The sequence below is a fragment of the Lates calcarifer genome, linkage group LG20 (genome assembly GCF_001640805.2).
Source record: "Lates calcarifer isolate ASB-BC8 linkage group LG20, TLL_Latcal_v3, whole genome shotgun sequence".
Taxonomy (NCBI): Eukaryota; Metazoa; Chordata; class Actinopteri; family Centropomidae; genus Lates; species Lates calcarifer.
In genome coordinates this window covers 784,414-928,592 of record NC_066852.1, presented here as the reverse complement: position 1 = coordinate 928,592, position 144,179 = coordinate 784,414, and the positions used below count along the sequence as shown (strand labels likewise).

General features: G+C 43.1%; 1 protein-coding gene across 1 annotated transcript; it reads left to right on the top strand.

Moving 5' to 3' along the window:
- The first annotated feature begins 47,860 nt into the window (after positions 1–47,860).
- sgcd (sarcoglycan, delta (dystrophin-associated glycoprotein)) lies at positions 47,861–140,591 on the top strand. The gene is made up of 8 exons (XM_018700559.2): positions 47,861–48,297; positions 67,895–68,080; positions 96,414–96,515; positions 101,211–101,298; positions 102,873–102,992; positions 128,795–128,867; positions 136,418–136,541; positions 139,081–140,591. Exons 1-8 carry the CDS (start codon positions 48,295–48,297, stop codon positions 139,264–139,266), a joined length of 882 nt encoding a protein of 293 aa, XP_018556075.1. The 5' UTR covers positions 47,861–48,294; the 3' UTR covers positions 139,267–140,591.
- Positions 140,592–144,179: the final 3,588 nt, after the last annotated feature.

Here is a 144,179-nt window from a genome sequence, read left to right as displayed (position 1 = left end):
AATCTTTTCCGCAAGAAAGAATTGAATTATTGTTGGTTTTATTTGTCACACTGCTAGAAAACAAGGGAAGACAACAGGGAGAAGTGAAAGAAGAGGAAAAGTAGAGGAAGCGATGAGGGAGGAGAGCAAGACAAGAAAAGAGAACAGGTGTTTGATTTCTGATCTGCAATGTTCAGGGCAGAGAGGAGAATTCAGACGGTTTCTCAGTTTCCTTCTCAGGATAGGAAGACGAGGAGAAGAGGTGAGAAGAGGAGGAGACTAGGAGGCCAAATGCTGCTGTTGTCAGTTTTTCTTAGGATGTGGAGAGCAGGGCAGAGGAGAGGAGGTGAGGTGTGTAAACAGAAGAATGAGGATTAAAAAGAGATGAGGGAGGAAAATGTCTTTTTAAGGATAAACTGGAACCCAGGGTGAAGAGAAAAGTGAGGGAGAGCAGAAAGGCAGTGTGCATGGGATGATGAGGAGTTGCTGGTGGTGGAGGGAGGAATTCCCAGACCACTGCCATGGCCTTCTGTCCCACAATCCATCATGGCGTCTGATGCTGCATGGCCACACACCACGATGACAGACCTGCCTGTCAGCTGAACACAGTCCAGCACGACAACTTTTAACCGCTCAGATTAGCTTTCAGACACGTAGAAGAATTCATGACATTTACTGCTGCATACACGTCCTCACAGTCAGGAACTAATATTTCAGACTGAGGTGAAGGTGTAGGTGTGGAAAGGCTGGCTCTGATTACAAGCAAAACACAATAAACCAAAAACATGCAAATGAATTATCTTGAAAAAATGAGGTCATGTACATTTTGTGACATGTTGGGCTGATCAGAGAGAACACAGTGAGTTTGACATCTTAATGGTATCAGCCTGAGACGTTTTTCTAGGAGAGGTCCTGCAGATTGGCAGTCTGAACAGATGCATACACTCTTGTTGCATTGTTAACATGAGGCTTGTCATAATCCATTGCTGAAAGGAGTATTTGCAAGATTCATTCATTCATTTAATCTTTACATTCATCTGGAGAGACATGTTTATTGTAGAAATAGATGGAAACTTTTGTGAATATGAGATATGATGATAGTGGTCACATCTGTCCCCCTGTCACTCTCTGTACTTCACAGTGCAATAAATGAGTCATGCTGCTTGGTGACAAGTTGCTGTAAAGGAACAGTGCTTTCAATGCAGCTTGAATAATTAGTGGGAATCTGATGTAAAAATAGAGGGCAAAACCCAGCTGAAATGTTTTGACATCTGCATCTCAGTGTGAAAGATAAAATGCAGGCTCAGTTGACAGGATGAAAGAAAAATTGTGATTTACAGAGTGAAACACCAGTGTTACTGTGCCATTGTTGTCTTTTCAACGTAATGTATTTCTGCTCATGTGATTCTTATCACAGTGTAATGATGTTGTGTAAAAGAGAACAAAGCCTCTGCCTCTTTTCTTGTCTCACTGTTTTTGTGTTTTTATTCTCCATCTTTCTTTGTCCATTGTTCTGCCTCCTCTCCACATCCCCCCTTTTTTCTCCTCTGTCACTTCTCTTTCCCACCTCTCCATTGTCTCTCCCCCACCACCGTCTCCCACTCCTCCACCTCTTTCTGCTTCTTTGTGTCACCTACTTTCACATTACATTCGCTGACAGCTTCAAAAAATGCAGACTTTTAACAAAACACATTCATTCAAATAGAATATTTCATTATAATCAGTGATTATTGGACATTTCCTCTGTCTCAGCCTTTTCAGATCCCATCTACATTTCCAGCTCCACTGTGCACGACAATAACAAAAAAGCACAAAAGTCTTTAGCTTGCGTTTTAGTCGCAGTTATATTGTTTGCACTTCAAACTGTTTGTTTCAGTTGAAAGGCTCATAAGTGCTGAAATGTTTTGTTTTAAATTTTGTGATTGAACATTAGGTTAATACAGATCAAGCTCTGTTACCAAACTATGTACTGCTCATCAGGACAGACACACAATACCTGTGTGAATAACACTGATAATTGGGCTAATTAACATCTTCATCTCTGCAGATTCATCAGTGGGTCCATCATTATAAATGTGTGCTGAGAACTGTCTAAACTCACAGAATTTTATTTCAAATTCTAGTGAGTTTCCCAAAAACATGTCGTATATTGTGCTAAATTGACGGTAATTACATGTGATGCACAAATTCACATTTAAATTCTTTAGTATTTCAGATGAAAACTGCCGAGCAAAACAGAAAAGTCATTATCTAACCTGGAGATAAAGCATGCATCTCTACTATCTTAATTTGGATTTTCTCTTTCTGTGGGCCATGTAACGATTGAATTCATTAGTGAAAATGAAGGATATGTTATTTTCATTTTGTTTGTGCTTGATCATTTTTCACATAACAGAGCAGAGGTCGTTCTTTTATGTGATATCACTCTTTCATTTCATTTCAAATAGAATATCCTGTTGGATCCCAGCTGCATTTCACAAAAGGCTTTGCTCACTCTTTAACCTTGATTTACTCTGATCCTGCTTCTTTTCATTTCATCAGGAATCTTATTCAAAGAAACTATAAACAGCATTATTACCAAGAAACATGATGAAAAATCTCGTTCACATCATCATTCGCATTCAGTCCATGTATACTGTCAATAGGGAGAAAAACAAAGCATTCACAATAATTTCCTGGTGATTACATGGAAGGACGCCAGACAAGGTTGTGCAATCTTCTAAATACTCTTTTTTAATAATAGAAAATGTCAAGTAGTAGTTCTTAATCTTCATCTGGAGCCAAGGCTACACTGATTCACCCTCAAATTAGCTTTTTTCATTCTGTTTATTGGAAATCTGACACATCTTGAAAAGAAAAAGGACAGAATGGAATGTCAAAAATGCTTTGGGTTGTTTAGGGCTATTAAATAAAATATGTAAAAATAATTAGTAAAGGTGAGGGTGATGAGGAGCTCGGACGTTTGGAGGGAGCCGTTGCTCCTTTGTGTTGAGGTGTTTTAGTCATCTGGTAAGGATGCTTCCTGGGCGCTTTCCTTTGGAGGTTTTTTCGGGCTCATCCAATTGGGAGCAGGCCTTGGGTTAGACCCAGAACTTGATGGATGGATGGATGGAGTATTTGTAAAAGGCAGTGACTGTATGGATGATGCATCTCCTCTTCCTCCTACTGTACAACAATAAAGCCAAAATCCCCTGGATGTGAACTGTGGAATCACATCCTCCTTCATATACCTTCATAAACTGGGGCTGAGCAGCGCATATTTCAGCTTCAGTCAACAAACCTTTGGAAGTCCTTTGTTGTGTGGAGCCAGATGTCTTTGAAACAATCAGATGTATGGATTTCAGATGAGACACAACAGGATTTTATATTGATTAAAGTACCCGCCCTACTTTGGTTTCTGTGCATTTCACTGTAGTGCATCCATCACCTTGCATAGATTTGAAACCAACTTTAGGTTGGCACTGTGAATAATCACGTCATCAGCATGTGGTAATACAGCTGAGTTCAGGGACTCAAAAAAAAAAAAAAAACATGATGATGGTGCATTTAGGTGCCTGTAGGGAAGAATTCATTTATCTAAAAAACTACAGGTGCAAACAGCCGTCTGTCAGCCTCCACAAACCTGCAATACTAAAAGTGCAGAGTCAGTTCGGAAAGTTCGGAGTCAGGGATATGACCAGTCAACACATGACAGTGGATCAATCAGAGTCAGCTTTCCAAAGGGAGAGGTGTCAATCCAAAAAGCTATTTCTGACGTGAACCGAGCTAATACTCCTGAGTTCATAGAATCTAAAATGATGAGCTAATTTAAAATGCAGACACATATTGTTTCTCTGTGACACTATGTGCCATGAGTGCCACGTTGTGCTAGTTACCCTTTTACACTGCTAACAGTCTCACAGCAGATGCCTGCTGGGGGCTCAGCAGCCTGGCTTGTTATTCTTGTTTTTCATTAGTCATGCAGGTTGTGGTGTGATGCAGGGTGGTTTAGGTCATGTTGCTCCCAGGAGAGTCCCTTTCTGCTCCTATGACCTCGCACACCATATCAGCATCATGATGACGACTGTGAACAACCGTCTGCATCTGTTGCAGCCTGTTTAACTTTCTGCTCAGGCATCACGCTGCCATCCTTCATGTATCCAGGAAAATTGTGCATGTTTATGCTTGGAACTGAGGGGGAAAGAAAGCAAATGTGGTTTTAAATTGGGTTTCATTTACATGTTTGCAGATTCCTTCATGGGTGTTTGGAAGAGAGGCAGATGATTTCGATGAGCTTGACCATTTTTCACGCTGTGTTTAGCTCCAGGCGTCTTGCAGTCATGTGTCCAATGTGCCCTGAGTAATTTAGAAAATTCCAGAAACAAACACACACCCACACATCCAAAAGAACAACTCATTATCACTGTATTTTCCTTGGTCTCTAAGCAACCACAACAAAAAACACGATAAAATATTAATTCACATTAAATATAAAACAGCATTTGCTTTGTGTTACTTACATAGCTGCGCTCTTCTTTGGGATAATCAATATTAACTGGTGTCTCAATGTAAATATCAGTCCTCTGAATTCTGTATTTCTAGAGTGACCAACAGGATCCGTCCCACTTGAATAAATCCTGCAAAGAAACACAGCCCTCTTTCAGCAGGCATAGCTGCATAGTAAAAAATGTAAATGCACCTGAATGCAGCACCAGTTTAGGGGTGAGGTGCAGGGTCAGTGGAGCCTTCAGGTCATCTGAAGAACTCTTTTTCATGGGCTGTATCCTTTGATAGATCCAACTGAGACACAGCCAGAGAGAAACCTACCAAATATACATGGTTTACTCCAGTTTTTTCCTTTTATCACATCATTCAAGACAAAAATGCTACTATCTCAAAAACCTCTTTGACCCCCACTGCCTCTGTCTTGTTTGTCGTCTTTGTTTCATTCTACTAATTCATCTGATCACCCAGATGCTAACGGGTGATTTGTCCCTTACTTTTCCTCTGAACACGCTTCCTGCATTCTGTCTCCTTCCTCTGGATCATCCTGAGCAGTAAGAGAGAAGTAAAGAGAGAATGAAATTGGCCCGCTTGAAGGTCAGATAGCACTGAGAGCTCACTAGCTCTGGGTAATAACAAGAGAAGAAGAAAACACAGCCTCAGTGGCTGCTGCTGATGCTACAGTGTGTGTGTGAGTGCATGTGAGAATGTGTGTGGATTATATATGAGTTTACAGAAGTGAGTGCACAGTTGGCCATGTTGTTTGCATTTGTACGTTTGAATCCATGTGTTTATGTGCAATCTGTGAAGACGTAGGGAGTGCTACTTTTCAGGAAGGATTCATTTAGTGATAGTGTGTTCTTGTAATATTTAATTTGTCATGTTTAGATGATGGTCTCACCATACATAATGAATTCAGTGCATTTTCCTTGCTCTCTTGGCAAATACTGAGCAGTAAGATGTTTCAATGAAAAGAAGGCAAAGCTCTAGATTTTCCAGTTGACCTATATGTTGATCAGCTTTGTGTAGTGACTGAAAAAGAAGTGCATAAGCAACCAAAATAAAGCCGCCGCCTTCTTTAGCCTTCTTTGCTGTGTGTCAGCTTCCAGCCTTAGGGACAGGGTGAATGTCTACTTCATCACACTGAAAGGAACCAACTGAGGAGGTTTGGGCGTCTTATCGGGATGCCCTCTGGATGCCTCCCTGTGGAGATATTCCTCCTACAAGGAGGAGACCAGAGGGCAAACCCAGAACATGCTGAAAGGATTATATATCCCATTAGGCCTGAGAACCCCCTGGGATCCTCCAGGAAGAGCCTGGAGAGGTAGGTGGGGAGAGGGATGTCTTACTGACTTTGTGGAGGAGAAGCTGGAGGTATTGAATGGATGGATTAATTGTTTTTTTTTCCCATTTGTTACACAACAGTTTCAGTTTTCTTGTTTTCAGTCGAGTGCTACGATGTAAATGCATCTCGTTGTCCTCTTTGTACCCCATCACATGTGGCCTAACAGTATGTCTGCACACCGTTAAGTGACCAATGATTATTTGATCATCTGTTCCAGAGAGTTACAAAAGTACTCGTATGCAGCCTCTTCGGTTCCACTATGACAAAGCTGGAGTTTTCTTCATTTGAAGTTTTGAAGCTTTGCGATGCTGTTGCCGTACAGCATGGATTCATTTAATGTCTGTCAGACATGTCTGTTGGTATTTTGGCTGGAACAGACTCTAGAGACGTTGTTCAAGGTCTCCTGAATTCTTACTGAGCTGCAGTTATGGTGTTCAGGGCAGAGGAGTTGGTGTCCACAGAATACCTTTGGAGAGGAATAGTACCAAACTGCTCATTGTGTGAATATGACAATGTTGAGTTTGGTTTATGTACAAGCTTGTGTGTGTGTGTGTTTGCACATAGATCGGTGTGTCCCTTGTCAGGAGGGGAGAGTGTTTAACAAATGACTGCCAGCTCGTGGACACAGGGGCCGGGGACCTCTGCTAGGGAGTCGGCCAACAATAAATCTCAAAAATCAATATGACAGGGCCCGGGGTAATCAGTATCAATGATTTTAAACTGGAATAAGTCCCTCAGGGAGAGGAATGATAAAATCCTCCAAGCTCGGAGTCTGAAAAACATCCCGAGGATGAAGGATGGAGAAGAGGAAGAAAAAGAGGTGGAGGGGGAAAAAAGAGAGAGAATATTGATGCTTCTTACCCAGAATGCCCTGCAGCAGGCTTAGGTTCTGTTGTGCTTTCTCTGTCTGTCATTTGTGCTCTTTCCTGCTTTCTTCCTCTTAGCTTCCATCGCTCATTCTTCTGCTGTCTCTTCTAGTCTTTCTCACTCTATCCAGTGTTTCCACTCTTTCTCTGGTTTCAACCTGCTGCTTTTCCTCTGTCTTTAGTGTATCTGTCTCTGTCATAACTGATGCCCCTGACTCCCACACTACTTTTATTCAGTTTTACATTTCCATAGTCCCTCAGGATTTCTTTTTGATACCAGCATCTCCTTCCTCTTCTCCCTTCTATTTTTGTTTTATCTATCTGCCAAGAAACTCTGAATCCACAGATCAAATTTCACTAAAGTGTCTCACTATCAGATTACAAACCTGCTGATCTATACTGAGAGCTGTTTATTTAATTCACCCACGTGTGGGACCCAAGGGGTTTCTGGAGGATAGGGGAGACAGGGACTTGACATACAGATATAAAAATGGCTGTGTGCCCTGTTCTGCAATGGAGAAAAGATTTCCAGTGTAATAAGTGATTTGTTTTAGATTTAAGGCTTTTAGATTTAAGGTGACACAGGTGAAGAGCAGACCAGAGGAAGAGTGAATACTGGACTTATATTCACCAGGTGGCCAGAAACAGGATGGGTGCCAAATGAAAGCATCCACTGCTGATTGGTTAGGGCAAAATAACCTCCCCTCCCAAACAGAAGATGGCTAAGGCCCAATCAGCGAATCCAACCAACATACGTTTTCCTTAACGTTGACCACTAAGATGACGGAGCGCGTGTTGGTTTGGCGTGCTCCTGACGACATGCGAGAACGTGAATGATGATTGGTCGCAGCAAGAATTTAGGACAGCATAATCTGGCATGGAGCCCATCACTGAAAACAAACATCATGTAGTAAGTACAAACACATGGTCCTTCATCTATATTACACTGTGACAACGTGGCCGGATCCTGTTGTTCTGTATATTCCAGTCTTCATATGAGACTCACTGTTGGCAGGAAGAGTTGGCTGATGGCTTCATGTGCACTAGCTGCAGGTCTCTGGACCAGTGGCCTGTGCCCTTTACTGAAGACAGTATTTAATCACCCCCCCCCCCGGCATTAGTCAGAAATCTGGTGAATGCTACCCTGTCGTGCTTGAAACATCTGGGGCCCTCTGTGGGTAAATGTCAACAAATAACATTTTGTCAGCATTTTAAACATTTATCTGCCCCGGAGTTTCTCTTTGCACGGTCTCCTCCTCCCCCTCCCGCTCAGATGCTGGGTTCCCCCCTGGATGTATTTTAAACCCAGATAACACTCTAATACCCTCACACTTGCTGCAGCCAGAGCTCCACAGGCGTTCATTTCAAATATTTTTGCCTCTTTTTTTCAGCAGATAAATGTTGGCATCTGAAATAAGTTGCATTCATAGGAATGCAAACCTCTGAGTGCAGAGCAGGCAGGCCTCATTTTGGCTTCAGTGATAGCAGAAGGCGAAGCTAGCTTGGCAAGCCTGGGAGCACCAGCTGCACAACATGTTTCACCATCACTGAATAGACTCAGTTGGTAGAACTGTGGGAATGCGCTGTATTGTTTTTTTTTTTTTCAATTTCAAGGCTTGAAAATGCTCTTTAGTCTTTTGTCCTTTCTTTGACACCGTTCTGTCTCGACCCAAGTTGATTTAATAGACGTAATCAATAGTAGAAATATAAGGGGCTTCTTTTTGGTTGAGGATTCAAATCCAGTTCATGACCTTTGCTGAATGTCAGCCTCTTTCCCTGACAGTGATTGCTCTTCTCGAACATTAAATCTGCAAACAACATTAAATATTTACTGAAAACTACACTGAATAATGACACACATAACTTAATGTGCCTTCATAGGCTGTAATCATCAGGACTGAATAGATACAGGCCCAGAGGTGGTTCTCTCAGTTTTTGGAGACCAGTTAACATACTCCTTTGCTGGGTCTTGGACTCTGTGGAGGCTGTGCATGTCTGAGATACCTGGTCAGTGAATTCCACAGGTGACCAGTGTCCTCTCCTCTTTCTGAGCGCAGCAGATTTATGTTGACAGGAGAGGTGTGCTTTTCAGCTTGTTATAAAGCAGTGGCCACTGGCAGCCAATAACAATTAGCAGCATTAACATATCAGTGGTTAATAACAGCAGTGGTAGTTGGCATTAGTGATACTGTTGGACGTGAAAATGTCACGCCAGACCAGATGAGAGTTGAACATCTTAAAGGTCACTGCAAGAGGAAGAGGGCTGTGTCAACCACCTACGCACTAAGTTTCCCACAATGCCGTGCAGGGATTGGGACAGGATTTTGACTGTTGAATGGAGAGGGAGCTGCAGTGTCTCTGTGTTAATCTCCTCAGCGGAAGAAATGGAGAAGCCTCTTCATTTCCTTTTTACTCTGCTCTCTCCACTCATGTCTCTTTCTTCACACAGCCTCTCTGCTCATCATTTCATTCTCCAGCCTCCTGCCATTATCTCTCCAGCCCTCTACTCATCATTCCGTCTTGTCCTCCGTCATATCTCAGTTTTTACATTCCTTCCCTTCTCTCGGCCAGTCTATCTCTGTCTGTCACTGTCTATTCAGAGCAGATTAGCAGCCATCAAACTGCCAGCGGACGCTGACTCATGAGTCTATGAGTCTGTGTTTGTGTCTGAGAAGCTTGAGGAGATTGAAGGTTAATCTTTTGTCAAATCTTAATGTTTAACCTTTGCTGTTAGCACACATGAGGGATTGTTTTTGCCCTTGTAGTCACTATTCTGCTGTTGGTAACACACAAACTCATCTGATATGTACTCACGTGTATACACACGATCAATACCGAAGCTGATCAGAGTTAAACTGACAGCAACAATAATCAATTACACACCTCTCTGCTAAATTTAACCTCCTCGACCTTAGCAGCCAAACAGCACACTGTAACACACTGTGTGTGTTTTCTGCCTCAACAGTACTCTTTTAAAGTTTCAACATGTCAGCTCTTGTTGATGAAGAATCTCACTAGAGACCATAAACTAGCATCAGAAGTCAAACAAGGCAACTCTACAGCGTGTCAATTAGTAGTCAGGGGGTGCCTCTCTGTTTCAGACTGACCTTTTGATTTGTGATGAAGTGTCCTTCTGCTGCACAGTGGGGGATTGTGAAGTTGGTTGGTGTGACGGTCCAACACTGGTTCAGAGGAATATATCTTGTCTGAGACTGCCTTGAAATTTGAAATTAGTATGAATGTGGGATTGTTGCACTTCCCTTCATCTGTGTTTTTTCGCTGTATCTCAGATCTTCTGACTTTAAAGATACAAGGATTCAGTAGCTGAGCACACGTGGATTCAGCACGTACACAAGAAATATTGAAATCTCTCAAATCGCCATGAAATTTGCTGAACACATTCACACCACCCAGAGGATGAACCTGCACTCCAGATGTTTTATATTTGCTGAGCATATTCATGTTTACATGAAGATAGACCCTTTGGATTTTATCGACCCTCTGACCTTTCCTCCGTCACAGTGGATGGGACAAATTTAGCATCTTTAGCCCAACTGTTGACATTTTAATGTGTCATTGATACGTTCCAGTGCTGTGTAATGAATGACTCAGAGCCTTAAGTTTTAGTGTTCTTAGTGTTGTGAAGCTTGGAGTCACAGGTCAGTGTAGACAGCAGGCAGATGGTTTTACTTCAAGCAAGAAATGGAACAGACTTGAGAACTTTTGCAGGGTGAATAAGTCAGATGGACTCTGGCTCCCCCTCCCATGCACAAACACGCAAACACACAAGCAACCGGACAAACACACAATAGGTAATACAGTGACATGTCCTCTTTTTTAAGAGGTATTTCTATTTCCAGGAAAAGGTCAAGGGAAAACTGAATTTATGGCTTTTCTCTCGTGAGTCCACTGCACCACATGCCCTCTGTCCATGCTACATGATATGATGTGTGTGTGTGTGTGTGTGAGGAATTAGAGATCAATGAGACAGAAAAAGAGCAGTAGAAGATGGAGAGATAGCTGAAATTGGTTTTATGTGAATCCTGTATTTCCGTAGTTGCTCTTCAGACATGCAGACGTGCAGAGAAACGCTCGCGAGCACACACTCTCTATAAGAACTCACGCACACACACACCGTGTGGTCATAAACCCAGTCAAGCCTCGCCTCTGCGGAGCTGTAGCGCAGCATTCAGCTTTGATACAGCTGGTAATAAGTCATCAGAGCTGTGAGAGCTGAAGGAGCCCAGAAGGTTTATTATCCCTGTCCTCACACAGAGGAGCCTCTCTGACGGCTCAGGATTTACAAGATCACACATGTACCGTATGTTCCTGTAGTGACTGTGCAGGGGACGTCATCAGGGTCCAGTTCTGTTCAGGACTTTTATGTCTCACTGGGGAGATTTGATTTGCGGACACATCATGTGGAAACACACAACACAGGGCACTCATTAAAAAAGACAATGAAGACTCAGACAATAGAATTCCTTAAGGTACCACTCAGCCAGCTGTTCAGAGGAAGTAAAATCAAACACCCCATGTGCAGATTAAACATTCAAACAGGTAAAAATGGGACAAATGTCAGCATCAACAGCAGAGGTGTAGCAGTAAATCCAATCTGAAAACTCTGCTCTTTGCTCTTAATTATCTGAGCACAGTGAGATGTGCAACAATGGGGTGACCATGAAAAAAGCAAAACCTGCGTCTACCAGGAACACCACATGTAAATGTGATCCAGACCAGGTCCAACCAGCTGCTGAAAAATACCTGCAGTTTGAATAAAACATTTCATTTCTGTGTTGAAAGGAATATTTAGCAGAATTTGTCTTGTCAAGGCTGATGTCTCTGAGGATTTATACATTCCACCTCCTCAGCTCTTATTTGCCACAACGCCTCGATTTAACAGGGTGATAACAGAGTCGCAGTAAAAGTTTTTAAACTGTCCCTCGCTGATCATTCTGTCGGCAAGGTTAAACTCTTCTCTTCGTTAAGACACTGTGTGAGCTCTGTTCCTACACGTAACAGAGAAATAAATTAAAACCAAAAGCCAAATTTAGGTGAAAGAATTATATAAAGGATGATAAAACTCTAAGATAATGAACATAATGCTGGCATATCTATCAGATATCCTACTCATTAACAGGCTGTAAGTGTGGGGGAGATGGCTGTTAATAACTCACCCACTCTTCCTACAGGCTCTGTGAACTAATTAGGAAATAGTGGTGAATGCCTGCTGGATGTGGAGGCATGAAACTGCATTCCTATTTTGGTGAGGACTCATGCTGAGTGAAGTGAAATGAGTGAAGACATTTTTGTAAATCTCAGGTTATTTCAGTATGTCCTTGCTTCATGGTCCAGGCACAGATGTGGCTTCAGGTTGAACAGGTGTGTGGACAATAGCCCAGCATCTGGAAATGTCCCAGTCAAGTGGTGGTTTGTCAGACGTACAGACCAGGTATACAGGAGCAACAGGCTGAGGTGAAAACCTTGAAGCATCTACAACATCTGTGTGAATTTGCAGCCATTGGTTCTGTTCTCAGTTTTCACTCTGTGGTGTCTGAATGGATACAGATCCTAGATCAGCTTTCATTCATCTCTATTAACTCGCTCAACTGCCATGTTTCAGCATAGTGGTCGGTCAGTCCAATACTATGACGACAGTGAAGTATGTCGATTCAATATGGATTTCCTAGAGGACGACTCTTAATGACTTTGGTGATTTAGTTCAGCTCAGAGTTTCTTTAGTAAACAACAAGATGTGTCTAAACTAAAATGAATGCCTGTGTTCATTTAAATCTCTGTCTACTTTGGCATGCATGCTAACACACCTCATTTATACCACTGACAGTTACTGTAGGTTGAAGCTACACTATGTAACTTTTTCTAATATTTTTATTTGAAATATGTCTCTGTGACCCACACTCATTGAATCTGTAAATATTAGAGACTATTACTGTATAGTGTATGGCAGAATCGTGAAACAATATAGTCAGATCAAGGTCCTCATAAGGACATATTGAACGCACAAGGATGTGTGTGTGTGTGTGTGTGTGTGTGTGTGAGTGAGTGTGCAGTTAGTGTCAGGTTCATTGCCAGAGGTTCGCCTCTCGACTAATTAAGCAGGTAGGCGGTGCAGACGGTGAAACTGCCAGCACAGGATGAGCTGATGGCCATTAACGCGACTTCTGCCTCCACTTTAATCTTTCTTAGCTGGAGACGGGATGGATAGAGAGAGAGAGAGAGAGAGAGGAGGAGAGGAGAGGGAGTCTGTGGAGCTGAAACAGAGAGGGAGCGATCGAGAGTGACCAAGAAATTGGGGGATGGGAGAGAAAGAGATAAAGGTTTAGATGGAGGGAACAGATGGAAAACTGTGGGATGGAGTAACGAGGATGGAAATCTTAGCAAAGTGCAGATGGGAGAGGACAGCAGCTCAAAACAGGGTGAAAGGAAATCAGGACAGACATGAAAACAAAGGAAGTGTCAGTGAAAATGGCATGGCTACTTATTTACACTTCTCAGTGAAGACAACCACAAACAATACGTCTTCATTTCCTTTCTAATCTTTCTCCTCTGCCCTCCTCCTTCTTTCTTTCTGTTCCTTTGATTTCCTCTACCGTTCTTCTCTTTCTCCTCCAGACAGACTTCATTCTTTTTACACTGACAGACATGTGGAGTATATCAAGTGTATAATGTACGCAGTACAAGTATTCATTAGTTTATGTATCCTTTATGCCTCTTACAGTAATTATTAAAGTCAGTCAAGGTTAAAATGAAGAACAGATAGAATCTCCTGGTGTCGAGTGTGAGGCTGTGAACCGTCCCACTCTGTCAGTCCCTGTCTCTGAGTTTCACTTCTTCTCTGCCAGAGAGAAAAGAAACTGCAAAGTGTAAATGTATTAAGAAAAGAAAAGCCAACCAGGCCTGTGCTCAGTGCCTTTCCCATCTCTGATATCAGGTGTCCTTTCATGTGTGTGCAGCAGACATGATCGCCTCCCCTCTCCTCCTGAAAAGCTCTGAGCATGTTGGTTCAGTGCAGCTTGATTGGTTTGCAGTAGCTCATTTCTCAGCCGGCCTCTCGCAGGATATTTGCAGTGTTCAGAGTTTCGGAGTCCTTTTGAGCCCTGTGCGCCGTCAGCCGCTGCAGGAAATTGAAGCCTTCATTTTCCCCAAAGAGTCTGTTTTTTTTTTGTTTTTTTGGTTAAACAGCCGTCTGTCAGTTTGAATCACATCCTCCCCTGCAGACGCAGAGTCTCCCACTGGAAACATTTTCTCTTTCAGCTCATTACTTTTGCAGGTTTGTTTCTGTTATGCAGTTGTTTGTCTTTCAGTTGAATCTGAGGATTTGTGGATGTTTGGGTTCCCTGACCCTTCTTTGACATCCAGCTCACAGCTAACATATTCTTACTTTGATCGTAGTACGAGGGCTAAAAGATCAGACAGTTAGTGATACACAGAACAGGTGCCATTTAACCTGCTTATTGTACCAGTACAATGAACCTGTGGATGCTAGAGGAGCGTGGGCATTTTTAAAGAAAAGGTACAGCCGGTGCTTGAGGTTTTAACGCAGCTCTCTCTCATCTGGTTGAATTTACTTTGCAGAAAGTTCTAGAAAAGCAGAACCACACTGCAAAAAATAGATACACAACTGGATGAAAAAGGTTTGGACAAGACTTACTGTCTGATCCAGTGAGCACAGGATAGTTCATCTGCAGGTGAAAGGAAAATAAAAGTCTGTTTAGCCTAGTTTAAGATGCAGGTTTCCTGGTGCTGGGTAAGAAGCGTAGCTTCCTCTGTGAGAACTGCTGCCTGCTGTTAAACCAAAACAGTGAGCTGAAAGATGATATATAGACACATCTCCACAGAGCTGAGAGCAACAGCAGAGTCAGACGATCATTCTCTGAGTTCATCGATACAAACAGCAGCTTACCACATTACAGTCATTTCATCCATTATTGATATGAGAAGTATTGATTAATGCAGTTTTAACTCGCTGACTGCTGGACAGTTACATCCTTCTCACCTTGTATCACAATGAGAATACACTCAGACACAGTCCAGTCCATGTGCTGAGATGTACGTACAGAACACACACATAACCTGATTAGTCAGTGGCTCAGCATAGCAGCTTTTGATAACCCTAGCAGACACTGAACATAGCCTGGGTGGAGGAACACATAATGAGACATCTAAAAAATCTGCTGATGCTTTTGGTTTCTGTTCTTCTGTATATTAACGTGCAGCCACATGATCATTAACAGCAACTCTGTTAAACGAGGATTCTGTTTGACAGATGTCTTTGTATATGTGCTGTCTCTGTGTTTGCCTGGGATGATAAGAAACTGACATCAATAAGTAAGCAAATAAATAAATTGTACAAATAAATTGTATTAGGATGCACCATGGGCAATTTTCTTCAGTTGTTTGCTATTAAAATTCTGTTTTGTGTTCACACATACAGGATGGATATCACAGGGCATTTTCAGGATATTAAATCATCTCAAGGCTGTGATAGTTCCCCTCTAAACTGATATACAGCCACTGGACTACTTGTAAAACCCTTCTCAAATAAACACATCCATTAGTAATTATTCTGAACGTCACTCGCTCATTCCTGCCTCTTTGCCTCTTCCTGCTGTAACTGCTTTATTTCATTTTCTTTGCATGAAGCGGTGAAAATGAAGTCGTGTTCAGGAGGCTACGGCCCCGCGGGCTGACAGCGGCCTATAAAATATGACACGTCAATGCCCGCCCTCACTGCAGCCGCTCAGCGCTGCATGATAATTTAAAGAGTGATAGCACAAAAACACGAGACAGCACTAACATGATAATAGCGACTCAGAGGGAGCAGCTGCCTCCGTGAAACTTGATTCGGACAGAGGATACAATTTTTAGTTTCAGCCCTCAGCAGATCAGCGCCACCCTTCATTAACCTGCCCTGACCTGCTCATTAATTCACATTCCTGCTGTAATTGGGCGGCGGTGTGTGTAATGGCTGCTGTATTCTTGTGCTCTCCACACAGAATAGAAAAGAAATAATTAACAAAAGTGACATCGGGAGTCAGTCTCTGTCAGCAGGATGGTCCTGAGCCACATGTGGAGAATGAATACTGTTTCTGAAAAGATAAAAATCCAATCACATCAAGGAAGTGGAGGTAAGCTCGCTCACCGCTTCACGAGTATGAAAGGCAAGGATCTCTCATAATGGCTGAAGTGGCTCCAGTAATTTTGCCTCCTATGACTGAAGTGCCAGGTCTTGTTATTGTTGCCGTGCCAGCAGCTTCTTTTGCTCTGATGACTGTGAGGAAGTTCCTGTTTAACTTCATCATTTTTACTACCTGCATCTGTTCCCTTCAAAGTGAAGAAACCTTTCTCCTCTGCTCTTCTTTTTCTCTTTGGGAGTGAGTGAACACAATGTAAGTTGTTTTCATCACTGAGTCACTCTGCAGTTGTTGTGTGCTTGAGTTACACAAAGGTTAAATGTATGTTTTGTTTTTAAATTGCTTCTCATTCTGAATGAATTAGCGTGGAGCTCCCACACAGAGGCTGTCTCTGTTTATTTTACATTGGCAGCATGTTCTGGTAGCCTTCAACAACTGTAAATTACAATTCCAAATATTCATCATCACTGTGGAAATGCTTGTTTTGTCAGTTTGCATTAAATATCTCAGAGCACATAATTGTTATGCTACAGCAGACTAATTGCTGTGATGAAGGATACCATGAATTTTTTGATGATGGGGCGTAATGTTACTCAAACTAAAAGTATTTTAGCACAGTGATTGTGAAAATGCTGGAGTGGAGGTTCTTGTTTTTCCTGTTGGGCTGATTCCCTTCAGTTTGATACAGGTCCCTGTAACTGACATTAAAGCCTTTATCGCTGTGTATTATAGCATCCAATCAGTTTCTCAGGAGCAGAGTTACACCGTGACCTCGCTCACTGATATTTAATGTAGACACATATGCAAATACACACACAGGCTGTTGCAAACATTCACCCCTTTTCACACTTGATAAGTCTTAGATTCAAAGTGCCGTTGAGTAAAAGCTGCTGATACATCCACATTTTTAAGCCTCCATATGTCGCGCGGCTCCACTCCGCTGAGCCGCTAATGCCTTAAACTGTACTTTTACTCCCCAACCTAAAGCAGAATCATTACGGTTCAGGCAAGGTGTGTCAATAACTCTGTGCACACTGACACTGGATGTGCTGATGGAAAATGTTGTGGCTCAGCTTCACTACATCGTCATGTCACTACAGAACCACAGTATACAGCTGCTGCTTATCCTCTTTTAAACTGCACTGCAACGTGTCTCCAGCCTGCTCTAAACTGCATTTATTAACAGCGTTAGACAAAAAGCCAAACCTGTTGACAGTCGGGGGAAAAAGTAGAAAACATCAATTTAAACTTGAAGACATGAAGATGAGGACAGTTAAGCTCCAATAAGCTCAGCTGATGACGTGGCTCTGTTTAGGTTCTAAATGGTTCAGATCAATCTGTGAATCTGCTTCACTGCGTCTTCTCTACCAGATTTGATTTTATTTTATTGATCCTCTTTTGGCACCTGTTGCACATTGATGAGGCCACTGTGCTTCATGTTCCTGCTCTCGCCTGGTCTTATCACAGACTGCTGTATGACAGCGGATCATTTTTGCATTGAACAGAAAAATCACTTGATGTAATTCAGTTTTTAATTTGGACTCTCAAAGAAGTCATGAAAATGTTGACATAAGCACTTGTGATGTATTAATGTGGTTCATTTATTGTCCAATGTCATAATAAACTGTCGACTCTGAACATTACTGCTGGAACTACTCTCAGTGTTAAAACATATTTCATTCCTTTAGTTGTGTACATTAAAGAATGCATCTTCAGCATTACGTTAGCTGCTCACATTATATGTTGTCACCAGCTTCTTGTCGTCATCTTTTCTATTAGAACCAATGAAACAACCAACAACGAGAAGCCAGGTAAAGTGTGTAATTAAACAGTGAGGGTACAGTGTTTATTAATGGCTTTTATTAAATAAAGCAGCATCAACACAACAGTGACGTCACCGCGGGTGATGAATTGGTATCTCACTTTTTTAATATTTAGTCGCTGGCTGCAACGTTGCCAAACGACAAAACCACATCGACGTAACATGAAAACACAACAGAAGTGCACACAGCACAACTTAGGCTGAAACGAGGGCTCAGAGAGCTGAAACCACCTCCAGAGCTCCGTGAAACTTCATTTGTGAAGGATTTTTTGAGGAATTCTGCTGATCCGGTCCCTGGGTTCTTCGCGGTCCTGCCTTTTCTCTCTGTAATGAAAGCGATGACTGTAGGAGATCTGTGCACTGATCCCACATCAGCACTCCCTAATTGGAGAAACTTGGGAAATAATAATGTAGGCCTGGGAGGAGATGATCAGCTTAGAGGCCGCCCATCCCTCACATGCTGACCGTATCTTTCTCCTTCCTCATCTCAGGTGATTAGAGAAATCCCCCCGGACCCTGTCAGAAACTCCGAATCAGCACACTGAGGTAAGTGTGTGTGTTTCACCCTGTAATATGCGCATGCATGAAGGTTGATGTGTGTGTTTGTTCCTGTAATGCAAGTCCACTAGAGTGTAAAGTACAGTGTGATACCACTTTGCTGGGGACTACTTTCAGCTGAGGATTGATACATATTTGGTGAATAATAAACTACAGTGTATGGCAATGAAGGAACCCAGTGTGACTTACTAATGTGTTTTTAATAGTTACTGAACAATAGAGCTCTGTGGCACAGAGGAATAAGATAAGTCAGGCTTTAGCTGCACAGACAACACTTAGCAGGATCAGTTCTGTGTTTATTTTGGGCGTTTCATGGGATTTGTTGACAATAAGGAAAATATCCCCAGCTTTAAGTTCTTCTCCAACACTTTCAGTCTGACAGAAAGTAAAGCACGGCAGGTTTATTTATGTAGCACCATACGTACACAAGGCAATTCAAAGTGCTTTATACAAGCATAGAAATACATTAGAAATAAGACATTAAGGAGGAATTGGAGACAAGACGATAAGAGGAAACAAATACATAGAAGGAGATTTAATTTGTATGTAACTTATTTGTAAGCTACAGCAAACAGTGACTTTGGTCCTGATTTAAATGAGCTGTCTATCAGACCTCAGGTATTCAGGAAGCTTGTTCCACAGGTGGGGAGCACAGAAACTAAAAGCTACCTCATCTGGCCTGGTTTTGATTTTGGGAACGCTGAAGACATTTTCATATTAGGTGTGACTGTTTCATACGATCGCTGCCGGTCAGCTTTCACATTAGTACTGTTCCGTGTTTAGGTACACCTGATGTGAACCATACCTGCATGCACATGAACCGTATTTGACACCACCTTTTCAAGTAGATGCAGTACGCAGTGTATTCAGATCCTGGATCCTGTAAATTCTTCAATACTCTGATTATATTATCAAAAAAAAAAAAAAACCAACCCATAGCTGGAGCGTCCCAACTGTAGCAGTTACATAGTGTTTAATAACTATACTGTATTTTTGAACCTTTTTCTTACATTTTCTTGCTTGAAGAAGTTTTACAGAAAAGTATCTAATAGATGTCTGGAGATTAATGAAGTGTTTCCTCTGAAACACAGTGAAATAGAAGTATTGTGTGACATAAAGTGTAGATGCACAAAGTACATCAGAATTATGCTAGAGTGCAGTACTTAAGTAAATGGGCTGGGCTGCTTTCTGTCACAGTGTTTTAACGAAGTGAAGCAGAGCAGAAAAGCACAGGTGCCTTCCCTGAGCTCAGGCCTCTGCAGCTTCTGCTCAGAGTGTGATTGGAGCCTCTTCCTGTTGGCTCTGTTTGAGTGGTGTGAATAAATACAAAGGCACGGAGCAGTCGGTTATACTCTGGCACATCCTGTCATGTTACCGGGGCGGTTAGACTGATTTCACAGGTGTTTCCTAAAGCAAGAAAACAGAAAATGGCTTTTTAAAAAATTGAATAGAAGTGCACAGAGAGGCTACGCCAGCAACAATAACAAACGCTGTCGTGTTACTTGACTTGTCGGCTTGTACATGTTTGGCTTGCTTTGCTGCCAGCAGACTGCAAAATAAAAAGAATGACTTTAACGGGAAAGAGAGGTTTAGTAGCAGGCGTGTCAGCTGCGCTGTGCATGAACGCAGCATCTGTAGCAGCATCTCAGCGTGTTCATTTGTCTGGTTGCTTATCGCCACTCCTGCTGTTAGAACTGAAAGAGAAGGAGGCTGGTTAGATTATTTTCAGTCTGAGGACAAAGACCAGGAGTCAGGTTTGGGTCAGCCGAGCCCCCAATCTGAGGATTAGTCCTCCACCCTGAGGAGAGCGAACGCAGAGAGCAGAGTCCTCCCTGTGTTCCAATATCACCCACAGACTAATAGAATAATAAGGACCAAGATGTCACTGCATCATTTCCAGTGTCGGATGGTAACTTGGCCACTAACAGTGAATGTGAAGCAGAGATTTCCTGCTTGAATGCCAAACAGCAGACTCATCTTTAGGATTCTCTTTATTTTATTTTGCTCTGTTTAAAGAGTATTCAACCAGCTTTCATGTTCCCACACATCCAGGAGCTGTTGTTTTTTTCTGTTATACTGATCACAGGCGGCACGGTGCTGCAGTGGTTAGCACTGTCGCCTCACAGCAAGAGGCTCTGGGTTTGAGCCCTGGTTCACCTGGTTCACCTTCCTCCCACAGTCACCATGAATCGAATATGAAAGATGTATTTTTTATGAGCCTGAGATTGTATTAACAGGTTTGTTGTGTTCATTTATGAAATTTAGGCACTGCTAGCATGAGCTGCTGTTTGAAGCGTTACATGGCGTGCTGGAGCAGTCAACAACAGTATGAAACTGCCTTAATTCATTCCTGCTCTCAGCGCTGTCAGAACGGCTCAGTGTGACTGGTCTGTTCCTTGAACGTCATGTTGAGGATGTTTTTCTCCAAAAAAGTAGAATCAGTTAAAATGTTTTCATGTAGAGTCAGACAAGGAAGCAACGCAAGGTTTTAAAACTGCAACAAGAACGTCTTAAAGAGGACATAGAGGTAACTGATGTTCTACACAGTGTCTGTAAGGTTTCCATCCTGGAAAAGAAAAGAATCATTCTGACAAGGTCATCCAAAGTAAAAATAAGTAAATAAATACTGTGCCTGCATTCACATGCAGAATTATTTGTGTTTAACTTCACATATTTGAGATGAGCAGCTAAAGACACAAAAATACACTCACACTTTGAATGTTTAGAGGGTTTTTTCTCCAAAACTTGGAACCATGATTCTCCCCAGGGATGTGAATATTGACAAGTCACTCCTACATTTAATATTCACCTTACATGTCTGTTTTTAGGTTCGTGTAAGAGTGTGCACATGCCCTGGAAGATCCATGTTTTTTCTTTTTTTTAGTTTTATTCTAGCAGGGAGTTGACTGAGGACTCTGTGTTTTCCAGCAAGAACCTGCTTCATATTTCATCAGTTTCCACACTTTTCTTAAAAACGTTCTGACAGTGAATATATATTTTTAACACTTTGGGATTAAGGGCTTTGCTCAGAGTCACCTCGAAATAATTTGTGCAGGGATGGAAAATATTACTCGTGTTAGCATGCTAATGATTCTGAAGACAGCGACTGTCAATAGTGATGGCAGAGAGGACTGGAGAAGGAGCAAATACACAAAATAAGAGGAGTGACATTTTAGCATAGGGTGTAAGAGATGTGGAGGGAAAAGAAACTGTTGTGAGGGGATCTGGCAAAAAGAAAAGAAAGGAAAAGAAGGCAGACCTTTAAAGACGAACGCTGGCTGACAGATTGCGTGTCTGCCTGAGGTCACTGATTACCAGACGTTGCGTTAGGAAACACATTTTAGCGCAGATTGCACCACGGAACAGGAGCTGCCAAAAACCTTCTGCATGAGTTGCAGGTTGATGCATCAAACTGAGGATTTTTATCCCCTCGCTACCTGAAGTAAACAAGTTTTTGGGATGTTTTGTGACATTTCTGCAGCTTGGAAGCCCCTCAGAGACTCACGGTTCCCATCAGCGCATTTTTAACAGCTGAGATGAGGCCAAATTTATTGTCACATTTCAAAGAAGCTCTGCTTTTTCAAAATGTCAAACAACAAAAAATCACATGAAACCAACTTTGAACTCCTTTAATTAAATAACACAGGTAACAGACACAGGTAATGACAGAGTTCCTCAACTTTTATTTTGATCATTTATTATGTTTCCTTTTTTCTGGTCCACATTTGTTTTGTGTTAATGAACACGCAGGTTCAACTCTCCTGTAAGGCACAGAGCTGCAGACAGTACTGTGTTCAGCACTGACATGGAAAATAGGTGGAATTCTCCTTTAATAGAACAGCTTTCATTGTAAGTTTTGATTTATGTTTGTTTGTTAATAATATCTTGACAGAACATCTTGTATGTGACACACTGTGAATCACAGGATGCAGAGGTTGGACCTGATCCAAAACCTACCTGAAACAGATGTTCATAATATATTTTTAAAAACATAGGCCAAATCTGAAAGGCGCCCAAGGACGGACAGACCTGGTCTGAAAGAGACCTGGGGATAGACCTGATTTGAAATGTGGCTCATTCTGATTATAAGACCAGATAGAAAATGGCAAAGCAGGAGAAAGAGGAAGCTGGAGAGACAGAGTGTTGAAGTAAACAGAGTGTTGGAGGCATAAAGAACTTTCTTTCTGTTGGACAACTGTGGCATTTGGTTGTGTTTAGAAAAACAAGTCAGCAAAAGTTATAAGAAAGAGCTTCTAGCTGAAAGCTATCCCAGTTTAGCTTCATGAAACCCCCATTTTGTTTTTGATAGTATAATGTTCCAGAAAGATTGAGCAGTGATTTTACAGCATGACAGACTGTGGAGTAAGGGAGCAGCGAGAGATGAAAAGATGGGAGATAGAGGGGAGAGTCTGACAAGTGAAGAGATGCAGAAGAGTGAAGTGGGGAGATAAGTGAAGAAAGAGGCTGAGAGTGGGAGAGGGAGAGGATGGATGAATGGTGGCGGGGAGAAAAAAGAGATTAAAATGTGTAGAGGAGGAGAGGCAGAGGTGGGCAGGCAGAGGAGGATAAAGTGGAGAGGGGCATATGACGGCCTGGCAGCTCTCCAAAGGCTCCCGGCGGCGATCCAGCTGCTTCTGAAGGCCACTTCCAAAAAGCCTGTTAGCAGTGCCAACAATACAGGAAGGAAAGCAGAGAGGCCGAGAACGAGAGGGAGAACAGGAGAGAGTGAAAAATGGAGAAGAAGGAGAGAGTGAAAAATGAAATATGGCGAGAGGAGGAGAGAGAAAGAGATTCTCAGCCGGGACACGGGGGGATGCAGGGAAACGGTGTTTCTGAGAAAAAGGCAACAAAGCGGAACAAAAACAAAGACATGAGCTCTGAATCCACACTGCTGCCACTCCAGTCACAAACAAAACTAAATCATTTAAATGAAGAAACAAAAAGCTTTATTCTGGTGCTTCGGTTGGGAAATTAACTTGGAGGGAGCATTTGTGAGGAGCTCATGAAATTAAAAGTATCCCTGATACCTCTGATCAGAGGTGTGGTGGGCGGGGGAGGCGGGGGAGGCGGGGGAACGCCATTCCAGCATGATTATAATAAAGAAGTTCATATAAAACGTTTGCACACGATAATAAAACTGACAAACACTTACAGCTGTTTTAAAGTCCAGACTCTACAGAATTCAGAAAAGAGTGACCTGAACCTGAAGTTTGCTCGTTGAAAAGAAGAAGAAAATGATTTCCCGCAGGCTAAAAACGATCCGACTCTTATCTTCACCTGAATATGGCGAGTCATCTGGGCTGCTATTTTCACTTTACAGGATCGCAGCAGATTAAAATCAACTATTTTCCCCAGGTATTAATTATTCCTGTGGGACTTGAGGCGTGAGTTAGGAATGTTCCAGTCTGGCCTTATTTACTGATAAAGGTTTAAAAAGTGTTTGCTATAAACTTGATTCTAGCAGTTTTAAATCTTTCTATCTCCCAAAGCAGCAGAGACCAGCAGAGAGAGAAGAGCTGGAAAGGTTGATGGATTGATTTCAGTGGAGGTAACCTGCCAATGTAACTGTCTGTACTCCTTTATCATATCAAAATACAATAAATACTACACAGAAAACTGCATGTGTATGATACATGAGAGTGAATGTGGTGCGTTTAGGAGCACTGTGAACGAGCACCGCCTCTGTCTGCCTCCAGAACAGAAGCAGCATCAACAAATTATAATGATAATATTCTGAATATTAATAATCATACTGTGCTAACTCCAAACAGATATAAACTGTAGCTGCTGTGGCAGTTTAGTTGTATATATACATTTGTAGGAGGCAGAGGCTGTACATAAACCATCTACTGTATTTATATAAATAACTTATATCACTGGCCATACAGTATTTATGGCAGCAGTCCTTGCTCTACTGCCTGCCCTGCTGTAACCCTGTTTACAGTTTACAGAAGTGGTTTGATCTGTGGGGACATATATGATTTATTTTATTGATGATTTTCTCAAAAGACCCCCCCCACCATCAGTGTTGTAGTCTTCCACATCATGTCCAGAGTGGTTACACAGTTTGAGTCGTGTGTGGGAAAAGCAGGCTGAAAAACACAGACCATGAATAACATAGAATCTTGAACCAGATGATCAGAGGTGTTTCTCAGTTATCTACTTGTGCAGGTGATGCAGCTGGAAGCCAAACACTCGTTAATCCGCGCCGTTTCTCAAGGTGACATTTTGTTCGCCAGGCTTTTCAGAAACACGCTGTAGATGTAAAGGGAAAGGATACGATGGCTTCAGCATCATCTTAGACTGAAGATGCTTTTGAGAAAAGGATACTTGTCCTCCCACCTGCTCTGAACATTGTCCTCTCTGTATGTATCTGTATCTGTAAGGCACGCATGTTGTTAAAAATATCCAGCAAACCCTATCTGCTCATCTCAGGCTTGACTAAGGACCAACAAAGGAGTGAAAGAAAAGCCTGTTGGCATTTTAAAACGTTCCCTGTCACTTCCCACAGAATAATGGTTGCAGGAAATATCCTCCCATGAGGCCTTATGATAATAGGCCCATATGTGCCGGTCACGGTGATGGTAATTAATTGCTACACAAAACTTGTGCAGTCGCTCTGCGGAGTACAGTGACCTCCAGACATGAGTGCAATGACACAGCAGGATTTTTTTCAGAGCGGAGAGCACCGTCAGGGGACGACTGGAAGGGGAGGGGGGGCAGATTAGTTAGCAATCTGACCTTTCCCTTAAGGCAGCCAGCTCATCGCCTCGTTCCTTTTGTCACTAGATTAGAGAATTTAAATGCAGCAGGAGGTCAGCAAGGGATTTACTGCACAGCGCTGTCGACCAGACTCTGTGACCATCTCTGACGCTCCTCTGTGGTCATGCCGACTGTCTGAAATATGCAAAGGTCTGGCAGGAGAGGGAGGGGAGGGAGGAGAGGGGAGACTAGAGAGGAGACGGAGGAGATTAGAAGGGGAGGGTGGCAAAGGACAGAAAGAAACTAGGGGAGAGACAAAAAGGGAGGCGAGGAAAGATGGAGCCAAGCGAAGAGATGCCGAGGGAGGGGGTGAAGGGCAAAGAGGGAGAGCAAATCAGCGAGAGGAAGGGGGGATGATGGGAGGGTACAGGTGAAGGAAACAGGAGGGGAGGGAGGAGGAGACAGCACAGTGATGAGGGAGGGGATGAGGAGAGAGGAAGAGAGGGAGGGAGATGTGAAGTACAGAGAAGAGAGATCATCTGATGAAAACAGAGAGTGAAAGAGAAGAAAAAAGCGAGTATGAGGCAGAGCTTTGCAAGACGCATTCAGACCAACGGAAGGAAAGATGAGAAGAGGGAGAGTTTTGATGGTGACAAATGAAAGCGAGGGAGCACAGGATGAAGTGAAGCAAAAACGGGTGAAGAGAGCACAAATAGAAGCCGAGGGATGTTGTGAGTCGACAGAAAAGAAACTACTGAACCTGCTTCAAGCTTAAAAAGATAAATGAATATATAATTGATCACACTGCATGAAGGATTGTGGAGTCCTTTTATCTCCACAGTTCCAGTTTCAGGGCACTTGATAATCCTGAAGTATCATCAAGCAAGCCACTCAATAACCGAAAGCTGGACCAGCATCTGCATCATTACCTCTGCTCTCTTTGGGTGCCTTCACATCAAAACAGAAGTGGCAAGAGAGCTTTGACAATCACTGGTAACTGAGCCAGGATCCTTCCTTATTTCACCAGAAACAACAGTGAAATAGAATAAATCTGCAGAACAATAGGGACAAAAGTTTGGTACACTGTCAAGACCAACTAACCTCGACTGGAACGAGCTGTCCCACTAATTACTCCAGAATATATCTGTTATTGATACACCATGTAGAACTACAACATGTCACTTTCACACTCACATAACTTAAAGAAAACAAGCCCATTCCCCAAAATGCTGAACCACTGCTCTGACATTCAGCCGGACAGGTCCTCAGTGTGAGTTTGTGGATTTGACCTAAGTTGATCAACTCTCAGTGCTTCTCAAGACCTGACAGGAAAACTTAGATTTCTTACAATCTGAGTTTCCTTTAAGGATCAGCCACTGCTCTGTCAGTTGTACTTTAATAACCTTGTACTCACCAAAGTAATTGTTGAAATCTGGGAAACTGATGGCATCTCTAAAAATAGATCCAGTTGTATTACGTCCAAGATGTAATGGACATACCTCTGAGACCTGCTCGCTTGCTGAGTCATATCTCATTTTGTAGATGATTCTGTTGGAGCTGCTGCATTCTCCCCTTTGGAAAAGCTGAAGCAAAGAGCAGTGACAGCAGTGACAGCCCAGCAGGCTTGTGTGTTTATCCAATCAGGCTTAGGCAGTTTTTGTGTTGGAGTGTGACTTTTGGAAAACATACTTTGTCATTTCTCTGTACACTGTAAACTGACTACACTAAGAATGACATTGCTATATTGTTCATTTCCACGTCAGCCTCTAACTGCTCAACACCATCACATCACATGTGTAAATGTGTCTCCGTGTGATGTTATAAAACACCCAGGTGCTCAGTCAGGAGAGACAGGGCTATAGTGCTGCTGGGTGCCAAACCGTTGGCATAGCAACCCGATTGTCTTCGACCATGTCTTGATCCCTGGAGACAGAACAAAGAAAGTGGAGATCTCAGAGGACTGCGATGCAGAGTGAGTCAGGAGTTGCCCAAAAAAATCTGAATGAACCTGTTCCTGCTGGAGTGCTTTGACAAAAAATAAGAATCGCTTTTATATGGAGTATGGAGGGAGTGACTGGAAAGACTAGAGACTCTGTAGCTCTTAATTGTAGTCAGTTAAATGGGCATTTCACCGATTTCACACATGCAGATGAGTTTATTTGTCACAGGAAGAACAAAACAGGCCTATGAGCAGTTGTATAATGTCCTCTGCCTTATTCTGTGTTTGAAGGATGAATGAGCCCTTCAGTGTTAGAAGAGAATAGAACATCAAATTTATCTTAAAAAGAAAACCCAATCTGAAAGGCAGGCAGACTCAGCCTCGAAAATAACTTGACCCCATCCAGAATTTGGTCAACCTGAACACACCCAAATCGAAGAAAGGAACACCAGCACTGGCAGCAACATGATGATAAACCAATTAAACAGAACGCAGGGATGAAGAGAGGAGCGATCTCTGCACTTTACAGTCCACTCCTTTAGAGCCATACATTCAGCAGCACTTTGCCATCATATCACCATACATATCTTCATAATGATATTGGCATCAATATTAAAATGTACCTGCTGAGAGCAGAGGGAAACTGTTCAAGTGCTTCAATAAGTTCAATATAAAAGCAGCAGGCAGTATCACATAAAGTATATTACCTCTTAACCATGTAAAAGACAGCTCATTATTGAGTCTGCCACAGGAGTCTTAATTAACAGTTGCCAGGAGAGTCCAGTCCAGATCTTTCAGCTCCAGCTTTGAATAATGTTGCTTTGACTTTCATGAGGAAGCTGTACATGAATGTCTAGCACACAATGTATACAGATAAATACTGACTTTAAGCAGTGTTGATCAGTTTGCAGATTCATCCAAATGTTTTGGGTTTGAGCTCTGAAGTTTTGAAACTCGACATGTCGGCAGAGCGTTATCTCGGCAGGTTTTGTTTCATCTGTGGAAAACATGACAGATGCCACATGGCAGGCCACAGATTTCTGTTCTGAAAAAAAAACAAAAAAACTGTGGAGTGCAGCAGGAAGCAGTGCATCTGTGGAGCTGTTAAACAGTCATGCTGCTGCTGATGAGAGGAGGCCTCCTCAACACGTTCAGGCTCTATGAGAGGCCAAGGTACTGAATGAAAAGCTTTTTTCTTCATCTACATCGTGTCCCTCTTTGTGTTCAGTTATCAAGAAGAGCTGCTGCCGCTCCGCAGGCAATCCTCTGCTCTGAGCACTGTTAAGAACATGTTACTGGTTAATTAATTACCATTAATTATGAAGACTGCGAAGACAGACTACAGCAACAGCTCCAGCTACAGATTTGAAGAAAAATGACAGTACTGTGACTTTCTGCAGAGGCTGAGTAACAATAGCACAATACAGCGAGCAGTATATGTGTTGTTTTCCTGCATATGTCTACTGAGTGAATTGTTTAAACACCTTTTTATGTTTACAGAAGCACATTATGTTGGTCTCTGCTGCAGAGCGATCATTCTATTGTTTTCTTTTGTCTTGACTCCTTTATAATGATGCTGAAAGCGCGGCGTTTTTTTCTGTTCCTCATCCTGTTTCCTGCTCTCGTCTGTGCTGCGTGTACGTGAGCGTTTGTTTGCTGACATACAGTATAGGATTAGCAGTGCTGTCGGTGTTAGGGCTGGGATGTGCTGGGATTCACTCTGAGAGCGGAAGGTCAGAGTGGTTTTCATGTACAGGAAACAAATCCTATCAATGGCTTGACTGGAGCTGTGTTTATATTTTCAGAGGTTCCTGGCTGGATATCAGAGATGATTTTTAACTGATCTACAGTTCAGCTTTATAATTCCACACTCAGTTTTCAGTCTAAAGCACAGCTGCAGACGAGTTCAATGATTCCTGCAGTGAAGTATTTTACACACAGTGAGGGAATAAATGGCCTACATTTGACTTCCCACATCACTTCTGAAGTAGGACAACTCCAGGGTGGCATCTGGAGGAAAAGTAAATGTTTATAGTAACTTTTATTCGTGTATGAGACGGTGCAACATTAGATCAGAGAGTCAGCTACTGAAGAGATTCTGATTCTGAACAGCACATGGATGTATGGATGTACCACTCTGAGCACTATCATGAGTACTTTCTGGGGTTTGGCCCTGAAGTAGATGTGAATGTAAGGAGACTTTGAGCAGACATCTGTAAAGACCTGTGCAGCATTTTTAATGGAGTCAAAGAAAGGTCAGTGTGAAAAACTCAGGAACGAACGTCGTTGTTGGAGCGCCATTCCAAACAGCGAGCTGAATCTTCCTTGTTGTGAGAATGAGATTTTAATGCTTACGTCTGTTTTGAAGTAGTGTATCATAGCTCCAGAGGATGATGAGAGGTGGAGAGGTAGCAGCGCAACAGACTTAGTGAAAGAGGTTCAATCGATGTTGCTGCAGTCCCCATTGGTCACTGACAGAGGTCGACAAAGATTATGAATTATTCACATGTGCCTCTAAACTCTGCACAAAGAAACAAAACACTATTAAACTTAAATAATACACCCAGGTATGCATAATGTTTGGAATAAGAAAACACACACACAGATGCACAGAGCAGGTAAACAGAGAGATGTTCTGATTTCTTATGAAACATACTGGCTGAAGTGCAGATGGTAAAATTAATTAACCGCCTTTGGCAAGCTCTAGTGGCGCTTTATCTTTTCCTGTCTCACTCCTCTTTTACTTCATCCTCTCTCCTCCTCCTCACCTCATTCCTTCTCTGCATATACAGACAAACAATATGCAGAACATTTGGAGTCACCACAGCAGCCGGCTGTAGCTGATGTATTCATTCTAGGCCAGCTGCCTGTGCTGTAAACACCTTTACATTTTAAAGGACAATGCGTGTTTGAACCCAATTTCCACAAAATGTGCATGTTTACACCACTGCTGCTGCTTTGAAAAAGCCTTTTGTACTGATGAATGCATTTTCACAGCCTCCCATTCAAACTAGTTTTACTTCAGTGGAGTATGAAAATCATTCGCAGAGTTACAACTGGCTTCATGTGAGCAATCCATCATAGAGAACATTAGGACTGCTTTGTGTTTCGTCAGTGATAATACTTAAGTGTTGTCAACTCAAGTGACAGTGAGAAACTCTGACGCAAAAAGAAGCTTCAGCTGAATTTAAATGATCCGTTTTCCAAATTTAGAATCTTTGTTTATGGCTTGTTTGCCAGATTTGATTTTTGGTTGTGTGTCCTCATTAACCATGAAATTAATTGGCAACATATTTTAATCTGTGTTCACTTTCTTGTAATTGACATTTTTAAATTAACAATAAATCATCTTCATTGACCAACTGTAATGTAAATGTGTCAATCGTAGAGACCTTGTCACATGGTTTTGTTTTTACAGTTCAGTCTCAGCAGCCTCATCAACCTCACGTTCAGCTGCAGCAGGCAGCTTTTTTCAGCTGGGACAGAAACTGGTGAAAAACGATGGTAGATATTTCTCTCAGGGGTTGGTGGAGACTAAACCAGAGCTAGAAGGAAAGGGTTTGGGTGACTATTGGACTTACATTCATTACATGGGGGGTGACAGAGTTGCTCAACATAATGTGATCTTACTCTAAAATTAATGAATGCATCTCTATGTTGTGTTAGTGAGTTTATCTCATTAGGTTTTGTAAGAAACTCAGATCAGGCTGTGTGATGTTCATCCAAAAATATCTGGCCCACTGGTCAGTCTGTTCATTTCTTTTGAATAAAAGTCTTATCGTGTTTTGTCAACATATCTCTGTTAGAAACCACCAGTATGTTTGACTTTATAAATGGCCAAATATCCAGGAAAAAACATACAGTAATCAAGGGAATTTCCACCAGTAGTGGATTTAGTCCAGTGGCGAATCCTGATGTATTCATCCAATTGCCCAGCAGTATTACTCACACACACAGGATTTGTGTTCGCCGCTCTGTATTAACACCATCCTCCAGACTTGCCTTCGGCAGCAGCAGTCTGAGGGAAAAGAGAAGCAGCAGCTGAATTATTGAACAAATCAAGGTCCCAGGCTATGTGTTTATATGATATTGGTAATGAGGCCGCTGGAGATCGTGCCGTCACTCGCAGAGAGAAAAAAAGATCTTTATTAGCTCCACAGTGCTTGTATGTGTATGTGGGATGGATCTATGGTACGCTGACCCTGAGTACAGATGATGACTTTACTGACTGCATTACGGTCGACTTCCACTCTTCCCACAGGACCTTCAGTTTGATCACTACATCCATTGTCTGTAGTATCTGTGGATGCTCAAGCAGAGTGTGTGTGAAGGGTGTTTGTTCGTGTTCAGAGCCTCACACACTTGCATGAGGAGAATAAGCTGTGCGTTCATATTGGTTATTAAATGTTGCCTTGTTATTCTCTGTGTTAGACAAGTTGAACTGCACTAAGCACTGTGTAGCTTCTGATAGCTCAGCTGGCAAAACTCACTCAGGGCTAGAGTGACATGAGTGTTTTTGTGGCATCAGGTGGACCCTGTGTGCCATATACAGTACAAAAAAGACCGAGACCTCTGAGGAGATTAAATCCTGCAGCTGAAAGATTAAAAAAAAAAACAAGGACGTTCAGTACACTTTGACAATCTTTACATCTGACTGTGGATGCAGCCTTTCCTCCTGGTGCAACATCAATAATCGATCATCACCTCTCATTTTTACAGTGTGCTTTCCTTTTCTCTGTACAGTTCCATGTTAGACTTTCAGTACTATTTCATGTTTTAACTGTTATTTCATCAGGGAGTCTCACATGTTTTTTTCCAGCCAGATAAAACCAGTTTAAAACACAAAGATAGATGAGTGCTAACAATAGAAAATGGCTCTGTAAATATAATTACCGTAGGTTATCAGGTCCTTCAGTTCGAACAGTCATTACCTGTCATAACTGTCTCATGTTTCTGTCATCTACTCTCTATTAAAACACTTCCTCGTGCTGTTGCTCACAAACTTCCACAGCTGCAGAGTGACAGAGGGAAACGAGCCACAGCAAAGCTTTAAGTTTAAGTGAGTGCGAGAATGTTATAGACAAAATACATTATTATAGATCCATACACAGATTCCTCTCTCTACTGCCAAGTAGTTGAACGTGACAGGACTTCCTGCTGCACTCCTCTGTCCCACCTGGTCGTACATTAAAGTCATTTTTTTGCCAGGAGTTTCATCCCTGATCATTTTCTGCTGACGGGCAGTGGCTCACTTATCAGATCCCACCTCGCTCCAACCCCGGCCCTCGTCCTCCAGAGCTATGAATCTCTTATTTAAACTGTCGTTTAAATGTTAGATAACAGAGCCGCTGCCGTGGGTCTGCTGAATGAGAACTGCAGAGTGTAATCTCCGCTGAGTACTTAAAGAAAAGTTTGCACTAAACTGTAGCTGAGGAATTCTATCTCAGTGATGACGTGCCGGATTAGACTTAGTCGTGGCAGAGCAGAGAGGCTTGGTCTGGAGGTGGAGTTTTATACAATCATAAGGCCTGGAGAGAGCAGATACAAGGATGCTCAAACTGAAACCACTAAGTGCATGTTTATGAATTTTTAATCACTTTCAAACTCAGTTATTGTTTCAGAACAATGACTGTTTACCCTCAGAGATCACCTGAATCAAATTCTGGCAAAGCAATTTCTGATATATCACCAAAGTTCAGTTGCATCAAGATGTTAGAAAACATGGCTTGTTTAAATTTTATTTCGACTGCTTGTCGGCTAAAGTTTGCTGCTGAAGAGTGGTTGCTTCACACACATTTTTAGAACAGCTGGGGTAGAGACTGTACTGTGGAGGAGCAGTTGTCCACCCACTCCAACTTCATTAGTCTAGCAACTGCAGATCAGTTACTACCTTGCTGTATCTTAGCAAAAGTTGAGGTTAAATGGAACTGAGAAAACCAAACCAAAGTTTGTTTAAGAAGTTTGGTTTCCTTGGTTGGATCACAGCATCTTGATCTGACTCAACGTTCAACACGGAGTACCACAAGGCTCAATTTTGGGTCAGTTACCTTTTTCGTTGTCATATATACTACAGGTCAGCGTTTCAAGGCGTAGCCATATAGAGGAGAATGTCTGCTCACTGCTCTTTGCAGACAACACAGTTCTATGACCTGCTGCATGCACTGGCTTAGTTTGCAGTCTAGTGTGAACCAGTTGGGGTGAGAGTCAGTACCTTCAAGCTTAAGGCCATGGCCCTGCTCTGCTGTACAGTCGCTCCCTCTGGGTTGGGAGTGAGCTACTAACCCAAGCAAAGGAGGTCAGCTATCTTGGGGTCTTGTCCAATGGTACTGGTACTGTACTGTACTGAGGACGGAGCCGAGCCTTATGACTGATTTACCTTGACCCAACCTTACATTTGCATATTAGAAACATGTAAGCCAAACAGCATTGTGTCTGTGTCTGCCCCAAGTGTTTTAACTGAATAAAATAAAGGTACTCACATCAGTCCTGCACTACAGTCCTTGCTCTGACTTCCAGTTAGTCTTAGGATAGATTTTATGATCCCAGTCCTTGTCCATAAATCTTTTCGTGAACTTGTCCCTGACTCTCGTTGATGCACTGTCTAGATATATCACTGGTACGTTCCTCGGATCCAAGGATCTTTCTGCTTACTGTACCAAAAACTGAAAAGACCTTCCTCAGTTTTGTAACCAAATTCTATGACACTGTCCCTTTGGATTTAAGGACATTAGATGTTATAAACTATTTTGACTGCCTGCTAAAAACTTTTTAGCCTTGCTTCTTCCTGCAATTTATTGTCACAGCTCCACAGTCCTATATAATAGATAATTTGGACAGTTAAATCAGTTTATTACCTCTTTTCTTTTTTAATCTTATACAGCTATTTATGCTATTTCCTTTGAATTAAAGGTCATTTTTGTTTTTACCTGACTAATTACATTCATGATTATTTTTTTGTTTCCTCTGAAAAGTTTACTGTGTATTTTAGCAATTAACCTCTCCACTCTTCTTCATCACCTGAAAATGAATAGGTCATGCAGCTTCTCTGCTAATGAGAGGCTCTTCTGATGGGCAGCTGTACTGGTGGCGAGTGTAGTCTGGTTGTCATGGTGTTCATTTCTTAATTAGTACATATTCTTGATGAGCCTCCGTAACGGCTCCAGGAGGGGTTGCTAGGAGATTTGCGACACGACTCTAAAGCTTTTGCTAGGATGAAAGGAAGGCGTTACTACACCTCACAAACACAGCACACACACTAGAGAAGAAGAGTGATTCCAAACAAACACAATCATGTGGCCAAAAGCTCATGGATGTCCCTGTTCAGATACTGTTGTGTACATCAGAGCTCAGTTCCAGTGAAGAGAAATCTGTGCTTACAACTTTGAAAATAAGGTAAATGTGTATTCCCTGTTTTTCTGACATGAACATGATCTCTTTGACTGTTCTCTGAGGACGGTTTTTATTTACTTCTCTATGGAATTGGTATTTGGTGCAGTATCCACCTGATCTGGACTGAATATTCAGTTGAACATTTTGTTTACTGTGTTCTGCTCTACACGCCTTTATTCTGTCATACTTTGTTTGATAGTGTTTACTTTGTGCGTTGAGTGTGAAAGCACTGTATTCACACTCAGCACACAAACCCACAGACCTAGTCATTCTCTCTGTCTCCCTCTGTGTTAGATGCTCTCTGATACACACATCCAGCTCACTGCTCAGCTGGTTGACTGCCAGCGCTGACACGTTGCTCAGCCTGCATCTGCCAAACAGTGCGACGCATGGAAGTGTCACACATTCAGTAGCAACAATCCCAACAACACTGATCAAACAGCAGATATAAGGCTTACACACACACACACACACACACACGTAGCGCTTCGCTTATCAGCAGCCAGCAGCACAGGTCTGAGCTCTCTCTCCATGTTAAGTTCATTTCCATAGATGGCAAATTCAATGGCACTTCAGTTTACTCCAGTCCAAGTTAGTTTGATTCCATTTGACTCAGGTCACTAGCTCAGTGCAGTTTAATGTATTCAACACAATTCTCAGCTTATAAGAGATGAGTCGTGAAATGTAGGTGAGGGTGTGGCTCCTTTAAGTCACATCTGGACATAAAACTGGCATGAAAAGTATTTTAATGACACGTCTAAAAGAGGTCTGACATGAAAAGGCACCAATCCTTGAAATCATTTCTATATTTGCATATAAATGAATGTCCATTTTGTCACTTTATATAGGTAAAATATAAAAGTCATTCAGCCTAATAGCACTTAATAAAAGCTTAAAATTGTTTATGGGCATTTTACCTTTATTCAGTCACTGGTGGTGCTGCACAGGGACAGTCTTACTGTAACAGTATATAAAGCATGTTCTCTCTAAACTTGAAAAATTATTACTACATCCACTGTTGCCCCATCATCCAGCCCTCATTCATGTTCAATGCCAGCATTCAGTGCCAGTGGGGCATGATAATGTGAATCAATCAACGCTTTGGGGCAAAATAATATGAAAGATCCTCGGGCAGATTGAATCCCAGGACACAGGCATGAACCACAGCAACAGCTCACAGGTGTCTAAGTGATCTTATTATTCTGCTGATCAGAAACTGAACAGGATTTAGAAAGCTTTCAGAGGGCTTAAATGTAATCTTTTAATCTGTTTCTGGATCCAGATCTGCATCAAACTACAATGGTGCTAGTCATGAGATCTCTGCCAGATTTAAAAAAAAGTCTGACAAAATAGCAATAATGCTCTTTCTTCAAATGCTAAGAGTTTTTTTTCATGGATCCTCACCAAAAACTAGTCACTTGTCCCCTGGCTCCCGGCCCACAACTTCCTCCAAATGTAATTACTCTGTTAACAGGTTTTTGGAATATCCTGCTAACAAACAAACATCTAACCTCTCTGGCTGAGGTATTCAGCTCTTCTTTGTAGAGGTTTTAATAGTAGAAGGAAGAATTATTTCAAAGATTGCACCTTTAACCAGCAGCATGACTTGATGTTAGAAATCACAAGAGTCACGTTGAGCTGTTGCAGAACCTGAGGAGGAAAGAATATGGCTGAAATGTTCAGTCAGTTTGTTATCAGTAAAACTGACTGTATCATTACATGTCCAGTTCAAGTAGTAGTCAGAGGATGCTCTCATCTGTCGTGTGATTGTGGCCTGTGAGATGTGGTGTAGCTTTAAACTCTCAGTCTTTATGATCCCTATGGTCAGTGCATCAGAATCACTTTACTGGAAGGTGAGAAGTGAATGGCTCATGATTGTCTGGAGCTTCACCAGAAATAGATGAACTTCTTGCTCAGCTTTTTCTCTCTGCAGGAAATGGATGAGAAGCAACAGCTTCCTCTCTAAGCCATTCAATAAGCCGCTGTAGAACAAGGATTTCCATTTGCATTTGGAAGCAAAAAAGAGAAGATCCTGAGATTGTGGATTACTCCTCTGGCTTTACTTTTGAAGGAAAGAATTAAGAAGAGGAGTTTGAGGAGCTTTACAGGCCAAATGTAATTCTGTGTGTGTGTGTGTGTGTGTGTGTGTGTAAGCAACCTTGCAGGTATTGTGTGCCTCTGTCTATTTGTCCCACTCTTGTTTGTGCTAATATGCCTTGCAGGATGTGCATGTGAGTGTGAGTGTGTGTGTGTGTGTGTGCACAGGTGCTAACCATCCAGTTTTTCAGCTGAGTTTGGAAAGTGAAGACTGTGTAAATGAAATACAAAGTAACATCAGAAGCTTCCATTAGTTGAAATACATATTTACAGCAGTTTGTTGATTATATTTTCCAACAGAAGCTGTGAGCGAACTTCAAAAAGGTTTCGACAAAATGACTCAATTCAGATTCTTTTGTCCTTCATTCACCTCCGTTCTTCTCAATTGTTTGTCTTCATCTTTCTGTATAAACATTGTGTATGGAGGAATGTCAGCAGTGGAATTGTGTTTTGATTGTTGGAAATGGAAATTAGGTCGTCACAGTGCAGAGTTTAAAACGCACTGAATAAGTTGATATTCTGTCTCCACATTGGACACAACAATATCAACAAGTAATTTCCTGCAGAGCGGAGAAAAAAAACCTTCATTTGGCTGGTGTGTTGGTGCGTGCTAACTTTGTCATCTGAAGGGTTATGACTCATCTGTTGTCAATAACCAAGAAATGGATGAGAAACTGAAAAAAAAAATGTTGTATTTAATCGTTTAAGAACTTTTTCTTTTTTAGAAAATTGATCCCTGAGCATGTGAAATGCAGCTCATGTTGAAAATGTTGGTATTTCAGAGCTGTCCTGAAAACGAGAATTTAAATGACGTGCGCTGTATAGTGCAGAGGATATAAGTGGGTTAGTAAAAGCAGTGAAGGCCTCAGGTTAAAAAGATGAATAACTGAAGGAATAAAAGCTGTGCAGCTGTTTGCAGAGGTGTGCAGATTGTTGGGTGTGATAGTAAACCCCAGATTCATATTTTTGATTCATTAATGTGCTGAAGTTTCTGACCATGGATGACTGGATAACACTTTCTAATCTGAGCTCAGCTCTTTTTTCCCCCTAGATATCAAACAATGCATTTTAAAAAGTGACAGGATGTTGTTTGAGCTGGAGTCACACAACTTGAATTTTCACATCTGTGAAATGCATCATACTGCAGTGTGGCACTGTAACAGGAAGTACTGTGCACGCCATGAACACCACTCTTTATGTTCCATCGTGGACTTGTTGAGGGCACGATGTACTGGATAAATTTACACACTCAGAATTCAGACAGTAAAATAAAATGGTGGACAGTAAATGTAGTGCGCTATACAGTAAACAGGGAGTGATTTCAGACACAGCCAATAACTCAAGTCATCTATCTTTGTATGCTTTACAGTAAATGACAACACAAAGACTGTTACCAGACTAAAGACAGAATAAGTCTGGTTTATGTCCTAACAGCAGTTGGACAGACTACTGACGACAGCATTAGCATTAGCCTCCTGGGGGTGTGCACAGTTTAACAATGGTATTTATTACAGTGGACAGAGAGGTTCAGGTTTTAGACCCAATACAAAGATGTGATGCTGTCGTGTGCAGTATAGAGACTTTAATGTATAGAGTTTGTGCACCTAGCAGCTGAGGCTGCTCAACATTTACATCGTTCATTTCTCCTTAAAACTGTATGTTTGACGTTGACTTTGCAGGATTGATAAACAACTTCCTGGGCCTTTTAATGCTCATCATGTAAGTGTAACACCTCAGGTCCCAGCCCTTCGTGTTAAACACATCATATCAGTCCTCATGTCCCTCTGACCTTTTCTGTTACCTCCACCTGCACTGTGTGCTGTGGAAACGAATAAATGTAGCTGATAGAAATTAGAACAATAAATGTTCCATGTGCTGTTTAACAACCGTTTACTGTTGGCACTAGCCTGGCCCTGCATGCCTGTGTTGTGGAACAGTGTGTTTTGTAATAAGGAAAGGAGGTGGAAAATCTCGCTGAGGGCAAAATGCTCAGAAAGAGAATCTACACAGTCAAGGAAGCGAAGCAGACTTTTTAAATGTTCCTGTTTATATGTTCTTGTCATCGCAGCATCCACTGTCTAATTCAGTGTCTCCTCGCATTTGCTGCACAAAAACTGACACGTTACTTTTGCTTTTCTTCTACATCCTCTCGCGGCTTTCTGCTAATACATCCGATGAGCGTGTCCAGGTGAGATCAGTAGACTTTTTTGGTTGAGCCATGAATTGAAGTGGGTGGAACGTGGGTGGGTGGTGTAATTTCATGCTTTCTCTTCACTTTTCTCCCTCCATCCATGTCCTTTCAACCTTTTTTCATTACTTAGACAAACTGTGACAATTGTCAGTGTGACTTTTCTTCATGTGAAGGTTCTTTGGAGTCGTGGTTACATTGAAAGACAACTGTTGTTTGTTTAGTCTGACAGGAGCTTTTAGACTGAGAAGTTCCTCCATTCTCTGTGTAAGTGCTCTCATTCTTGGTTGCCCTTGATGGAACGTAATTGATATGCACTGTGCTGCAGTTCCATAAAAGCTTCCTCCCCTGCTTTTGCTCTTAATTTAAGTTTTGCTAACGGATTGTTACCTTCATTTTCCCACTCAAGGCAAAAAAGAAAGATATAACTTAATATGTTAAATTGTACTTATTTAGTGTTTGGTTGTTTAGTGTTTTAGTCCAGTGTTTGGAATTTTTCTTCTGTGTAAAGCATCTTTTGAGTATCTTTAAAAATGCTTTATAAATCAAATATTCTGTTATTATAACAATTATTATTGTTATTATTACTGTATATTTACAGTAAGCATGTGTATGCTCTAATTTTGCCTTATGTATGACATTTCCAAGAGTAGCCTCAGTCTCTGTACTTCAGTCCACTGATGTTAAACAGCGACGGCTCGAAGCTGCTGCAGTTTTCCTGTGATGCAACAATGATCATGTGAGAACTGAGAGGAAAATTACTGCAGGAAATGTGTGATAGTGAGGAGATTAAGCACTTCACCAGCTTGTCTTGCTGCAGGGCAAACTCAACATGTTTTACTGTACAAATAGAGCCAGTGCAGGAGTCCCACATTTTACTGCTTAATTACTTTGCCTTTAGGTTGTGGAGGTATGGCTCAGAAAAATATACATAAAGTAGATAGTTCCCTTTTTAAAGCTCAATTAATCTATATTTTATATTAACAATGGATCTTACTGTGTTAAACCCACAGAGAATTACCCCCAGCTGAGCCGGATCTGTTAGCTCACTGTTTTATGATTTGTATATTTCCTGCAAAATGTTGCAGCTGGTTTTGAAAAAAATAATCCTGTGGTGTGTAACCTGCCTGCACCATACAGCAGACAGTAAAGTGGTGACGACCTTGGTCTAAAAAGTGGAACATTTAGCAGCTAAATAAGCAGATATTTCTCTCTGGAGTTGGTGGAGAGTGAATAGTGGACACAGACTTTTTTCCACAATAGGAATGATAATGTGCCTGGCTAAGCATTCTTAATAAGGCAGTTACATGCCATTATACAACATTATAGAACATTTATAGAAGGAATTTCAGCACGATCACAACTGAGCACAGCTCTTTTACAAATCCTCCGTGTGTGAATCACAAGATAGAATTTCTTTGACTTGAAAGCACTGTCCAGCTCAACTGACAAATCCCCTCTGATGACCAAACAATGAGATGAGGGAATTAACAGCACTCGTGTAATGTCCCAGTCTGAGGGAGTGAGTGCTGTTTGGGCTCCCGTGGAAACCGTTTTATTGACTTCTTAAGGCCAGGTTGTCAGCTTGTTTCCTCAAGTGCCAAGCAGTGATGTTTCAAGCCAAGAATGCCATTTGCTTTTTTGGCTCACTCAATACAACATTTCAAACACAATATGATCAGAGATGTGAGGGTGAAACTGTGTGAATCTTCTGCTTAAGGTTTTTGTTGTGTAGCTGAATATTTCACCTTAAACCAGCAGTTGATGTCACTGTATTCTGTCTGTTTGGGAGACTTTTATTTCATAACCATTATCTCATCCTCCGTGCCTCTCTCAGCGGACCTAGAATGCAATCTGTCATCCAGCGGTGACAGTCACACCCCACAAAGACAGCCTCTTCGTTTCTGACTCAATGAACCCACGGGTGCGGTGCCAAACAACGCTAAACGCTGCACCATTTTTCATGCCTTTTCTCGTCCCATTCTCCTCCAGCGGAGTGTTAGCCCATCAGAGCAGGGCTGTCTCCCGCCTGCCAAAGCCATCATCTACATCACCGCACTCCAGCGGAAACACAATCACTGCTTTCTATGGAAAACCAAACGCCAGGGTATAATAGGAGCAATATGTTTCTCCTCTGTCTCTGTTCAAACAATGTGGGTGGAGTGGCCAAAGGAGCTCAGTGTGTGAGGGTAAGAAAGTTGGTGCCTGAGACAAAACAAGACAGACTGACGGTTAAAATGACATGGCTGAGAATTTAGCAGCTGCTTTAAAATGTCCTTCAGAATACAAAAATAGAGTGTAATCTTCAGGGGGATTCAAGTACTTACCTGAAAAGAAAAGTTTACGCAAGGTCACAGTGGAACTCCATAAAAAGCCAGTAAGTAGACCTTGAGTTAAAGCACCAATGGACTGACTTGTTTAGTAACTCGGGGGCGACAGCCAGTGTTAACAGTGTCAGTTCTTTATGCATCTGACAGACAAAGAGGAGTATAAACATTCATTTGGAGTCATGTCTGTGTTTGGTCTCCACCAACATCTGAGACTCTTTTTTACCAGCTGGTCACTAACTTTTAAACAATCAAATGAGACATGTTGATGAACTGAAAGGATGCTGTATGTGGAAGAAACCGAGTCAGGGTGGAAAATGCTTTTCTTTACCTTCACTGAAGTACGCCATGTGGACTAGTATGAAGTTGGTGTCTTGCTCAAGAGTTTTGAAATCCAAAACCATCCAATAACAAGTTTTATCACCTTTCTTTTCTTTCATACATTTCATACATTTCCTTTCAACACATGGAGGCTGTGCATTTACAGACTGTTGGTGGGAGTCACACCTCACATAACTCTGAAAGTTCTTGACTTTTTCTTGGGTGACATTCAGTGAACTTTATGATTCAGAGGCTGTAATTTTGTTGCACTTCATGGAGTCTTGGTAACCATAAGGACACCCTGTAAAGACCTGCTGTCTGTCATGCTGGCAAGTTCTGCTCACTAAGAGGAAAAAATGCCACCATTCTTGTTATCACGACTGTCACCTGTAGCTCATATCTTAATTATCTGGAGGCAAGTGCTGCACCGTACCTCGCACCCTCTCTCACATTTAATCAGCATCCTCTCCCAGATTCCTACCTCTTGGCCACACTGCCATCAAATTACCTCCTACCTCCTCTGTAGCTTCATCTGTGTTGAGCAAGAATAGTTCCTGTTACAAGCTAAGCAGATGGCTGGAGCCTGGCGGTGGCAGAGTGATCATTAACCTGCTGGGCTTGTCTCTATGTGCACCTTGTCTCTTTTAATTCAGATCTCCCCTCCTGACTCCCAAATGTCAAAACTTCCCCAGACTCTCAAACTTTGAGAGTCCAGGAGAGCTGAGAGCTGTCTTTACAGGTTGGTCAGTTCATGAGGCCTGTTTGTTCAAGTCCAGTAGAATATGTTTCATATGGACTGTACATTTTTGCCCTTTAGGTTGATTGTCATGGGGCTCAACTCTTTTGAACGCCTTGAAATCAAGCCTGAAGTCTGCCTGTCTCAAATAACAAGCCCTCAAGGGCAAATCCAGGCCAAGTCACAAGTCTTTACAAAACTTAAAGTCAAAATAAAAGACTTTCAGGGTTCTGAACGCCAGGTCCAATTGAAGTCTCAAGTCTACATATACTGGAATCTCAGCATGCACTGGACTTTGAGTGCTGCCAAATTGCAAGTGGCCTACACTCAATATTGTGCCTGAAGGCATCCTGTGTAGATGCAGACAGAGCTGCTGCTTTGATAATGTGCTGCTTTGGCTGTGCAGGCTGTGTAGACAGTGTGTATGGCCAGTAGTTAAGAGGATGAGGGCCACAGTGATCTGACCAAAAGGCCACATACAGATTGACCTTAGCACTGCATCAAAGCAGCCTTGGCCAATCATACAGCTAGGCGTAGTAGGAAATGAATGCCTTTGAAATACCTTCATTAGTGTGTGTCTGCTGTGTGTTGTCTGGTAAGCCTTCAAACTGGGGTCCTAATTCAAATTTCATCTGTTAACCCAGAGTAACACACCAAAGCAGAGCTGTTTGATACTCTGCAAGAGGGTTACTGTCCATATCAAAGTGCCCTCTGAGGCATTTCTAGCAAATGGAAGAAAAAAAAATTGAATATGCCAATACCAAAGACACATACATTTATTCCAGACGATGGAGGCATGAGGAAAGTTTTACAAACAGTCATGTGGATGGTTGCTTTCTTTATTACAAAGTTCAGAGATCTTGCCTTTGCAGCCTTTATTCTGCAGCATTAAAACGTCTCTAAGCTCATCGTCGCTTTGCAGCTAATGAGAATTTAATGGGAAACAGTCTCACGTTTGAGTTAAATGCACATTTGTTGCAGCTGAGTTTAGCCCTCACTCTGCCACACTTAACTGTATGTCTACAAATTCAACAACCACACATAAGAGAAGTCGTCATATATTTTAACGATGGAGGTGACTCCATTCCCGGCTTCAACCATTAAAGAACCTTGTTCACTTCTTGTCAGTCTGGTTTAGTGTGGGTACGGCTGTTCCCCGGGACGTTCATGGGATAAACCTCATTATTATGACATACTGAGTATTTCGGTCTAAATTGCACACCCAGCAGAAAGGCCATTGTTAATCATTAAAAATGCATGTGCAGTTTTACTGATGCTGATCCTGTTAAATGCACCACATGGGGTGGTTTGTTGCACAGAGCAGCGTTTTGCAAGAATGGATAAGAATGGTTTCTGTCGGGCTGTGATGCAGCAGAAATCCCCTCTAAGCCAAATAAATGACTGCAACTGTAACTTTTTCAGAAAGAAATCACAGTGTTGGAGAAAGCTGAGGGCGAATGACAGGGTAGGAATATGACTAGAATACACTACGTGCTTTACATCGGCTGGTGGTGACTGACAGTTTCATTGATTGTTAGTGATTTCAGATCGCTCTCAGTGATTTCAGGGAGTTCACTTCCTCTGATGGAAAAAGACATGCCTCTTGGCCAAAAGGAAGGCAACAAAGACGAGGAAACAGAGAAGAGAGCGCTCTGACATGAAACCTGAGAAGGGAAAAATCTTTGTATGCATTGTCAATAATATAGGAACATTCATAAATATTGGAATATAAAAGTTCTTACAGCGGGCCAGTACTCAGAAGACGTCTTCATGTGGCCTCTGTTTCCTGCAGGTGAGCTCAGACCACTTGTGACAGTTTGCCAATCAAGGCTCTTTTTACTTTCAAAATGACTAATTAACAGGAAATGAACTTGAGGCGCTGAGAAAAAAAATGAAATGGCTGAATTGACCTGCTCCTTCAAGCGCTGAAGTTATAGAGCTGAGTCAGCAGCACAGAAGAAGTTAGGAAATGACTGAAGTATTCAGTGACAGAAAAGGTAGAAAGTCTCCGTCAATATATTTACTCAGCATTTGTCCTAGTCAATAGAATTTGTCACCACTTACCAAAAAGTCTGAGAGTAAGTCAACTAATAGCCCACTTAAACTTGGTGTGAAAATGTGTTTCGAGTGATTGCATCACAGTCGGATAAAGCTTGACCACATGAAATCAGCGGTGTAAATGCACTGGAGACACACTGAGGAATGGACTGTGATCTGATCCAGAGGAGGTCAGGAACACACTGAGCACACTGAACTGAAAGTGTAAATGCAATTCTGTTGTAAATCCATGTACAACTACTGCATGGGCAGAAATACATAATCACACACTACTGTTCCAAAACAGCGAGTTAGCGGCTAGGCAGCTAGCAGACGTTAGCAGCACTGCTTCTGCTGCTTCGTTTAGCATTTCATAGATGTCCTATTAGCCACCTGTTGGTTATGAGTCTTAGCTAAGGGAAGTAATTAACATCACTTCCTGTTCTGTGCTGTGCTGAGCTCGGTGTATTGTGAAGCGTGAACAGGTCAGAGTGTGGATGCCAGATATAAACTCTGTACAGTCCTGAATTCATAAAAATGATCCTTTCCACGTGAGTGGACCGACTGAAATAGTTTTATGGTCATGAATGCAGTGTTTTATTACAGGTCTTGGATCCTCTTTTATTTATAAAAATAATGAGTTTAGAATGGTGAAATATATGGAGTGAAGAAAATGAGGTAATGATTTTCATCCCAAGTGGAAATATGGATTTACTTTTGAAATAAATCTGGGCTCATGCTCAAATAAGACTGAACAGTAAAACTAAAGACCCACAAGAGATATTTAGGATGTTTAGTCGATTTCCACATAACATTCACATCTGATTATCAATCACCTCAGCCTTTTTTTTCCCTAGTGCTCTGTGATCTGACAACATCTAATGTTTTTGATATTAAAATGAGGTGTCGAGGAGAAAACATGGACTCTGTACTGAATCTGCTCTCATTGTTTTACTGCAATAATAGCTGAACTGCTAAGACCTGGTTTAAAGCAGAGAGAAGAATCAGCCTCACAGCTGGAGGAGGAAAACAGAAAGCGTAAACAAGAGAGAGTGCAATTTGATTCTAGTTGGAGTTTGAAATAAATAGCCATATTTATTCATGATGACATCTGTGACACAATTCATATTCAACCAAGGCTGTCTGCATTTGGACCGGCTCTAAAACCCCGTCGCCGGGCCAGTCTGGGCCCGTAATTGGTTGTTTTCATAGGCAGAGTGAAGCAGGCTGGGAACGATCCAGACACACGGCTGAGAGGGGCAGGTTGGGGATTTTTCTGCTTTAGGTGTGATTCACACAAGAACACAATAAAAACAATAACATTCATTATGTATTACAATGGGAATGATGCACAGAGACATACCTGAGGGGCCACAGCAGCTGACAAACGTATGAATGATGGACAAACAAAACAGAGAGCGGCGTGTAACGTCCAGCATCCCCTCCCATTAGAGCACACACACAGTAACAAACGTCTCATCCTTAAACACAGACGTGGATTTACACACAGAAACAGACAGATTGGTTGATTTGTTATTCAGGCGTTTCTCACAGGCAGAAATAATCTAATTGGATGAATTAAACATGAAGAAGGCGGAGCCTAAGTGACAGCAGTACAGGCTAACCCACCAGGAGCACGTCTAAGATGTTTTCAACTTTTCTGACTCCGATCAAAAAAGCCTGAAACACTTTAACTCTGCACACATTTAACTGAGACGAGTCTTTTTTCTGCCTCCACACCAGCTCTGCTCAGCTGCTGTGTGCTCTGACTCCGTCTCTCCCTCCACTATCTCCTCCTCCTCCTCTTTTAAAGCCTTGTTTAAAAATCTGTCTGTGTATGAGATCTTCAGCCTCGCCTCCCCTGCGTATTTGCCTACGCTACATCTCCATTACGAGACGGAGCCTCGCTGTGTTCCTTCTCTCTTTACCACAAGCCTATTAGGGATTTCCCCTTTTATTTATTGATTAATATATCATCAAGTGGAGCTCCAGCCGGCAGCCCAGGGAACAACAGTGAGGTTCCCCTGGTGTCTGCAGACTTTGCCTGCCCACTTAAGATTCAGGACTTGCCTCGCCCGTTAAACAATGATTGCTATTATTCTTCTTTCTCGGCAGCGTTGCTGGAGAAAGAGTGGCCGCATTTTCATCGAGGCTTATGTGGGCGTGAAAGGGAAAAACAAAAACTCGGAATGAGAATTGTTGAAATTACCAGGCTTAAAAAATTTATTTTCCGGGGCGTGGACACATCCACAGCTTAACCTGTTTTATGGGCATATAAAAGGATTTTTAACCTCTTTCAATAATAAAAAAAACCCTTGCTTTTTCTTATCAAAGACATAGCACTGTGAAACTGCTGGATGTAACATCAAAGCATGAAGTATTCCCCTAACCTACAAAATCAGTCTCACCACAAACAAGCAGGCAGAGAGAATGGGATCAGTGTGGCTGTGAAGAGAGGGAGGAAGAGACGAGGCAAGAGGGGAGAGGAGAGAAAAGAAAGTGGAGCTTTGTATGAGAAGCTTTGTGAGGCTTTTTCCTCCCTCGCTGTCAGGCCACAGAACATTAAAGTGGAGGAGAAGAATTTGCATTCTCTAAATTGCTCCCTGTCTTTCTCTCTCTCTCTCTCCTGAGCTCACATGCACTCACACATGCTCGCTCTCCCACGCTTAAATAGTTCATCTGATGGACTATTTTTCCATCCAAGACATAAAAGACTTTATTTATCATTGTGGGCAAACAGTGAAATCATATTCAGTAACTTTCACAGACCAGCTATGATAGAAAACTGGATAAAAGATAAAGGAAGAAGATAAGTATGATGACATACTCTCCTTTATCTGTATAGAACAAATAAAGGCACTCGGATGAGGCAGGTAAACAGTGACAATACAAACTGTTCAGTATAAAAAAGGTATTACACAACAAATTAGATACAGTACAGAGAACTGTGAGCACAGAAGTAGCGTCCTGTAGCAGAACAAAAATCAGCGTGCAGCAGAAGGTTGAGTGTCGTTATTAATCTGTGTAAAACAGCTTCAACAAATCATCACCCAGGCAGAAGGTATTGCAGGACTGTTGTACTACAGTAGTTGTACCTAAGACACTGGTAACTAAACGTACTTGGAAAGATAAGGAAGAATACATTTCTCTACTTCCACTGGTACAGCTTTCACCCTTGTGGCCTAAAAGGCGCAGAATGTCTCAGAGTCAAAAACCCAAACCTCAAAAGCTCAATTCAGTGTTTAGAGATTATTTACCAAAGCAAGTCCAACGTCTCAGCACCACATTGAAATACTTGGTGTTTAATGGTCCATAGCTAGAACATCTGTAGCATTTGCACATCTCAGATGTGAGATACGGGTAAAAACAGTGAATTTGAGACTTAAAGATTGGACCTGATTTGAAGGAAAATGAGTAGTTAGAATGTAAAAGGCTTTTTACAGACTGCTCATGTGATTGAAAATGTTCAAATCCACCGGAAGGCGTGTTTCACTGAAGTCTGATTAGCTTAAACAACTCAACTCTAAGAGACAAAATGGAGAAAGTTGTTTGTCAGTGCCTTCTAAAACAACTCACATTAAAGTGTTTTCAGATCTGCCTCCTCCAGATGTACAGTATGTTGCACAGCTGTCCAGAGCATGTAGCACGGTTTTGTCTTTGGGACCGTCCTGTAAAGAAGCTGCAGCTGACACGTAACATCTCGACTCTGTGTGATATACTCTGCTACAGAAAATACACGCATTGGAAAAAAACATCCCAAAACTCCCACATGTGCTTGCTCATAAAACATAGGAGGGGCAGGGCTCGAACTGCTGGAAAAAGGAGGGGTCGTCATGACAACACAACACTCTTAGACAAGTCCCGCCTCCTTAAACTTCAAACCAGAACCCACATGTGTCTTTGGTTCTAAATCTGGCAGGAAGGCAGAGCTGCAGAGGGCTGGAGCAACAAGACTCTCCACAGCAGAGCAGCCGTCTTCAAAAAAAAAAAAGAGAAAGGAAGAAAAAAGGAAAGAGGGAGACAGCCGGGTCACAGGAGTCCACCAAGCGTCCAGGAGACAGCCAACAACTCAGGGACTCAGCCAAAAGAGGCGGGGAGCAGTTTGTTATTGGAAAAGCTGACAAGAGAGCAAGGCAGCAGGGAGGGGAGAGAGACAGAGAGGTGGCTGCCTGACTTTGAGTTGGTCAGTGAAGGCCTCATGCAGCTTCTTAGCAGCAACTCAATCCCATTTTTATCTGCCTGACACTCGTCGACTTTGTGCAAAGCTCACCGGAGCCCAGAGGGGAGAGAAAGAGGGGAAGTAAAGGGATAAGCAGGAAACAAGGAGGACAAGAGAGAGAGAAAAGCAAACATGGTAAGTTTGGTTTCACTGCCTTGTTTGGACTGCTCATTAACTGTGGTGTTGGTGTGGCTGTGGTGGGCGGGGAGGTGGGCTGAGCTTTGAGTGCTGCTACTTTATTCCTTCAAAAAGTGGACCAAATTAGAGCTGTGGTTCCTCCTTTTTAGTTTGCAGTTTGCTTGTTTCTTTTGGAAGGAATGTTTTATTTTTTTCCCCCACTTTGTGCTCGGCTGCTCGCAGAAGAAAAAAGAACATTATAACCACTTTACAAATACAGAGCCCCCGAGACTGGAGCAGTTAAATTAATTTATTTGTTGTGAACCGAGAAGTTGGGAAGAAATGAAGCTCGGGAACTTTCTTTTCTTTTTCTTTCAGAAATGAAATTGCAGGAAAAGTGATTTCTCTCTCTGTATATACACAGTGTTTGTGTATAGAGGGAGGAAGGAGGATGGGTGGGTGTGTGGGCTGACCGCCCCACTTCCCCATATCAGTCCCGGCAACACATTTGGTTTCAATTACTTTGTCCCTCTGGGAAACAAGCTGCTATAAATAAGTAACAAGAAGCTGAGTGTGGACAGACTGCAGCCTACTGCCGGGGTTCCACATGCCTCAACACTGACTGCCTCTGCTCTGGGTGGGAGGGATCAGTGGCTGGCTCAGTTGTGATGAAGCGGTGTGTGTGTGTGTGTGTGTGTGTGTGTTCAGCTTCAGTCTATGTGTAGCTCAGAGGGTTAAAGTCAATTCTTTTTTGGAATCTACTTGGACAAGTTCAAGTTAAGTCTCAGCTCTGTCAAACAAGTCTGGAGTGAAGTTGTGCGCTGTTCAGCTGTTGTTTGAAGGTTTTAGCACAAGACCAAACACATAGGTTCAAAACCTAATCTGGAATCTAAACGACAAACACCAGACTTCTCAAATGTCACAGGAATCATACAAGAACTCTGCTTCAGTAAAACCATCTAAGATTGGCAACAGGAGGTGACCAAAGTCCCAGACCTTACCTGACATTCAATGCACTTTCAATAGTCTGTGCTGCTCATACCTTTTGGTTGTTACCCAGAGATATTGAGGGTAGGCAGCCAGGCCTCAATCACAGTGAGTCTCCTTGAGGACGGAGGTTGTGCTTACAAACTCCCTCCGTCCCTGTCAGGGTCATTAGTATCTGCATGCCTTGGTTCATGTGTTTTAGACCACCCACCCTCTGTTCTAATAGCTTTAATGAACCTGATCTAGAGTTCAATTACTTCCTAGAATTGCACTGGAGAGACCTTGTTTATATCCAGACAGAAAGCCAATGAGTGGAGCCTTTTCCAGAAGACTCAAAATTGCTGCCTCAGGATTTGCAAAGGTCTCATTATCCCAATTTTTGGACAAGATTTTCTGCAGACCTTCGTGAGCGTGACGAGACAGAAGTCTGGCTACACTTGATTACACTTATTAAGATTCAGCAGATTTGCCCTTTTTGCCGAGGATGGTCACGAACATGAAATGTACAAATCTAAACTTATGGATGACTTAGTCATCAGGGATTGAACACCCTTCAGACTCCACACTGCTAAAACAAGCCTGTGCATCATTAACATGTAAATATATTACTCTGTATTAATTATCTCCATGCTTCTCTCTGAAAGCAGAGTTCACCCAAGGATCAGAAAAGCGTTGGTTTTGCTTCTTTAAGTAGAAACATAGACGGACAGGAAGAGACGAAGGGAATTAGCAGCTATGTCTTATACACAGCCGGCAGCCATTTTTAGCCTCTGCACTTGTTTATACATTGATTACATTTGTCTGAAGCAGCCTCTGCCACTGTCTGTTCCCTCCCACTGTGACTGACATGTAGCACAGCCCACCTGCTCCAGGACACACAGCAGCTGTCGCTCCACACAGTTATATTAGGAGCAGTGACAGAGCTCCAAATATGTGCCCGCCCTCCCAGACCCTGACCCCGACTCTCTGTCTCTTCATGTGCTTTAAAGTGTCTGCTCCCAGGTTTCTGTTACTTCTTACCAAACGCTGATGCACACAGTCAGTCAGCGTTAGACTCACAAATATAAAAACAGGCAACGATGTACAGGAGTGAGTGTGAAGCACTAAACATTCCTACTGAAGTGGTGAGTCACATATAATAGTGATACAGTTTCACTTTAATATAATAGTTTTGTTGAAGATGATTTTCACTTGGATTTCCTCGACTCTACTTTGTGTTAAGTCCTACCTAGCGTACGTTAGCATGCTGACATGCTAAACTAAGATGCTGACAGTCACATCAGCATGTTAACACTATCATTATGAGCATGTTAGTGATGTTAGCATCTAGCTTAATGGACTGCTTTGCCTAAATACAGCATCATAGAGCTGCTAGCATAGCTGTAAACTTGTAGTCTTATTAATATTAAAAACAGAGATGAATTATTGATTTTTATATTTAATAAAACCCAGCACAGGGAGTCTTAAGCTCATTATTAATTCTCTATTTAAAAATGCTTTGAAACTTTGTCAAGGTCCTTGTTTTTTCAAAAATATGCAGGTGGCAGCTGTGATGACTCCAACTATTGTTTTAACCTTCTTTTGCTGCTACTTCTCACGTAGGTGTTTAACATTGGTTCAGATCAGAAGCTTGTCTGTGGCTCGGTAACCCTCTTTGACCCACTGAGCCGCACTGGAGAACAGTTCTTTACAAGTGCAACAAAAGTCAACAGAGTCTCTCCAAACCACCACTGAGAGCTGTCTGCTATTTGCCTGGAGAGTCTGGAGGTTTTATCCTTTCCAACACATCTTTGCAGCAGGAGTTTGGCACATTAGAGCCACACTTCAAACGACGAGTCTCTTTCTCATCTGATCAGCATTTCATATCTATTCATAGCAGCTCTGCAATGAGGTTTTCACTGCTCTGCTGAACAGGAGGCAGACAGAGACCAGTTGGCTGTGATTACAGCATTCCTAAAGTTTTCTGCAAAATTCCTATCATAATAAAACTGTTTTTTTAACTTTATATGAAAGAAAACATCGTACTTTTGAGAGAGCAAGAGAGTGTGAGACTGTTACCAAGAGGGAAAGAGCTCAAACTCAAAAAGAGAAAAAGGAAGGGAGGGAGGCAGCACAGGAAAAGAAAACACCACCTGGTGAGTGAGCTGTAATTGATGGAGTAATGAATGGGTTGCATTTGTAGCATCCACAGTTAAACTAACCACAGCACCATCATATCAACATGTTGGGTAAGAGCAAAATCCTCTGAAGGAAACTTCAAAAACACACCAGCTGTGTTGTGTGGTGTGGATGCACACACTGCACAGGAATATAATTCAGTCGTTGGAACTGATGTGATAAAATGAGCAGAGATGGTTGTATGATGCTTGTGTTTGCTGCTTCTTACCTCTCACAGTCACAGACCACACAGCTGTAACCCGGCATTTACTGTCACCATCAGGCCACATCCAGACGTACTGACAGGAGCCTTTTCCAGGAAGTACACAGAGCCGGAACATTACAGGACAGTCACCTTAGAGCTCAGCGTTATCACTTTCTAATGAATATAGGTACGACGCAATTATTGTGTTGGACAAAACTGGTTCAGCAAAGTGTGCAGCTGCTGTTTACGGTCCAGTATTTGGTTTAGTTCAGGTAGAAACCCTCTGGATAAGAGCTTAGATTCTCAGTTGTTCCTCCAAAATCCTCCATGAATGGTCTCTACCATATGTATACATAAATATTAAATGTACATTACATCTTTTGCTGAGAATTTGTGCCCTCAAATGCATCAGGTGTTATTCTGCAGGCTGCTGATGCTAGCTAACAGTAATTACCAAGCACAGTACTTCTAACCACAGGCTCCAGACTCAGACTACTGCAGTCACAAAGTGTGGATCGAATTAGAGATCACATATTTTTACAAACATTAAGTTAAACCTTTCCCCAGAGTTATATACTTCTGAATACAGCCCAGCACTACTCGGAACAAGGACACTGTTCGTCTTCAAGAGAGCTTTTAAGCAATATGGCTGCCCACGCACAGCAGTAGATTTAAGAGTCGGCAGTGTGCCTTGTTGTCTGTGCTCATACTTCAGCACTTTGCAACTATAAAACAACCCAAAGTCTGGATAATTGTGAGGAATGACTCATCAGACCTTTTCACTTGCTGAGTGTTGCCCCAAAGACCAGCGGGCTGAAACTGTCTGGAAGTGTTGATTCAACTTTGTGGTATTTCTGTGGTGATTAGCAAAAAAAAGCAAGTATTCTTAAAAGGTGGTTTTAGCAAGTGATGGTGTTAGCACAGGGAGAGCCTGGCTCTGTCCAAAGGTAACAATGGGAGTTATGTACCAAGCTGTTTCTGGTTAGCTTTGTAGTCTTTGCGCTAAGCTAACCGGCTGCTCGTGGTAGCTTCTTATTTGTCCTGCAGACATGAGAGGAGCATTAACCCTTCAGCAAGACAGGCCTGAGATCCTTTAACTCTAACAAACATGTGTTTCCCACCTCATGAAATATTTGCAGAGCCTTTGTTTTGTGCTTTAAAACCTGAAACATCTGTGTGTTGTTCTTCTTCTCTCCTTCATCTTTTACTGGTGTAATGCTACGTTTTGTAGCACACTATCACCACAAACTGTTGCAGCTGACATTAACCCCATGCTTTTTCACTGCCACAGTTTGTCCTTCATGGTTGTACATCAGAGTTTTCCAGACTCTTTGTTTCTCCCAGTTAGAAAAGTTTGCAGTTTTCTGTTTGTTTTTTAAAACTCACACTCTTCATTTGAGGTGGCTGATTTAAATCAGACTCATAACGTCATTCAATGAAACAGCTGTGATCTTTTCAGGGGATTTATTTTACAGATGAAGTCTTCTTTCATGCAGTGTTTCTGTTATTTTCTCTCACAGACAGACGGATAGTAAAGCTGCTGCTGGTGGGTGGTGGTGGTGGGCTTGAGAGGACAAATGAGAGTGAGATGAGTTTGAGAAGAGAAGGTGAAAGAGGGAGAGAAGTGAAGCAGGAGAGGAGAGGGGGATTTGCTGAGTGAGTGATAATTTGAGGATTAGAGTTTGGAGCAGGAGTCGGGCACAGCCGAGCCAACCTCTTCCCACATCTGCCTGGCACTGTGCTGCAAAGTCATTTCCATGTGTGCGTCCATTTCGCTGCAGGGTAAATATGATCTAAACCCTCCAAAGCAGAGTGATCTGACAAAGAACAACAGGTACACAAATGCTCAAATTACATCGATGGAGACGTGTGTGTGTACTCGCTCAGTTTCCTCTGTGTGTGTGTGTGTTTTTATATTCACCGTTTAATGAGCTTCGTCTGTAAAACGGACTGGACACCTGGGGTTCTATCCATCACAGGCTCCTTAGTGTTTATTTTCTATTGATGTGTGATCCAGCCATCAGGCAGGTCAATTAAGAGGGAAAGTTTGTTTTTACTCTGATGGCCTGGTACAACCCGCTGTCATTTCACATCATTACAGTTTCCTCAGACCTCGGCCAAACTGAGTGACAACTGTAATTAGACTGCACTGCTCAATCAGAGCTCCTGCTTCAGAACGTACAGTATGCCTCCACGGTGATACAAAAAGAAACGAATCGCTTCAAGAAAGTTTGTTTGTTTGTTTCTCACTTCAGTTCAGGCTTTAACATTCAGATTTGAATGTGTCTCATGAGTCATGCTTTGAGTCATATTTTGAGAAATACCTTTTTTATTACCTTGCTGATTGTACTCCCTGAGTTTGGTGATTGCAGCCACGGATTTGAAACATTAAAATCATGTATTTAACAAAGCAAAATGCCCCTAAAATCTCTCCAAACGCTGCTCCATCAGTCTCTCCAGCACTCATACTTCAGGACTGTGGTGCGTTATAAATGTCTGCAATCAACTTGTCCTCTTGATTTTTTACTTTCCCAACAAAATTGTTGTTTGTGAGACAAATCATCCTGGCTGGAAAGATCTGTTTCATCGTGTGTGTGTGTGTGTGTGTGTGTGATGGAAATAAGTTTGTTCTGCTGGTTTCAGTCTGCTAATTGATGATCCTCACAACGAGAACATACAGTCAGGGTTCAGGTCCAAGTTTGTGCAGCTTGATTTATTAATCGGTGGGTTTTGTTCAGAATCCAACGATTGGGATTCAGTTTGTCTATATTTTATGTAGCAGAAAGTTTGGGAGTGAAATAGTAACAGCTTAAAATCCCTCCAGACTAAAGCAGGGTTCAGTTTAGCTGAAATGTTTTTTAGACATCAGGGTTATAAATATAACAAGTTATAACAAGTAGCCCATTTTTAACCTCTACATTTTTTCTCCTGCAAAATAACAGATGCATTTTTTACTGGGAGGTTCAAGAAGGCACTATTTAAATATCTGATAGGATGGATTCATGGTCCCCAGAGGATGAATCCCTCTGACTTTGGTGATCCCCTGACTTTACGTTTGGAGTCCTGAGTGAAATGTCTCAACAACAGTTGGATGGATTAAACTTTATACAGACACTCATCCTCCCCTCGAGAGAAACTGAAATCACTTTGATGATCCCTTTACTTTTTCTTTAGTGCCATCATCAACAACACAGATAAAAGCTGAAGACATTCCCTCATCCTCTGCTATATTCATGTAATGTTAGTGCTGATAAGTAAATGTTAGCCTGCTAATTCACTGAAATAAGATGTGTTAGCATTAGCTCAGCACCACCATGCGTTGGCCCCATAGACCTGAGAGTTTCACGGCTGATTCTCAGAATGCTTCTCCGTGTTGGAGGAGAAAAACCTTATTGGACTTTCAGGAACAATTACAGTTTATACACACCAGACTATTTATTGAGCGTTTTGTGCTCGTGGAACAAAGGTGTAACAAATAAAGATAACTACATCCTTGTTGTACATATTTAATCAGATAGCCCAAAACACATACAATCCAATGAAGATTTAGCTTCTCAGAGCTGCCGTTAAATGCATTCAGAGACACATTCGGGGAGATTTGAGGGAGAGTTTAATCTTTAAACACTTTAAAAGCAGCTCGAAGTGAAGATGCTCGTATTTCTGGGAGCCTCATTTTGTTGTTTGTTGGTGGACTAATGCGTGTCTTCAGATAATTGGGCTCCTGTCTTTAACATGACGTCACAGTGAGACACAAACTGAGGAAAGAAAACTTTCTCCATGATCTCAAAGTTGGCATCTGTTGTCTGGGGCGAACCATTAACTGCAGTTAAAGTAAACAGTGAGGGCTTTTAGACTTTAATTTGCTGTTTACATGACTTTGAGTCTGATTACAGTCGCAGATTGGCATGATGAGGGATCAGGCATTACCTTAATTGGCAAGGTGTTTGTCATGTTTTAGTACCAGTTAGGAGCAGACCAGCAGTGAGGTGCAGGGGGATAGTTTGTTCTTTCAGGCAGGTGATGTGACAAGAACAGGGGAGTGTGTCAGTGGTCCGGCAGTTAAAATCTCTGTGTATTTGTTCTGTCAGTGTTTATGAAGCCTCTGCTCCGTCAGCACATTTTAAACAGACAGTGAGGTTTTTTTCATTTCAGAGGAAACCTGATGTTGTTAAATGTTTTCTCGTTGTTGTAATAAAACACTGCAGACAGCTTTATGTCTCCTTAAATTAGATTGGAAGAATCGAAACGTGATATTTAAAGGACAGGACCAGTCATTTCTTACATTGTACCAATAATGTAAATATATTGAAAACCCATCCTTTTATTTTCATGGTAAGCTTCAAGGTTTGGCCTCCTTGTTTCTCCATGGAACACACAGATATCTCTTTCCCTCCTCTACCTCTATCTCTGTACCTCACTCTCTGTCGTTTTCGTTTTCTCTCTTGGTTTCTCCTCCCATGCTTCCCTGCTCTCTCCTCTCCCTTCCATTGCTTTTGTTGTTTTTTTTCCAGCATCCTGCAACTTTCCTATGAGGTATTTCAGCCTCTCTCTCTCTTTCTCTCTCTCAGTTTATCTCTCTGTCTCTTCCACTTTTGTCTCTCATTTCTCTGTTTCTTTCTCTGTCGTCCTCTTTTTTTCAGCTCCGTCGCGTCCCTGAGAGAGTACAGCATGACCGATTGGCACTTTCCATAAAAATTGTTGTTCTAAATAGTCCCAGACTCCCAAACAACACAGTGGCATGCATACAAATGAACGCTCAATGTGCATCAGAGAAGATGGACAGTTGCAGCTGAGCACCTATAACGACGCTGTGGATGAGCACAGCGTGCAGTAAATACCACAGATGTTTACCGGAAACCATCTTTGAAGTGCAGAGAAGTCAAAACCACCATCAGTCAGCTCATAACTTGACAGGGCGAGAAAATTAATGCAAAGAGGTTTAGTCCCAAATGAAATTACATGAAAAAATCCTGATACGCCACAAGAGAATTAGACATTATGGATGTTGAGCTATTTTGAGCTCCAAACAAACATGTAGTTACACAAGCTGCAACTCATCACCAGGCCGTCTGCAAACAAGATAATGTGAAAAATCAATGACCTTGCTCATATTTAATATGTTGATGACAGTGTCTGTTGGCACGCCTGTCTGATAGAGCATCCCTGTAGCAGGTTTGTAAAATATTAAGACATGGTTCGAGTCAGGGAAAGCTTGTGGTTCCGGGTTAAATGTAGCAGTGTTAAGGTTAGAGATCTTTATTGTCATGGTTAAAAGAAGCAGTCATTTCAGAATTTGACCGATTGGACCGAACATAAACATATGTAGCTGTGGTTGGAATTTAAAGATTATAATAACCGCGAAAAGGCTAAAACTGTATTCATCATCAACATAAAATGCCTTTGAAGAAGGCTGCTTCATATTAAACATCACAGAGACAAAGGGTTTGGACACAACAGGAAGTAGAGCAGGAAACACATTTCCGGTCTCCGAGGGTTGAGATCAGCTAAATCCTCTCCCTGCTCAACCTCTGTGGATTTTTTTCAAAGCACATTTCAACTCCAGAGCTTCAAAGTACGCAGACAAATCCTCACCCTTGCTTACCGGCGCTGTGTCAAAACCTTCGACCCGGTTTCATCTAGCAGTTAAAAATAAAGTGAAACTTCAGATGACAGTCACCCAGGGAGGTAAAATCTAACTCCAGTATCTCACCTTTATCTTAAGACATCTTAAGATCCTGAAGGACCCTGCTCAACCCTTTACTCCTTCTTTGATTCTCTGCCGAGTCATAAACTCAAACTGTGCACTTATTTTATGCTAGGAATATGATATTTACCTGGGTAGTTCATTTGCAAGTCTGAAGCTCGATTTTCACTCTCTCCTCCATTGTTATTCCTTTTATATTTCATACTTTAATTCATTTTTCTGCTCTCCTCTGCAAAGCATCTCATTTTCTATATTGCACACTGAATTCCTCCGTTTTGTTTCTGTGAAGCACTGCAGGGTCAGCGAGTTCTTTATTTGTGCCCACTTGTGCTAAAAACCAAAGGACTTGTGTCACTCTGAAGCACTTTGGATAAAAGTGCTCTTCAAAAACAGAGCACTCTTGAAAAATGAATGAAATGAGCTTTCATGCAGCGGTCAAGTTGATGTCGGTCGATACTTTGCAAGTTTCACCTCAGACTCTTTCGTCTATCTAAGCAAGTTTATTCATATAGTTATCATGGTGACTGACTGCAGGCAGGTGGAGGAGAAACTTGTACTTTCCCTCAGTGACGTACAAAGCTTCATGTCCAGTTTGTCCTGTGGGTTCTTTCTCAGGTCAGTTCTTCTGCATGGTGCGGTGCATGATGCTAATTCGCTTTTGTTTAGTGACACTCCAGTGGTGAACAGTTGTGAGTAGTGGATAAATTCAGACACAGTATTAAGGTATTTTCAGATAATGAGTGGTTACCAAGGGGAACAGGGGGCGGCTGCCACCGTCATGAACAGGCAGGGCTGTTTGCCGCCTCAGTTGATGATGGCTTAAATGTGTAAAGGCTTTACTGGTAACTGGCTTCCCTAAATTATAGGCCTGCTGCTGATACACTCCTATTGCTGCTGGTACGCCATAAAGGATATGGTTGTTAAAGTTGACTTGTTGTAAAGGAGGCTTTTATCTGTTGAATAAGTGCTTCTCAATGACGATTGCTAGAACTGGAAGAACAAAATGCACAAAAAGACTTTTTCATTTCTGTCAAAAGAAAAAAGAACTTGCAATAATGATAGAACAGACTAATTTGTAGAAATGTTCTTCACTGAGGGATTATGGATGTACAGTATCCTGGTTTAAAGCCAGAGAGATTGTTTTTGGTCAGTAGAGACCCCTGCTGAGCTCAAAAGAAATGTAGAAGCCCACAGCAAACACCACAGTCGTGCTTCCAAGGATCTGTTTCCAGAAAGCTGCCTTAGGCTGTGAGATTAATATTTATTTACTGTGGTTTTGGAAAGAGGAGTTGGTGTGCCATCTCGTTGAGCCAAAGAAAATCCTCAAGCTTCCCCTGAAAAATCCCCCACAGACTCGTCCAATAGGCGGAGAGATCCTGCTAATGGACGGGCAGCTAAGCCAGTGGGAGGTGTCTGATATTTCCTGGATCACCGTCAATCCCTGTGTAATACCAAGGAAACACAGAGAAACGACTGAAGCTGAGGCACTGAACCAGCCACTTCTTTTTCTTCTTTGTGCCAAAAGCACTTCTATCTAACAGCACAAAGAGCCTTCCCTCATCCTGCAGCTGCATCAGAATGCAGTTTGTTTAAAGACCGTACCAGAGCTTTTACATGTGTAAATCACACATAATCAATGTGAAGGATAAACACACTGCAGCACAGGCCTGAAAAACAATCAATATATTTACAGTGGAAAGTGTAAAAAAAGCCTCCCTCTAAAGGATGCTGCACCTCAAACAAAACAAAATTTCAAAATGAATTTGCTCTAAACTACCACTAAAAACTAGACAGTTGTTACACTCAATCACAGACATAAGGGAAATATTTAAAGCCTAAGTTAATGTGAGAATTATTATTAAACAGCTATTAAACTTCAAACAATAAAATGCTCATTGTTTGTTCTCAGATTCCTGTCTGTCCCAGATCGACCTCATAAATACCAGTAAAAGTATGTGAGCAAATGTTTCCTATGTATGAGCAGCTGTACCCGTCCTCTACCCTGCTGTTATAACAGGTGACCACTACAGTCAGTCTGCAGTTTGGTAGCAGGGCGGTTGGATCCGTTATAATGTCCACAGGCTGGAGAGTGAATGAAATGACTACAGATTGCAGCTTTCTGTTACTCAACAGCTTCTCATGGGGATGGATTCAAAGTGCAGCATTAGTTCAGCAGGCACGTCTTGGCCTTCATCTGTCCACTGTTTCTGTCTGACTCACTCTCCCCTGAGATCTGCTGGAGTAACTGCAACAAACTGCGTCACTTCACAATAAAAGAAAGATTTCTGACACCAGCTCACCGCTCTAATATGTCGCACCGCGTGCTGGTATTTAGACTTAAAAATAGCTTTCCAAACCTGACCACTCAAGTTTTCTGTTAAGAGCGGCGCTCGTGGATTTTTCTCTTACATTTCGATGCTGGCACATTAAAACTCTTGAGAGACTGATGCTCTCTATGAAGTGACATTTAGACGGACAGTGAAAGCACCACTGAAACCAGTCCTCATGTTATGTGAGACTACCAAATACATGCTTCTCTGAGCTTTGATGCCAAGACATCTCTGAATAAATCTGTATAATCTCTGCAGGTTTTTCTTTAATTGGACTCTTATTCTACTTTAAGTGCAGTCTCCTCGTTCTTCATTGTATGTAAGCACAAATAAGCTGTGAAAAGTTCTTACAGAAATGCTCTGCAAATAAAGTTACTGTTGTTATTATTCAGCACCATTACTTCCCCCGAGGCTGCTTCCACAGCCGAGCGTATGAGTGTTTATGGTTCATGACACAATTATGATTAAGATGTTAGCCTCTCACAGAGAGGGGGGAGAGGGGGTAGATAAAGAGAGAGGAAGGGGAGAGAGACAAATAAAATGGGAGTGGGAGAGAAGGAGGGAGAACGAGGGAGGGAGAGAGAGCAAGGGAAAGAGACAGGCAATTTAGCATCACTGTCTCTCTCCTGGGATAAAGGCGAGGCGCACAGCGCTGACCTGTCACTGTGCTGGGTCTGATCTAAGAGGACTCTCTACATCTCTCTCTCTCTCTCACCCAAACATTAGGTCTCTTTCTGTTTCTTCCTCCCTCCCACTTTCAGCTCTCCATCTCTTTCCTAGCTGTAGTGTTTCCATTAAATTAGCCTGCAGCAGTTTGAAGATATTCCACTTTTGTTTTTGGTCGGGGTAAATATGTCATGTGATAATGTGTCATTTTAGTGTAGGCACAGAAATGTCCTGTAACCAGGGACACAGGATTCTTACTATTCACCACTTTACAAACTCAACATATTACGTGTAGACGTAGGTGGTTCACTGGTCTGAACGGCCCAGGCTGATGGTGGTGGTGTGATGTTGTGGGGACTCTTTACACTGCAAAGAGGAAGTGTGTTCCTATCAGTACTGTCTGTGAACACTTCCTGTTTCTTCTTCGCCTCATTCTTCAACTCCCTGCCAACTACCTCCCCTACCCTCCCTCTGCATAAACTCTGTTCGTCTCCCCCGTCCCTGCCTGTCTGACTAAGCTCTGGAGGGTTTTGTGTTCTGCCTGGTTGAAGTCCAACGCATCTTAATCACCACAGGGTGCCGATCCAGACTCTAAGCTTGGCAGCGTCACTCCCACTTGTCTCACACTCAGCTGACACTTGTGTCTCTCCGGCTGAAAGTGATGTCTTCAGGTGTATTTTGCTCTGCTTTGCTGCGATGACGTCCTCCCTGCTTCTCTACGCTTTAAATCCCAGTCTCTGATTAAACCTTTTAGCAGATAATAAAGTCATGCTAACAGAGAGCCTGTTAGCTCTGGTGACATTAAAGATTAAGTTAATTATACTTGTGAAGTATCACCTCAGGGTTCTCAGGCTTAGCAGTAAAAAGGTAGATGTGTGGTGAGAGTCTTTTCTTTGTGGTGTGAATGAAACATGTCAGAGGACACTTTAGCTGACAATGATGTTACCACAGTTACGAGTGATTTATAATACTGAGTCTATGGAATTAAATTCATGGTATTCTCTGAAAGTGGCACATTTAGCAGGGTCACCACCCAAATCACACTAAAACAGTTTTCTTGTCTGTGATGGTTGTCTGGAAAGCTGACGTGTTTGTTGTTCTTCTAAACTGCCTTTTTTTGGAACAGAGTTTCATTAAATCTTTGATTATTTCACTGCTTCTACTTAATTATTGAATCAAGTGGAACAAAGGTAATTCAGACGAGTCAGAGACACATCGCTGTGTCTGCTTCACTTTCTGTCTGTATCAAGTGCAACAGTGTGAGACCTGAGTCCCACCTTGTTCTGCATTAGGAACCCTCAGTACAGTCAGACCAGGTCCAGATTAGACCTGAGGGTAATGAGAGCCAGTCTAAGGTGTGGACCTGAGCAGAGAGAGAACACGCTGGCAGCAGAATGATGCTCTTTCAATTAACGAGCAGCCGCGGTGGAAAAGAGCAGCAGCGTGTCGTCGTTCACTCACCTCTCATCTCCTCCACTGTGTCCAAACAACAAGCCTTCAGCTCGGATTTCATTTTGGAGAAAACGAGGATAAAGCAGAGTACAGCAGACGATTACGCTGTGGCCAAATACCTTGAACATAAAAACAGGCAAGTAAGAAATACCTACATCTTAGATCAGGAAGCAAGTGAATCACCCCCCACCTTTAATGCTCTTCCTTAATGGAAGAAACTGAGTGTGTTATAAAACTTGTATTAATTAGCAGATACAGTAAGAGATGTGGCTCGTCTCTCATCACTGTAAACCTGCAGTTCAGTCATATCTGCCTACAGACGCACACTAAAGCCACCAACACAACAGAAAGAAAAAACCTCTCTACATGTGTGTATACCAGATTAAAAGGAAAAGAAAGAGCCCAGAGTTACTCAGCTGTTTAAGTATTCATTATCCCCTCCAGTCAAGCTTAGCTCCAGGCCTGGCTTCACGTCTGCACAGCACAATGAACCAGTAACACTGATGGTTTTCTTATTCTTTTCTCTTTTTTGTTTTAATCACTGAGAGGCAGCTTTGTCAGATCCCGAGCAGGTCGGACCTCTCGTTAAACTGTTTACTGTTATTCTGTGACCTTTTCAGTATCTGTAAGTATTAACTGCACTTGTCTCATCTGTAATGGGCCAGTTAACAGCTGCAGCACGCAACAATGGGGCGCTGTGCTGAGAATGTGGCCTCAGTGTTAATGAGGAGCAACAAAGTGGGACAAAAGGCAGAGCTGCTGGTGCACTTCAGAATAAGGGTCAAAAGTGCGATACCAAGTGCGATAAATACACAAGCATTTATCTCAGTGACACTGGTGCAGGAACATTAAAGGACCAGTCTGATCCTATTTCCGTCTGAAAAAATATGTAGTTTGTCATTGCTGAATGTGAGTAAACAAATAAAAAAGGCTAAAGTGACTCTACTTCATGTCAGATCAAATAGGCCTCTCAGTTCTGATCGGCCTCAGCCTCCAAACCCCCAAACCTCTGAAATTCATGTTTTGTTTATTCGAGAGACCCACAGCACTGTTTTCAACATGAGAGATATTTGTACACTGTTAAAGAAAATAAGAACTTTAACATTAACTGAAACAGAGACAGCTGTTGATAATAACCGGAATGTAAGAGCCAAATTAAAAAGGTGAGACAAGCAACAAGACACAAGGTAGAATTCCTGCAGGCGACAGGTGTTTCCAGATGTGCTGTCCCAGGCCAAGCACAAAAAAATGGGTCATATGGGACATAAACCTGAAGATGTCCAGCAGCACCATCAGCTCAGAAGTGGCAGAAACCGATGAGAAACCAGCACACCCATCGACAGTGTCTAGAAGTTTTCTTTATGGAAGACTCGCTGCCAAAAATGCCATTCCTCAGACTTTGGACCAGAGCCAAGTGACTCACCTATACACGAAAACACAAGGACTAAGGTGCAGAAATATGGCAGTGCGTGCTCCAGACTGATGAGTCAAACTTTGAAGTATTTGGCTCCGACAGAAGGCAGTTTGTTCGCCGTAGGGCTGGAGAGTGCTACAAGGTTAACGGTCTGCAGGCAACAGTGAATGATGCTGAAGGTTCCTGGGAGGTTTGGGGTGGCATCTCTGCAGGTGGAGATGGGGGTTTGGTCAGAGTTAATGGTCTCTGTAGTGCTGTGAGAAGTACGGGCAGATCTTTATCCATCACGCAGTACCATCAGGGAGGTCCCAGATCCTTTCTGCAGCTTGACAGCAAACCCAAAGATACAGCCGTACAGTCATAAAGTACTGTCTTCAGTCATGTAACAGTATTATAGAAGCTCTGTAACGTAAATGTCCACACTTTCTATAATTCTTTTTGGAAACTGTTGTATAAATACAGATTATTGATTGGGTGTGGTGTAGTCGCAGCAGCAGCAGCAGCTGTAGCTTTAAACATCAGTTGAATATGTTTATAAATGTTAGCAAAGAAGTTTCGATGCATATTGTATTAGAAATGAGGTCTCTGCTCTATACATCCTGTGAACATGCTGATGTTTAGATAAACACCATGTGGCTGGTTCAGTGAAGAAGCAGGTTTCATCAGAGTTTCGTCAGATTTCTTCTGCTCTCTGCCTCCACAGGCCTGCACTGCATCACTGATACTGATGCTGCTGTTGTTGTTGAGGGCTATAAAGGGAAAAATAAAACTTGTGCTGAGCTTCTGCTGCCTCAACCATACGATTAAAAAAAAGAATAGCTCTAGGGGCTCTCCAGACGAAGGAACAGGACAGTTCACAGTAAGTGAGGAGTGGTGGGGAGCAGTTCAGGGCAGTAGCGACCTGATCAGTACATTAAAGAAAACCACATACAGAGCAGGAGAGAGGCATGCTCTAACTCTTAGCATGTAGCCTCTGTCTTTAGCTACTGCAGATTGTGTTCAGTCACCCTAAACCAGAAGTCAGTCAACTGTTGAGTAAATGTTTTCAGTCAGCCGATCATTTCTCTGCATGCCTGTTTACCCACACATTGCAACGGCCAATAAACGCCCTCTGGCTGTCGGCCATTTTGTGTATTCATACATTTGGAGGCGTACGACGCCCAGTAATGGCGTATCCATCGGGTCCTGGTACCGATCCACATGTTGTCTATAAAAGTCCTAATGGGGAGCTGCCTGGCTATTTGGCAGCAGGAATAACCAGTAACATTTTGTAAAACCTCATTTCTCTCTCTAATCAGAGACAGACTTTGTTTTTGGACCGCTGGGTTTTCTTCAGGCTCTCTGAATGAATAGTTGGCTGAACAAAAGGCACCATTGGACAGCAGCAGTGGAGGGAAAAAGACTCAAAGGCCAATGATTTGATTTGCCTCCAATTTGCCACTTATTTTCTTCCTCTCCTTCTCTTAAACTCTGCTTTCTTAACACACACACCTCCACTCTTATGAGAGTGGCCATTATTTAGCTTGTAACCAAGCACCATTTTCTTTTCTCAGTCAGCCTGTAGCCTAAGAGCGTATTGGAAAGCTATCAGTACTCTCTGTGCATGAACAGTGACTGTAGAAAGTACAGAGCAAAGAGGAGTTATATTTCATTACTGCAGTACATTTATTTGATTTGCGATACACTTTGTGAGGGGAGCAGATCCATAATGTAATACAGTATGTGTGTAAGAGCAAGAAACCAAATCAAGCAATGAGCACATTTATAAAACTTTGAAAACTATTATCAATTTGTTCTCGTGTTTGGATTTTTGATTAGAGTTTATCAGGGTAGATGCTTAGTCATACTGTTACAGACCTTAAAGGAAACATGCTTCCTCCAAGTTTAAAGAATGCTGCTAGAAAAGTTAAATATACATGAGAAATGTCCAAATATTTACCAACATGACAGAGGTTTTACAATGAATCACCTCTCTCGGTTTTTCTTTGCACGTTAGTAATTCATTCATTGTTTTTTTTTTTAACTGTCTCCAGTCTTAAGTGTTGTGTGACTTTTTCATTTTTCATGCCTCTATAAGCTTACCAAATGTTTCTGACGTGATCTGTTTCATTTTGAAGTTTTAGTCCCATATCAGCTTCAGGGTCAGTTATCTGAGCCTGTCACACCACACGAGAGAAAAGAAACAAGAAACAAATCTAGAGAGAGGAAATGGAAAAGCTGCCTGTCAGAGTATCTTGTGTGTGGTTTTTCATAATCAAGCTTCTTGGTGTAAACAAATGTCAGAGTAGCCCTGTCGGCTGAACTGGATCCTGTTCAAACTGGTGATTGGACAGGACAGTGGTTTGTTCCAGGGCGAGCACAGTGTGTCTGCCATGACTCACAGCCATATTTGGACGCTCTGTGCTGTGGCAGGTGCTCGCACAAGGAAACAGAAAAGAAAGTGTGATGCAGGATCAGGCACGTTATTAATCCCCTCTCACAGACCGCGGCTCTCCATGAGGATTTTGCCAAAGAGCTGATCAAACAGCCTGAGTTCATACAGCTGTTTGTCATTGTGTTTGTGTTTGAATAAGTCTGAACTAAACATTCAATTTGAGCTAGCTGGTACTGCTTTAAACTGTAACGTCAGTCCCAGATACTTCAGGGGGGGCTGATTGATTGTGAAATTATATATATATATATATATATATATATATATATATATATATATATATATGACATGTTCACTTGGATCCAGCTTTTGCAGTGAAATTGCATGTAAATGTTCATGGTTGCTGCATGTCTGTGGACTGTAGGAGGAAGAAATGCCACAAAAAATGAAAGCATATATAAACGCGTATATTAAAGCATATGGCTCAAACTTAACGCCAAGTCACTGTGATGTGGTTGGTTCAGTCTGAGACTTCATAATGCAGAGCATAATGAAAACTGTAGCCTCTAAAGGACGCTAATGAACCTGATGTTTTTTTGTTTTGTTGGGTTTGTTATGAACTTATCCAGGAAAAAGCACAGCCATGCTTGAGGCTGGTGAGAGCAGCTTTGTTTACTCTCCCAGCATTGATTTCCATCTTTTCTATCAGCCTAGACATCACACAGATACGCCTTTTCATCTCACAACACACACACATCACACAAAAATGAAAATCTGACCATACACAATGAGATTTCCCTGTTTTTGCTGACTGGGGCTTTGGAGTCTCCTCTGTAGCTTTCAGCACTTTCTCACCGGGGCCCTCTCTTACGCCATTTGTTTCAGTTAGAGGGTAATGTGTGTGGTTGTCAAAAGCGATTGGCTTTGGTGGTCTGAGGCGCGCACTCCAAAGCACAGAGGACAGTAAATAGTATTTTTCCACAGAGTTATTAGGCCATTATTATGGTGCATGAAGTGAACAATGCCTCCTCGTCTTCACAGGCAGACAATTAGAATCATCATTAATCGACGCTATCAGCACATCAATGGGGCAGAGGGGGTGTAATAGAGTAATAGACCACTTATGGGGCAATCAATCAATGCGATTGCTAACTAAACTGTCTTTCATTGTGCCAGAACGGAGTGGCTGGTCAGTGGTTCAGCAGACGGTATTGCAGAGTGGAGTATGTGTGAGGAATGTTTATGGCATGTTATTTGTACTAATGCTGAGATGAGATCTCTTACCTTATCATTACTTTCGAATCTCTGAGCGAGCGTGACCAGCTCCATCATGGAGGTCCACTGGGTGCAGTGTAACAGCCAGCTCACAAAGACAGAATAAACTGTTGCTACCTACAATTCACAGGCTCCAACCTGCAAGTCTCATGTCGTATCACCATGACATCTGTTGTTTGCTGACCAGAATCCATCCCACCAGCATCATATTCAGTCAACATAGAAGCTGCAGTGGTTGATTATTAATAGTTTTCAAATGATCTTGTCATGTCATTTGAACTATGTGTTTAATTAATAATCAATCAAACATTCTTTGATTGTTTTCTGTCTCTAACCTCCTGTTCATACATGCAGCTACAAAGAGATAAGAAGCTTTTTTAGGGGGGGAACATGCTATGCAAGGGCACAGAAGCATTAAAGGTACAAAGAGCCAAAGCTACGATAAGCAGGGAAAAAAGCTTTAGAGCATTTAAAACCTACTCGTCTAATTTGGATCAGCACTTTGAGTTTTTCAGCCCACAAACTCCTCTCACCGGCTTTGCTTCCAGCAACGAGGCAGCTGTTTTCAGCTAACAAGCTCTGATAAACCCACTGTGTGCTACCTGCCCAGCACCAAATGGCTGATGGACATAGTGGAACATCTAACAGCCTTAGAGCCAGGAGTTGGTGCTGACCAAATCAAAAGAGGAGTGAATATAAGGTCAACACAAACACAGTTCCTAATGACTGAGCATGTTGCTCCGTGTTTGCTGGATGTGTAAATTGGACATGTTTGCCTAGAACAACTTTAAAATGTTGTGTTTACAGCTTGTTCTGCTGCCAACAGGTGGCAAAAATCAATGCAAATAATGTAGCTTTAGCTTAATGCAAATGCCCTGTAGTGTTGTCTGTGATGGAACAACAGCCCACAGGGGAAAAAAAAGTGCAACAGTTCATGACTGCCCAGTCGTCCAGTACGAGCTGTACAAACTGATAAAGCTGTCTGTGCAAACCTGTCTGAAAGCTCGGTAAGTAAGATCCTCATTGGTTCTCTCTTCTCTCTGTCTCCCCTCAGATGACCCAAGAACAGTGCACTCATAGGAACAATGTCCAGAGTTCAGAGAAACCACAAGTGTACAAAGTGGGAATATACGGCTGGAGGAAACGCTGCCTTTACTTCTTCGTCCTGCTGCTGATGATTCTGATCCTGATCAACTTGGCGCTAACTATCTGGATCCTCAAGGTCATGAACTTCACCATAGTAAGTCACCTGCTTCTTTGATTTGCCATGGGATCTGAACACGTGTGTGTGTTTGTATGGATTAAGTGAAGTTGTAATTTTAAAGTAAAGTGATTTTGGTTCTATTTTTTACTAATGTAAACATTTTTATAAATAATTTCTCATTGTCTTTGCCTAAAAACCTTTTCAAATACTTTCCTGGGAGAGAAGCTGAGGGGTTAGTGCGACCAGCATCAGGTATAAAGAGACATGAACCCTTCTACAATGAATATTTGAAGTGCTCTACTCATAACTTCATGTTAAAAATGACCCTGAGTCCACAAAGTCACATCTCTATCTTTAATGCTTCAACCACCAGATCACATTTAAACCCCGTACTCAAAGTCATCTGGTCCACACTGATGTCATGTGTCAGGGCCGTCTGCTGCTGTTGGGATCTATGTGTGAAAGTCAGTTGTGGTTTTCTTAGTGGCTGTTTGTGGTCTTCATACATTGCATTTCCACATTGTTTGTGTTAGAGCTGCAGATTGGGTCCTGTGGTTGCTGTATGTTGACTGGAGATAGAGCATGATGAGAACTTTACTGCCTCTTGGATGTGTTTCCAGGGAAATACCATGTTGAAATTTTTAAGATCAATGAATTTCATGGTCTTTCAGCCAATATAACTATTTATTATTAAACTACAATCCCACTGTGTATATATGTTTCCAAGTGTGCAAACATGGGGAAATTATTTCCATGTCTTCATTACAACTTCTCCTCCTCCTCCTCCTCTGCTGCTGCTTGTCTCCATTTTGAAAGAAGAAGAAGAAACAAACACCTTTGTTCTCTCCATCGTCGTGCATTTAGTCCAAGTGAACTGAGGGATAAAACCTCGACTCTGAAACAGTCACCCTCCTCCTCTCCTCGGAGCCACGCCGTGATACCACATCACACCAAAACCAAACAGATGCTTGGAGCTGGGAAGCTCAGATACAAACCATTTTAACTGAGGATCACAGAATAGATTCACTCATGCATTTATTTCTATATTTAGTCTCTGTTTGTGATGCATGGCCATCACTACTGTACTGGGTTGTTCTTTACACCGAGCACATTCAGCACTGTCTTATTCATAGAGCCTTATAAACATAATCCACAGCCTCCAAAGTAAGAAACACAATAAACAACAGTAATTAATCAAAGGTAGGTTTATGATAGTCATATGTGTGAAATGCAAATTGCCATTAACAAAGTGAAACTGGTTAACATCTTAAATGAACGTAAGCTTCAGTTATGCAGTGTGTGCATGTGTTTTTTTGTCCATACACATCCTTCATCCATCTGGTCCCAGGTGTCTGAGATTTTATGAACTGGGGATACAGTCAGTTTAATCAGTCAGTTCATGAGCAATAAAACAGCAAAATAGGCATTTACCTCTATAAAAATAACATGGACTATTACATTAAAGTATCAGCATATGATGATCAAATTATTCCACGCTTCATCCACATCAGAAGTGCTGCCTCTCTGAAAGCCTCTAAGACGAACTCAGAGTCTGACTGTCCTCTGCCTACTTTCATTTTGACATTTCCTTACTGTCCCTGTCTGTCTGAACCTGTCTGCTTCACACTCTGTCTCTCTCCCTGCTTAGTAATCCACTGTGCCTGTGATGAGTCAGACACAGATGCAACAGAGTACGACACACACACACACACACACACACACACGTATAGCACATAAAAACACATGCACGTGGCCGTTGCTGTGAATAATACATGAGGTCTGCTTCACAGTGAGGCTTTAATATGAGATCTACATAAATCAGTGAGCACTTTCTCTGATGCTGAGCTGTGTGTTCTGACAGAGCGCTGCACTCGGGGCGTTAGAATGTTTTTAATGTGTCGGCCTGCAGATTATGGAATAGGAGAAACAGAAATGTGGCAGATTAGTCTGGAATGGAAGAAGAGAGACACCTCCTTCCTCTTCTAGCTCCGCCCTCCTCAACTCTGTTCACATGGTACGTAACGATCACCTGACTTTCCCTCCAGCATCAGGTCGAATTCTCAATATGTCCAATCTATTCCCATCAAAACATTAGCATGTTAGCACAGTCGTTGTGAGCATGGAAGCTTACTGATGTTTGCATTTATCTTAAAGCACACTGCCTCACAGAGCTGCTAGTGTGGCTGTTTGCAGAACCAGAGGCTCGAGGAGAAATGTTTAAGTGTTTCAGACTCAGACAGCGTGAGCGACCTCTCAGACGTCTAAAGTATAAACATCGCTGCTGTTGGCACAAATGATCATACCTAAGTTCAACAAAGATCAACCTTCTCATAGAGGCACCTGCGTTGAATTGTCCTTGTTAAAAATAGTTTTGGATGCAACACCCAACAGAGCAGGAAGTGCTTATGGGATGTTTCATTATCTTCTGAATTAATTCTAAATCCAGAAACCTTCCCATTGAAATATTTTTCTAATAAGCCACTAGAAAATCCATGAATGTACATGAGATCAGCAGATAATGAGAGAATTACACCTGGATTCAGCTAAAGTCAAGCAGTTTGGGAGAGTAGGAGGTGGAGAAGGAAGGCAGGTGGTGGTCGAGGTCAAGAAGAGATGAAAAATGAACACTGACTGCAATTACAGAGACGAGTGTGAGGAACGAAATACAGACAAGCTGTGGACATCAAGGTAGAGTGGTGTTTGTTAGTGTGGGAGGTGATTGTTAAGAAATATGTGTGTGTGCTATGAAAAGGCTTTGAACTAAGGTGAACCCATGTAAATCTTATTGTGATCTCACTGTGTGTGTGTGTGTGTGTGTGTGTGTGTGTGTAATGTGCACAAATGTATGCACTTTTAATTGTTTTTTAAAATCTGAATTTAACACTGGCACACATTCATCTGCTTAAATGTCTATCAGCAAAAGATTCTCCCTCTCTTTGACCTCTGACCTCACTGGTGCAGATAAAGCATAATGAGAGTTTTTGCAGTGGAATTAATGTGAATATCAGCATCATCATTTTATGTGTCTTTTTTAAAGATGATCTTCCACTGCTACTGTCTCACCTCATTCAGACTGCTGTAGCTTTCTGTGCTGGCCTTGGTCAACAGCCGCTCTCATCTACAGAAACACGTCTAACTAACCAGGCTCTGGTCCTTAGTTACACTGCACACTGTTGTTACTTTGTTTCCTCTGGGTTGGGGTTAAGCTTCAGTTCGCAGCCTGTTGAGCCACCAGCCCGGCAAAGGCAACAAAATGTTCCAGTGGTTTGGGAACAAACATTAGTACAGTATTCCATGACCCAGTTAAAATGTTGCTGCTTGACAGCTGACAAAGTTCTGCAACCAGAAGCCTGAAACCAATCACGCTCTCAGTTGTCAGACCCAGTTTTCCAGTGTGTAACCACAAACACACACTCCTCTTGTGGAGATAAGTGCAGCCGTCTGTCAGATAATCAGATTTTCTTTATGCAGCTGCAGGTTGTTAGAACAGAAACAGACATGTTGACACATATTGTGACATTTTCTCCATCAGAGGCCGTGCTCTCCTCTTGTGTTTTGAGCCATTATGTAAATGTGTGTCAAGTCCAACTTGAGAGTTTGCTGCTCTGCTAATGGCTCCTCGAAAACTTGCATTAGTGCCGGTCAACAGCTAATCAGTTGATATAATTGTCGGTACTTTGCAGCACACACACACGAGCACACAAACAAGCACCTGCACAAATACACAGATAAGTCATACACAGTCAGTGTGTACTTTTAAAGAAGTTTCTGTGTTCAAACCCATGTGTGAAACACACACATACCTATACACAAGTGCATCCATATGAGTTTTACCATGAAGGATCATTCAGGTCATGCTACACTTGCACATTAAATATTCATTCGGTAAACTCAGACATTCAGAAGGACACGCGTGTGAATCCCTGATGGTAACACACAGATGGACACACACAAGCACGAAGAGACGAAAGAATCCTGAACATAACAGATGGCATGAGCATGCAGGAGGAATTATAGAGGTGTGTGCAGATCTAATCTGTTCGGTTTGACCTGTGAGTCGTTCTGCTAGACCTCCGTTTCTCCTTTATAAATAAAAGCTGGACATTTTTTAACCAACTTACAATATGGTCTGCATTACTGTAAAAATTCAAATATGTTGTCTTGCTAGTCAAAGATGGCTCTACATCCCCAGCTTACTGTTCAGCTGTGGCCAAAAGTGATTTTAAAAAGTGCTCAGAAGCTGCTAAAACAGCAGGAGACAATAAGAGTGCAGACTCATAAATCACTGAGCGTGTACAGCTGCAACCATCAGAAAAATAATCTGCAACTGTTTTGATAATTTATTGATGGTTTACATAGATTTTCAAGCAAAAAAAAAATCTAAAAAAAAAGCCAATGTCAGCCTCTTAATTTCACTGTTCTCTGTTTGACATTATTATAAATGGAACACCTTCTGGACTGTGGACTGTTATTGTGACCTTGGACTTTGAGACAAAGGGATTAATGAGGAAAATAATGAGCAGATTGTGTTGTCATATCACAGTATGTGTAATGTGAAGTGAAGCTCTCAAGGCTAAAGCAATAGCAGAGTCAGGGTCAGAAAGTAGGGAGACCTCAGGGTAGAAAAGTCATTAAAAGTTAATGGAATTTCCATAGCATAGAACATTAAGAGTTAACATGCCCCCAGTTAGGATCAGTCTTAATTAGGACCAGCCACCTACTTCATGTTTTTCATTAGGTTATCAAGAACAACAGTGTCAGTGCAGCTGGTGTTCCCTGTTCCCAGTTCTTTCCATGTTGGTCTTAGTGGTGCAGCAGCCATAAAGTACAGTAAATAACACGATAGAAACAGGCTTGCAGCAGAAACCTCCACATGAGTTTCCAGTTGTGGTGTGGGTGAGGATTCTGCCTCAGATCAGCTCATACAGCTGCACTGCCAGCCTCCCATCATGTCAGATAGACCTGTTGTAGCAGCACAGACAGCCGCCGGCTCTCAGATTGAGACAGATTAAAGTGGCTGCACCTCATGTACATGGCGGTCCAGAGCCGGTGTGGTAATGAGTAAAACGGGGGAGTGATGTATTAGCTGCCCTCCTGTCCAGGTCCTTCCACTCCAGTGAACCAAGCCTATTTGCCAGCCAAAAAAAGTGGCCTGCAGGGAGGAAGGAGCTGATGTAACGGAGAGAGTTCAGTGTTGTTAGCATTTGAGTGTCAGCGCTCTTCTTGATTAGCTGAACCTCCTCTGCCCTCTATCCAAAACCTGGACCAGAAAACGTAATAAGTCAAAAGCAACATTTCATCCCTCAGAAATAATCTTATCTTTTGTTTATTTATTTACTGATTCATGGATTTATTTACTGGGGAGGAGAGGGGGCTTTCACCACTCAGACAGTCTGGACTGGGTCCATGAATAAAGCTGAGGGAAGAGGGTGTGAGCTGCTCTTTATCTGTGTTTTCCATCTGTAACTACACAGATTATATATTGTGCTCTGAGAGCTCCTGAAACACAGGTGACCTACAACTCAGTGCCTGAACATCCTGTGTACACACAGATGGTGCACCACAGCAGCTGCTCCGCTAACGTGCTGCTCATGCTACGCCGCCTGTTTCAACAGCGTACAGTAAGAGGTGAGAGTTATACTCCATCAGAGCTGTTTTCACACAGTCAGCAGGCTTCAACAGTGAAGACTAACCTCAGATAAAGATAAACTCCCTCATCTGTTCTGTGGGAACCATCCAGGACTTTCCAGGAAAGTGGCTCCAAACTTTTACTCAAAACCTTTTTGGTAGAAATTGGAATTGATGACAGAGTTCATTTAATCTCAGAAAGGAAACATTAAGTAAATGTCAGAGGATGGTTCAGGCTCTGAATCTATATAATATAATTAAAGACATTTAGGAGACTTTTCTGGTACTTTCAGACATGAATCATTCTGTGTCCACTCTTTACAGTCAGTTGACTTACAAAACACCATTATGCTAACAGATAGGAGTTAACTTTGTTAGTGCAGAGCACTTTAACAGGACACAGGACCAGGGACAGTCTGCCTGCTCCCTGCTGCCAGGGAGAGATTAATAAAGGGGAGGGAGGGCTGAAAAACACAAAACACTTTCCATTTTCTGTACCTGGTATTCCCACTGGAGCCTGCACTTAAAGTGAAGTGAGGTGAACTGTTGTGACTGCGTGATACGGATCACTGCTCCTGGGACACAGAGCCGGAGCCCGCAGGAGCAGGTTTGCAGCAGCTCCACCCCGGGCCGCTGAGCCAAGAGCGTCCGCCTAACCCCCCGTCCCAGGAGGGGCCTAAGCGGTGTCGACGCTGCCAACAGCTCTCCCTCTCCAAGTCCAGGAGGGGAGCTTGACCTTCCCCTCTCCAGCCAAAACACCAGCACTCACCGACTCCCTAACAGCTCCCTGTCAGATGTTGTTTATTCATGTTTGCTGGTTTGTTGAATACAGATTCCAGCAGGAAATTTGGCAAGGTCACAGCGATGTCTCTGAATTTGAAGTGGAAGCTGTTGTCATTTTGATACTCAAAGAGCTGGAGTCATGATGTGCTCCACATTCAGAAAGGTTCGAGGGTTTGTTCACCCAAAGAGACGTCTCCAGCCATGCATGTGGTCTAGGTTTTATCTGTCCAGGTTTGGAGGTATCTGGCTCCACCCAAACTGAGGAAACCCAGGTTCTTATTTATCAGGTATCTCTGAATCCCTCTGAGGGATTTGACTCTGAGCCACTCCATGAATCTCTAATGTACATAGTCTGGCAAACTGGACACAGGCAGATGGTACACACATTTCCTGAGACAGAAGGAGACACGACTAAGGCTTAAGTCAGCAGGGATGAACTCAGTACTAACAGCTCTTAGAGGGCAGCGCCTGTATGAAACAGGCCTCGAACCATTACCTCTGTTTTATGTGATGAGCTCTCTGATATCACAGCAGAGGCTTCGTGATGGCTCGTGTGATATATAAAAAGTGAAGAGGGGAGATGACCTCAGAGCTGCTGAGATGGTTACCTCCTGTAATCTGAGAGAGGAGCGTCGCCCATATTTATAGCTCAGAAACACACACACACACACACACACACACACACAACCCTGTCAGTGTCTGTTTCCCTCACAGACCAACACACACACACAGGCAGCGCTGAGCTAAATGTGGCCTGTCATATAAAGAGCTGTGGTGCTTGTTGTTGTGCTGGTTTATGGGATGGAGTGATTTGGGCTGCTGCAGTGCAGTGGCAGCTGAAGAGTCTTCAGTCAGCCTTAAAATGGTGTCATTTTCTATTAACCTCTGGGTGAGCCTGTTTAAAGTGTCCTGGAAGCAAATTATTAGCATTGTTTTGTGTTGTTTTTTCTTCTGCAGCCCAGCTCTCAATATCTTCACGTCCAAACCTGTCTGCTAGAATTATGTTCCTATACTTCTAATAATGCAATACGCCATTTCTACACTGCAGCAGCAAATACGCTGCTGCCTGGATCGTGTTCACAGGCAACGTTTTCCCTTTTTTTTTTTTTTTAAACAAATGAAGCATTACTTTTATTAACAGCAGTGGAGGTGCCAGAAGGTGTTTGGGGTGGATGGTAGGCATACAGAGCAGGCATCTGTCACACCCAGAGACCTGTCTGTGTTCAGGTTTAGGTAACAAAGGTGCTTTGGTTAAAGGTAGGAAAAGACACAGGTTGTACCTGAAGTCACCGGGAACTTTTTCTGTATTAAACCAAACCTCAGTCTTTCCTTGACCTTAACCAAGTGTTGTGAGTACCTGAACATAACCATAAAAATGTTTCACAATGCTGCAGTCGTTCTGTTGGGTATAGTAGTAAATGTAAAACGTAGTGGAGAGGAAATGTATCAAACAGAGGGGTTTTGGACACACTGTGAGCCGCTGACAAACTAATGTAATTTGGTGGAAAGACAGACCATTAACTACCAGGGCGGCACTGTGTTGCAGTGGTTAGCACTGTCGCAGCAGTTTTCACAGCAAGAAGGTTCCAGCTTTGGACCCTGGAGTCTGCATGTTCTCCCTGTGCCTGCGTGGGTTCTCTCCAGGTCCTCCAGGCTTCCTCCCACAGTCCAAACACATGCAGGTTAATTGGTGACTCTAAACTGCCTGTAGGTGTGAGTGTGAATGGTTATATGTCTCTATGTGTCAGCCCTGTGACAGACTGGCCATCTGTCCAGGGTGAACCCCGGCTTTCACCCAATGTCAGCTGGGATTGGCTCCAGCTCTCCTGCGACCCTCAAGGAAGAGCGGTATGGATGATGGATGGGGGGATGAGTAGTTATTACCAGTGGTGGCAGCCAGGAAACTTTGCAGGTGTGAAGCTGAGAACAAAATGAAGGCTCTGTTCTGATGTACACTCAGTTGGACTTCATTATCTACACCTTTCTAACACAACAGCACAGGCCCCAGACACTGTTGATTAAAATTTTACAATCATATTAGACGCTGTAATTTGTGGTGCTGTTGAACTATGTTACATTATACAGAGAGATGATTCCATTATTTATCCTACCCTCACTGATGTAACTGTGGTAGACAAAATAATAGAGACACCTGTCCGTATAACGCAACAAAACAGACTGCCAGCTGAGTGCAGGTCCTGATGCAGGTCAGAACGTGAAGTTCCTCTTAATTAATTAAAATCTTCAATAATTGATAAAATAACTAATTTAGCCCCAAGCACTGTCCAGTTTATTTACCCATTGTGTTCATTTGAGCTCAAAAGGAAGTAGGACAGAGTGTTTACTGGAACAGGGACCACACATGTGCCTATTATGACCCAGAAATCAGTCAACAGGGACATCATTTTGTGTATTTCAGCGGTGTGTGTGGGAGGCCTGAGCAAAGAAACACAGCATAGTATATTGAAGTCTTTAATCAGATGAAGAGTCTCTTGCTCACATGAGACTTAAACTGACTTTAAATCTTAACAGTTTTGAGCTTGGTGTGATTTTTCAGTGGAAATATGAGATGCAGTATCATTCGTGAAAACACACTGCTGCCTTTTCGTTTCATGGATAGCTAAAGTGGTCAGTCATCGAGTCATTTTTGAGGATAAGATCGTGTGTGTTTTTCAGATAATGACTGACGACTTTCAGGAGGCAGCGTTTACCAAAAAGTCGAGGTTTGAATTCTTCAACTTTTTCAGTCCAACCCCTTTTTTATTTCATGAAAACCTGCGCAATTATATCTACTTTTGTGTTGGAGGAGAAAGGACGAACTACAATATGAGATCATTTTCCCTTTGCAGACAGCAGTTCAGTCATAATACATTTGAAGACTGTGAGTAGATCAACATCCATCACTGCTGTAGATTGTTGGTGATGTTGACAGCAGAAAAAAGCAGTAATTTTCCCTCTGATTGCAGCCTGCCTTCTCTCTCAGCAACATTGATAAGCTTTCTCAGGGATCTCACTCCTGGATAGAGTGAGTGGGTAAAGAGAAGTCAAACAAAGAGAAGATGAGGGAGAGACAGAGGGAAGGGATGATGATGATGATTGCTTTGACTGTAGTCAAAAGAACATTTTAGCGTTTCTTCAGCAGTTGCCAATCTATAATATTGCTATAATATGACTGATTATTGGCTTTATAAAGCCTCATTTATCTGTGTTAGATCATCAGGCATGTACCCTCTGATCCTGAATCTGGGTTAGTGGAAAGATAACTACTCTGTGATGCTCCAACTTAGCACCATCTGTTATATCATTTCTTTAACTTATCTTCACTGTGGAACCACTCAGTAATACTTCATTTATTTATTATTCAATCCACTAATTCCAGACCACAGAAGTTTTTGTATGCGAGTTCTGCAGTAACTTTTTAATGATCTTATTTTGAGAATTTGTAGGTTTTACAAGTTTCTGCACAAATTGGAGATTAAAGAAAAAAACCTCCCTACTGTAATCTGGGGTCCTGTTTTTACAAATTTGGACATGATTCCTCTTGGTTATGAGAGCATTTTGCAGACCAGTGTCCAGGCTTGTGGACTCGAGTCATGATTTTGATTTAAATCAGACACGTCATAAAGACTTGACAAAATCAAACACACGACTTTGACTTTAACCATCAGTGACTCAAGACTTCAATTGGATGTCACTTATTTGACTTAGACTGATTTCATATCCCACATCGCCCAAAGATTAAGAAGTTAAGAAGTGCAGTTAATCAACTCTTCATCATCCTGACAGTACAGTGATTTCTAATAACAAGCAGGAAGAAAATATGTTGGGGGTTTTTTGTACAGACCTGCAGTCACAGAAATTGCTGACGTGTCTGATAGAAATGATGCTAACAACAATAAAAATAAAAATCCAGGTGGTAAAAAAAAGTGGCGTTTTGGCTGTGAGAACAAATTTAAGATAGCCAGATTAAAAAATGGATTACCAGCAAGGGTCAAGGCTCCGACAGCTTTCCTCATTCAGGTCCAGCTTCCCCCGTGAATTAGTCCCAGACTGCATCCAAACAGCCCATTCTTGCCACTAGCCAACAGAATGCAGGAATTGGCTGCTGGCAGCATTAAACCCCATACTGTTGATGAGATCGGAGTTACTGGCTCTCATTGGGGACAATTAAACCTCAGTACCTCCAGCAGCCTTTACTGAAAGGTCAACACAGAGTGAGATGGGAGAAAGAGCCGGGAGGGAGACGGAGAGAGGGAAAAAAAAAGAGCAGACCAGAGACCGTCAGCAGGCTGTTTTCACAGCTCACATGCAATTCATTAAAGCAGAATGAAAGGAATAATGAGAGCGGGACAATAGGCACGCGGTGCATTTTGAAACTGTGAAATGGAGTTACAGCCGAAGACACTAATTACATTTGAGGCAGAGTCTGCTAACTTCATGAATCCAGTGCTCAGGGGATGACTAATAAAGCTCAACTTCAACATTTTATAGTCCCTAATGGGAGAATTAGCTTGCTGCAAGGCGTCCAACAAAATGCATAATTACAAAACATGAAGAGATAGAAAACACAGGAACATACGGAAGTAACAGAATGATCTGGCTGAGAGATATTCAAATGTTGCTGTGCAAATATTTAATTTTGGTCCTGCTGTTAAATGCCTGCAAATTAACAATCAGGAGTGGGTTCAGATTCAGATAAACTAAATAAATATCCAGTACTGCAGTACATCATGGTAATTTAGGCTGATGGGTGACTGTACTAAAACTGCCTACGAAGAATTTGAGTTAAAAAAAATTAAGATGAAGTTGCAGCACAACAGAGTCAGAATAGAGACCCCCTGCATTCCACATTACTTTTGAAAAATAGTGAAGCAGTGTGGGAGCACTGTTAGTACCTAAAACACAGAGCAAGCCCATTATACTACGAACTGGTGAGTAGGTGGGTGGGGAAGAGTGAGATGGTTGAAAGTCATGGTTACTGCAGGGCAGGAGGGAGTGGCAGGATCTGAAATGACAAGAGAATTAGTTAAATGTTAAAAGCAGGCAGAGAATGAATGGACTGTGACAGTTAGTTCTGCTTCAAGACCTTTTGTGCTTTGCACAGTTTGAGTTCTTCAGAGGTGTTCTTTGGATCCAAGAAAAAATGTACCGTTGGGTGTCATCAGCAGAAATCATTGTGGTCTTGTGTCCTGATAAGAGAACATGGAGTGACAATCATGTGCAGTGTAGGACTGAGAGTCTGCAGCAGGATTTCACTCCTGTCGCTGATTAGCGTGCATTCAAACAGACGGAGGAGACCCGTCAGTGAAATCACCTGCTGATGTGATTGGTCGGGGTGCAGCAGCACATGATAACTCATACCTGCCTAATGCAGGGCGTATAAAGATTAAACAGGGCAGAGAGAGGAATCAAGCCTTATGGGACACTGCGTATAAACGTGAACTTTCCTGGAAGTGTAATTACCTTGGCTACCATAAAAACATGGCCAGTCAGATAAGACATGAACCACTGGGGACCAAGCCAGAGAGGTTTCAGACAGTGTAGTCTGCCCGGCAATAACATTGCATGAAGATTCAGTATCTGGAGTGAGAGCTGTGTGCATGACAGGCATCGTTAATTTGCAGTAAGAAATATCAACACCACAATAAAACAAATCCCCCTGACGTTCTGTACAGGTACAACACCTTTATGCACGTTTTCTGACATATAGACTAAACCCTCCAGTCATTAAACATAAAAAATCCAAAGTCAATAATCATTATTTGCACAAAGCTGGAGATCAGATCTTCCAGATCTTTGCTGCCATAGTTATCGTCTTCTTTTTCATTTCACTTTTAGAAGTTTGTTCACTTGAACCACAGCAACTTTCCCTGCTTTCTAACCTCTTGTTTTCCAGAAGTGAGAGTCATAACTTGTCCTGTCATTGTTTATGACAGATGAGTCCACATTACTTTGAGTAGGAGTCTATTTAAGTTGGTTAGGTCTACCTCCTGGTCAGAGGTGAGCAGCTGACTGCAGACATTCATAAAACAAAGTTGTAATGGGTTCAAGACAAGTTCAAGATAAGACAGCATCAAGCTTTTGTTGAGCATTTTAGACTCCGCTACGCCGTCTGCTGTGGTCTGAACAATGCCGGGCTTGATATTGACCATATTGTGATGAAAGAAACTCCTATCATCACATGTGCTGACAGAAAAAGTTAGTTCTACTTCACAAGTTAACAGGCAAATACTGTCTTTGTTATACTTGGTGTTTGATCATTCACATAACACAAACACTGTGCTAATGAGTGTGAGAGATGAAATGATTGTGTCCTGAAAGTCATTAGTTTTAGCCTGACAGACTGATAATTACTCCTGCTGACATACCCTTGAGCAAGGTCCTTCACACCCTCGCGTGACACACTGACATGTGAGCTAATGAACAAGCACATGTGGACTCTGCTCTTTCAGCCATAGTCTTAAACAGATATCTACAGCAGGTGCTTCTACTTATTTTGTGGCATTTTTCAGACTTGCAGCTGTTCCTCTATAATGTAATGGTTAAATAAATATTCCAAGTTTACCGCCACAGCACCACGCAAACCACTGGGGGCTTATTTATTCACTTCAAAATTGCAAAACTTTGAAAATCTAATTTTGAATTTTTCAATTTTTCTGAGCAGTCCTCAATACAAGAAGTACTGAACAATGTCTTCCCACCACAGCAGATCTGCCTGTAATCTAGAATTTGAAAAGAAATAACAAGCCTTAAAGCACCATAGACTACAACACTTTATTTATCATTGGGAGTGCAGTGGAGGGAAAATTATGAAAAGTCTTTCTTTGCCACAAGTCACCACAGATAAAACCCGAGTTTATGTGATTATAACACCAGTTAAATCATTTAACTGTACCGCTGATCTCCACACATCCCCTCCTCGCTGCAAGAGAACAGGTTCTTGTTTCAAGTTTGCGGGATCGCTGCATTCTGAGTCACTGTTTTTCATCACATTTACTTACAGAGAGAAATTTAGTCTTGATTCCTTGACCTCTGAATCACGACCACATCTCCAGTTTTTATCAGAAATTAAAAGAGGTCTGATGTAGTGCTCACCGATATTTCCTTGACGGGAAAAACAACCAAGAAGATCAGAGCCTTTGTAGGAATAATACATCGTCGTTGTTGTCTTGTGCCAGAGTCAGAAAAATGGCCACAAAAAAAGACAGCAGCTTTCACATGAGCTGTAATTTCTTCAATCGACATTTCAGCATTAACTGATCGAAGTAAACAGCTTCTGTGAGAACTGAGCATGACATTGATGAATGCATCGCTTGCTGCTGATCGGTTAAGGCAAAAGCCGCCCCTTCCCAGAAAGAAAGAGGCATGAAACATGAACACAGTGTGTTCACAGCTGAATGGTGGTGTGAAAGGTATACTGGGCTCTGAATAACAATCTCTAGGTGGGGAAAAGGGGTCTGAACACACAGCTACACTAAGTGGTAGAGCATCCATTTTATGAGACACATCGAAATCATCGACCCAAACTCTGAGGACGCGACTCCTCTCCGGCACTCTCTGACTTTGTCTCCTCTTTCTGTTATTACACTTCAAAGGTATCTCTCTTTCAGTGGGTTACACACTTCCTGTTTGGTGTTATGCTTCCCAGGTAATGGTCGGGATTACATCAGCCTTTCTCTTTGAAGGCCGTATTTCAAGAAATAAGCTTTACACAGCACTTTTTTTTTTAAGTTCGTTGATGAGGTAAGGCTCAATCGTCTAACTCAACAGCACTTCAAGAGGATTTTATGATACAAGACCCTTGAGCTTTCTGGTGCAGACAACCTCTCTGATCTATGGGAACCTGCCTGATGGTCTTTTTGGACAAAAGAAATCTATTGATTGATTGCTTGTTTTTTTCCATGAAGATGATGGAAGAAGAAGAAGAGGGAAAGGGTTGAATTAAAGGTAGAGGGCAAAAAGACAGAAGGGAAAGGACAAAGAGCGAAGGAGAGAGAGCTTAAGAAGTAGGAGAAGAAACTAGGAGGAAAAGAGAGAGGAAGCAGCAAAGAAAAAGATTATGCAATAGGAGTCAGAGTAAGTGGGTCTGAGGAGACTTAAAGACGTATAAAGAACAGAAGAGGAGCAGAGAGAGGAGAAGGTCAGCTTCTTTGAAGTGGTGTTGGACTCCCAGAGGACTGCAAAGCTCTGTAGTTTTACTCTCTGCTGTCTGTCCATTAGTTTCAGTTGTTAGCCAATTTTTAAAACATCTGAAAAATGTGGAGGCAGCTCAGAATGAACGCAGATGAAACAAAGTCTTCAATCTTTAAAACAAAAAAAAACAGAGAAAACAGTTATTGACTAAACAACAGAATTGCAATTCATAGGACAAAACACTGTGTTCGCAGTAAATTCACACTTTCTGTCCAATCTCACTCTTGTTCTGAATGTTAAAGTTGCTTTCATCAATATTTCTCAAGATTGAATTTAAAGGGTTGAACAGATCCACATGATATGATATTATCAGCTTGTCTCTTTCAGATCATTATTTGGGTTTAAGACACAAACTGTGGATTCAGTTAGAGAAGTTAGAAAACCTGGTGCTTCGTTGTGTTGCAGTCTTTGAGAGTTGTAGTGTTGGTGGTAGAAGTTGGTGGTAAACAGTAGGACTTTGGAGGAATTGTTGTGTTGTCCACTTGGCAGTGAGGAACTCTTCTCTCTGCCTGTTTGATGTGCTTGTGTCAGAGCTGTGGTCTTGTTTCATGCAGATAAACACTGTCGGTCTTTTTGCCCTGCTGCGAAGATCAATATTAGCATCGACTGATCGAGCTGCTATTATGTCCAGCCTAGCAGGGGGCTCTGGTTCAGGTTTTGTGTTTGACACAACAGGTGGTACCGTCAGAAGAACCTCAAGTGGCTGAGTCAATGACAAAATGTTTGAGTGCTCAGGTTCAGGGAAATATATATTTTAGAGGAAATCAGTCCGTCTATCTCTGCCTCTTCAGAAGCAGACCTTCATGCTGTGAAAGTCTCTTTCAGTCTTCTGCAGTTCATCTTTGCTGTAGCCTTTATTTAAGGTCTGGTTATGAATGAGAGACAAAATATTTGACAGAGTAATGCAGCTGTCTGTGGCCTCTCTGTCAACCCGAACCCCCTCTGAGGCGTTCTCATAGATCCCACCCACACACCAGACCATTACTTAATCCCAGTCATTTCTAATCTTAGCCACCACAACAGGCTCATTATTTTCTCCAGATCACAATACCACCCTGTTTACTGTGAACTAAAGTAATCACCGTCTTCAATAACATTTGAACTTCAGGGGACATAAAATCCAGGAAAATAACTGAACAATGTGTAACTTCAGAAACAAGGTGCAGCTTCCCTGTGAATGTTGGCATAGGGACCACAGATGTGGGTTTCTAACCTGCAGTATGGCTAGAACGAAGTGACACTTACTTTCATTAGTCGTCTTGAGTCGCTTCATCAAGATTGTGTTAAACTTATTTATGGCGTTCGCATGTTGTTGAACTCGTGGCGCTGTCATGTTGAATACGAGGACACAGCGTCAAACGCTCAACCTTCAAATCTCATCAGAATCAGACCTTCTGGTTTTAAAATAGAATTTATACAAGACAACAGGACTCGCTCTCTCTCCTCTCCTTTCTTTTTTCTTTGTTCACATTAAACTAATGCAGTGATTAAACGATCACAGTTCATATATTTCACAGCAGCAGATATTTTCTCAGAAAATGGATGGATGAGTGTGTGTTTCTTCTATTGGAGGTCTGTGTGTGTGTGTTTTGCTTTTACGTTTGCTTGTGCTTTCTGTTTGACTGTGCATGTGTGTGTGTGAGTGAGTGTGTATCTCTCTGTTCCCGCTGTGCGGCGTTGCGTTTATGCACGACTTCTCTTCATTCAGTAAAGCCCCATAAGGTGAGATCAAAAGGCAGGGGTGGCAGATAAAGCTGACAACTTCCAGCCATACTCGCCTGACTTTTCTCAGACGGGATGGGAGGCAGATAACACTGGGAGAGTGCGAATACAATTCACCACATAACCCAGCGGACTAAACTGAAGGGAAAGTAGCTGCCAAGAATATTTTTCATGCATAGCCTACACATTTCAGACATGAAAAAAATGTCCTAAGTCCTCTGCACTCCAAAGCAAAATAGAAGAAATATGGCCCATCTGTATATTTTCCATTTGAAAATAAATTTATTACTGCGTTGCCACATGGCAAAGCAATCCATAGGGATGGCAGATATAAAAATATGAATACGTAAACAGGTGGACAGATTGGATATTTCTCCATTTTCTTCTCTGTTGGCTCCCTCAGATGTGAGTAATAGCTGAAGAAAATGGCACTTCTTCCCCACAGGAGGCTGAATAAAGACGAAGACAGGTCTGGATAAAGCATCCAAATCTCTCTTATCTGCTTTCTCTTTTTTCTATTAACTTTTATTCACCCAGAGAAGAGTAGAAGAGTGAGCACCACTCTCCTGACCACGTTCAGCAGCTGTTTGTTTCTCTTTTTGTCCTTCATGGAAAATTAACTGGACAGAAACTTTTCCTTTTCAGCAGTTCACATATTTGACCTTAGTACCTAACTTAATTCAGAGATTTGTCTGGGGTCTGAGTAAAGACCAGTGCTCTTAGCTCTTTTTTAGTTGGTCAGAAAATATCTACTCCCCCTCCAAAACACCGGTTTTTGAAGGACACGTCATCACTCTTCAATTTATTCAGATGCCACAGGTCATGCCTATAAAGGGCTTGACATCTTTGCTACTAATAAATCCCATTCTTAGTAACTTATTCACTTACTTCCTTTCTCCTGAAATACAACATTTAAACTTCAGACGGCAAAGTTCAAATTTATTTGTCCCAGAGTGACTAATTATTTCAGCAGCGAAGGGACAGAGACAGACTGTAAGACATGAATGTTTCTCTCAAGTCAAAACAAAAATCACATGGATCATGTTAGGTCACAGAAGTTTCAAGACTCTCTGCATTGTCCAAAAAGACACTCGTGGCATTTGAAACAAGCCAGTATAACCTCAGCACCTCGGGATTTGAATTTAAAACTAAAACAGGAGGGAAACAGAAAGAAGTGCGAGAAGAAAGAGGGAAAGTGTTCAACTGTTAATGTTCAGTCTACTATGCTATAATTGTTTTTTGTGTGTGTGTGTGTGTGTAGTTTGATATTTTTGAATAAATGGAAAACCTTCGTCATAATGTTGTCCACAGAAAATCTTATTCAGACTTTTCAAGGCTTTAGCAGTTGAAATAATTTGAGACATCAGCATTTTCTCTGCATCTTCTCTTCAGTAAAACATTCCAGTTTCCTCTCCAACCCTCCGCAGTCACTGCTGTGCTGATCCTCCACATCTTCGACCTCACTAAACGTCCATATCTAAAGCCAGCCAGCCCAGATTAAGAGGAGATTAGAGGAAACGGATCAATTAAAGAGGTTATCGGTTGTAAAGCCGGAGCATGTTGGAGTGCTGAGGAGGAAAATGTGCTGATTTTTGCAGAACATGCATCAGTTTCTTTAAACCACCACATTTTATTCTAATGATTGAAGTCATAATGTCTGTTATCTACTTCACAGTTTCTACTGCAGTGTTTGTTTAACTGCTCGAGACTAAATGCTAATTTGTGCAGATGGCAAGAGTGTTGGACATGTCTCCTGTGCACTACATCCAATCAGGGTTATATGCAATGTACAGTAAGTTCTAATCTAACACACACAGCATTTACAGTTGATATAATAAGAGAGAAACATATTTTCTCTCTGTGGCTGTGATGATTTTAAATTGACATAAACTAGTTTAACTGCATTTCACACAGCAGTTCTAATCCACTGTGTGCACAAATTAACTTCAGAGTGCGTCAGTCCACTTTTACATTTACTTAAAAAGATATTTGCAGTTATTACAGTGTTGTGTAGTACCCAAATATTACTTAACAATCTAACCTAACCTAAGGTAAGAAATCGAGTCTCACCCATCATCACATTTCCTGAAGTTCACGGCACAACACCTTCCACATCCAGCTTCAGGTTCATGCATCACAGGTGCTGACACACCACAGGTGTCATGCAGAATATTTTATACACATGATATATAAAGGTGTCAGACTGACACAGTCTCTCCAAGTCGTGACAGTACAGTAGTGTAAAAAGAACATGTTTTACAGTCTCATGTTGTCCACACTGACATTATTCATCAGACTTCTTTCTTTGACTTTATACTGTCCATGGCACCGGTGATGAGTGAACCTAAAGAAGCCAGACTGTCCTCCCAAGAGAAAGAACAGAATAAGTTGTTTTAGCAAAAGCTCTGGTGGTTGTAGAATAGCTGATGTTATCTTATAAACTGTATGAGGAGTCCTTGGACGTCTTTGCCCGTAATGAAGAGGCAGACAGAAACAAGGACACGCAGCACTGTTTCTTGGCTTGAATCGACTCATGGTGGTAATGTGGTGCGTGCTGTAACCATTTGGCTAACATGATCTTCTGGTCCTTGAAGCCAACAAGTGAGACTTTTTATGTCCTCAGGAAGAGTCGGTATAAACCTAAAACTAAAATGCCACTCAGCTCGTCTTGTCTGACTTTGTCTGTCTGTCCCTGTCCCTCCCACCATCTGTCTGACAGTACCGAGACCTTCCAGGCGTCTGCGTCCCTTTGATGGCGCTCGTGCCTCGAAGACAAGGCCATTCAATCTGAGCAACCCTGAGATTCAATGGAAGTTTGTGCGTCGTAAATCTCTACATAGTGCAGAGGAGGGCGGCGTTTTTATTGAAGACCTCTTCGATGGCGTCTGGAGCTTCGGGCGCAGCACAAAGACCTCATTTAGAATGTCTCCTCCACAGAAAGAAAAGGGGAAAGGAGGCGTAGATCAAAGGGAGAGCTGTGTTGATGCTGCACTGGCACTTTGTACCTCAGCTGAGGAGACTTCGTCTTTCTGTGATCAGCTTCATCCAAAGTGGATACCTGCACATTCATATTAAACTGCTGCTGTGCTGTGATATAGAAATGATCCATGTGTTTGCACCTGCAGGAGAGTGAATCTGTATCTTTATGTGAGCGAGGGGTTTTCACTTGTTTGAAGGTATTTGTCCACCTGTCAACCTTTAACTCTGGACCTCAGTCAGAGCTTCCAGTGACCCCTCACAGCCTCCGTCAGTAGATGGTGTTTGAGTGTTTGAGTGGCTGTGACAGTCACCAACTTAGTCTCATCATGAAGCTGCTCCCAGAACCATAAAAATAATAAGCACTTCCAATTAGCCCTCAGTAATGACTTAATAATAATAGGAGATGATTGCACCACTTTGACTGCTGTCACAATTTATTGTGTGTGTGTATGTGTGTGTACATCTTTCTTTATTGAGACTGAATGTCCCCACAATGTGTGAAGGAGAAAAGTGTAAGAAAGTGGCCTCAGTAGGTTGTTTGGTTTTAGGATGAGGATTAAAAAAAAAGCCAATCTTAGCCTAAGAATTAATCTCGTCAAACTAAATCCTGAAATATAAAATACAGTGACTTTCAGAGTTCAATCCAAAAGGACTGCTCCACTGCAGTGACTAAGCATCCCATTCCAAAAAAATCTGGACTCAGCCAGTGTTATTATTTGCAGAGAAAAAGGTGATTTTTGTCTTTTATTGCGCCGCAAATGTCTTTTCTCAAGACAAGTCGACACATCAGTGTGAATGCCTCACTGCAATTCACTGTGTTTCCAATGCAAATTTTATTTTTAGCCTTTTCCATAAATGAACGTCAGGATTTTAGGACAAGTGTTCTCATGCAGCCATTTACAGACCACCGACATTTAAAACACACACTCACACACACACACAGTCCTCACTCCTCGCTGTGTCTTTCATCCAGCGCAGCTAGCCTGCAGGCTTGTGTATTCACATGTCAATCATTGCCAGCATGAAGACCTTGATGCCGTGCTGCCATCGGCCTCCGAGGGCCACGCCGTCTGTCCCAGATGAAGACGAAGTTAATAGGAAATCTATCGACCTGCAACACCGACATTAGGCAGCCGCAGGCACAGGGAGCAGAGTCTCTGAGAAGACTCACAGCACTGTATCCTGCTCCTGTTATTGTTCTTAATCGTTTAATGAGAGCAAATAAAACGTTCTGAGCCCAAACTGACTCTTCATCCAGCACAGAGGGAGGCACAGAAACAGGTTTTTGGACTCTTAGCATTTGCTAATCTGCAAAAAACGTCATCGCTGGCCTGACTTTTTTAGGTTTCTCACTGTAAAACTTCGTGGTTGGCTTCAGAGAATAATTGCTAAACAAAAGCAGGTCTTCTGTGTTTGTGAAAGCTTTATATGCGATCACGCTGAAGTGGTTTTAAAAAGCTCTGTTCTGTCCTTCCACACTGCCTTTTCAAAATTATACCTCAGAGGGCTTTTTGGAGCAGCTTAGGTTTGAAAGCAGTGGCTTAAAGTGGATGTAATACCCAACCAGAGAGAAAAAGATGGCTTTCTCAAATTCAGCCACATTAGTGTGGACATGAACTCTCTCTGCTTCTTGACACCTCCTTTCTTTCTCAGCATCTAATTCAGACTGCTTATTTTTCCCCGTGTAATGTTTTCTTCTGAATTGCCTTCCTCTCCTTCTTTCTGCCCCCCCCCCCAATCCCTTCACTCCACTTGCAGTCGACATCTTTTGCCTCATTTGTGCTTCAACACATCGTCTGTCTCATTTTCTCTTTACTCTTATCTTGCTCTCTGTGTGTATCTATCTATTTTGCCCTGTCTTATCTCTCCTTGACTTTATCAATACCCCCTCCTGCTCTCCTTTCTTTCATCTTTCATTCTCAGGGTTCTCCCTCTCTCTCCTCCAAACCACCCTCCCCCCTCCTCCCCCCCATCTTCTTTCCCATCCAATTGATGGACGATGTGGTGCTGCGTCGAGGGCCTCAATCAGAGGAGCGGGGGTTTGCTGTGAAGAGCAATCTCAAAGCCAATTCCAGTGATAGCCATCACAGGGTGTTGCTACATGACGTTGCAGCTATCACCTGTGGAACGAGAGAAAGAGAGCGGCCTCTCAGAGCTGCTGCTCCAGGTGCTGCTTTGCCCAAACTGTGGGACAGAAGGGAAAACTTTCTCCTGTTGGTGTTGTTGATATCAAATGGATCAATTGAAAAACGTATTAGTTTGGAGTTCGGCCATTTTGGCACCTGGCAGCCACACAGGGCCGACGGAGGCTGATTGAAAGAGCATTCAGGGTTGTGGGTCTGGGGAGGGAATAGAAGAGAAGCATTGTTGCTGCTCCATGGTGCTTCATTTTACTCTCCAAGTGCTTTTTGCCAAAAGGCTGCGCAGGTGGCCAGAGCGCTCTTTCATGTATTCATTTGCATTTGAAACACTAACACAGGTTTCTGGTTAATGAGAGAATAAACGAGAGAACGGCTTCTCCTCGGCCGTCGTGTGTTTACCTGTGGCTCACGCGCCGCTTGGTTTTACCTCTGAGCTCCTTGTCATTATTTGCTGACATGTGCTGGAAGGAGTAAAAATGTTTAAGCTGCCTGGAGGGTGAGATTTACACAGGCAGTAATTTAAAGTGATAATCCGCAGTGCTACGTTATTTACACTTCCTATTTTGTGATTATAACATTGTCATGGTATCTGAGTCTCTGCCGTGCATGCACAAATTGAATCCCCCAACACAGACAGCTATAGGATGCAGAGCAGCTCTGGGCATCTCGTGGTGGAGACTTAAAGTTCCCAGCTACCTACAGCTCAGACTTTGAGGAATTTTACTATTTTTACTTCTCACCCTGAGTGAAACAAATTCATGAAAGCCTTTGTTTTGTCTCTTGCTGTGTCCCAGTTCAGAGGCTAGATTGTCTGAAGTCCCTTTTCAAAGGCTGCTTCAAATGCAGCCAAGAAATGCAGCCTGAATTGCCCTGAATTGGTAGAACTCAACCAGTGTATCTGTGCAGCTCTCAGTGTCCCACAGTCAGCTCTGAGTCCGTCAGCTCTTTGAAGCCACTATATGTAGAACTGAATCTGAATATGGCTTCTCTCAGATTATTCTGACGACAGAATATTTCCTCTGTAGCGTGATGAGACAGTCCTGGTTGCATGTGGTAACTACAGTGTGGCTGTGTCTAGGAGAGGACTGTACTCATGACAACAAACTGTGGTTAACGTGTGGTTAGGATCATGCAAATAAAACACGTGGTCAGTGTGTAAGCGAGTGACACCCTTTCACCGTTCTGACCTCCACACCTTCAGACATTTATTTGCTGTGTAAACACTTGTGTTGTTTCTTTATCAGACCTCTCCACGAGCTGTAAGAGGAAAATGGCATCAAAACAGAAGTTTTACAGAAAAAAATCCACCCACTCTAACACTCTGCCTTCAGCAATGCGTCTTATATTACAGTCACATTGTGCAGTTTTTGGTTCTTTGTTCATTCTTGGAGACAACTGGCCAAACACCTCAGTCCTGATCCCAGAATAACTGGTACTGTGTAGGAGTATCCAAACGCAGATGTGACCTTTAACCATATAGAAGTATGACTAAATGTCTGACATGCAAAAGTCTGACTCCTCGTAATGTTTCCCCAGAGCATGGAGGCATCTATATTTGCTTTAGCCTCGGGTGGCTGCTTGATGCATATCGATGCAGACACTCAATAATGGGCCGAGAGCTCTGCGTTATTGACAGCAGCGACTCCCAGCTCTCTGAAGATGTCGACTTAAGAAAAGGAGATGGAGGGAGACAACAGATGGTATAGATAAAGAAACAAGGATGGACACAGATAAGAGGACAGAAATGAGCAGGGTGAGTCAAGGATCCAGTGTTGTCCACCACCACCACCGGCTGCCGACCCACACACCAAATAAACCTGGAGAATACCAGGAGGAACTGAAGCCACAAATGTTATTTACAAGACAGACGTTTTCTCCTCAGCAGCCAGGTAAACAGAGCAGTCACACACACACACACACATATCTAGCAGACACACAATCAGTCTAAGAAACACACACAAACACAATAAATTCTCAATAACCATCGAGCTAGCAGAGTGGTGAGGAGTGGATCAATTTAGTCCTTGTAGTAGCAAACGTGGGGAGAGAGGGAGAGAGGAAGGGAGGGATTACGGAGGGGGAGGGAGGGATGAGGGGAAACGTGGTATATGTGCGATGAATTATGTCACAACAAAGCAAAGAGATGGATGGATGGACGGATGGACGGATGGATGGATGGATGGATGGATGGGTTGCACACCTTTGGTGCATGAAATTACCCAAAAAATATCATTATACCGAGTAGCTTTTGACACACTGTCTGCTGTATCCAAAGTGGACATTTTGTGCTGAGAGTGGAAATAGAAGTTTCAGTTCAGGAGTTCATCCTCTGAGGAGCAGGAATGTGCCTTCAGGTTGTTTTAAAGCGCTGCCTAATTATAAAGTTGCTTCACAAACTTTCTGAATTAATGAAATTCTCATATTTTCTCGAACTAAAAAAACTAAAGTAAGGACGTCAGTAATATATTCTGAGAGAGAGACTGTGTTGTATTTGTCTCGGTGACTGAGTGGTATTATTGAATTGTATTTAGTATTATTGTGTTGGCTGCTATAATCTGTTATTTGTTTGACAGCAAGTTATTTAGAATTTCATGCCACTTGATTTGAAGCGTCTTGATGAAATCATCTGACAGAGGAAGGAGCGGATGGAGGGACAGAGCAGAAGAAAAACAGGTGACAAGAAGGAACAAGATGTGAAGAATCTCAAACTCACGACTCAGCCAGTGTTTTTAGGAGAGGAGAGATGAGAGGAGAGAGGAGAGGAGGCACACCTGAGTGTTCAGAGGCCTCTGTCCTGGTAAGAGCTGTCCTGAATTATTCATGGCTGCTCGCCTCGCTTCGCTGTGCCGGCTGCAGCACAACGCTCATTGTAGAGAATAAAAAGGAGAAATTTCGGCTGGAAAAGAAAGTGCAAACAGTGCAGATGTGCTCAGTGTTTTGAGTTAAGTCTAATTGCAGTTTCTGCAGAGAGATCGTGATTTTATTGACGGCTGCTGCTGGATTAAGTTACACAAAATGAATAGTGTGTTTGCACCTGCTATATTATCCTGCATTCTGTATTTTGTCCGGGTTTCCCGTGACTTTTTTTCTCTCTCTTCGTTGTCACGCTTCGGATCATTACTGCATGTGGCGGCTGGAGGCTGACTGAGACAAAGTGCTTCACTCGACTGTGTCTCTGCTGCTGATTCATTCAGCCCTGGTCTGTGAGCACAGTCACCCTCTCATTCACTCATTCACCGCCACACTATACATCAGACACTCACAGTTTGCTCTGCAGCAGACAGTAAATTGAGGTAATGGCCACTCAGGAATCATCATTATTATGTGTCATCACTGACAGGTGGAGAGGCGTCTGATTGCAGCAGGAAATAGCGCGCATCTCATGGACATTTTTTTAATTCTATTGTGGGAATATTTTTATACAGAGAATAAATTTCACACTCAGATAAAATGGTGGAGTATTATAGTGCATGTTATAGTCTCAGTCTGTCTGTGTCTCTGTCCATGGTGCTGAAACAGCCTCCTCATGTCTGTGTCCAACATCACTCCCTGATTCACTCATTCACCTCCTCCTACATAAAAACACTCAGTGAACTGCACATTAAGTTGCAGAGCAGTAGTTTTCACATCAGCATTTCTGCAGTCACCCAGTATGAGTGTGTTACTGTAACAGGGATAAACTAACAACTGTTAAACTGTTGCAGAGTTTCTGGAGCTTCAGTGCAGCAGAGGGAGGGCAGCCATCTTAAAATGCACCTTCGTTTCACAGACTTTTCCTTAAGTGTCTTATGAGTAGTTCATAGTGAAAGCCTGTTCATTCCTGTCCTTGACAATCAGCAGCTTTTCTAGGTTTTTTTTCATCCAGCTTTTGTGTATTCACAGTTATTCTGCACTAGAACTTCACAATAGCAGGAGATTGCCTTCACAAGTGAAAAAAACTTAAATGTCTCTGTAAATGGATTCTTATTATTCCATTAGGAGGCTTATACTGCTGTCAGTTATTTTTTATGGAATAGAGCCAATTTAAGACTGTATTTCAACACGAGCTGAATTTCTTACTTCAGTTCTTTGTGTATTATGACTTATCTCCTCAGTGTGAAATGGAGAGGCAGAGATACGGGCCGAGGCACAACATTACTTTCCAGCTATTATGCATCCTCAGCGATAATCCAGACTAAGATATGAGGTAGCCGGTGGGAGGAATCACTGAGTGTACACTGGATCTGTGGATACGTCTGTGTTCCAGGACCTGCATGTATGCAGGAATATTCTGCTAGGGAAAGAAGAAGAAGTCTGTCCTTTCTTACAGATCGGTTTTCGTCATCAAAATGTCGGAAATAGACTTTGAATAACGTCTGCCGGGCCCTCTCTCACAGGCCTGCTGATTTCCACCTTGGGATAATTCACAATCTCAACACGTCCAGGACTCAACCCCCCGTTGCCACAACAGCGGCAGAATTTTAATATGTTTTACACAGTGGGGGGAAGGATTACATGGAGGAGGCTTGAAAACCGTCCTCAGTTACTTTGGGATTTCAAGGGGTCTTGATCTCCATTTGCTCGTCAGAACCTGAGGGATCAAAAGACGGCGGGAAAACAAAAAAGTCTTTGCAGGAGAAGATCACATAGGCAGATAACTCTCTCTCTCTCTCTCTCTCTCTCTCTCTATCTCTCTCTCTCTCTTTGAAACAATCCAGCGGGTGATTTCATATAATATATATAATGACTGGATGGAAAGTGAAGGGTCAGCCTCACTAGTCAGTGTTTGAATCAAAGCAGCTGCTGAGCCAAGTCTCCTCTCACCAAATTTCCTCTTATCACTCTTGGTTAATGTCTTTTGGTGTGTTGCTGTTCTGGTTTACCGACTGAGACAATGGAAGAATCTGTAACACTGCTGCAATACCTTTGACTGACTGCCAAGTAGCTGCTGTCTTCTCTTGTCTCTAGAAGATAATTGGGAGACAGGGCAATAAAGGAACCATTGATAATGTCTTTTTTATACCTTGACTGTGTTTGGAAAGGTAAAGGGAAAACGCTTCTGGTTTGCTCTTTACTGCTGAATTTCAATCAATGACCAGCTTGTTACAAATGCACTTTTATAGCCTCTGGGTTGCTGCTACGCTAATTTATTTACCCAGTTTTATGAAATAATATTCTATGCCTGCTGTCACCTTAAAATAACTCTCTTAAATGACCAAATACAGCATGCATCAGCAGTGGATGTTTTACCGTGTTTAAATGAGCCTGGCTTCTGCAGAGAGAAAGTAAAATTATCATTTGGGTGCATGTTTGAAGGAGTAAAGAACAAAGTATGGAAATGTTCACTTATTTCTTGATTAAGTTATAATTAAGTTGTTTGTAGCATAAAAACTGAGAAAATGAAATCCAGGTCAGTCAGGTGAATAAACTCGATATGAAGTTTGTTGCACGTTCAGTTTTTTGTACATCACATCCTGGTAAATCTCTAAACTGTGTCTCCATCAGTGTGAACAGTTTAGGCACAATACTGCACAAAGTTCCTCCTCTTATATACAGTATTGCTCACAGTAGGATTTCTCTGAGCTCACAGTTGATAAACTGAATACACACTGTATTGTTTAATCTTTAAATCCTGTACAACATATTCTTTTGTATTTGATGATAAAAATCTTTCCAGCCCAGCTCCTGTTTATATATGCAGTGTGTGCACCGTGTTTGCCAGTGAATCAGTGTGTAATACTAATGCTGAAGTCAGGTATCAACAACTATCACTGCATTAAAAAAGATTAAAAGATTAGGGCAGCTGATTAACAGGGGAGACAGTTTAATGAGTGTAATAGTTTGTACCTGTGGAACATAACATCTTCCCTCACACCGTCAGCCGTGTTTGATTATAAGTCATTTTTCCTCCACACAGCCGTCTCTCGCCGCATCGATAAATAACAGGTGTTTGTTATCAAACGGCAGGTGTCAGGAATAAAATGGCAGGTGTTGGACACAGCCAGCGATTCATGCTCATGGCTCTGCACCATATTGGCAGGAAACACACGAAGAGAAGATTGTGAAGAGTCTTGGCTCGCCCTCAGGAGCTGCACTGACTCATTCTTGATGTTGATAATGGTCCTAAAAATAGAACTGAAAACCATAAATAAAAAATCTTTTACATTCAACTCAGCTACTTCTCCAAACAGCATTTTAATAATCGTCCTCTAACTGACTGTGACTGCTTTCACTGAGCTGGTAGCTTGTCTGCTCCTGTTGTTTTAGATTATTTCTGAAATTATTTGTATGTACGTGTTTACAGGATAGAGAAGGCATGCTCTGCTAAACAACAGTGTGTCAGAGCAGCTTAAATAAATGAATAAATCAGTCTGGATCACTTGTTGTTGTTCGAACATAAACGTGATATTTACACAACATGATACACCTGAGTGTGTTGGCTTAAACAGCAAAGTGTTGTCATTGATCAACAAGCAGCAGAGTGCTGTAACAAGTACCAGCTGTCTGTCACAGGCACTTTATTACCTGTACACCTGTTGAGTCACTCAGCCAATCATGTGGCAGCAGTGCGGAGCATGAAATCATGGAGCTGATGTTCAAACATCAAACATCAGAACGGAGGAGAAATGTGATCTCAGGGATTTTGATGGGTGATGCCAGACAGACTCAGCTGATGTTCAGATGGTCTGCAGATGGACACACCTCGTCAATGAGAGAGGTCAGAGGAGAAGTGTGTGTGTTTCCCTTTAAGGCCACGATCTTAACGGCTTCCTCCGGCATCACAATGCTCCATGTCACAAAGCAAAAGTGCCGGTCTCAGACTGGTTTCATGAACGTGACCCCCAGTCTCCTGGTCTGAATGCAGGAGAACACCTTCGGGGATGTGGTGGAACAGGAGATTGGCAGCGTCAACTAACTGTGTCTGTGTCTTCTGTTCCTCACAGGACGGCATGGGCAACCTCAGAATAACAGAGAAGGGCCTGAAACTGGAGGGGTACTCTGAGTTCCTCCAACCCCTCTATGCCAAAGAAATCCAGTCCAAACCAGTAAGTCACACACACACACACACACACACACACTCACATCTACACACCCCAGCTATTTCATTTTAGAGATGAGTATGAGACCACCAGAGAGGGAGATTTAACACAGTGCCATACATTCACACATGCTAACTAGGCTAACCATGCTAACCATGCCTTTTATGTCTTATGTAAGTGTAAATGACCTGCTAGCCAAATGTTTCCTCGTGTTCTGACGAGCGACAGAACGCGTATTCATCTCACTCTATCTACATGTTTTTAACATTTCTGTTCTGAGCTTCCACCGGACATTCGGACTCACTCCTAGTATCCTGTGGGATCAGGGGTCGGCAGTGGCACTGACTGGGGGGGGGGGGGGGAGGGGGGTCCGGGAGCTGGTGTCAGGTTAATGGTTTCATCAGATCGTGACCTCCAGCCTGAAATACGACGTGAAGACGAGGCTCAGAAACTCTGAGTCTGAGGCCACGGTCCTCTGCTGGAAAACGGTGGATCGCTCCCTTCAGGTTCAAGTGGAGATGGAGTGAAATGGCACTGTACTGGATCGTTGAGGTGAAACAGGAGCTGAGTCAAAAGATGAGGCTTTTGATTCACTGGTAAATTTATGCTCTAACCCTCACCTGTGGTTATGAGCCTTGAGTAGTGACAGGAAGAATTGGATCAGAAATTACAGAGGCCAGGCTCACCATTCTGCACTGGGTGAAGAAGTGGAAAACGTTGCTGGTCCACGATCTGACTCTGGATAAGCGGCAGAAAATGGATAAACAGAAAAAGAAATGTCATTAAATTTCAGGATCTAAATATGTTGTGTCATGTTGCGTCATAACAAGATATTTCATGTTGAGTCGTGTTATGTCACATCTCACAGCCTGTCATTGGACATGTCAAAGCAGCACAGTTGTGATGTGACTTGCAGAGGTGTGTCGTACCGTGTTGTGTCAAGACAAAACAAGGAGAGATTATTGTGCCGTAACTGTCATGTAACTTCACGTCACGTCTTGTCACAACAAGACAAGAAAACACAACATCATGACAAGCGCGGTGTACGTAGCCCCTGTCAGCGCACCTGCTTCAAACCAGATGGTCTCAGTGGGGAAACAAACACATACAACAGCCTTAGCAGTGTTATCAACATGCTATCTGCTCAGAGACACGACTTCAGCAGCCGTTTTCTGACAGGAAATCTGAGGGTGTAGCCATCCAAATGCAAAGTCTGATTACAAATTAACATTCTGAGGTGCTTCCTGCCGTCCTTATAACAACTGCAGTGAGGATCCAAGCCTAGAGATGTTAGAGAAATGCAGAGATGGGCACGATAACGTGATGTGCACTCTCTCCCTCTGTGTCTTCTGCTCTCGCAGTAATAATAGCTGTGTGCAGGTAGTGGACAGATAATGCAAGAGAGCAGCGTGCTTTATCTCTGCTGTCTAGGACCTTACGCAAGCTGAGGGGGAGGGGGGCGCAGAGAGAGGAATAAGGACGAGGATGGAGATGAGGAATGAGAGAGAAGAAGAGGACGCAGTAATAGAGACAGAGACAGGCGGACAGATGGAGGAGGACTGAATTAGAATGAGAGAGATGGGAAGCCAGCGAGCATATTTTGACAGGCGGTGACACGCAGGAGGCGGCCAAGTTCAACACCAACTCAAACAAGCACAACATGTTCACAGTGTGATGTTATGGCACCAGAAAATATTCCGATTAAAACGAGCTCCCTGTTTCACCATTTGGTGAAAGAAGCAGCTTTGGATGACTGCGGATCTGTGGAGCATTAACGTGGCTCTGCATTTAGACAGGTGCTGCTGGTGCATGAGCATCATATTCAGAAATATAAATATTGTTAGGCTGTTTAGCTGGAGGCTGTTGTGTTCCTCTTTGTTCATGAAATGAAGAACACTTGGTGCTGCCAGACTAGTGCTGAAAGTACAAAAGATTTCTGTTACTTCTGTGAAATCCAAACATTTGCCTGAAAACAGTGGAAAATGGGCTGAAGAAGTAGGACAGGTGAGAGACACAGAAAGGATGTGAATAGAAAAAAGACTAGAAGAAGCAGCAAGATAGAAAACAGCAGAGCAGGAGGGAGAAATAAACAGGCAGAGTGAGACGAATAGTGATTTGAAGTGGTCAGTCCTGGAGCAAACAGACCGACAACAAACTGGAATATAACCAAGGAAACCCCTCACTGCACTGCTGTTATTATACAAACCAGGTCTCTACATGTTGTCTCCTGTCAAGTCTTCTCTGTATGTTTTCACTGCTCTCACCTCCTGTGAGCAGTGTAACTGTAACGAGCTGCCCAGCTCTACTCACTGTAAAGTTTCTTTGTGTAGTGCCAACATGAATCCACCTGGATGCTAATGTTGGTCTGTATGTGCTGGATGTGAACACAGAGGAATCTGGAGGCTGTGGATGGTCTTTGTTTTTACCTGATGAACGAGCTTACTTTAAAATCCATTAACTGATTAATCAACTAACCATCGTCTTTCACACCGTGCTGTGTATGTTACCCAGCTCTTTATCAAGAGAGCCGGACAGTAAGCTGGAGATTTATTTGGATGAGACCAGGCTGGATTTCTGACTGCTGCTGAAGATTGGTCCTTTGGCTCAATTTACTGAGGTTTAATTCAACCAGCGAGGTTGCTGAGCCTTTGGAGCAGCTCTGCCTCCAAGAAATATTTCTATAAGCACCTCCACACGTCTTTCTCCCATTCTCTCCTCTACTTCCTCTCTCGCTCGCTCTCTTTCTCTCCTCTCTGGTCGAGGCATCCTGCTGGGAGTAATATGCTCTGCTGCATTAGTAACGAAGAGGAGAGGGAGGCAGAGTGGATCAGAAGCGCCACACAACAACAGACTTAACACATGTACTGTACACAAACATCCCCAGAGGACTCCTGCAGTATCCTCTCTGAGGCGTTTCAAGAGACTGTGGCAGAGGGAAGAAAATCTGTAGAGAGATGGAACGATAAGCTGGATGCTAGAAAAGCTTTTGAAGCTCAAACCTGCTGCTGTGGAGAGGGACAACATGTCAGTGTCACACATAACATTAACTTCCCCTGTTTATCCAGCAAGCCTCTCATCAGGCTGGATCAGCATCCTGCACATTTCACTGCAGTGTGTTCAGGAGATTCCAGCTGACACTACAGAGGTCAGAAAGTAGAATCAGGTGATCTTAATAAACTCACAGCTGTGTCTGCAGATAAATGAGTACAAACAACTATCAAGGATCTTTATGAAGAATCTCTGTGAAGCTACAACACAGGTTCTTCTTTCTGCTTCATGAATGACTGTATTGGTTGATATCAGCTCTGTGTGAATCCACTTCAAACTGCCTCGTCATCAGCAGTCGATGTTCTTCATGTACACAACCTGAATTCACGGTGTATGACTGAGCCGAGCACAGCTGCAGGTAATAAGAGCTAATGAGTGTCAGTGTGTTGTCTGCAGACAGAACATGAACATGGTGAAGTCTGAGGCTGTCAGTCGGAAATTTCTGGCTAAAGTAGAGTTTATCAGAAAAGTGCTCACTGTAGTTTGAGGGAAGTTTTAGTTGGATCCCAGCTGGGTGGCTTTTAGCAACTCTGTTACTCAAGAGCACTCCTAAAAGCTGAGCTCTGTATGTTTGTGCACTGGTGTGAGACGAAGTGTGCTCGGAATAAATTTAGGAAAAACCAGAAAGCCTCTCTTCCCCAGCAATGTTTAACAACTGCGAGATTAGACTCTGGAAATTGGCAGATATTTGTGGAACTGTGATTTCGAGCCACAGAGGACGTCCTGCAGGGATCGTCTCTATGTTAAATCATTTTCACATTTGTTATGTTCATGTTTTAGTGTTTAATGTTCGACCTGCTCTATGCTGAGAGAGCCTTGAGATAACGTTTCTGTTATTTGATGCTCAGATGACTCCAGTGTTGCTGTGATTATCATCTCTGTGTCGACTCTTTCCAAACTTCTTAGTTTTACATCCACGTCACTGCACGTTGTACTGTGATAACTTCTTGCTTGTATATCGTACGTTTGCTGTATTTACTGTGGGAACTTCAATAAGTTTGGCAAGAGCCATAATGTTATCAGTAATATACACACAAGGCATATCCCCTCCTCGGCTGCGAGCGCAGCACAATGGTCAGGCCGTTATCTCTAATTAAGAAGTTGACTGAGGCATGAAGATTAGTCGGGCACAGAAAGAGCAGAGTGTCCGACGTGATCAGCATTCCAGATTGGTGCAGGGCTCTCTGGGAAATGGAAGTTATCAAACAGAGCGGGAGGCTGAAGTCTCTGCACTCGGACAGTTACGCTGTGTGTGTGTGTGTGTGTGTGTGTGTGAGTGTGAGTGTGAAGTCCAACATTTGTTTGCAGTTTTCTCTTCTTATTTTTTTTTGCTGGCTCAGCTTATATAAGCCGAGCACTCAGGAGCCTGCCAATCAGGAGGTCTATAGAGATACAGCAGGACATTCCAGTCCTGAACTCTCTGGTTCTGAACCTAAAGTCCAGCTCATATAAACGTCCAGTTTAGGATAATGGTTGAGGTAAATTTTCACACAACAGAACAAATTACAGAGGTCAACATGTGCATATTTGCATCATCTTCAGCAGCTGATGTTTTTTCTCATCCCTCCTCTGACTTGTTGTTTAACGAATATTAATGCTTTACCAATAATTCCACCACAAACTGAACAAATAACCCGGTGCGTCTCTCCTCAGGGCCGCCCGCTGTTCCTGCAGTCGTCCAGAAACGTGTCGGTGAATATCGTCGGCAGCAACAACCAGCTGCTCACACAACTCGTAACAGGTAGGAAGGCAGCGGGGAGAAACACAGCCCGCTTTCATGTGTTTTATTGATGTTTTCCTTTGATATGATTCAGCTTCTCATTTTTCAGAAAACATCAAACCAAACAACACTGACGACATCGGCTGCAACAGATGCACAACATGTAGAATCTGTGTTGGTCAGAGATGAGGTGTTCTGTGAGCTCCTCTCTGGGCACGTCACATTTTAATTATGATGAGGTTAGAGTAATAAGAGGAAATATGTTAGCGTTATCCTGGAAGCCTGTGTGGAGTCCAGACTGTCAGGGTAGGACCCTCTGCTCTGTCACAAGTCATCACCTCATTCATCATAAATTCTTCCTCCGTTCCCCGAACTTTCCTCTGTACGTTCTCCACCTGTCACTCTCTAATAGAGTTGGAAATCACTTTGTGTAAACATGCTCAGGAAGTGTCTCTCACGTTAAACAGCGTGCTGACATTAGCCCTGTGGCTCTGAGGAGGCGGAGGACGAAGCCTGCTCGGGTCTTTCTCCTGGATGACTGAGCGGCGTTGGTGTTGGGAGGAACTTCACATCCCAGATGCAGAGTGACAGAATCAATTGCGCGTGTGTCAATCAGTCACCCCCGGCGCCGGAGTGTTTTCTGCCGCCGCATGAGACAAAGCAATTTGAGTTGGAGGGTCTGGAGTTGTCTACATTTTCTATTTCTTGTTTGTCGTGACACCAGTCGCACTTTTGGCAGCTTGAGTCTGAGTGTTTTCTCAAGGTTCCTGCAGACGTTCGGTGAAGTGTGTCTGAGAGGTTCTTTCTCTTTTACACTCGTCTCACAGCAGAAAGCTCTTTCACCAACAGGTCACATCTGGATGATATCGTTTCTGAACATTTCATCACAAACTGCTCAAAGTTTTCTGCTGCTTTATTCTATTCCCTTCAATGTTTTCTCACTCGAGCTTTTCCAGGTTCAGAGGTGTTGACTGACAACTTCTTGGATGCACTCGGACTTTAGTTTCAGGAGGTAAAATCAAAGCAGGTACATAAAAACAATCATGGTGCTGATGTTTCATCAGAGCTAGAACTACACATCCTGCCTTACACCACATGTCAGTGTACTGTGAGGTGGACACACACACGATGAATCAGCTTATATTTCACTTTAAACACCTACAGAGCATCACACTAACATAACGTAGACAAAGAAGAGACGGAGCTTGAGAGGTGGCTGTGTAAAGGTTATATCTACATCTATAACACACTGTGCCATCACACCTGCTGCTCGAACCCTGCTTCATCAGGGTTTACCTTCTAACACTTGCTGGCAAAATGTTGTAATCGTCTTTGGCTGCAGAGACCAGAGCAGCTGTTTGATTGGCCTGTTTGATATCCAGTAATCACAGGACTGAGACCAGCATTCATAAACAATACCATGGTTTGGTTTTGAAGTAAAGGATGGGATATTTATTTGCTTAAAGCAGGACGTCCTGCAGGACACCTTGGATGGATTTGAAACTTTCAGCCACTGAGGTAATTCAGTTAGGAATCTGTTCCGGCTTCAGTCGCTCCTCTTTGATGTCTCCTCTCTTCCTGTGTGTTCGCTTTAGGATCCAGTGGATTTAAAGCACAAGGCAAGATGTTTGAAGTCAAATCCACCTCTGGGAAGCTGCTCTTCTCCGCCGACGAGCAGGAGGTGGTGGTGGGCGCCGAGAGGCTCAGAGTGATGGGTGAGTGACCGGCTGACTTCATCTGGGCTCTGATGATCGTGGTACATCTGAGAGCTGCACAGATATCTGTTGCTGTGACTGTCTGGTCGAGGTTAGCGTTTCTTAAACAACCACACCCTCCTCTCTGGAAAGTCTGATTCAATTCTAACTCACATTTGTTCATTTTACCAACTGGAAATTTACCCAGACTGCACTTCTGTGACTGAGCTGACGTCAGTGTGTCAACTGACATACAGTAAATGCTAACATTAGCATTATAAGCAGTGAATAGTGAGGAGAGCAGGGCTCAGATCTGTACTCGTGTTTGATGGGAGTAAGACGACAACCAACGAGAGCACAGGAGGATTTTCATTTTTCAGACGCAGAGAAAATTCAAGCTCAGCGAAGAGAAAGATGGAGGGTTCATATTTGTCGACGGTATTCAGCAGGGAGGAAGGTGACATGTAGTCCTTAGACAAATGAGTTTTGTGCTCGTGACAGGAGATAAGAAGTGACAGAGCTGTTGTGACTGCAGCAGCCAGTCGGCCTCCGAGTGACGCCGCTGCGACAGATGATTTCCTGTGAGAGCAGAGGGGCGTAGCAGAGGACGGCACAGGCGAAATTAGTTTGCTACCAAAACATGAATACAAGCGCACACAAAGCATCTGCATACAATGAACCCCCCCGCGTCTGCTGAGGTGATAGGATACAGGGGCAAAGTCTGATGGGAAATGTAGTGTGGGCACAGGAAGTGACAGATCGCTTGATGTTGATTGAGCCTTTTCTTGTTACCGTGTCTGTTTGACACTCAGCCCGTCTCTCCATCTTACATTCACTGAACTCATCTTTCATTTTCAGGCGTTCAGGTTGTTATAACACTGTTGCTTGGTGACGACAGAAATAGACGTCAGCTCGTTTTCTTTTTCTAAAAATACTGGTTTTGTGTTTGATTCCAACAGGATGAGTGTGTGACTCATGAGGACTCCTGTCATGTCCTCTGTGTTCCTGTAATGATGGACAGATGATCTGTATGATGATGTGTTACAGCTCATATCAAACTTACTTCTTAAGGAGGCCCAGGGATAAACTGCTGCTGCTGCTCTGATAACAGCTGCAGTCTGTACAGCTCAGTACTTTATTCTAAAAACACATTAGGATTTCTGCGACTTCAAAGCAACATATTGACAAATTTGTGCTAAAATAACTCGCTTTGTCTTTTCCTCTCTCTGCGAGCACATTTCGTATTTTGAGTGTGTGTGTGTGTGTGTGTCTTGTCGTATTGGTCGTTTACACTGTATATATTCACTTACTGTCATTTTCTGCTCATTCATTATGTCAAGATAACGTGAACATTTTTACCCACTTCAGTGAGCAAACAGCACGAAGCTTTCTACCACAGATAATCATATGATTTCGCTCTGACCCCAGACATCCACTTCTCCTCTCTTAGTTTAAGCAGCTGTATGGACAGAAAAATCTTTTTTCCACTGCTGTCTGACAGTATCATATTTACTATGCATCATCTGGTTCATCCTCTTTATTAAAACTTGAGACTGAAAATATTCACAACACAAGAATCTGTGTTTTTCTCTCTGCGTCATCCCAACAAATACAAGCACTGTAGAGGTTCTCTGTGTAAACACTGACCCACTGGGATGTTTGAGAGGATTAAGAAGCCGTCTCTCCGAGCTGTGAGCGCTGGAACAGTTCAGCATCATGTACATATCGGCTGGAGTTCAGTCAGTAGACTGAGACCTCGACCGTCGTCATGCACACTCCTCCGTTTTAATTAGGTTTAAAGAAATCCGTTCAGTTTTCTTACAGTCTTTTCTTCTCCCGCCTCCTGTTTCCTCTCTAACATCACTCACCATTATATTTCCATCTGCCATCATTCACCATCACTCATCCGTCCGCCCATCCATTCATCACTCCATCCGTTCAGTCTCATTAATAGATAAACAGATATTTGAAGCGTCTCCCTCTTGACTCGGCCGTGCATTTCCACCTTAAAGCTCCTCCTGGGTGCATTATCTTTGTCTCTCTCTCTCTCTCTCTCTCTCTCTCACACACCTTTCAGAGTCCTCTGTGTGAGCAATTGCTCTCCATCCTCGTCTACATTCATTTACATCCTTTCCAGCCTCACTGAGTAAGAGTTCATTACTGTCACTCACCTCGGCAAAGTGCTCCTCTTAGCAGAGGGAGACACAGATGGAGGCGGTGATGGAGGTGAGGTGTAAGGACAGGGAGCGTTGGGAGCTGTTTTGCAGGAGGGGAGAGTTTTTGTCACAGTGTTTATTTCAAAGTCAAAACTTTGTGCTTTTCAGATATTAACCTGTCACTTAAATCTCAGCATCAAACTTTAATATTCACAAACACTGTGTTTACCACGCTGACTGCCATGATGCTCACACACACACACTGCTGGGTGCTCTCTGATTTCCTCAAGTAAATCTGAGCCGACAAAAAGAAGAAGAAGGGAGCTCTGAACAGCGCTCTATACAGCAAACAACCCGCTGGTTATTTAGCTGTTCTTAGAGGCCGCGGTGTCATTAGAAACAACAGGAACGTGCCATATGTGCAGCCGTGGCTGGGCCTCACCGCGCTGCCTGTTCTACTTTACTGTGCATATTATTGTGACCCTGCAGGAGAGGATGTGTTTCTGCAGGTGTGTGTGTGTTATCAGGGAGTGTCGTCCATCAGGTGTTATGATTTCATTTTCAGTTTGTTCACGCCTGGTGCGTGTGCTGGGGATTGAACAGGAAATGTTGCACCTGAGGGTGTTGGAGCGAGGCCCATCTGATTTTCTCTACGGCCACTCACAGTATGATTTCTGGCTACGCTGCTGGAATGTGCCCAGAGCGTCTCAGGCAATCTGCCTTATGACTATGAAATATTAAAGCAGACCTCTGAGACTCAGGGTGGCACTAGAACAAAAGTCAAACTGTACAAAGTTCATCCTCTGGGGATCATGAACATGAGCAGAAGAAAAGTTTGACCTGGAGTGTATCTACTGTATTTAAAACTTTTGTACACATTAATCAGTTTAAACAAGTGTCCTTTATTTAATCCATAAGCATAATACATACATACACTTATCTGCTGCATGAGGCCAAACAAAACAAATGTGCAGCGTCAGCTCATTAACGTGTTTCATTTCAGACCAAACAAACACGTCACACTCGCTCAGAGAGTGTTTGTGGTGAAGAAGTTTTTAAGATTCAAGTTCATTTCTTGATGTTTTTAGCCGTTTGACTCCGACTGACTCGTCCTAATTCTCCCTGTAATTAATCCAATCCAAGAGACGAGCAGAGATACAGGTTTGTAACCTCTGGAGACAAGAACCACAAAGAAAGAGAAAAAGAAATGAGTATCCACAGCACCTCAGTCAGTCGTGATGACTGTGAGGACGTTGGGAGAAGGTGCAGGGAGAGAGTCAGAGAGGAGACACAGGGGGAGGGAGAGAGAGCGCCAGTGATTTGCCAATTACTCCATTTATCTCCACAGCCGTTTGATGAGGCCGCTCGGTGCTACGAGGCTAATCAAACACCTTGGCAATCGCTGCCTCAGCAGACACCGACGGTTCCTAAAAGACTTCTGTTCAACTAAAGTTTCTGTGAATTCATGGCTCTGATTATTTTATCGTTTTGTTTTTGCACGTGTCTGTGAATCTCTGTGTATTCTCTCTGATTTACAGCTGCACGTCTTTGAACAGTAGATACCTGAGCGTCACTGCAGGTTCCAACACTCAGCTCTTTATATGTCGACTCAGAAAACTTCCCAGATTCATCAGTGTTTGATGTTGTCTTAACACGAAGCAGCCAGGCTTTGATTTAAGTAAGTACATGGTTTCTACCTTCAAGGCACAGAGGCTACATTCATTTAAATATACACGGCATCTGAAATGGACTTTATGGTGTAGATTATCTAAATTCTGAAAAATCAAAACACACTGATCCATTAGCATTATTATTCATATTTGTGAATACATTGAGAGATGACATTTCTGTGTGAATGCAGCTCAGTGCTGTCTGCATAATTGAGACTGTTCTCAGCAGAGGAAAGACGACGCTGGTCATTTGTTCAAACGCAGAAAAGAACCACATCTGCATTTTACAGACCAGAAATCCCCCGTGGCTGCGTGAAGACTGGGAATATCTTGTTGTGTAGAGGACGGTATGAGGACTTGCCATCTCGCCTCTTACCCAGCACAGGAGTGAGAGAGCAGCTGTTAAAGTGCTGATCAGACCTGAGGATGAGCCGCTGTCTCTTCTCTCGTCCCTTTGACGTATGACGGGACTGTGGAGGCTTATAAAGCTGCCACATGTCATTACCAAACCCATCGTTCCTTCCCCACCAATAAAATACATAATTATACCCTGCATATAACTTTAATTGGCCCAACTGAGGTCATTGGAAATCCATGATACTGCTATCATTGGCTTCATTATGGCTTCTGCAGCTATTTACAGTCCAGTCAGACACACTGACTGGCTCCCAGAAGACAGACAGTAAATGAGAACACAAACAGGGGGAGTGTGGTGATAGGCTGGGTCACAGCAGAGTCACAATACTTTCTGTGCTCAGCCCACTTTGGCTGCAGATACATTTGTCACATGGGAGAACAAGCAAAGAGCTGTAACAGACAGACAATCAGAGGATTGTCACATCCAATTTAGTCTTGTTTTTAAACACTGTTGCTCGTGGGCATTTTATTACTGTAGCTTAGAAAAAATAAAACACTGATTCTTACAGAGCGGAAAGTGACAACTCCAAATTGTTTTCCAGAAACAGTTCCATAAACTCATCTGAAAACACCTTCAATGCACAGGGGATAAACAGACATGACCACACAGAGAGAAGTGTTTGAAAAGCCAAACAAAGAGGAATTTAAATTTACTCTCACCTTTCATTTGACGACGTCACATCCTCCTTAGTTTGATGTATCTGTTCAGATAGATGCTGCATGTTACATACACAACACACAGATGTCAACATCTTACCATCAATATAATGTCAATTAGCAATTTATATCATTCAGTTTTCTGCCTTATAATCATCAATAATGACATGTAATCAATATATTTTTGTCAAGAATATTATTAAGCCTTAAATAGTATTTTAAAGACAGACCAGTGTTATTGTATGCTGTATTTTTAAATCACATTATAATCATCCTCAGAGAGAAATGATTATTGAAGTAATGTAATAAGATTAATTCTGTGGTCCCATCTTTACTGCAGTTCTAGAATCATTTTACAGAAAGAACAGAATAGTTTGAGAGCATTAGTGCATATTTTCTGAACCCGTCCAGAATCTTGAGGCAGTTTCGATAAATATCTGAATCTTTCATGATGCTGCTACCGAGTCCTGTCAGTGTGAGTTAAGTGAAAAGCTGGTGCTGTAGCGGAGGTTTGTAAGTCACTGGGTCAGCTGATACTCCCTCAACAACCAGCCTCAAATCAAACTGCAGCTCCAGAATAAGCACTGCTCACTCATGCGATGTGTTCATGCTGTTTTTCCCCTCAGAGCTCAGGAGGAAAGTTCAGAGCAGCCGACTGTATTGATGAGTACAGTATACAGCTTATAGCAAAGAGTGGACAAGGCCAGAGGTGTTTAAACTTTTACAGGCAGAGAGCCCCAGAGGGAGACGTGCAGGAGTCACCTTGGTGCAGGATCAGTCGTGTTAACATCTTTGCTTTGGAGAGAAACCGACTCACACATCGTTTTTTCATGAGCATAACTGGACTAATACAGTTACTTACTTAGAGCAGCTCTGCATGTGTAAAACCAGGCGGCTTCATTTGAAGCTTTGACCTTCTGTTCACACTGAACCCACAGTTTACTCACCTCTAAACCTGGAGCTCTCCAAAACGCTTCAGAACCTGAATATTCTCCTCTGAACTTTCCTCTGCTAATTTGCACTGAACACGTTGATTTGCCCAAACAAAACCAAAAATAATCTAGTGGCCAGAAGTGACTGTGCAGATGTAATATGAACATTACTGTAAGTTTCCTCTAAAATGTATTAACCAGAGCGAATGAGTTGTATACGAGTGTAATTCAAAGACGTTGTTGACTAACCACAGCAGACCTGCAGCCGTGTGACGGGCCGTAACAGTGAGTATAAAAGTAATCAGCCTTGTTGGGGATTGAAGCGGGGGCTGTCGAAGCTGAAGGTAAATCTGTTCATTAATCATAAACAGCAGCTGAAAGCTTCCTGCTGCTCATGTAATCCTTCTGTGTTTATACAGCAGATAATTCCTCACCTCGTATTATTCGGTTTATTAAAAAGTGTTTTCGTGTTTGTAATTAATTTTTCTTTTCTTTCACACCCACCTGCAGGCACACACACACACACACACACACACCTCTCACACTCCCTTCATCCTAAACTGAACCTGTAGTTTTAAACATGATCCAGAGTTTCACTGAGCCTCATAAAATAACAACATTCCCCCTTTTTTTTTTCCTTCCTTTCTTTATTGTAATTATAATTAAACTTCTTTCATTACCCTCAATTATGTCCCATTAACTCAGTGAAGTCTGGGCTCATTCGAAATGAATTTGACCCCTGATAATAATACAGAGCAGACTGCAGGGGGAGGAAGTGAGCAGGAGGAGAGAAGAAGGAGAGGTGAGGAGGAAGATAGGTAATTGGAAGAGAGTCTGCCCCCCCCCCTCCTTCCTCTATCAGCAGCCAGTCTGCTTTGATGCACTCACTAAGTAATTACCCCTCCACATTACAGTACTCGGCCTCTTTCATATTCCGCAGACGACAAATCAACAATGCTCCTCGTGAAAGAAAAGGATTTTCCATGTTTCTTTCTTGTCTCCTTTCATATGTGAATCCTTTTAGTGGAACGTCGTCTCTGCTCGTCTGAGATCAGAGTCAGAGGCAGCACAATCAGAGATAACGCCACACAACCTCACAACACGCTCAGCTGCAGGGTGATAGAAGAGGCTGCTTTTTATAGTATGGGTGCAAGTAGCATTAGCTGCTAACACCAGCACCACTACAACTGCAACCTCATTGTGTCCAGACATCGCCTTCATAAATTAGTGGTGAGTTAAGTGGTGCTGTGGGCATATCTTACCACACAGCAGCACATTATGAAGATGTGGTGCTTCAACATAAAGGATCTGTATAACGCAGACTGACAGGCAGCAGTAGAAAAACAAGCACTTTAGTGGCTTTACTTTGACACCAACTGGCGGCACACATTACGGGTACACTGTTCTTCTCCCTGTCAATCATCAGTCAGAAAACCATGGGAAAATGAGCCGCAGGTTTAAAAACAGCAGTCGGTGCCAGTCGATGTGGCAGCATCTGCATCTCCCGCTCCGGTCCCTCAGAGACTGGTGTGAAGCTGAGGGTCCGAGTCAGAGTTTCAGATGGCAGATGGACGAAACCCATGCCAAACTCATAACTCTCTAACAGCCTCTCTGTATAATGTAACGCTCCAAACTGAAAAAGAGAACAAAAAACATTAAATATTAACTTGCTGCTCGAGAGAGAAGGAGAGAGATAAAAATATATTTTTAAGTGATTTTCTAGAAGTGCACAGATCCCCTGGCTGAACTCTGTGTCAGTAAAGACTCCTTTTTATCATTTCTTGGCTGAACTTCTGTTTCTCCATTAAAGCAGCTGCAGAGGATCTGTAAAGCCTGTGGTTTTGTTTGTGTGGGTCAGTTAATTAAGACTCAGTCTTACTCAGCAGCAGAGGTTTTCAGTATGGAGCTGGTAACTTATGCAGTTCTTCCTCTCTTCAGGCAGAAAGAAATGAAAACCTGCTTTAATATGGAGGATACCATTTAGAGCGACAGTAGGTAACATCACAGCGGATTCTCTTCTTCCTGCGCATCACTTTGATAAGTGATGGTCAAAGTTGTAGCTCTGGGAGTGGTTAAAGTTAGGAGGCCAAATAACGTGAAACCTGTTAAAGTTTTGTTTAATAGTTTTCTTCTTTTTATCGCTTCCTCACAACAAAAAAAGGATTTTCACCTTTTTCACCATCTTCCCTCGGTGCTCTGCCGCCTCAGCTGCGGGGGCAAATTAATAAGTTCTGGGGTCAAAATTGTGAACTCCGAGGGCAAATAATTTTGAGTTTGTGTTATTAATTTTCAGCGGTTCTGAATGAGTCCAGCACTTGAACTTGTGTGATCACTGGGGTCAAAGCTGAGTTTCATCCTTGAGGGAGACAGACGGGAAAACTTCAGGAAATTAATTGGAAAATTTAGAAAATAACACAACAGCTAACAAACAAGACTCTCCCACGTTCTGTTCCTCTACAGCTGAGCTCTGGGATTATTTTCAACTGCACCTTTGACCTCAGCTTTCTTTGCTTCAGCCTCTGATTTATTCTCTGTCATTACTGAAACAGCTCCGACCTTCAGCCGCTCTGAGTAAAGCCCTTCCACAGCTTCCACCAGGCTCTCGATCACGGAGTCACGACTGAAAAGGGCTCAGAGATCAGCCGGCCTCTGCGCGCTCGCTCCAGGAGGCCTGACCCGCTCTGCCTCGGCTGTTTTGTAATGAGGGAAGTCTGTTTGTGTTTTGATGTTTTTCCTCCCGAGCTGCTCGGAGGAAGCTGGTATTATTCTGCGTCTGTCTTCGCCCTGTGGACCCTCAGTAGCCTGAAGCTACTGCCTGTAGCTTGCATCAGCCTTTTGGCTCCAGGGTCGGCTCGGATGTTACGAAGCCTCCATTGAAAATATTTGCCCCCTGGGAGAGTTCCTCTTCTCGGAGCTGCCTGTGAGGACTCTCAATGCCTTTCCCCTTTTTTTCCACTGAAGACAGACAGGAAAGACGGGACAAAAAGACAGAGTGATAACATGCTGCAAAGATCGCAGGACAGTTTGGAACCCAGGAAGTCAAATCAAGCAAATTGAACCTACTGAGAAAAGTGCCATTTTTGCCCTGAGTTGAGCGTCCCAGAGGCAGTCCTCTCAGGCTGTGGGCTGCTCACATCAAACCAGGGTTTGGTAAATGTTTTACTTTGGCAAAGCTTCGAGTCTGCTCTGACTCTGAGAAGCAGAAATGGATTGAAAAAAGAACTAATTTCTGCTTAACTGTTTGCTAAAAGGAAGGAAACAATATAAAGGACTTCTTGCACTTCTGGTTATTAGTGTCCATGATAACAAATATTACTATAAAACTAACTGCTAATAATTGGGAGGGCTTGAGGTTTGGATGCTCATTCACTGCGAGCAGACATGATAACGGCTCTAGGAAGCGCTGTAAACGTCTCTCTAATATTTTATTTTCAATGCTTAGAAAGGTTTCTTATGACTTGGGGAACTATAACAAGTTTTTGAGTGGCAGCTCTGGCTCTGCAACTTTCAAACTCGTCACTGTGGGAACATATTTTTAGAACTTCGTGCAATAAAACCCTCTCCTGTGTCAAGTTTTTTATTTTTTTATGATTTTCAATAGCAATAAAGTTCTGTTTTTATCAGTGCTAACTGACAGCACCGTGACAGCATTATATGGTTTCTATAGCAATGTTACATTATCAGGTTTATATCATAGGATTCTGCAGGAACAAGGCAGCTTAACTGTTTGAGGGCCAGTTTGCGTTTTAGTGCAACACAAAATGAAACATGTTGGTCCATGGTAAACCTCGAGCAACAGTTCAGCAGTTGAGAAAATACCCGTCTTGTCATGAAACTACCGGGGTGATCTTCATCTTTATGTTTCATCAAACCTCTCCCAGCCTCAGTCGTACATCGTCCTCGACAGCTTCAGACTCAGACTTTTATTTCCAGCTCTGCTTCCTTCAGAGTGGACACCGTTAAGCCGTAATAAGACCATAAAAGACACTCCAGAGTTACTGCATTCAGTTGTTGGGGGGGGGGGGGTGATGGTGGGGGGGGTCACAGCAGAGAATTTATTCAAGGCGAGACAGAGGCAGTCTGCATTTCATGGTTTTATCTGGAGTGAATGGGAAAATGTTCTAGTGTGCGAGTGGCCATTGGATTCCTGTCAGCTGACCACGTTAAGGAGATGATGAAGAGTCCATTAAACCCCAGTGACTGTAGCTACGACTGACCTGTGTGTGTGTGTGTGTGTGTGAGAGTGATAGAACTGCTCATCTCTCCTGCACTGGATTTTAAGCAGTCTAATAAAATGAGCAGACACTTGTAAAACGCAGTCATAATCTCTGTGAGTTTTGAAGATGTACTGTACGTTGAATGGTGTGAGGCTGAATGCTCGTCTCCTGACTGCAGACGCCGTCATCGTTAGAGCGTGGACGTTCAGTCTTGACCTTGATGGTCGATGTTAGAAAATATCAATATAATCTTTGATCTTAGTTTTTGATAAAGAGTTCAACCCTGTGTTCATAAAAACTGAATGGGAGAAGCCAACTACAACTCCCAAGGTGCATTTCAATAAGAAACGTCCAGTCGATGAGCCTACATTTCTGTCAGATGTTGAAGCTAAAGATTCGACTTATCAAGAGCATCAGCAGTTAAAAACACCTGGATCCATTCAGACGTGGGAATCCTGACACACAGACTCGAGACCCAGGGCTCTGAAACGAAATCCTGCTCGAGTAATAATAATTTGGACCCGGTCCAACTCATCCCCGGCCAAGTGTTGGTTCCTCACAGCTGAGTGGACTGTTTTATCTGGTATACTCAGTTCACTGTGAGGGGGGGGGCTCCTTCATGTATGTATAGCTGTGTTATGTGTGTGTGTGTGCCTCACACCTGGCTGGCTGCAGGGTTCGAGGACACCTCCCTCCAGCCTTGTTTCATTGCCGACATAAATCCAGGCGGCAGCAGTCATGAAGCCAGATTAGATTGTGAGCGTGGCGGAGGGAAGGCGCTCTCTCGTCCCCTCTGCTCCGGGCCGTCTGCAGCTGGCACCGTCCCTGACAGACGAGGCGCGTTCGAGCTGCCGTTGTTTGTTTTCCAAAGACAGTTATATGTCAGTGACAGGCAGCGAGCGTCCTATAGGCAGTAGAGAAGTGTAATGTGCTCTCCGTCTTTATCCCCCCCCAACACGTAATGGGCCATCTGTGTGAGAGAGGAGGCGAGCGCAGTTAGTACTAATGTAGTCATAACATCTAGCATGGAAGCATAACCAACAGCCATGATGCCATTCTTTCATCACTGATGGCTGAATTTACTCTAAGGTGACTTTCACAGTCATCTGAGACCTGTTCATGTGGGAAAGAGGAAGGAGACGGGAGATGATTCCTGCGACGTATTAAAGGAAGAAACCTCCTCACAGGACAGGAGCGTCGCTGCATGGTAGAGAGGAGAGAGGGATTAACGTTTGCTCGTCTGAACGTGAAGTAAAAATCACACCAACGAACACACAGGTGTGGTGACAGTATAAAACCCAGAGCCTGAAAAACTAAGCTCTCCAGTCTCTCGGTCGCTCGCTGCTGCTAGCATAACACACCTGAGTCGTCAGCTGAACTGTGTGTGACCGAGGTGCATTGTGCATCATATATTTTATAATGAGTTACACTGGAATACATGGTCACATACGACCTGGCTGTTTTTAGAATAATAAGGAGGCTGTTTCCAGCAGCTACACAACGATCTGAAAAGATTTGGCTCATTTTTGAAGATCAGATCAGATCAGATCAGATCATGTGACTACACATCAGGTCCCTACAGTGAGGTTGAGAAACTGACTGAGCTCCTTCGCCTCCATTTGTTTCCCAGCATTGACTCAAACAGCTGCAGAGACGCTGATTAATGCTCACGCAGGAAAAGCAAACAGGAACACGACAAACACCTACACGTCATGTTCTAATTGTCAGGATGGATCTCTTTTTTTTTTCGTTGTGTACTTACTCTGCTGCTTGTCATTTGCCCGCGCGCTGCCCTCATTTGTGTTTGTGTCTGCCATATGGCTCTCTCATTACCATTATAACAAGCGCTGATTGAACGGGAGGGATACACAGTCAGGATTCTACCATAAGTAAATGAAGGAAAATTCAGACTGGATACAGGCCAGGTTTCTAGAGACAAACAGGAAAATAAAATCACGGCTTTATCAGAGGAATTGAAGGGTTTAGTGGACAGTTAAGTGTCTGAGTTCATCATAACCTGGGCTCAGAATACAATCATTACAAAAGGCTGTAAATCCATCAAAGTGTTTGCTTTTTTAAATACAACACACACACACACAGGAAGCAGCATAAACACAATACAAACACAAACAGATACAATAATCAATACTGAAAACACCAGGCTCCACGTCAGACACGTTTCTTCAAATATACGAGTCTGAGGTTTTAATTATCACATCCCAAACATCAAAAGAATAAGTCTCATGTTCTCTGTCGCTCTGTCATCCAGTTTAGTAATGATCTGATCATCCAACCCTGCAGACAGCAGCTCCTTCACATCCTCTGTGTCCAGGCGTCAGTTTGATGTGCTGTGGATCCTGCAGCTGCCTGTTCTCAGCCTGCTGCTGCTGCTGCAGTGATAGATGGTGCCGAACCCGAGGATGATGATATCTCATATTGTGAGAGTAAACACAGAAGCACGCTCACACTCCTCCTCGTCACTGTACCTCTCCCTGTTTAACTCTCAGGACTTTGACGTGTTCCTGTCAAACGTTTACAGACTAATAACATATTCCCATGGCTGAAATAACTTCCAGAATGAGCCATTTTAAATAATATTTCAGCACTAATGTTGAATAATCGCCCGGCCAGTACTGGCCTGTGAACACACAGGAGCTGAGGCTGGTTCTGGAGGTTTCAGGATGTCTGTGGGACAGTATGAGGTCCTGCTGCGGAGGCAGACGACCAACTACCAGGATCTTTAGACCCAGAGCAGCCTCTGACAGTCTGTGCGATCGTGAAGAAGAATCTACTTCCTTCCAAAAAAAACGAAACCCAAAGTCAGCGTGTGAAGGCCTTGCTGTTGTCAACAGACCCTGTGATCCCAGCCAACGATTACAGTGTCCTCATACAGTGATAAGACTCGACTTGACTCCAGATTTCTTTTTTCTTTTCCTGTGAGAAGGAAGGTTTTTAATCGTGTGTTAGCGCTGCAGGCTCCTCACCCCTCCTCTTGTTAAATGTGTCCAGTGGCTCGTTTTGCTCTGTTCTGCCCAGATCCTCCTCCAGCTCTCTTTGACCCGCTGTAATGAGACAGAGGAGAGCTAAATATATTTCACCATAATGTGCAATCTCGCCGTCCTGTTGTGAGACTAAAGCCTGAGGCCCCCACCCCGGACACCCGTCCAGTCCCAGACCCTCATCAGCTGTACATCAAGTCCAACATTCACCTTCATCCCTCCTCCTCTCTCCTGCTCCCTGGTTCTAGTCATTTAGAGGGAGTTATTACAAAGACAAAAAGAACAGGAGGCAAAGTGAGACAAACCGATGGAGAGAGGAGTGAGGAGGAGGTAGAGAGGGGAAAATAGGGAGTGGCAGACAAAAGAGAAGGTAGCACCACTGACTTTCCTCAGACCTGAACTCTTGTTGCTTCCTCAGATACAAGTGTCTGTCTTTTGTTGGTGAATGGATGGAGATACCTGCATTAAACCCCCCTGAGCGTCTCCAGCAGCAGCAGCTCGCAGGAGGTTCCTTATTTCAGATGATGAGGCGACACTTTGCCCTTAAATCTGTCTTGTGGCTAATAGCAGTCTTTGTGTTTAATGACGAGCTCGGAACCAACAGAGGGGAAAAGTGTTTTGCAGGTTCTTTTTCTTTTTCTACCGCGTAGTGTCTGTTGGAAAAAGAAACCGCTAATGAAAGGAAAATAAGTTCATGTCTAAATGACCAACATGACTTCAGTTCAGAGTTGCCTTTGGATTTTGAATGAAAAGAGGCTGAAACATTATTTTATTGTTCAGTTTGTAAAATGATAAAAACAGACGTCTTGTTTTGTTTTCACACTGCAAATCCCAAAGATATTCAATTCATAATGACATCAACATTTTTGACATTTATGCCTCTAATCTCTGACATGTACAAATAAAGCAGAGATTTCCTGTGAGATCAGAATCGCTTCACGCTGCGATGGGATGCTGTTCTTTGTTGTGGATTAGACTGATGAACAGATTTATAACCGAGTTACAGATTCTCTCGACATAATTTACCATTTAGCCGACATTCTGCTTAATTATAGACTTGCATGCAGCCTGACATTTGCAGTTTCCTCGCAGTCTTTCATCTTGTTAGACAATTAACTTTGGATGGTGTTTGAATTGCTGTGACACATTGTAAATGTGCAGATGCAGGCTTCGTTTAAATGGCGTGCTTTGTTCCCTGGAAAGAAATCCAGCTTTCAGAAAGTGTGACACGTCATTATCTATACAACAACGTCTGTAGAAATGATTCGACTGTTTCAACGCAGAACCAGGAGCTCCTGTTCTGAGAGTTTGGTGTTGAACAGATACTACTCTCGAACTGAAACAGCAGCAAATAAACATCGAGTTGAAGCATTGTGAAGGGGAATGCTGCTCGTGATGTTTAGTACAAAGTAATTTGGCTTTAGAGTTTCTGCTGACAGCACTCAGTGGGATTTACAGTCGCAGGTACAGTAACAGTCATGAGATCACATTCAGGTGAGCAGAGCACAGATAAATGTTGGTGTGTGTGTTAGCAGGGAGGGTTGACAGCCCCGGTGAAGAGGCTTTTAAGGTGGCGGGTAGTTGTGGTCTTAATGGCCCGGTACGGTCTCCCAGAGGAAAGTTTTTGGAACAGATGGTTGCTCGGGTTATAGACCTAATAGAAAAATACATCAGAGGCTCCACAGCGGTTTAAACTGCTGCCGTCACCTCCTGCAGGAGCTCGACGGCCACATCACCTGACTGACGGTCTGGAGAGAACAGAGCCTCTCTGAGGGAAACGAGCGTGAAGCTGTAGACGACCGGAGCAGCGTCATGGAGCTGCAGAGCAGGAATATTAGAGGTTATAGTGTGTGGGCAGCGAGACAGTATCATCTTTAATCAGCTGAAATCATGACATCTGTCCAGGGTAGACGCAGAAGAAGACAGCAGATACTTTCTGCTGCCTGGTTTGGCATCACTTCATTTCTCATTGTTTTTGTACTGGGTGGTGCCAGGATCTCCTCCTGCTCCAGGCTTCTTATTCACTTGTTTTCTGATGGAGCCACGCTTCGCTTTTCACTCCCATTTTTCACACACACCCATGAATTACCCACGGTGGCCTGCGGGGCCACACTGGTTACATCAATCACTGCGAAATCTAAACGTGGTGATGTGCAAACATCATCATCAGCACCTTTTTCATTTTACAGACGTTTTATGAACTTCCACGATAAATTACTGGATCAGTCTAATCTGTGCAGCAGCAGCAGCACTGCAGTATTTCATGCTGTTTCACCTTGATTCTCTCAGTGCATACATGTGTGCACAGTAACCACTGGGAAAGGTGAGGTCTGTGTGAAGGCTGTGGCTTCCCCTCTGGCTCTGTAATATCCCTGCAAGTCTTCATAATGCCCTGTTTTCCCAGTAATACCCATAATTCCCTGCCACCAATGGCTCTGGTCTGGATAAACAAAATAACTTCTCAGTGGCAGATGAACTGAAATTCGAGTGTGAGTGTTATCTTATAGGGTTTATAAAGACTGTTAATCTTTCTTCTTTTTTTACTCTCCTCACTCGGGGCGTTTTTCTTTATCCACCACATTTCTCTCTCCGCCCCCGTTTTTCCTCCTCAGCCCAGTTTCCTCTCTTCCGCTCGCTCTCTCCGATGCTGCCGGTCCTTATCAGTACCGCTCGCCCACTGACATGAAATACCATTAAGTGAATCTTCACGAGGCCTTCAAACACAGCTGATTTATCCTGCTGCATCCTTCATGAGCTCCTGATTGATCTGCAGCTGCACATGACAACGAACGGAGCAGAGGAGGAAGAAGGACACAAAGGAGGAAAGGATGCAAAGAGGGAGGAAAGGAAAACCAAAGGAAAGATGACCAGAAACAGAAAGGGCACAGTGGACAGGATGAGAGCGGAGCAAAAAAAAAAAAGAAATAGAAGAGTGAAAGGAAAAACAAAGGAAGAAGAATGAAAGAAATGTAAAAGAAGAGAGAGAAGGCAGAAAGGTGTAGAAGCAGGGAGCGTGGATGAAAGTGAAGAAAATAAGGAAAGAATAAAGCAGAAGATGAAAACAAAGCAATAAGAGAAGGAGAGGAGAAGTATGTTTAAGGAAGGAGTGCATGAAGAGAGAAAGAAAGGAAAAAGACATGAGCAGAAGAGAGAGTGAACAAAAGGAGAGGAAGGAGGTGAGATTATCACTGAGGTCACTGATTCTGGTTCTGGTTCTGGAAACACTGATGAAATAATTTCAGAGAAGGAGGTGTAATATTTTGGCTGCAGGAAGTAGAAATAAAACCCTGGGATGTGTTTCATCGATCTCTCATGCGGTTTGTAGGTGTTTATGAGGCAAATAGAGAGAGAGAGAGAGGGATGAGGAGAGGAGGAGGAGGGATGGAGAACAGACTGAACAGAGTGGTAAAGCGGTGTGTAAATGAAGGTGGGCCTTATCGATCGAGTCTGCAGGCTCCTCATCGACTGAGCAGCAGATGAGGACTGATTACACCGCAGTTAAGAAGCACATGAAAGGAAACGCTGGTAACGGTCAGACAGGTTCCCTCCTCCACCCACACCACCATTAACGGCTTTGAAAATAACTTCACGGACGCAGTCGTCTGTCCGTGACCCGCGGGGCCGTCCAATCCAACACCGAGGTGTGGAAAGTCTCCGATGAGAGAGAGGATAATTGCTTGTCAGTCATGCACAGATGCTGTGCTCCCATTTACACTTGTCAGTCCATGTGTCCCAGAATAGAGCTCATGTCCTCACAGTCAGAAGAAACCAGTCCTCCAGGCTCACCAGAATAAAAGACGTCAAAACATAAATAGAAATCGATTCTGTAAACTTCCTCCACCTGTACAGGACAGAGCTGCAGCACTGAGGTTAAAGAGCTGAGCGCTGTGTTTCCAAGCACCGGTCTCAGCACCTCATTAATGTCCAAATGAGTCCAAAGTGGTGACTCATTCATTTGCACATATTTGTGTGAGCAAAACAAACATTTGTGCCTCATTAATTCTTCAGTTCTGAGCGTCACACAGCAGCTAAATCAACGGAGAAGTTGCGAAAGGATGAATCACGGACGCTTGTTTTGTTTGAACAAACAATGTAGAGACGAGTGAGACCACTTTGGACTGAGCTGGGTTCGAGCTGAAACCTTTTCACTCTTCACTCATTCATCATTTCACTCTTTCATTGAATATGTTACACACCCGACTCTACTTGTGTGAAGCAGGACATTTAAATCTGCAGACTCACCAAATATATCTGCTGCGAACATCCAGGAACTCCATGTACACAGTATGTTACATTCAGGATGCACAAAGGCAGTGAGCTCAACACACACACACACACACACACACACACACACACCCTGCCAGGATAATCAGCTTGGCCCAACACTCTTCAAGTCAGCGTCCCTGGCAGGCCTATTTGCAGAGGAATATCAAACGTCCTGCTCACTATCATTCTTTCCAATTAGAGGCTCAGGACTTCATTACTGCCGCCCCGCAGGCTGCAGGCTTCTAACACTAAGACAGACAGACAGACAGACACCAAGGCTCAGGCTCTGTTGAAGATTGAAGGACGTTACCCACTGTAACAGCAGCGTCCGTCTGTCTGTCTGACTGTCTCTGTCCACGCCGCACGCCGTCACGTCTCCCTCTGCGCCGCTGTGCGTCGGCTCGTCTTTGTGTTTGTTTCTCCTGTGAGAGCGGGGATGATTTTTATCACCCTGTCTGCTTTATAACTGACATTACTGCGAGAGAACTCAGAGACGATGATCAGGCTCTCACAGCTCTTACACAATCAAAAAAGAAAAAAAACTCAATTGCTTGATTTTCACCAGGATTGTACACACTTATATTTATGTTGACATTTTACAGTGAATGTTTGCTCCTCGTAGTGAGGACAGCTCAGAAAACAAACGTCTGGTGTCAGAAAGTGAAGGAAAAAAAGGAGAGAAAGCACAAATGAGCTGCTAATAATACACCACAGTCCATCACAGTGGTGCACTATTAACAGCAGATGGTTTAAAAAGCTCACGTTCACACACACATATAAACATGGGAAATGAAAGTGGTTATTTTGGTGTGTCTCGTGTGTTGTTGTTCTCCTGTGGCGTCACAGTTATGAGATCCATCTCCATGTTAATGAGCTCCACTCTCTGACCGCGCAGTGGTTCTGGCGTCGGAGCGTCTGCTTCCACATGAGAGACAGATCTAAATGAAGACTGTGTCGTGTGTTCGTGGTGACGGAGCGGCGGCGTGGAGGTGGAGGAGCGGGGATCACACCACCTCCTCATGGAGTCACTTTAATCATCTGTGTCCCTGGGTGCTGACTGATTACCACTGCTCAGCTCATGATGATGACTCTGTGTGAGACCAGAACAACAGAGAAAGTGACATTATCTGGTTACCCATGATGCCCCTGCTCCCTCTGCTGCCGCTGTGACACCTAACTCTGTTTCTAATTCTTCATGTCTGCGTCAGTTTCCTGGATGTCAGAGATGAACGCTGGTCTCTTTAACTGATCTACAGTTCAGCTTCACTCTGAACTCTATCAGTCAGTCCGAGGGAGATCGAACCTGTGAAACCAATCGTTACACAGAGAAACAACAGGTGTTTGAATGACAGAGAGAGTCAGTGAAGCATCGGCTGATATTTAATGGTAAAACAGTTGCATAATGTTGTTTTAACTGGAGGATGCACCAGTCAAAGTGCTTTCTGTTGCGTTGTTGGGAGAGGAGTCCTGCACAGATCTGGGACCAGGCCGGCGCCACACCGCTAGCCCCCGAACACGGCTAATAATGTCCAGACACGCCGGCGTCCCACAGCGAGCTCTCTGCTGCCGACACATTCTACAACAAAATATCCCTCTCGCATTTTTAAACTCGCTCACGTCTCCCATCTCCATCTTAACAACCCCGCCCCCCCGCCCCCCTGCAACATGATCCAGATCAAAAACTGCTCTGTAATCTCCCAAAGCTCGAGCAGTGGCTCCAGAAATGTTAGCGCACTCTGTTGTGTTTGTGTGACTCTGTGTGGGCTGACAGCTCGTCAGTTGGTGCAGGCTGGGACGGATGTTGCAGCTGACATCGTGGAGAGCTGCTGCGTATCCACAGTCTCTGATGTCACACCGCCATTGTTAGGATGTCTCTCGTTTTCTGGCCGATCACTGTCACTCCGGCGGCAGCGTCTCCGTGCTCTGTCAGCATATTTAGGCAGGAGGAGAAAAAAAAGTAGGAGTCTGTGAGTGATATGACCCAGGGTAAATGATTTATATTCACCTGCAGTGTGGGAGAAATAGTTGGTGGCTTGTCACGTCTTTCCTAGCAGCAGTAATCCGCCGGCTGCATACTGTATGTGACGAGCCCAAGTTGAGTGGAGCAGGAGAGATCCATCTGTCACCGGGCTGCCATAGTTAGCTTTTCTTTTTCTTTTTTTTCAGGCCCGCTCGCTCACATTTCTCTCTGCTTTCTAGCTCAGTTTCTCCATCTCCCCTTTCTCTGTTTTGCTCCTTCTTTCTTACTTTGATCTCTCTCCTCTCGCTTTACTCTCTCTAATCCGCCGGCTGCATACACTGTTTGACAGCTTAAACTTACTGTTGAGGTGGAGAATTGCCCCCTTTAATAAAAGCTGCTGATTTCCGTATACCATTCAGAGGAGAAAGGGCAAAGCATCTCAGCGGGGAGTGCTGGCTATTTATTAGAAAGGGCTGCTGGCTACACCTCCAGTCGGCCTCAAACACTGAAAGGGAGAAAATGAGAGCGAGCAAATGATGGAATGAGAGAGAAAGATAATAGGAGGCAGAGAGAAATGAAATGGGTGAATATTAAACGTCCTGGTCCTGCAGGGGTTCGGGAGGCAGGTCTCTGTTTCTTCAGGATGTTATGTACTCACCTCCAGGAGTTTGCAGTTCTGTTTTGATGACTGCACCCCAAAGTGCACTGTTTCACTTTCACTGTGTTGGAAAAAATATATATGAGGCAGAGTTTCTGCAAGAGAACAACATGTTCACTTTTCAAAGCAGATCCACGAGTTTGATTGAAGCTCGTGGCTCAAGCTACAGCTACCAGATGGACTGACATGAATGCTAATTGTAGCTGTATGCATGCTCATTTAAAATGCTAACTTTTACTTCCTTAATGCTAGCATATTTTAGCATGCTAACATGCTAAAGGTATAAATACAAGCTAAATGTTAACATGCTAAACAGTCTGTATTTTAAGATGGTAAATGTAACATGCTGCGCGTTAATAGGTCAATTATTAAACACTTTATATTGTGTATTTGTGTGCTAACATGCTAACTGCTATATTAGCATGCTAAATTCAGATCAAGTATAGCCGAGTATCACAGCTATGAGCTGATCAAAGAAGCTAACATGGCTTTTATTACATAGTGTATCCGTTGATGTCATGTAAAGCATCGCTACAGCACAGTTCGATTCCCCACTGTTCATTGGTCTTACATGACTGCAGGAAGGAATCAGTAAACCCCACCATCGTGCTTTCCACTCTCTTCTCTATTTCTGTGTCTGCGAATACAAGCAACAGCCCAGTTCTCAGTCTGGAAAATGAAGGCAGTCTCCAGCTGCAGCGGTGGAGGTAGTTGAGGCAGACTGAAGAAAAGTGGGTACACCATGGTGGGAAATTACAACTCTTCATCAAAAAAAAAAACAATAACTATGGAACGCCAAACATCACAAAATCAGTTTCAGATACCAGAGTGAGCGTGGAGTTTGCTCTGACAGGATGAGAGTGGGTTTCAGTCAGACGTCTGGTCAGCGGTCGTAATTTCACAGTTAGACGTCCAAACAGAATCACCGATTCACCGAGCTCCCGCCGACAGGATCTCCACTCAGCTTTGTGTGAAACGTGACAGGTCCTGTTTGTGTGGTTGTGATCGTGCTGAACAGCCACTGTTCACAGCTGTGACTGAATATAGAGATGTGCACGTCACTGGTGGTTAATTACATCCAGTAGGACTTGTCCTGTTATTACCGTGTCCATGCATTCACAGTGTATGTACAGTTAGGTAGCGGGTTACTGTGAGCGGTGTGACTGCACATGCTGATCCAGCTCATATGTGTCAAGGGAAGACGTGACATTAACATTCATGTATGATCTGTGTGTGAAGGTGTTGAAGCTACTTACTTACTTAAGGCATTAATCATTTATTGGAAGTGGTTGTAGAGTTAGATTTGTTGGAGAAGGCTCTGACGAGGATTGTGCTGAGACTCGTCCCCCGTCCTGCTTCTATCCACCCATCAGAGGTTCTCGAACTGCTGCTACTGACCTCCGTCCTTAACAAACACCAGCACTGTCTTGGTTGACTGTCTGCTCAGACACGTTCAGTCGAGCTAAATGTTAAAATGTGAGTCGAGCCGAGTCACATGATCAAACGCTGAGTGAAACAGCGGAGGTAGAACCAAACGTGTGCATCACATATTTTTACATGTCTTGTTGTCGGGGTCGTGTTAGTCGTCCACATCAAAACGTAACCTCTGATACACAATGTTAACGATAGAGCATTATTTGAAACGAGATCAGACGAGAAAAAAACACAAGCAGTGCAACAGAGGAGGGATTCCTCTTCCAGGACGGACAGACGTAGGACAGGGAGCAATCATATACGATAATAACGCTTTACATTGTGAACATTAATGATGAAAATGGTCTGGCAGGACATCGAGCAACTTCCAGGTGCTGCCACCAGATAGGACCTGATCCAGTGTTAAAACCTGGAAAGATGACAGACGACACAAACATGAAGGAAGCAGTGAAACAGTAGCAGCTTCTTTCCTTAATACAAATAGAGGCTGGTTATTAAAATGTATTGAGTATACGCAGTGATTTTTCAGTGGTGTGTTTGTTACAGTACATTTAACTGCAGGACAGTGGAGCATGATGCACAGAGGAGATGAATGCAGGGTTTGGTTTTCGGTTATTGTTGCTCGTGTACAGTCCTCGACTGTTACCAATCACTGAACTGATTCCTGGCGGGCGTTCTGTCTGTGCCTCGTGTGTCTCAGTATTTCATCACCTCTGAGATACTTCAGGCCACGATATCTGATATCTGCCCCTGGTCGACTACGACCACGCACACACACACATACATGGATACACATGGACACACAGCTGCTCACACAGACAGATTAATCTTTAATGGTATCATTTATTTCCCCCCCGACCCCCTCAAACAGGTCCATGAACATGTCAGTGCTGTGACGTATCGCTGCTGTCTGCTTCATATTCAGGCCGAGCCTGTGATCAGAAAATCAGATAAATCAAGTTTTACTCACGAACGAATGGAGTCGTCCCACTCCGCTGACTGAACGCATGACGCGGACAGAATACAAATACAGACAGCCGGGCAAAAATATAAACATCTGCAGTGTCACAATGTCAATAATCTGTGACATTTAATGTGAGTAAATGTCTGGTCTCCAGCCTCTCCATCAGCGTCTGACACACAGCCACAGCCTGACTGATGCTGGAGGCTTTTACACTCACACTGATATCGATGTTTCACTCATCAAAATCTGCTAACAATCAGTCGATAGTCATTTTACATGAACACACAGATGATAAGATTCAGTTAAATCTGCTTTTTAAAAGAAAAACGTCGTGAGAGGAAGGCAGGGTTAAATCAGGTGGCTCAGGAGGCAAATGTCAGATTCAACATTTAACAGAAAACAGGAACAACAACTGGACTTTGTCACAGTGGATCCTCATGTTGTCTCAGAGCAGCTGTGATGTGATCTGTTCGGCTGGGTCTTGAGCGATCCACTGACAAAAACCTCAATACGAAGAACGATCGACAAGAACGCAGGAAGAAAAATCAGAACTTGGTTTGGTTTAGTGAAAGTCTCCAGGATAGCTTTGTTAGCTTTGTAAAGCTAACTTCCCCTTCAGATGAATTTTGGATCAGTTCAGGGACAGAGTGCTTGTGTGTGTTTTGTTATGGATGTGTTCTTGATGTGCCTGCATCTTGGATGTGAAGCTCTTGTTCTCTATAGAAATGGCTGCTGAGATTCATGGGTATTTATTTTACATAAAGTACAGAGGAACCATTTCTCACAGATGAACGCTGTAATCATTTATCTATGATGACTCTGAGATTAAAGCAATCATAAAAGATCAACTTTAACGCAAATTAAGAAAAATAATGATAAAACCCAGGCCCAGCAGCTGGCCTCATTTCAAATTCAAAGATATTTATACATTAAAAGAGGAAAAAAAATCAACTTTCTTGTCACTGACTTTGGCTCCATCGCTGTGTTTGAACTTTCTATATGGGTGATAAAAATGGTGGTTTGAATAAAGTAAAATGACTCCAGTTTTATCCTTTAAACGAGTCAGTTAAGACAGAGTGACAGCCAGAAGCAAAGTAAAGAGCTTTTTGTTCTTTTTATTCCCACTGAGAGCTGGGATTTCTAATGTGAGGCCTCTGTTTTATCTTCACTCACTTTACTGCAGGAAAGAGGCAGTGACATGCACCGAGGCTTCCACTTCACTTTACATCCTCCTCTCTGTACTCTGCCTCAACTGACTCAACACTAGGTATTTAAATGTCACAGAGCTTTCACGAGCCACTGGAAATAGAGAGGTGTCTTTTTATTTTTTTATTTCTTTTCCAAACCCATCAGTTTAGTTTCACTCGTCAGAAAACTGCAGAGATGAATCTTTGAAATTAAAACTTTGACTGGTGAAATGACGCAGTATAACTTGCATTGTGTGTGTTTTACTTGGCATAATTGTTGATTGTGTATAAAAGGAAAGTATTAAACTCTCAGGGCTGAGTTTCATCTTGTCCCTATAAGCAAAATTTCAATTAAAAAAACAGAAAAGCAGGAGAACAGAAGTGCCTCCACCTGTGGCAGTCATTAAGAGGAGAGTTATCTATCCCACATGGGCGAGACGGAGCTCCACTTTGCATAAAGATATTTTACTTCTCTGACTTTTTGACAGGTTGAGCTGTGTGACGAAGAGCTCCCTGGAGGAACCAGAGTGCTGTAAATATCTCCAGACGTCAGGGAAACTCAACCATTAAACTCCCGTTTAATTGAAAAATACTCCAACATGTCAGACTTGTCCTGACACCAACACTCCTGTCCAGGTGGCTTCAACATAAACGACTTGAATGAGAGGAAGTGGCTTGTTTCAGCTGAGCTTGATGTTACATCTTTCTATCTGTATTGAGTTGTCCTGTGTTTCTGTGCTTCCTGTGTGAGTCTGAATCTTGGAGCTCAGTCATTTTCAGTCAGCACAGAAGCTGTTCAGAGGAGCAGCTGCCATTTGTCAGACCAATCAAAGAAAATTGAACAGTTTCTGTTTTTGTAGCACAGGAACATGAAGTCCCCTGTTCTCAATCCTGCCTCCAAAACTCTGATTTGCTCGGATGAAACAGAGTTTTCCCGACTGATTAGAAGCTCTGGGACGGTCCCAGATGGAGTTTCATTCCATGTTTTGCAGAGATGAGTTTTTCTTGGCCTTCTTACACCTTCACACTGTGCTGCTGTTGCTTTCACTAATGCTGAACGTCCATATCGAGTCATCAGATGTTGATTTTAGAAGGCTCACCCTCACCTGTGACCTGTGTCCATCATTCTGAATTTCATCTAAATGCCAACAAATATTACTTTTAACTCGGTTTAACTCTCTGTTGTCCGTCTAACTGAGCAGTGAAAACAGAGGCAGAGTAGTCTGGATTCTCAGCAGCGCCCCAAAACGCTCTGAAACACTGTTAGTCATGGCCATTGATCTGCGCCCGAACGCTTTGTTGATTTGATGTACCTGAATGCCTCAGTTTACTCTGGCTGCGCTGCTGCATCGGCATCGCAGTCAATCAGAGCCTCGGGGTGTGGACCAGCTGAGGATCTGTGTGTGTTTCTATGCTGTGAGTGTGGACTGTAAATCATACTCCAGGTGACAAAGTGTTCCAGCACATTTCTTTCAGCTAGTTTGCATTGGAGACTGAAGATCTACAGCCACAGTGGTGTGTCTGTGAAGCTGTGATAGTTATTAAACATCTGTCACAGCTTATCATCGTCACAACTGCTATCACATGCTAATGTGCTAAAAACAAAGCAATGATCAGTGTTCATTTCCAAACCAATGGCCTCTGATATCGTCCTGATGGTTTGTTTATAACCTCGTTATTTTCTCTTATATAAAACCAACTCCTCAGTCTCAGTCTGTGTGAACGGTGAAACGACACACAGCTGCAAGTGTCCACAAACACAAATGTACCACTGTGAGTTAGAACACCAGCTGTTAGTGTTAAAAACACGCCTGTATCTCTCACACATAAACCTGCTCAAACTCAAGCTGAGACGTCCATGACTGAATATGTTGAAGTCTGAAAACAAAACGTCATAATAACAGTTGGTCTGGACTGTAGAAATAAACTTGACATTCATCATATTAGTGTATTGATAAAGGGAGCCGGCGAATCAAAACACAACATTGAGGTTTAACCTCTTTTCCAAACAGAGGACACATGGAGCAGATTTCAGTGCAGCTCTGAGCTCTGATTCTTCTTTTCCCCTCAGGAATAAATTACGATTTTTAGTTTAAAAACGCCCTCATAATAATGCAGCAGGGTATTCCTCCCCATCAGCTGTGTTATCGGTGAGAGGAGGCAGGCCGAGGGCGGCCGTGCACGCCGACTGGAGCCGTATAGATCGACGGAGTCTCAGAGATTATGTCCATCGATCAGAGAGGAGGGGTTTGTGGTTTCAGCTGACGGCGGCCTCCTGTCTGATGTTCTGTGTTCTGTGATTTCAGGGGCCGAAGGAGCCGTGTTCAGCAAATCAGTGGAGACGCCGCATGTCAGGGCCGAGCCCTTCAAAGAGCTACGGTGAGTCCGAGTGGATTTACTTATTTATTTATTTTTTACAGTGCACAACAACCTCATGGACGCGAGCAGTGAAGGTCACACAGGTCTGTAGACGGAGGCAGACAGGGGTGAAAAGTTAAAAGCTTTTAATAAAGTCAAATACTGATGTTACATGGAGTCTACTTATATATAAACAGAGTACTCTCTCCCTCATTCTCTCTCCTGTTTATTTGCATGAATGAGTATTTGTGGATGTTTACAGAGGATTTGTTGCCTTTCTTCAGGCAGTCAAACTGTGTTTGTCCTTTTTTATTTCGGAGCCCGCTGAGGTTTTCTGCTGCTAAAATGAAGAGAGAGAGAAACATTTAAAAAGTGCTGGTACTGGCTCATGCAATATGTATTATAAGGTGAAGCACAAAATATGGAAGGAGACAATGGAAATTTATACAAATAGCTACTGCTGACCGACCGCTACAGCAGAGGAAACTGAATCTAACATTTTCACTCCCACGAAAATCAGACAATGACAGCACTTTACTGACAGCATTAGAAATAAACTAAGAGATGCAGATGAAGTCAGAGTACAGGAGCAGAAATACAGTTTGTACCATTATGCCAGGTATGTAGATTTATGATGCATGGCTCCATTGATGCATTTGATTCCTCAGTTTCATTTATTGGAGCTTTTTCTTCATGAAAAGAAACGTCAGTTCTGTGTCCACAAATATAGCACTGAGATCATTTCAACCTTTCTGAAGTTGTATTTGCATGTGCTGCCGACTTATCTATTCCCAGTTGGATCAGTTGGACCTTTCAGTTGCATGAGAAGAAACAAGGTGAGATTAACAGAGTCTGATCATCTTAGAGCCCAGTGGCTACATCTTTTGGCAAGAGATGCACTGCTCCTCTGAATCCCCCTCTCTCCCTGCTCATCAGCATCAACAAACATCAGAGCCACACATTCTGTATCAGGGGGGAAGAGATTTATCTGCACAGGCATCAAAAGAAAAGAGAGGAAGAGATGGTGTGATGAAGAGGGAGGAGGAGGGGAGGAGGAAGTGTTGTACTCAGCTGTGTTGTGGTGAAACATGAAGATGGACAGCAGAGCTCGGCACGGTTTTCTGTGTGTTTTGATGTGGAAACAGACGAGACGAGTTCGTCTCTGATCCATGTTTCATTTAGAGTTCATTTCCAGGTCAACTAATGATTATAGAGTCCAGTATCTAGAAGGAGAGAGAGAAATCGACATCAGCCACCGTGTGTGTGGAGATGTAAACAAAGCTGATGCTAACTGGGACCCAAACACACACCTCTGGGAGTCAGGTGCATTTATATGACAGGCTAGGTTAGCTTAGCTTGTCCAACACGTGAGCAGTTAAATGGGGTGGATACAGAGATACTCGACAGAGAATTCATCTTTTAATTTAACCCACAGTGGTTTGGTTTGATGAAGAAACTCTTTTGTGTGTGTGTGTGTGTGTGTGTGTGTGTGTGTGTGTGGGACAGTGTCCAGGTGTCGCAGGTTATCAGCGCTCTCTCAGGTATCATCAGTCAAACTCACGTCACACTGACTGTGTGTGGCTGCAGCCGAGAGTGTGTGAACGTCTCCTCGGTGTAAATGTCTTGTTTATCATCTTACTCCTGTCTGGGATGTCAGACATGATGACTGTCAATCACACAGAGAGAGGGAGGGATGTGTGTGACAGGACAGAGGACAGAGCTGCAGCCCACAGTTAGAAACTCACACTTGTGCATAAGAACATTGAAATATAACAGAACCTAAATGTTCTGGAGGATTCCTGCGGTGACTGTTTTGTGACCGGTGTTCATGTCGACTCAGTCTTTGATCTGAAGAGCAGAAAGAGAAAGAAGAAAATCTAGAAAGAGTGGAGGAAGAAAAAAGAGACGTGAGCGAGAATGAAAGAACAAACACAGAGAAAAAGTAGAATATAAAGAGGAACAGAGAGATGATATGAAGAAAAAGAAGAGCTTTGAGTGAGAAAAGAAACGCAGAGACGAGCGTGACGGGGATTAGGGAAGAGAAGGACTTTGATGACAAATATCTAATAACAGTATTTCAGTGGAGATGAACTGTGATTCATCAATCACTGCCGCCTGCCTTTCAGCACCGTCATTTCAAACAATAAAGAAGTGAAAAAAAGCCCCATCAGCGATGCACAGATCATCTCTGAGCGACGCTCCAAAGCCTCTCATCGTGTGATTGTCCGTATAATTTGACAGAGTCTACGGCGGCGTGCCTCCTCCTCCCCCCGCCCGCCTCGTGTTTATGCATCTTTGGCGACAACCAGCCAATCGAGAATGAAATATGGCCCAAACTATCCAATTATGTCAGAAAAGGGGAGCGAGCTCGTTGGAGCATGGCTAAAATCTAATCTCACTCTAATCTCTCCCAACCCCTTTGGCAGGTAGCAATCGAGGATTCAAATCCTATTTCAGGATATCACATTAACACACACACACACACACAGAGCTGTCAGTTCTTTATGGAAACTGTAACCATCATATCCATCTGCGCTGTAATGCCTTGTCAACAGGATGTGTCCTTGCATCAGACGAACGCCTTTGTCAAAGTAAAACAGCAGCGTGGCTGAATTTCACAGCACACCTTGATTTATGTTCGGACCAATTCAGAGATAAAAGGAATATATATGAAGCAATAAGAAGGAGAGAGAACGTGTGACAGGAAGGGAGGGAAAAAACAGCAGCGAGGAGATTTGTGAGGTGTATTTTTTTCTCGAGGTGAAATGAGATGTGAAGTGTCTCACTTCCTGCCGGAGCTGAAAAGTTTTCACATCATGAAAAGTTTGATAGAGTCACTTTATACTCACAGAAACTCAATCCTGAGAGGTTTGTCCCTCCGCTCTCCCCGTACGGACACTGCTTAGCGCCCTGCAATCTTCTCTGAGATTGAAAGTAGGCCGACACACGGACACACACAGCAGGAGGCTACGTTCAATATCATCCCACACAGATGCAAACTGCTGACAACATGTTATTACAGCTGCAAACAAAGACTCTTCATCTTCCTCTTACAGTCTGCAGCTTCTCTTTGTCTACAGGTTCATATCCAACACAAGGCCCTGTTCATTCAATAGAAAATAAAGACATTTTGTGAAATAACTAATGACTCTTGAGCTTCACAGTTTATTCTTGAAAACAGCTCAAGGTTCGTTCACTCTCTCACGTTTGATGAAGACGTTGATGCCTCTGACTTTTCATCCTGCGCCTTCATCAGGTCGGACTTTAAATGTGTCCAGAAGTTTAATTTGATCCATTCCCACGCTGCGTCTCCGTCCTCCGTCCTCCGTCCTCTCAGCATGAGCGAACAGAGCTGCAGAGTTTTGATCATTAGAGGAGAAGCCGCTGACCGCTGTGGTCCGTACACAGATCAGTGGACGTCGCCTTCAGCTCTGTCGTTTCTTCTTTTCCATCCTCGTCTGTCTCTCTCACCTTACTCTCATTTACTCTCCTCTCATCTTCCCTCTCCATCTTCACCCAGCCCTCTCTCCTCCACCTCCTGCACCCTCTTCTTCTTCTTCTTCTTCTTCTTCTTCTTCATGCCTCAGTCGCCTTGATCTTCCTTTTTTTCCTGTCCTAACTTCACCTCTCCTTCTCACACACATCCTCTCATTCCTCGACCCTTTGCCGTCTCCTCACGCGTCCTCCTCCTTTCTGTTTCACCACAAGAAGATCTCCTTCCTCTTCTGTCCTCTCTAATGTCACAGCGACTCCTTTCTTTTTCCCCCCTCTCTCCCCTCATCATCCTCCACACCCTCAGCTCACACTGATGTAATTGAGAGGACGGTCTGTTCCCCAGAGGAATGTTCGGGTCGTCCACTGGGACGCTCACAAAGCCCCCGCCAAGCAATCAGCTTCGCTCCTATCGGCCCAGATTGCCATTTAACCTATGATTTTCTGCGTGGCACGACAGGAGCCCGTTTCAACTCTCCATGGCTTCTGTATTTATAACACCAAATTGCTCCGACCACTGTGTTCACACCAGACACAAAAAAAAACGGTGGCAAATAATTTAAACGAGGCGCCCTCGCCAAGGACGAAGGAGTCACACGGCGAGCAGAGGGAAAGAATGGAAGCTGACCGCAGGTTTCACACCAGTTTACAATTTCTGTCATGTCAGAAACCTCCAATCATTTCTGTTGTTACGTGAAGGCGGGCGATACGAGGAGGAAGCGTGAAAAGTTATTAACCTTTGATCCCGGTTGTAGATATGAAGCACTGCCAAGGAAAGAGAGAGGATAAGAGGATGTAGAGAAGTGGAAGAGAAAGGAGGAGGACAGGTATTGATCACTGTGGGGAAATGAGGTTGTGGCAGCCATAAAGGAAAGAGGTGACAGGGAAATAAAGATAAAAATAAAAAGCTAAGACAGAAATTGAAGGTGGAATAAAATATTAAACAGATAGAGGGACGGTGGAAGTGTGTAGATATATTACAGCAGTAACAGCTGGGATAGGCTCCAGTGTAACAGTAATAGGCAGGATTACTTCATTACATTCACATGTTGCCTCTATGATGGAGATAAAAAACAAAGAAATGGAGAAAAAAAAACGTGAGACAAAGTTGTAATTCACAGCAGCAGAGTAGAAAATAATACAACCACAGGAGAGAAATATTTCATTTCCTGACTCCCGGAGGAGCAACCTGGGAGAAAGAGGGAGGATGAAAGAGGAGGGAGGCCTGTGGAAGGAGTGATGCAAGTCTGAGTTGTTTTATTTCCCATCCACAAACGCTGAAAACCTGTGTTTCTTTGTAGGGGTGAGAAGCCAGGAACTTTGATCTGAAAGAACCAGATTTGATCAGTGGACAAATATCATCAACGTAGCACAGGTTTACAACTGTATCCTGTCGTTTTCTTCACAACCCCTTCGACCGAGAACCATCAGAGTTTGGTCCCTTTGTTCTCTGGGCTGTCGTGAAGTTGGACTGGAGAGAAGTCCTCTAACAGTCGTGGTTATTATGACAGGATTTGTCTTTGCCAACTCACAGGAAGACCTCAAGGCAAGCTTGGTGACAACAGGGCTTCTCACAGGGCTAGTTGATGAGCGAGTCAACCGCTAATACGCTAGCAAGCCGGGAACAAGCTATCACCAGCGTCTTTCTGTTTTGTTTCGTTTCGTTCAACAGAGTTTTATTTCGAGGAGGGAAAAAGACTCTCTCCGAGCTGAGAGTTGATGAGGAGCTGCAGGAGGTAGAGGCAGTGTTCTTGGATGTTTAAGACTTTCCACCATTCACTTCTGCTTAGAAACCAGAGGTGGGATTAGTAACAGCAGCGTTCAGAGCTTCTCTCCAGTCTAAAGACTCTCAGTATTCTCACCACAACGTCCACGGGATCAGTTTTTACTGCCCTTGTTTTGCAAAGTGTGAGATTAAAGTCTCATTTGTGTTGTACTTAATGTACAAGAGTTCTCAAATAGTTTTGGCTCTAATCTGTTTTTATTTGCCCTCTGGTGGCATCAGTTAGCGAGAATACTAATAGACTGTGTCAGTGCTGTTGACGCAGGCGAAAACACAGAAACAAAACCGGACAGAAACGGGCCGATACACTGACAGACTTGTCTTATCATAAAGACCGAACGCAGCGTTGATAAAAACCTCACTGACAAGGCGTTAGATAATATTTAATTTACACACTCTGTAATTAATATGCGTTGAGGCTTAACCCTCTGTGGGCAAAGAGCACAGGCTGATGCAGAGCTGATTAAAGTTTTCATTTGGAAACTTATTCACTCACTTGTTTTGTCTCTGTCACACTCATCAGCTGTTGGCTGACACTTCCTCCCTCACAGGGGCTTTGAAAGGAGTTATTATCTACTGGACAGATTACTGTCGCACATCAAGACTTTCTGCACAGAGAAAGTTTCAAACTCAGAGTATCTGGGAGCCGGTGGCCGGGTCGTTTCTCCGAGGAGGTTTAGTTTCCTGCTCTTTCCTCCCTCCTGTCAACATCTACCTCTGCTGTGAGCATGACTGCACCACACTCTGCATCCTCTGGAGAATTCAGGTCACCACCGGGATGACTGTTCCCCAAAGCAGCCAGGAGCAAATTCAGAGAGTGACACCAGCAAACTGCAGGGGATTACAGAGGCAGGACGTTCTTCTTTCACTGCTTTCTTTCAGAGTTGGAGATGACTGTTAGGAGCCAGAGTTTGGTCCAACGTGTAGTCGTGTTTGTGTTTGGATATTTGTGGATAAATTGTCAGAGTCACAAACAGGTTCATCAGCAGTCCATATATAAATTATTTGTGCAAACTGTTGTCTGTTATTAGATCTTTATTACTGTCCTGAGCCCGTCAAAGTGTTTTAGAGGCTGATACAGAACGTAATCATTCATTTGAAGCAGTTAACACATTAGTAGATGAATGCTGATGCTGAAACAGCATTTATTTACTTCGACTGAGCTGATGCATCTATTTCATATAAACAACCTTTAATAGCTGCTCCTCATTCAGAACAATGCTTGAGCTGAACACAGTGTGTGTGTGTGTGATATCACTGAAAAAAACCCTGTGGAGAAAATCATGTATTTTGTGCACAACCGCCGTGGTGACAGGAAGACAGGAAGTCTACAGAGACCTCCCCCACAAGTCTGAATCCACTGAAGCATTCTGACACCTTCGCTGCTCCCGGTAAAGATCGGCCCGTGGCTCTGAGTGGTTTTGTCGAGATGTGAAGAGGAGTGGGCTGATTTTTAATCCTCGCACAGACATTTGTAAGCAGCCGCAGCGTGCAGGTGGGCTGAAGTGTTGGAGTGTCAGATCCACTCAATTTACACACCAGTCATGGCGGCGGTCGTCGAGGGGCGGGTGTGTTCTCGAGCTACGACGACCGATTTGAGTGTTGATGTTGAGAGTGAGGGCGTTTTGTCTGGTCCTCGGCAGGGCTGAGAGTTTAAGATATTTCACAATTATGGCTGATATTAGGTTTACACTAAGGTTAGTCATTGTTAAATCAACCTGACATGTCATTTTCTGGCCACTAGGGGGCAATGAACACAGCTGATTCACACTGATACTGATACAGTTCCACAGGAACATGGTCGTTCATTTGGACTCATCAATCTTTTATGGCTCAGTTTTTGGTCTCTACCAGCTCCACTCCTGAGAGAAACATCTGGCTCTTTAGCTGCTAAATGTCCAGCAGCTACTCTCTGAATGTGTCAGTCTGCTGTTTGATGCTGAGCAGGTAGTGGTCAGTGGCTTTATCAGTGAGAGCAGCTGCCTGCTGCTGCTGCTGAACACAGTAAATCTGTGGTGTGAACAGAGAAACAATGAGCTGAAACTGGAAGGTGGTGTCAGACTGAACTGATCAGGTGTTTCTGTTGAGGTGGTCAGTGATGGGTCTCATTACCTGGAGAGTGTTTATATTGTCAGTGATAAAACAGTGTGAGGATGACTCAGTTATAAAACAGTCTAATAAACAGGCTGCTTCAGAACTGTGGTGTTAGTTTAGTCTTGTTAGATTCTAATTAGGCCGTCTGACACAAATCAAATAAAAAAATGAGTCTTGTGTCTTGTGTGTCTTATGTTCCCAGGCTGGAGTCTCCCACTCGCTCCCTGCTGATGGAGGCTCCTAAGGGGATCCAGATCCTGGCCGAGGCCGGGGACATCCAGGCCATCTGCAGGAACGAGCTGCGACTGGAGTCCAAAGATGGAGAGGTGCGTCAGCCAACAGCACAAATGAACTGTTTGTCAGTTCTGGTTTCTGGTCCAACTTGGGTCTTACTCTCACAGTTATGAGAATAATTAACATTGCACAGGCTGAAATAATTGCTGCGATCTGGCAGAGCTGTGACGAGACTAAGAAGAAGCCGTATGGGTCAGATCGATCAGACAGACGACAAAACAAACGTATCTGGAAGAGAAAACAAAGGTAGACTGACGTAAACATCCGTCACAATTTACCCAACTACATCCTGCTTTAAAGGCGAGCTGCCTTTTCCTGGCCATAATTCTAACCAACATTTTTAGAACACTCACTTCCAAATAAAGTTAATAAAGATAATCTGGAAAAACCATTGGCCTGAGAGTTTGAGGCTCAGTGTAGATCTCAGTAATCTCTGTCATCACTGGACAGAAATAACATCCAGTCATGTGAAAATAAGACTCTGAAGCTGCCCTTTAATCAGGGAGAATATAAGACCACATCCACACTGCAAACGAAACAAAAGAACAGGTTCACAGGGTTAAAATATCTGCAGTCACACACCGAACAGTAACTTTCTGAACAGTGTGTAATTATCACCATCAGTTCTCTTTGTTAAATGCAGTTGTGTAACTTCAGACCAGCTCTCTCTCACTCTGAGAGCTGAGAAACTGACTCCTCGTCCTGCGGCCACAGCAGCTGACAGGGCTCCGTCTCAATTCAATATTTCTCCTGTCCAAACTTATTTTTAGCAAACAACAATCCAAACAACAGTCTGCTCCCTCAGCCAACATGGACCAGCACTTTGCTGTTGGCTGGTGGCAGTTTCCCTCATCCTGGCCGTCCAGCAGAGTCTGTCAGAGCCTCACAGAGAAGCAGGAGGATGGAGAGCAGACGCTGGTTCCTCCTTCCTCTGTCCTCTTTCTGTCTTTAACTTTGCTTATTTACCATCTTCTCCCCTGTTTGCTCATCCACTCCTCATGGCTGCCTCTCTCCTTTCATCCTTTCCTTCCCCGCTCCTAAATTCCTCCAACCATCCCCTGATTCGTTACACACATCAGTCCTTCGCGTTCATCACGGTCGGCTGCGCTGATAAAAGGATTTCCCTCCTTAGGTTGCACCAGTCGTGTCATGTCAGATCTGTTAAAATCAACGGCGGAGGATTAGGGAGAAGAAAGTGTTTAAAAGTTTCCCACAAAAACACTTTCATACATTAAGACAGGCTGCTGATATGAGATGGACGAGAGAGAGAGAGAGGCAGTTTGAGGAAGGTGCCCTTGGATTCAGTTTAGTCCAATTAAAAGTAAGCACAGCAGAGGTCTGAGGCCACGCCTGCTCCACATCCTCAGTCTTCACGGCTGTGTGGTCGAAAATGAGGCTGTTGAGCTCACGATGGTCAATTCATATAATTAGAATCACGTTCTCACACTCCATTAGTGTTGCTAATGTCCATTTGTCAAACCTTTGTCTTACACACACACACACACACACACACTCTCCTCAGCCACTGCCACAGTTACAGAAAGGTTTTGGTCATTAGACGCCCACAAACCACTCAAACAGTTTGGATTCCTGAAGCCACTCAGAGTCACCAACTGCCACCTGAATACTCAGCCTGTAATAGTAACTAAAGAGTAACTGTATGCAGGGAACCCAGAGCACTGTGTGTGTGTAAAACCCTGTTGAATTTATTGATCACTGGAATAATCAGGAGCATGTTTGGAGTTTACAGTTTTACCTTTACCTGCCAAAGCTTTATGTTCTTTTGTCCTTCACACTCTCCACACACATGATCATCCACGCACACACACTCTTACACACAGGTCCTCTCGCTGTTTCACGCCGTCCACCCCTGGTGGTGAAAGATTTGTTCAACAGCAGCTGTCTGAGGAAGTCAGCTGAGACTCTGCTTTAAAAGTGTTCCAGGTCATTTGATGGCGATGCCTCCCCAAGGCGCCCAGTAATGGCTCCTTTACCTTTTTATGGCTGGAGAGCTCCTCCTCTCCGCCGGCCAGTGAAACACCGAGCCCTGCATGAGCCCCAGGAGGCTGGGGGGGAGGAGGGGAGGGAGGAGGGGAGGGAGATGGGATTCATGCAGCAGTGGTTTGTGTCTGTGCAGAGGGAGAGAGACAGTTTGTTCCAATCAGTGTGGCGCTGAGGGGAGGGCAGTGAGTGGATGAGTGGCTGTGTGTGGGTGTGTTTCTGTCAGGGTGGCAGAAGGAATTTTCTGGAGTTTTACTTAGTTTTTATTGCTCAGGGGTGAAGAGGAATGACCTGGGAGTCAGCAGACAATAAACATCTTTGCCTGTTTTTTTCCATCTTCACACTCTGATTCCAGATTCCCAGACCTCCTCCTCTTCACCATTTGTAATAGTAATGAGAATAAAAGCAATAAGATAACATTTTAAATGTAAGAACAGACGTTGAGCAGGATCGTGGGAGCAGCAGGAGGCTTGTCATCACAGACCAGACTCTACAGTTCTGGGGGGTCCTGCTGTCCTGACACCACCTTTTTCTCCCAGTCTCATCAGTTTTCTCTGTCCTCCACCTCAGATCTCTCTGGATGCTCGGAGGATCCGCCTGATGCGGCTGCCGGAGGGGAAGGCCTCCACCAGCTCCTCGTCCTCCGGGACCAGGCAGACTGTCTACGAGGTTTGCGTTTGCCCCAACGGGAGGCTTTTCCTGTCCCAGGCCGGCACCGGATCCACCTGCCAGATCAGCAACAATGTCTGCCTCTAGGACTGATAACATACGAATAGGAATCAATACAGAGATCTGCTGAAAGAAAGACAGGCAAAAACAGACGGATGTACACATATCTCCTGCCTGTAGGACCGACTCAGAGCAAACACAGACACATACAAAGACTGCCAGAGCTGATGGATAAACAATCATAGATACTGTACCTTTACAGATACACTGACGCATACACTTTACAATCACAAACACTGACTGATGCTTAGGCTCAACCGATATGTTTTAAAGGACCAGTACCGAAAATTTTGAACTGACAGCTGACATTTGGTGCCAGTATTTCAATGCTAAAACTATTTTTTCCCATAATTTTATATGAGAAGAAAAGCCTTTGAAAGCAGCATTTAGAGCATCATGGGACACTGAACCCCTCCTGAGTCTCATACTCATCAGTCGAAGCTATTTCTACACACAGAGCGCTAAAACACACCGGGCTTTTAAATTGAATTATATGAAGAAAAGAAAAGAAATGTGTTGCATTGCAGGTTTTAACAACTTTTTAATACAACTGAGGTCAAATAGGATTGTTCACCCTGATCATATGACACTGAATGGACACACTAATATTTGATAAAGTATTGGTAATATATCGGTCTGACCCTAACAGTCATACATTACACTGCTATTCATTAATAGCGTACACACATGCAGATGCACACACTAGCTTACAGAATAGATATTTTACCACACACACACACACACACACACACATATACACACTCACACTCTTTGCTCCTGGTAGAAACTGAGAGGAAAACCTCCAGAGATTTACTAGAGGAGACACTGATCTGTTCTCTTTCTCCCTCAAGAGCATTTCAGTACCAGAATCACTAGGGTGATCACCCATGGCAACGCCCCCCTCCCCCCTCCTCACCCGCTCCTCCCTATCCTCTGTTCTTCTTCTCCTCCTTCCTCACCTTCCCTTCTTCCTTCTCCACCACAGCTGATAATTAAAGGGTTTCTGCTTCCCCCTGTCTTCTATGTTAAAGCCCAGGAGGCACACTATAAGCACCTGATGTGAACTGGGTCAGGATGTGAGATGCTATACAAGTCGAACACGTCGCAAACAGCAGTGTCAGTCAAATCACACCAGATCCAGATGTGTGTGTGGGTTCACATTAGGTGCTGTTAGTGAGCCTCTGTGACAGAGCATCTGCAGTGTGATCCTTACTTTCCTTTAGAAAAACAAGTGGATGTTAATGTGGGACATCAGGCCAAACTATGTCGATGCCATGGTCACATCATATCGCATTTTCCCCGACCCTCATTATACAAATCAGCCTCGCAGTGCTGGATGTGGACGTCCAAACACATCCTGTTTTAAATAAGCAGCCCAGTGTTTCCTGTGCCAGGCAGGTTTGACAGATGAAAAGCCCTTATTTTTAATTAAGACAAACTTTAGCTTGAGGTTGACTTTTTATTCTTCTTGTGATATGACATGAACATGGCACAGAGCTTCAGCCTCTGTATATTCAGTGGATAGTTGATTTTATTTCCTGTTCTGACCGTGTGTTTTGTTTTGTCTGCATAAACTCTGTCCATGTTTCCTCCTGACAAACGTGAAGAAATGAACAACCACACACAGAAAAACTGAGCTAATGTCCGCTGGAAGCTGCTTGAAGCTCGGCGGTGGTCACCCTACTTGTTTCTTGCACTGGGACGTTTTAAAAAGAAAAAACAAAGGACAAAAACACACTAACTAATGCGAGCCACTCTGTTGAAAGAGGGGAACTGTGCCTGTGCCTTATGTCGATGCACTTGTGGCAAGAAGAAGCACATCACACAGACTTTCTTTGGCATCAGCGAGTAACATGATCTCTGATTTCAGTTGAGTTTCACCCTCCTCACAAAGCTCTCCCTCTGTGTGCGAATGCAAAGACCTTCAGCCACCTCTGACTGTAGCTTCTCCTGCTGTCAGCACCTGACTCTGCAGGAGGATGTCGCTTTTCTTTTCTTATTTACCACTTCAGCTTCCCCAGTTTGGGGACGACGCACTGGTTACTTTGCTTTTCATGAGCAGATATTCTGTGTCTGTGTTGCTGTTAATGTTTAAATGCTGTGGTCCTGTGGAGTTTAACAGGCAGATTATGGCACTGATGGGTCTGATGGCCACTGCGTAACGAAAGCCACTTAGTCAAAAACATCTGCTTTAGTTTCCTACACTCGATTTTTTATGGTTCTGTTTAAGCAACTCAAAATGCTTGTGCTGAAATATCTGAAGGTGATTTATCAGTGAACAACGTTAAAAGAAGCAGGGTTAGAGAGGGCGAGCTGGAAGCTGTCTGTGTGACAGCGAAGCAACTTATTTCCTCACCCACAAGAAACTAGATGTTTCTGACCAAGTGGCTCGTGATGCTGAACAAACTGGGTTTATTTATCTCCTTTTCCAGAGTCAGGTGTAGCAACCTTCACTGTCTCTCAGCTTCTCTGTCGCTGTATATTAAAGGCCAGAAATATTTCACAACACACGGAACCTATCTGATGTATTTGTTTTTTTTGGATACATGTACACAGGAGAAATCCATCTTTTTATACAGTTGTATATGTAAATATTGTACACAGAACCTCGTCAGCGCGAACACACAGAACACGCTGACGAAAGAGAAACACTGCTCTTTTGCAAAAAGGAAATCCTTTTTTATAATGTACATCAGTATGTGTTTTTATACTAAAAGGGCAAAAAAAATAATGTTATAGGATACTCATTGAGTTAGCATGTACAGCAATGTATACAATGTTCGCCTGTGGAGAACACGCTGGGTTTGTTTGTATGCCTTCTCCTCCCTGTACTCGTCCCTCCTGCTGAGCTCAGATGTTTCACACAAACACAAACCTGCTCTCCCTTTTGTTTTGTTGTTGTTGCCGAGTCGGCCCGAGGTCTTTGCATTCTCTCCAAGTGTGCTGTGTGTAAACCTGTGCTACTATGAGTGAGCTTTTGTTTTGCTCTTCTGCTCCACGGAACGTGTTGAACGGTTCTCAGAGAAGCAAACACAGAAACCAAAAGTTAAAAAAGAAAAAGCCGAGAAGGAAACGATGCACAGGGTTGAGGAGAGAGACGCTGCAGTTACCAGCTGAACGCACAAACTGGCAACAAAATCCACCGTACTCACTGAAAACATCATCAATTATTAATCATCAGATCAATTATCAGGCCCAAAACATTTTCAGAGAGTCAACGGTCACTTATTTAAAAGTCACTTTGATGCAGATTCAATCAGTAGAGTCATCTCTTTAAGAACAAAATGTGCAAACTCCAGAGTCAGAGAGATCTAAAGACCAATCAGGCGAGACTCAGTGGATTGTCCTGCTGATCAATCAGTAGTATTGATCAGCTCACCTGTGGAAGCAGCTCCTCTAACCCTGTGTGTAGCGCTCTGACTGCTCTCTACTTCCTTTTCTGGCTCTGCTCCGGGGTTTACCACCCATCCTGAATACTCACATCTTTCTTCATCCTTCAGTCTGAAACTGCCGTTCATGGAGTAGTTTTCAAAGATGCCAAAATAAAAGGCGTTGTTCAAATTGATTGCAGTAGTTATTGGATCCTCGCTGACAAGAGAAATACCTGTAAAACCAGAACCCTTTTCACTGCAGAGACATGAAGTCCTCACCTCTCTAACCAGCCTCTCTTAGCTAAATGAAATTAACTAATGAGACTGTGAGACGAGTTTTCTGAAGCTGATTTCAGGCAGTGTGACAGAGAAGGTCGTCTGCTCCCTCAGGCCGAGCATCACCGGAATAAACCTCCTTTTATCTGCTCTGGGTCAGGTTCATTTCAGAGTTAAAGCCTGTGGTAGACAGAGGTGTTGAAAGTGCTTCTTCTATACCTCACACAGACATTCAGCACAGATGCTGGATTTAATCCACACACAGTGTCATAAGACAGCAGCACTGTGCCAGCATCTTCATCATCTTCATGACACTATCGCTCTGACGGCACACGACTAATCATATGGTTGAAATTGGTTTCCAAAGAGTTTGGATGCCTTTTTTTAAAAGCCAAAATAAAAACCCTGCAGCTCTTCGTTAGGCATTAATGAGGCTTTTTATTCCAGAGGAAACAGTCTGAGCTGTCTGTTTGTGTTTTATAAGAATCAAGACAAACAGTCCAGGCTGTTTTGTCTTCTAATGTAAAGTGGAAGCTGACGTCAGGAGCGTCCTGTCACTGAAAGTCAAACGTTTCATCCATTAAATCAGACGACTGAGGCACTGACCACGTTCACTCAGCATAAACTTACATTTCCCTCAGTGAGTTTTCAAGGTTTTCACCCGAGCCGCTCTCTGAGTTCAGTCTGGGTCGAGGCCTCCTCTTTGGCTCGCTGCGTTATCAGCGGCGTGAACCGGTGCCACCCCAGATTAAGGCGCGCTCCTCGCTCTTCTCCGGCTTATGATGGCGAGGCCAGGCTGCAGACAGAGAGCGTTTGATGTGTGTTTCTGAGCAGCTGGAGGCCTGGAGAGCGGGCTTCAGCGGGTTTGGCTCATTAGCCGATCGGCGGCGAGCGGCGGCTAACCTCAAGCTGCAGAAACACTGCAAAGAAGATTCATCTTACTGAGCCTGTGTCAGATTTGCAGACGTTTTAAAACAAATGATCTTCATCAGAATGTGACAACAAATGAAATGTACATGTTTTTTCTCCCTCTGTCCGAGGATCAGCTGCTTCTCCGTCTACCACACTTCAGATACTTGACCCTCAGTTTTCAGGCTTCTGACCAGCAGCTCTGTCTCCGTCACTTCTCCAGCACCAGCCGAGGCTGACTGAGGTCGTCTGAAGGTCGAGCGTCAGTGAGATTTCACGTGATTTCGATGGCGTCTCACTCGGCGGCAGCTCTTTTAAGAAAAGCGCCGCTTCTTCTGCTTCTTCATACAAAGAGGCGCTCTGTCAGAGATGACTTTTCTCTTG

What these genes read in the sequence shown, in the direction of transcription:
- sgcd (XM_018700559.2), top strand. An exon ending in AAGAAATCCAGTCCAAACCA is followed by an intron (nt 96,516 to 101,210) that starts GTAAGTCACACA and finishes GTCTCTCCTCAG; the next exon opens with GGCCGCCCGCTGTTCCTGCA. An exon ending in TGGAGTCCAAAGATGGAGAG is followed by an intron (nt 136,542 to 139,080) that starts GTGCGTCAGCCA and finishes CCTCCACCTCAG; the next exon opens with ATCTCTCTGGATGCTCGGAG.